This window comes from Vipera berus (genome assembly GCF_964194415.1).
Source record: "Vipera berus genome assembly, chromosome: 2".
Lineage (NCBI taxonomy): Eukaryota > Metazoa > Chordata > Lepidosauria > Squamata > Viperidae > Vipera > Vipera berus.
The window spans coordinates 105,165,431-105,270,820 of NC_138203.1; the positions used below are offsets into that span (position 1 = coordinate 105,165,431).

At 40.6% G+C, this 105,390-nt stretch overlaps 4 protein-coding genes across 7 annotated transcripts; all 4 read left to right on the top strand.

The window, feature by feature from the left end:
* Nucleotides 1-250: 250 nt before the first annotated feature.
* On the top strand, nt 251-13,354 carry ENO2 (enolase 2; the record flags this gene model as incomplete). 2 transcript variants are annotated; one of them, XM_081316652.1, is made up of 11 exons in its annotated part: nt 251-335; nt 3,409-3,504; nt 3,757-3,815; nt 5,156-5,225; nt 7,334-7,467; nt 7,897-8,119; nt 8,241-8,438; nt 8,546-8,747; nt 8,887-8,995; nt 10,193-10,251; nt 13,211-13,354. In XM_081316652.1, 11 exons carry the CDS (start codon nt 251-253, stop codon nt 13,278-13,280), a joined length of 1,305 nt encoding a protein of 434 aa, XP_081172778.1. In that variant the 3' UTR covers nt 13,281-13,354. The 2 variants fall into 2 exon arrangements, with proteins under 2 accessions (XP_081172778.1, XP_081172779.1); XM_081316653.1 differs by lacking the exons at nt 3,757-3,815; nt 5,156-5,225.
* A 41,993-nt stretch (nt 13,355-55,347) lies between these two features.
* On the top strand, nt 55,348-82,176 carry ATN1 (atrophin 1). 3 transcript variants are annotated; one of them, XM_081318433.1, is made up of 11 exons: nt 55,348-55,650; nt 68,996-69,191; nt 71,307-71,444; nt 71,783-71,896; nt 72,417-74,392; nt 75,159-75,381; nt 76,001-76,718; nt 77,957-78,100; nt 79,267-79,447; nt 80,936-81,030; nt 81,313-82,176. In XM_081318433.1, exons 2-10 carry the CDS (start codon nt 69,114-69,116, stop codon nt 80,988-80,990), a joined length of 3,627 nt encoding a protein of 1,208 aa, XP_081174559.1. In that variant the 5' UTR covers nt 55,348-55,650; nt 68,996-69,113; the 3' UTR covers nt 80,991-81,030; nt 81,313-82,176. The 3 variants fall into 3 exon arrangements, with proteins under 3 accessions (XP_081174559.1, XP_081174558.1, XP_081174560.1); XM_081318432.1 differs by lacking the exon at nt 55,348-55,650 and adding an exon at nt 55,841-56,691; XM_081318434.1 differs by lacking the exons at nt 55,348-55,650; nt 80,936-81,030 and adding an exon at nt 55,841-56,691.
* Nucleotides 82,177-85,528: 3,352 nt separating this feature from the next.
* Nucleotides 85,529-88,293, top strand: LOC308661764 (protein C10). Its single transcript, XM_081316939.1, has 3 exons — nt 85,529-85,822; nt 87,305-87,481; nt 87,970-88,293. Exons 1-3 carry the CDS (start codon nt 85,747-85,749, stop codon nt 88,119-88,121), a joined length of 405 nt encoding a protein of 134 aa, XP_081173065.1. The 5' UTR covers nt 85,529-85,746; the 3' UTR covers nt 88,122-88,293.
* Nucleotides 88,294-92,931: 4,638 nt separating this feature from the next.
* Nucleotides 92,932-100,068, top strand: LOC308662773 (tyrosine-protein phosphatase non-receptor type 6-like; the record flags this gene model as incomplete). The annotated part of the gene is made up of 4 exons (XM_081318918.1): nt 92,932-93,124; nt 96,982-97,399; nt 98,287-98,409; nt 99,795-100,068. The coding sequence occupies exons 2-4, from the start codon at nt 97,395-97,397 to the stop codon at nt 100,066-100,068; spliced, it is 402 nt and encodes a 133-aa protein (XP_081175044.1). The 5' UTR covers nt 92,932-93,124; nt 96,982-97,394.
* Nucleotides 100,069-105,390: the final 5,322 nt, after the last annotated feature.

The following is a 105,390-nucleotide window of genomic DNA, read 5'->3' on the forward strand; positions in this document are numbered from 1 at the left end:
GAGCCAGGGCTGTATGTCATACTTGTATTCACAATGTAAGACTTCTATGGCATTACCAACTACCCCCCATTTTATCCTTCACACTCATTATACTGTTTGTACATTTAAATTCTATTCTGAGCTGAAGAGCTTTTTGATGGGAACAGGGATGTGATGGAACATAGGATGAATGTTTCAAAGCTAACTTTGTCTTCCGTTCTTTTCTTGGGCTTTCTGTCTTTATTCTTCCCCAGGAAACCCCATTTCCACAATGTCCATTGAAGAGATTCGTGCTCGTGAGATCCTAGACTCTCGTGGGAATCCAACTGTCGAGGTGGATTTGTATACCTCAAAAGGTACAAACTGACAAGGAACAAGACGTTTGCACCTTCTGCAGCCCATGGATTGAGCTAATGCAGGGGTAGGCAACCTTGGCTCTTTTATGACTCGTGGACTTCAACTCCCAGAATTCCTACCACTAGAGCCGAGAGAGCTGGCCGAGGAATTCTGGGAGTTGAAGTCCATGAGTCATAAAAGAGCCAAAGTTGCCTGCCCCTGAGCTAATGGATTTGTTCTGAGACGAAGTGAGCTGGAAAGGTCAGGTGTTACCAACCCTGAAAGAAGGATTGAGAAGTATCTCCTTTTTCCTCCCATCTCTACCAAATGCCTCACTGAGAATCTAAGCAGTTCAATTTTAGCTTATTAATTCCTACCACTAGAGCCGAGAGAGTAAGGAAAGGAACATTCCTGCAGTAGTGGGAGGGTATGAAGCAAAAAAGTGATACGAATTCTTACATTTACATACATAGACCTCTGAAATTGATCTGAAATTCATGGTTTTCATACTTGGAAGTTAGAAGAAGTCATGGTACTTCTTCTTTGACAAGTTGTTAATTTTGATGCTCAGGCCAGCCCTTGTACCCATCAGACTTGGCCAACAGGCAACAAGCCTACTGTTGTTTTTCTTCAAGCCCAACAGGAATGCTTTCTGTTGGAGGATTCTTAGTATTAGCAATCAAAAGGCAAAAATATGAAAGTGATGGGAAAACATAAAAAGTAGGAGGGCATTATTTATACTTTCAGGGAATTCCATGAGCTTCCAGTCAAATTTCATGAGTATGAGAACAGTAATAGTGTAGAAACCTTACTTGGAAATAACTTGATGAAATGTTCTACCTCTATATATGGCATTAAAGCCCTTCACGTAAAGTTCCACCATTCATTCAGAGGAAGAGAAGTGGTGTTATAAACCTTAAGGAGCAATTTCATCCATTTCTCTTGTGATAAATTAATGTGTTGTGACTAGCCATAGTCATCTAGGCAGCCATTTTGTGAACAGATAAGCCCTCCACAGCAGCCATTTTGTGACGGTGCCCATAACATGCTCATAAATTTCAGAGTTTAGAAAAGAACCTGAAAGAAATCAGGACTAAAAGCTGATCCTGTTACTTATTGTGTTTTGGAGCTTCACAGCTAGAGCAAGGAGAAAGAGACTCAAGGCAGATGATGCAGATTGCAAGGATTCTTATTAGCAGAAGACCATCCTGATCCCAAATACCACTGAACTCCAGGGCTTCAAATCACAAAATGATTTGCAAGTTGCAATCAAGTGAGAAGAAAATCAACATGGTGATTTACAGAAGGCAAGGTTATATGCACTTTAGAACTACCACCTGGAACTGTACCAAGTCTTCTGTAAAAGGAACCTTGGATTAAGAGAAATTAAAGCAAAAGAAGGGAAAGGAAGACAATAAGAATAGTAAAAAAACAAGACAGTCTAGGTTTTGAAAAAAGGGAGAAATAGAATAAAAAAAATCAGAGAAAAGGAAGGAAAATATGTAAAGAGCCAGCACATTTATTTTTCCACCCACCTCCCAGCTTTGATAAATAAAAGTTAATAATATAATATAATAACATAAAAAAGAAAGCAGAAAAAGAAAATGCTCTTCAAACAAGGGAACAGAAATGAAATAGAAGATTGGAGCTATAAAAACTTAGTAAATAAGAAAAAATAAGTAAAGGCCAAGTCTATAAGTATGAATGAATTTTAAAAAGAAAAAAAATGACCAAAAGCTTGGCCATTGTCTAAAACCTATTTGTTGGCTGGATAATTTATAAGATTCCCTTTCCCAAGACTCTAAAAGACTAAGATGCATAGGAAGGAAGGGCTGTTTTCAGTTGCGTCTTCTCAGAAGTATCTCTGAGTCATCTACTAACCAGGATCACAGTGAACTTTAAAAACTTATAGGAATGCTTAAAATGGCATAATTGTTCTCTGGAATTAATTATTAAAGAAATGATCAAGAACCTTTACATAAGATAGGCACCAATTATTGCAGAAGCAATATATTTAGCATATTTTTAAAAAATAGAGACATGTTTTCATACATAGTTTGCAAACATGGCCAGGACAGAGTTTAGGCTGGAACATGAGTGCAGTGAGCCTGAATGTTATACTATTGTTTTAAAGAAAGACAGATAGCTTTATACATGTTGAATTAAACCATTGAAATAACTATAATTGCATTAATGACAGTACACTTGTATTGATGTGATGTATAGTAATTACATTTGTAATGTACAGTAAAAAAGGTAAAGGTAAAGGTTCCCCCGCACATGTGTGCTAGTCGTTTCCAACTCTAGGGGCCGGTGCTCATCTCCGTTTCAAAGCCGAAGAGCCAGCGCTTGTCCGAGGACATCTCCGTGGTCATGTGGCCGGCATGACTAGACACCAAAGGCGCACGGAACACTGTTACCTTCCCACCGTAGTGGTCCCTATTTTTCTACTTGCATTTTTACGTGTTTTCAAACTGCTAGGTTGGCAGAAGCTGGGACGAGTAACAGGCGCTCACTCTGCTACGTGGCACTCGGGATTCAACCTGCCAAACTGCCGACCTTCTGATCGACAAGCTCAGCGTCCTAACCCACTGAGCCACCGCATCCCTTAATGTACAATAGTTGTAGCTATATTATCATATGTCCAATTTTTTTTCCAGTCACTGGCCATAACTTTGGAAAATTGAAGCACTGCTATTTCTTATGGAACAACTGAGTCAATCATACTGCCTGCATGGCTTTCACTATGTCTTTAAGAAATAATGATATACTTAAAGTAGTTTTTTTTAAAAAAAATATGAAGGCAACTGGGTAACCAGAAGAGATAATTCAGTGCTTAATTCAGGGGTGTCAAACTGCCGGCCCACGGGCCGGATGCCTCATATGGAAGCCACGCCCACCCTAATGCCGGCAATGGCAAAACTGTCCTGATACGTTGCACGAAGTCTTGTGACCTTGCGAGTTTGACGGTCTAAACCAGGAGTATCCAACCTTGGCAACTTTAAGACTTGTGGACTTCATATCCCCCAGAATCCTCCCATAATCTAAGCTACTGTTTCTATGAAAGATTCCCATGTTCTGATTTCTTCTCAGGAATGTTCAGGGCAGCTGTACCAAGCGGTGCCTCCACTGGCATCTATGAAGCTTTGGAACTGCGTGACAATGATAAATCCCGATTCCTTGGCAAAGGTAGGGGCATTAAAACTGGAATTACCAAACAATATGGAACAATTCTAGAGAGCACTGGTTGTTTATGCCTACTTGTGTGTCTGTGTGCACACATAGACTGCCACCTGCTTTTGAACTAGCAACAACAGCAGATGTTATGGTGTAAAATTTCTCCAAACTGAAATGACTCAGAAAAGCTGATAGACTCACAAGTCTCTCTCTATTTATTTTTTACTCTGTCTATGTGACTCTGCATCTTTTTCCTGTCTGTAGGAGTTCTGCAGGCAGTGGATCACATCAACAGCACTATTGCCCCTGCTCTTGTGAGCTCTGTAAGTTGCCCTTTAGTCTTAATCTTCTCATATTTTGCTTCTATGCGTGTGTTCTCTCCCTTCCTCCCTCCCCCCCCCACCCTCTCTCTTCCTAGCACTTTCATACAAGGATTTTGCAAGAGTTTGAAATCAGTTCTGAATTTCTGGGTTCCCATGATTTCAACAGCACTTCAGACACAATCTGATTCATTTTTGGCTTGATGATGATATAATTGAAATACTGCAAAACTGGGTGTGATGGTGATGGCTTGGCTTGGTTGGTTTTTGAGGAAGAGATACTTTATTTCTCCATTAGAGGGAACTATTGCTTTATTTTCCTCCTGAGCTTGGAGAAACACAGCTTTACATTTTATTCTCTATAACTCAGGTGAAGCACCAATCTTTCTTTTTCTTTCTTTCTTTCTTTCTTTCTTTCTTTCTTTCTTTCTTTCTTTCTTTCTTTCTTTCTTTCTTTCTCTGTGGAGTGGGGGTAAAAGGTTTTACATTGCTTCTGAACCTATAACACTCAGGATTGGGTAGTAATTTTTAATAATAATAATAATAATAATAATAATAATAATAATAATAATAATAATAATAATAATAATAATAATAATAATAATAATAATAATAAGAAGAAGAAGAAGAAGAAGAAGAAGAAGAAGAAGAAGAAGAAGAAGAAGAAGAAGAAGAAGAAGAAGAAGAAGAAGAAGAAGTAGTTGGGACCTTGGAGGTCATCTAGTCCAACCCCCTGCTCAGGCAGGAAACTTTATACCTTTTCAGGCAAATGTCTGTCCAGTCTCTTCTTAAAAACCTCCAGTGTTGGAGCATTCACCACCTCTGGAGGCAGGTTGTTCCACTGGTTAGTTGTTCTAACTGTCAGGAAGTTTCTCCTTAGTTCTAGGTTACTTCTCTCCTTGACTAGTTTCCATCCGTTGCTTCTTGTCCTGCTTTCCGGTGCTTTGGAGAATAGCTTGACTCCCTCTTCTTTGGGGCAGCCCCTTAGATATTGGAACACTGCTATCATGTCACGTCAAAATGCTCCTCATTTTTGGCCCTGCAGGCTGAGAGAAGTGGAGATAATATGGATTGCATTCAAACGGTTTCTGTAGATGTGGAGCACGAAAATGGTGGCAGTTGGAAGTGCTTTCTTCCAGCCTTCCTTTCCCCTCATTTTATTTATTGACAATAAATAAAGACAGGCATTATTAAAAGACTTTTAAAAGATTTCTTTCCAATGAAGTTCAATCAAACACTGAATGCTGTGCTACAGGACTAAATTTCAGTGAAACTAAAGGTACTTTACCAGGTAGTTTTATCCAGATTTCTTCCATTTAAGAGATTAACCTTTCTTTCTTCAGGCCCTTTCGGTTGTAGAGCAAGAGAAGATAGACAACCTCATGCTGGAACTGGATGGCACAGAGAATAAATGTAAAGCCAACTTTTTTCTTCATTAAAAAATTGGGGGAAAGGTCATGAAGGGAGGGCAAAAGAGCAGCGCACTCCGGTAAGACCAGGGGTCTTCAAACTTGGCCCTTTTATGACTTGTGGACTTCAACTCCCAGAATTCCTCAGCCAGCAAAGCAAAGCCAGCAAAGCTGGCTGAGGAATTCTGGGAGTTGAAGTCCACAAGTCATAAAAGGGCCAAGTTTGAAGACCCCTGGGTAAGACTAAGGCTGAATAGGGCAAGACTGGGGAACTGCAATTTGGAATCTGTTGCATTCCTTTCAATCCACATTCAAAAGTCAAAGGAGAACAAAATCATGATTAATTGAGAGTGGGAGGTTTTTATTAACACAGCTCATGAAAACCACTCCTTTCACATGGCATTCTTATGTCCCAGCAAGAAGGCAGACTGAGACTAGTAAACTGACAAACATCCAAAAAGTAAAGCAGGAGAAGGATTGGGACCAGCAAATAAACCCAGATTTTGAATGCAAGAGAAGAGAAGGGGCTTAAGCAAGGCAACGCAAACCCATTCCTTAAATTCCTTTATTTTCAGTTCTGAAAAAAAAATCTGCTTATTGGTATGATAAACAGAGCCCAAGATCAAAAAATATAAGGAGACAACTGGATGAAAAAGCAACGCTTATTTGAAGCTTACTTGTCTAATCCCTGTATACTTTGTCCCAAAAGGCACAATTACATTGAATGTGTTATTATTATCTATGCCACTTCCTACATTAATCTATTCTTTTTTTGCTAAGGCTGTCTATAGTTGAAGGCAAAACATTTATTTTTGTTTCTTATTTTATGCTTCCTAAACACAAACATATACTGTATACTATTTTGGGTTTGCTTTGACGTCATCCATTTTCCCATCTGACACTACACATCTTATCTGGCAATAGCAGTTTCTGTGTGCAGCTCTCACCATGCCACACAATGCTGAATATAATCTTGGTCCCAAAATAGATTCTTTCCCATGTTAGAGAATTAACAGGAAGAAGAATTCCAATTGAATTGAATGAGGCTGAATTCTAGATAGAGCTATCTAGAATCATTCTGCATTTTGCTTGATCTCTCACTCCTACATGAATCTCCTCAGTCTCCTTCACCACAATATAGATTTTGAGACAGCAAGGGAAATTTCTGGAATTTTTCAAGTAAAATCATGACAGTTGAAACAAAAAAAGATGAGAATTTGAAAAAAAAAAGATCAGATTAAAATAAGAAAGGAAATGATGAGTCAAAAAGGGAGTGGGCCCGTCCTATTTTTCACACACACTGAAATTAATGCAATTTATCTGCTGATTCTTTCCCTTCTTCCTTTGGATGGACTTAGGATACAAAGCACCGCCACTGTCTTGCTAGTTTTCTCTCTGCAAAGAACAATGCAAATAATTTATGTCTACATGAGGTCAATAGAAACACATACCGTAACTAATTCCACCAAAGCAACAGGGCAGACCAGTATAAAGCTGCTCTCTAAACTGACCTCTCTCTGTCTCTCTGTCTCTCTCTGTCTCTCTCTCTTGGATGCATGCTTTTGATGCTGGACTCCTCCTTATGGATTGCTTTCCTAGCAGTGCTTGGAGTGGATGTATTTTGGCAGGGTCAAATGCAAAGGCCTATCAGAACTGGCTTTGGAGATTCTACACAGTGGCTCCAAATCAGTACTGACTGAATGTTCTAAGTAGTTTAGAACAAATAAGCATACTCACAGGGGATGGGTGTTAGCAGAAACAATGAGCCAACGAGAGATCAGCAGAAATACATTTCAGGTATATGAGGGGAAACCTAGCGCACCAAGTGTGGACTCTGGCTGAAAAGCTTTGGAGAGCAGAGGAGGAAAGTGTTAGCCTCCCTCTCAAAACAAATGAACTGCTACTGTTTGCAGACTACTCTCGAGTAGAAAGCCCGATGGAAAAATTTGTGGCAAAATTAAAAACTACTATCTAAGCCAGGCAGGGAATCCCAGGCCAGATGAGTAGCAGATGCTGTGGGGTAGCTGGACGCTGGTAAAATCTTTGGGTCAAAGATCTTTGGTTGTAATCTCTGATTATGCTGTTTACTAATCAATTTTGCAAAATCCACAGCTAAATTTGGAGCTAATGCCATACTGGGTGTTTCCCTGGCTGTCTGCAAAGCTGCCGCTGCAGAGAAGGATGTACCCCTGTACCGCCATATTGCTGACCTTGCTGGAAATTCAGATCTCATTCTGCCAGTCCCCGTAAGAATCTGGTGATGTTTTCTTGATTTCACACCCATAAAACTGAGGTATGGAGCAGAGAGTGAGGTAACAACAAATTGAACAAGGGTCCAAAAGAGCTGGATTTTCCCCAATATGCCATACACCTTTATAGTCCTTTGCATGCGTGCTAATTTTAAGTCCATATTAAATATACTGCATGAACTTTCAAAGCTTATCTTTAGGGTTAGGGTTACAAACATGGTATTTTAGTTCTATGTAAAATGAAAATACTTCTAACAAAATATTCTTAGCCTCTTTGCTCACTCACAATACCTAGGATATTTACAGATGAAAGAAACCATTATAATTCAAACAATTTCAGACCATCATTTACAACTATTGTATGGTGCTTTAAGACATATCACTGACGATCTCCTGTTTGCTGTTACTGTTTCTAAATTCTTCCAGGCGTTTAATGTGATCAATGGAGGGTCCCATGCTGGAAATAAACTGGCCATGCAAGAGTTTATGATCTTGCCTGTTGGGGCTGAAAGCTTCCGGGATGCCATGCGCATTGGTGCTGAAGTCTATCATAATCTCAAGAGTGTGATCAAAGACAAGTATGGTAAAGATGCCACCAATGTAGGAGATGAAGGGGGCTTTGCCCCAAACATCCTGGAGAATAGTGAAGGTGAGAAAAAAAAGTACAGTACTAAGAGATACTGTGAAAGAGAGGTCTTTGAAGAGATGTTCTAAATTCTTTAAAGACATATTCCCTTCCTAAATAACTTGCCTCCATTTCTGCCTCTCAGCTTTAGAGCTGCTCAAGGAAGCCATTGAGAAAGCTGGTTATGCTGATAAGATTGTGATTGGCATGGATGTGGCTGCATCAGAGTTCTATAGAGATGGCAAGTATGACTTGGATTTCAAATCCCCTGATGATCCCAGCCGTTACATCTCTGCCGATGAACTGGGTGACCTCTATCAGAGCTTTGTACGGGACTATCCAGGTGAGTGACTATGTAGGGTGAAAGCCTTGCTTCCGGGGCTAAAAACACTGAGACTTCCTTTATTTGCATCCTGGGGTGTATTGTAATTTTCTCATTTCCCTTTGCAGTGGTGTCCATTGAGGATCCTTTCGATCAGGATGACTGGGAAGCCTGGTCAAAATTCACAGCTAATGTAGGGATTCAGATAGTGGGAGATGACTTGACAGTGACCAACCCCAAACGCATTGAGCATGCGGTTGAGGAGAAGGCCTGCAACTGTCTACTGCTTAAGGTCAACCAGATTGGATCGGTCACTGAAGCTATTCAAGCGTGAGTTCTCTTAAGCCACTCCATTCTCCAACAGCCTCTGTGCTATCACGTGCCCATTGGCCGTTCCAAAGATTATCTTCAGGAGGCAAATCCACTAAGTTATTTTAATAACCTAATAGGTCACTTTATTCACTTACAGCTGTAAACTGGCTCAAGAGAATGGCTGGGGGGTGATGGTGAGTCATCGATCAGGGGAGACTGAAGACACCTTCATTGCTGACCTGGTGGTGGGACTCTGTACTGGGCAGGTAGGTTTTAACTAGTGGAAATCATGTCTGGTCTCCTTTTGGGAAGAAGCAGGCCAGAGCTAGAATATTGCCACTCTTGTGGCAGAATTCTTCATAGGCAGATTGGATTTGGTGTCTGATTCAAATGAGCATTGTGAGATAAAAATGTACAAAAGTCTTGACAAAGAATAGATGTTTCAATAAATCAGATGCAAACTTTCAGTCACTGTAATAACCAAGATGATAGTATGTGTAACTGAGAATATTGGGTACTTAAATACAGTCCCAGCAGAATGGGGACCAATATCAGATGGAATATGGAACATATTGCTATGACATAACAGCTGAGGTAACTTTTATTCTTTATTCCAATGTTTTCCATACCAACAGCACTGGTGTGGTAAGCTGAGCAAGAGAGATAGTAATCAATCATACACTGAGATTTCATGGCTGAATGTAAGCTTGAATCTGGTCCTTCTTAGTCCTAATTTAGCATCTTAAACACTGTTTCTTTTTGTTCAGAAGAAAAGAACGATGAGGTGGGTAAGGTAAAAGACTGGGACATAACAAGCAGATCCATGAGGAAGCTGTATTTCTTGAAACCTGGGGAGATTTCCAGAAAAAAGTGATGGATGATGAAAAGGACAGAAAATGGCAGCAAATGGACTTGTGGTCAGCTTGTAGCATAGGAATAGCAGGGGGCTGGACTAGAAGACCTTAGGGTCCCTTACAACTCTTATTCTAGTAATCTCAATATCCTCCTCTAAAGAAATACAGAAACATGTCAGCTAAACACACTGTGCAGTGAAGATCCAGTTGTACCCACCACTCCGTTTCTTCTGACAAGCAGCTAGGCATCAAAGTTTTGTGGGTGAGTGGGGGGAAGTGATCCATTTGCTTCCTGCTGACAGTTAACAAGCTTGGGGCAGAATGTGGGAGCAGAGGAGAACAAGCAGGCAAATTTCTGGTAACAAGAGAATGGGCCCTTTTTTTCTCCCCCTCCCTCCCCCCTTTTTAAGGCAAACTTTTGCAGAGACTGGGCAGTTAGCAAAAAAAGCTTACTTTAGGTTTATTCCTCATCTCATACACCTTTGATATAACGACAGAGATCAGACAAGCACAGAAAATGTGTACTCTTGCTGGGCAGCCTTTGCCCATAACTGACATGTTTGTGTGAATCTCCATAAAATATTACTGAATTGACATTGACATTTGCAGATAAAGACCGGAGCTCCGTGTAGATCTGAGCGACTGGCAAAATATAATCAGCTAATGAGGTAAGAAATGTGAGGGAAGTAAAATGGATATGCTTACGTGTGAGAAAAGAGAGTGAGTTTGGAAATGGGAATATCAACCTGCATCATCTTCCAGCAGAGGTCTGTCCCACTGGATTGGATTAATATAAGAAAGGGGGAGTTTTGTTGCTAAAGATTCGTTGCATCCTGTTGCTACTGCACAGCAATGCACAGCACGAACACAGCACTAGAGCATACATGTGCTCTGGTGGTTGACAACATCATCAAAACAGTATGGGATCCTCAATGTTACCCTTGTATACATAATGCTTGTCTTGCCTTGGGCCCAGGCCATCACTGCAGCAGATTTATCTTGTTGTTTCTTGATTGCTACAAATAGCTGCCAAATACAGAGAGCAGCCAAGGGAATAAGGAGTAGAGATCTTTATGTTGCAGGTCTTTCAGGTGTCTGAACAAAGACTGAGTTCTAAGGATCATTCTGAGGCGGGCTTATGATGGAAACAGCAGGGAATCTCTTTCAGTTGTTATTCTAAGTCAAATTCTTAGGGGCCTCCAGAGGGAAGTCTTCTCGTAGTACCCAACAAAACATCCTGCACATCTGTTTTTCTATCCTTACTGCATTTTTTTTTATGGAAAATGAGATTTGTCAGTGGAAATCATAGGTCCTTAAGGACCAGCTCATGGAAAAGGAAGTGGTTAATGCTTGCCTTTCTGGCACAGGTAGTGGGGATAAAGAAGCAGGGGAATCCACCAATAGGAAGTCATAGTCAGCATCTGGGCAGAACACCGTGGCTAAAGTAGAAGAAGAGGTTACAGCCAGAAATGCATTTTTAAGTCAGCTTCATTTACAGCCAGTTTATGAGGTTTATGAGTCCAGAGGTTTAAGGCCACAGTGCAGAAAAACGGATAGTCATGAAACAAAAATTTGGAACAATAATTAATGTTCCCAAGAATTTTTATTCTGTCAAAATCACACCGAGAACATAGCACAAAAACAGGAGTCCTAAATAACACCAAGTAATAGCCAAGGATCCGCTGGCCTGTCTTAACTATAGCTAAAACCACTTCTTGATTTCATCATCAGAGGAGACCCGAGATAAAATAAGCTTCATTGAAGAATAGCATCATCATCAGACTCCACTGGAGGATCAAAACAGGCAAGATGGCACTTGCAACATTGTGACTAAAACTCCACTCCTTTGCACATGCATACAAAAGAGATGGGGCTTGGACCGTGATGCCACAACTGCTTTCTTGCCTATTTTAACTCCCAATGCATGCCTCAGAACAAGGTGAAAGCCATTGCTTGTTATGAATATTGATGCTTGTGGAGGCATGTTCTATGGACAGATGAGTTTAAAGGGGAACTCTTTAAGTAGCAAAGCAGTCAGTATATAGCAACTGAATATTCTAATACAAGTTGGCAACTTTTCCTGACAGTGAGAACAATTAATCAGTGGAACGGCTTGCCTTTAGAATAGCAATAGCACTTAGACTTATATACCACTTCCCAGTGCTTTACAGCCCTCTTTAAGCGGTTTACAGAGTCAGCATGTTGACCCCCAACAATCTGGGTCCTCATTTTACTGACCTCGGAAGGATGGACGGCTGAGTCAACCTTTAGCCAGTGAGAATCGAACTGCCAAACTGCTGGCAGCCTGCCGTCAGCAGAAGTAGCCTGCAGTATGGCATTCTAACCACTGCTCCACCACTGCTCTTGAAGTTGTGGGTGCTCCGTCACTGGCGGTTTCCAAGAAGAGATTGGACAGCCATTTGTCCAGAATGGTATAGGGTCTTCTGCATGAGCAGGGTGTTGCACTAGAAAAACCCCCAAGGTCCCTTCCTATTCTGTTATTCAGTTTTAGAACCTTGGGTCAATCCTGAAGCATGGCAACAGTAGTGGTTTGAAGAACCACTGATGAAAACATGGATTCTGCTTCGTATCAGAGAAGGGTATCAAACAATCTGTCTATCAACTGGAGCTGAAATGAAAGTAGATGTTTAGTATCACTAAAAGTGAAACTGATAGTAGAAAGCTTGATAACACTGCAGGACAGAAATATTGAACAAGAGAGTGTATGGAAAAGAACAAATTCTGTGTTTTGGAATAACCAGACCAAAGTCCATTGCTAAACCCCACTGAAATGCTGTGGCGGGATGTTTAGGATGAGCTGTTCATTTCTATAAAAAACCCCAATGTGACTGACCTGTAGCAATGCAGCATGGAGAAATGAGCAAATGTTCCTCTACAGTACAGCAATAATAATAATAATAATTAATAATAATAATGATAACAACAACAACCAATAACAAACAACAACAACAACAATAATAGGAAGAAGAAGTTGGTAGGGGTCTTGGAGGTCATCTAGTCCAACCCCCTGCTCAGGCAGGAAATCCTATACCATTTCAGACAAATGGCTGTCCAGTCTCTTCTTAAAAACTTCCAGTGTTGGTGCAGGAAATTTCTCCTTAGTTTTAGGTTGCTTCTTTCTTTGGTTAATTTCCATCCATTGCTTGAACGGATGAAAGACTGATCACTGCCTACAGGAATTGGGTTTTTCCCCTAGCACATCATGTGGCCCATTTTATAAAGTCAGGGAAATAGCTAACAAATTTAGTTGCTATTTATGTTCCCATATTTCCTTGATACAGTATATCAGGCCCCCATTTTTGATATCATTTACTGTAGTGGCAACAACAAGCAAAAATTTTAAAAAAATACAAACCACATTTTTCCCATCAGTACTGTATTTTCCTCACAAAGAGTTATTAAGAGCTTTGAATGTTAAAGATGGTTCCAGTTCATAGCCTGTACTTTTATAGTACACTGTCATTCATTGGGTTCCACAGAAAGTTGTGTTCCGACGTTAAATTTCATGTGAAATTAACTTTTTTTGGGATTGTATCTAATATGTGGCTGATACCCATAACACCCATAATATACTCCATTAACTATCTCTTTGTCTGCATTCCACAGGATTGAGGAAGAACTTGGTGATGAAGCTCGCTTTGCTGGACATAACTTCCGTAATCCAAGTGTGCTATAAATGCATGCATCCTGGCATACTCTGGCCACGCCTGCTCTTTCAGTGCACAGACTCTGAGTGCCCATTAGATCACATCTTCCATCGTTCTTGTTCCACACTCTCCTGCTCCTGGTCTTCTCAGACCCACTCACTGGAATTGCCCAGGATATGCAAAGACTGACGCTTCCTTTTGCCTGTCATGATGCAGTGCTGCAAGTCAGCTTTGTGTGTGTTACACAGTGTCTGCTGTTTAGACCTGCTTGAGTCATCGTTATACCTAAGTACAAAATGATGTCAGCATGTTTGCCCTGGTGTTTGGCCAGTATTTGCACATTTGGAGATTGTCCTTACGTTGGAGTCCAGATTGTATTTGCTTCTTGATACAAGATGGTGTTTTTGTGTTTTTGTCCCTTGCAGTATCAGCATCTATGTTTTGATCTCTGTGAGTTGTGTTTAAACCTGCGTGCTGCATATTGTCAATAACTTGTTGCTCCACTTGTATGTATGACGGGGAGAGAAAGAGAGAGAGGGAGAGAGAAAACACAAGTGAGATAGTATATGTTCTGACCAGCCTCAAAATACAATTTAATTACGAGCACTATGTGTATGTCTGTGTGTGTGTAGGTTGGTAGGTGGTATGGATCTGCATCTGTGGTTAGGCGCCCTTTGATCCAAAGTTGATTGCTGTATATTTTTTTCTGAATGTGAAGGGCCAGATGTCTGCTATGATACACTGCGTTAGTGTGCCATGTTTTGTGGGGTGTTGTGGGTCAGTGCATTGTGGGCATGCTCTTACAACCAGCACTTTGCTCAGATCTCTCTCCCTCTCATTGCTGCCTATATGTTTGGTCACATTCTACTCTCTGCCTCTTCCTCCATCTCCCTCTTGCTCTGCTATCATTTCGGCTTTAAGCCACAGAGGTTTCACATTCAGCGACCTCCTCACCCAATAACAAACAACAGATGAAAAAAGAGAAGAAAAACCAACATCCAGAAAAATAACCAACAAGTAAAACCTCAGTTCAATTAAATTCTGTTTCAACCCTGACTGTCCTGCCTCTGGTTGAATATCTGTTATGTATTGTGGGAACTGGGAATACTCTGAAAACGGGAGAAATACTCTAGATTGAGATGTGACTTTGACAGTTTCCAGAAACTAGAGACACAAAGATTCAAGTTGGAGCTTGTTGGCAATACCAGTGGAGCTAGTGGGACCAGATGGGGAAGGGTAGTCATGAGGAGAACCGGCTGATACCTGTGCTTCAAAGGTAGATCCTGCTAAAGTAATGCCAAAACATGCAGGGCAAATAAGTGAAGTTCTCACCAAGCCAGAGAGGAAATATTCTCCTGTTATTGTTTTCCCTAAAGGTAAAGGTAAAGGTTCCCCCGCACATGCGTGCTAGTCGTTTCCGACTCTAGGGGCCGGTGCTCATCTCCGTTTCAAAGCCGAAGAGCCAGCGTTTGTCCGAGGACGTCTCTATGGGCACGTGGCCGGCATGACTAGACGCCAAAGGCGCATGGAACGCTGTTACCTTCCCACCGTAGCGGTCCCTATTTTTCTACTTGCATTTTTACGTGCTTTCAAACTGGTAGGTTGGCAGAAGCTGGGACGAGTAACAGGCGCTCACTCTGCTACGCGGCACTCGGGATTCAACCTGCCAAACTGCCGACCTTCTGATCGACAAGCTCACCATCCTAACTCACTGAGCCACCGCGTCCCTATTGTTTTCCCTAGAGAGCCTGAAAAGAAGGCCCTCCAGATGTGCTCGCTATCAGTTTGCCGGGCTTTTAAAAAAGGGCCCAATTCATGGAAGTTATGGGGTCAGTGACAGCATTGTGACTACCTCCGAAAGCCTCCTGCTGGGAAACTAGTGGGCTTCTTTGTGAATGTGGTTGACCACCTCTGATAACAGATTAATGGACTAGATGAGCCAGGGGGCTGATCCAGCAGGGTCCTGCTTATGTTCTTATGCAATGTAAATTCTTGTAATAATGGCTTAGATCACAGGGCTTTGGGAACTTGAAGGATAAATATAGCCTAAGGAAGTTGAGAGAGTTGGAATTATTAAATTATTAAAAAAGAAAAAGTTCATTTTTATCCCTCAATGCCACTTAAAGACCAGAGCTCAAATCAAGTGCAAGGTGTTTGGAGCAGATCACAAATTGAATTTGCTTTAAATATTTCTATGAGTGTACTTCCCCTTCAGAATTACAAATGATGGCTATTTTGACTGTAGCCAAGACAAAATCCAGCATTAAATACAGTATGTTCTTACCTCAAAATGTATTCAAAATTGTAAGTCCTTGCCTTAAAATACCTTAACAACAGGCCATACTTTTAAAAGATGGTGGCCCCAGGAGATCAAGGAATGGTCTTTTTCTTTATAGAATAGAACAGAACAGAGAACAGAACAGAACAGAGTAGAATGGAATAGAATTGGAAGGGGCCTTGTAGGTCATCTAGTCCTACCCCCTGCTCAAGCAGGAGTCCCTACACCATTTCTGACAGATGGTGGTCCAGTCTCTTCTTGAAAGCTTCCAGTGATGAAGCACCAACAACATCTGAAGGCAGTCTGTTCCATTGGTTGATTGTTCTCACTGCCAGAAAATTTCTCCTTATTTCCAGGTTGAATCTTTCCTTGATCAGTTTCCATCCATTATTCCTTGTCTGGCCTTCAGGGGCTTTGGAAAATAGGTTGAGCCCCTCCTCTCTGTGACAGCCCCTCAAATACTAGAACACTGCTATCATGTCTCCCCTGGTCCTTTTCTTCACTAGACTAGCCATGCCCAGTTCCTGTAACTGTTCTTCATATGTTTTAACCTCCAGTCCCCTAACCATCCTTGTTGCTCTTCTCTGCACTCTCTCCAGAGTCTCAACATCTTTTTTATAGTGTGGAGACCAAAACTGGTTGCAGTATTCTAGGTGTGGTCTTAATAAGGCTTTATAAAGTGGTATTAGTACCTCACGTGATCTTGATTGAATCCTTTTGTTAATGCAACTTAGGATTACATTGGCTTTTTTGGCTGCCACCACACATTGTTGGCTCATATTTAATTGATTGTCCACTAGGACTCCAAGATCCCTCTAAGTCTGGTTTCACCCAATCTATATGAGTACTTTAGGTTTTTCTTGCCTAACTGTAAGACTTTACTTTTCTCTACGTTGAATTTCATTTTGTTAGATAGGGCCCAGTATTCAAGTCTGTCAAGATCTCTCTGGATCTTGAGCCTATCATCTAGGTCACGGGTCGGCAACCCAGCCGCCCGGTGCACACGCACCTCTTCGAACGGGCAGTGGTGCGCGCGCACCTCTCCAAATGGAGAGTGGCACCGCCCGTTTGGAGAGGTGCGCGCGCACCTCCCCGAATGGGCGGAGGTGCGCGCGCACCTCCCCAAACCTTTGGAGAGGTGCGCGCGTACCTCCGCGCAAACGGGCCGCGGCGTTGTTCTTTGAGGAAGCTGCCGTGGCCCGTCTGCAAAGCTGCCGAAAGCGGCAGCTTTGCAGATGGGCCACGGCAGCTTCCTGAAAGAGCGACGCCGCGGCCCGTTCCGAGAGGTGCGCGCGCACCTCCCCGAATGGGCGGAGCTGCGCGCGCACCTTCCCAAACCTTTGGAGAGGTGCGCGCGTACCTCCGCGCGAACGGGCCGCGGCGTCGCTCTTTGAGGACGCTGCCGCGGCCCGTCTGCAAAGCTGCCGAAAGCGGCAGCTTTGCAGATGGGCCACGGCAGCTTCCTGAAAGAGCGACGCCGCGGCCCGTTCCGAGAGGTGCGCGCGCACCTCCCCGAATGGGCGGAGCTGCGCGCGCACCTTCCCAAACCTTTGGAGAGGTGCGCGCGTACCTCCGCGCGAACGGGCCGTGGCGTCGCTCTTTGAGGAAGCTGCCGCGGCCCGTCTGCAAAGCTGCTGAAAGCGGCAGCTTTGCAGACGGGCCGTCGCCGTCGGGCAACCGGGAACCGGTTCCATCTCACTTTTTTAAAAAATGGCAACCGCGTGCGTCCGCGCATGCGCAAAAACCGTTTTGCGCATGCGCAAAACATTTTTTTGCGCATGCGCGTGCATGGACATATGTGCGCGGCTCCCAGTTTTTTTAATTTGTGATGGAACCGGTTCCCGGTGGCTCTTTTCCTTTTTTAGGTTGCCGACCCCTGATCTAGGTGTTGGCTATTTCTGCCAGCTTAGTGTCATCTCAAATTTGATAAGTTCACCTTCTGTTCCCTCATCTAGGTCGTTTATGAAGATGTTGAAGAGTACTGGGCTTAGGACAGAACCTTGCGGTACCCCACTGCTTATTTCCGTCCATGTAGAGATAGTACCATTAAGGACTATTCTTTGAGTGAGGTTTGTCAGCCAATTAAAAATCCATCTGATGGTGATGCTGTCTATCCCACTTTTTTAAAACTTTCCAAGTAGGTTATGGTCTACTTTGTCGAATGTCCAAGTGTACCACATCCGCAGCATTTTGCTGGTCCACCAATTTAGTCACCTGATCAAAGAATAAAATAAGATTGGTTTGGCATGATCTGTTTTTAACAAACCCGTGCTAGCTTCTAGTTATAACTTTGTTTCTAGAAGTTCGCAGATCTGTTTTTGATTATCTTTTCCAATATCTTCCCAGGTATTCATGTTAGGCTGATTGGTCTGTAGTTTCCTGGGTCTGTATTTTTCCCCTTTTTTGAAGATGGGAACCACATCAGTTCTTTTCCAATCCTCTGGTAGTTTTAGAAATTCCAGAGCTCTCAACATTTTTAGGGACAAGAATTTATTTCAATTTTCTCTTGGTGGCTTTGAACTTCATTTTTGGAATGGCAGATGGTGTATGATTTTAATTTAATTTAATTTAATTGTGGGACTTATATGCCGCCCTATCTCCCGGATTCAGGGCGGCTAACAACAATAAAACAACAATAAAAACAATAAATACAAATATTAAAAGAGATTAAATTTACAAAGCCCCACTAAAAACCAATAAAAGTTAAAACAAAATTAAAACCCCCATCTTGAAATAATTTTTGGTTGCCTTTCCATTCCAAGCTTCCCTGGCTGCCCATATGCCCCAATTGGAAAGATCTCCAGTGACATAGTCTCCTTGGGTTTTAACTAAAGTGAATCAAGCTAGAAAGACTCAAACTGCTAGACAGATGGTTACACAGATAGGGAAGGAGAGGGCACACCCTGAAGAGATATGATCTGATAACTGGAGAAGACATACTCCAGCATAAGGATTTCACTGAATTTCTCTTCTTGGAACTGATTTCTGAATGAGGTTTTGCCATCAGATTGAATGAAAATTGATAGCAAATATACAGAACTTTTTTGTCCAACACTAAATTTATTTTGACTCAATTTTTAAAATAGAAGCATTGTTAAATGTGAAAACATTTTGTTAATCTGCATCATTCAGTATGACCCTTTTGCTGTATCTTTAAGCATCTATCAAGCAATCTGCAGAAAGAGATAATTGAAAGATTTCTCAAAATGTCTTCTCTCCAAGAGACTCTTAAGCTGAGAGTTGTTGCTTAGGAACAAAGCTGGCCTTGCAGTTTCTTTCAAGATGTCTTTTACCCAGAATAGCTTGCAATTCTGTGACTCTTGTGGATGTGACTATTCATAAGGAATAGAAAAGGCAATAGCCAATGTGTTTGATTTGATATTGGTAAGCCACATTTATTATATTTTAGTGAGAAAATGTTTTTTTTTAAAAAAAATGCCTTTGTTGAGTTGAACATATTCTATTTCTACAGTAGATTGACTACAGATCTGGGACCAGTTGCTCCAAAGTATAGATAAGAACCTTCTGTATTTTTTGCCAATAGAGGTATAGGCAGTACATTGTACAATAGGCAGTTGAACACAAAGAAACTAAAATGTGGGTCCCAGAACTACAACAGAATGGAAAGGAAGCTTGGAACCATCTATAGGAAGGCAATGAAAATGTGCAAATACTTGTGTTGAAGGAAAAGTCTTCATCATGGTTCAGTCCAAGCCAGGGATAAACAACATGGAGACTGCTTTAGAAAGAAGGTTGCAGTTTATTGAAGAGGAGAGCCAGATAGGAAGATGGCTCTGGGGAAAAAAGGGGTGAGCACATTTTTTATACCCTCTGGCACTCTTGAAGTTATTTCCTGTTCCTGTTTGAGGCTTTGTATTTCTTGTGTTATGTATTTTGACCTGAGTCTGGGTGTGCCCTTTGGCATCTTTAAGATCCTTTGCGGAAATATATTTTTCTGCCCTTTTAATATTTTCTTTTCTGGGGGGCTGACTTCCCGCAAATCCCTCCTTTGTGCCATGAGTGTGTGAATGACACATTTACTGGCACAAGATTAAAACTTGATAAATAAGCTTTAAACTGTTAAGCCAAAAAAAAGAAAGAAAGGGGAAGGGGCCTGGTTCTCTCCCACTTGGAATTTGCAGGAAGTTGTCCCTACAAAGTTGACACAGGGCAAGAATCAGGCTGGAGCTTTACTGAAGGTAAGTGAAAGAGATAGACTTAATGTGATTCTGAATGGTGTGTGTGCATCTCTGTGTGTGCAACTACTAATATACAAAACAGGCAATACAGACATTCTGGATAAATTTTCCCTCCCACCGACAGAAGTCCATGGTGTTCAGTACTTGCTGTGCCAAATATTCCCAAATGCCATCACTCCATGAATCCATTCAACTGGCTTATTACAATACAAATGGGGCAAGAAAGGAAACTTTACAATGAATTTCCACCCTTCCCCCATAGTGTTCCTAGTTTTCTTCTGAGGCTTCATGTGGGAACAAATGGCTCCAGGACTCCTTCCTTCTTCTGCAGCTTTCACAGGCATCTGGGGGAATGATAGGACTTGGGAAGATCTGTTCCGCTCAGGTTGCATGGTGGCTATTTGTGGATGGCTGGATTCAAAACCCAATTCTGTGGCTCAAATGGATGGAGGCAACATCTGGGTCAGTGTGTTCTGCTTCCAAAAGGTTGGGGGGGCAGTCATCTGTGTAGGGCTGAAAGACATAAGAGCAAGATCTCCTCCCCCCTTTCTGGGTGGACTCTCCCAGGAGAGAAGACAAAGGCACGGAGAACAGAGGACAAGAAAAGGAGAAGTAGATTGGGGGAGTGGGGGGGGCAGCTTGCAAGCAGAGTTTGAAAAGGCATTAATACTGCAGTGATTAAAGAAACTGATAGGCAGACAAAATGAGGACATCACAGATGAGGACAAAAGAAAGGCTGGATTCTGGTAAGAGAACATAAATGAAAGATTTCACTTCTGAACTGAACATTTGAAACATGTTAGGACTTAAGGACTTGCAACTTGAAAAATGCTGGTCATGTTTCAGGAAAAGGATGGACAGATAAAACCCATTTACAACACATACAGTAAATGCAAGAGTGAAACTTTTTCAGCAGATGAACTTAAAACATTCCCTCCTGCTAACTTTGGGCTGTACAGAGAGAGAAAGGGGAAAAGAAAAAAACAAACACATTTTTTTTCAGTCTGTTTGTTGGCCAGACAAACAGAGTGAGGGTATTTTCCTTTTTGGTCGCTTATTTTAAGGAAAATTTCTAGCAGAATTTTAAAATTCTTTTCTCTTTGAATTAGAAACAATTAACAATTACATTTACCTCACACACAAAGACTTTGCCACACATATATACACAAAGACAAAGAAAAGAGAACAGAAAAGGGGAACAGAAGTCTTAGTTTTACACATCCTAGTCATCTCAGTTTACTCAAATTAGGGAAGGCACAAATCTTAAACATACTGTGTAGTTGGAGAGAGAGAGAGAGAGAGAGAGAGAGAGAGAGAGAGAGAGAGAGAGAGAGAGAATCACTATTTCTTATTTTCCCTTTAAGTACCTTTATTTAGCCAAATTGGTTTTCTCATCCCACACCTCAAGCAAATCTCCAATAGGTGACCTAATTCCCACCCTCGAACTACAGCTAACCATGTTCCCTTTCCAATGTGGGGTTCAATCAGCTTAATCGGGTCCCTAGCGGCACTTCCCAGCCACTCTTAGCAACACTACCCTTGCCGCCCCGCCTGTCAGCTTTTGGGCACTAAAAAAAATTGCCCAGGAGGACTTCGGTTCCCTAACAAAGTACGGGACCCTCCTACCTAGGGAACTCCCTGCCGTCACTTTACAGACCAAAAAGGGATCTGAGGAGGACCTGCCGCAACAGGTACATGACCTCCTTCTATCACCCTGCCTTCAGTTTTCAGTCTCAGGAGGAGTCTGGGAGGACCTGTGCTTTGTGCACTAGTATGAGCCTCTCCTACAGATGAGCTTTGCTTACAGGGCCTTACCAGCTGGTTGCCCAAATCCAATTCTCTCATTCCATTCGCACACAGCCTCTCCCTTTTTCCTAACAGAAGGTCCTGTACTCTGTCCAAACCCCCATGCTTTCCAGGGTCTGCCACTTAAACAGATCCTTTCTGAGGTTAAGGAAGGCCAGAGGAAGCAAAATCCAACTGTGATTGGGAAAAGGGTCTTCTCACTCTCACACACAGAGACATACACACATTTCTCTCACTCCCCTGGGCTTTAAAATTAAAATTTAGAGGTACTCACCTTCACCTTCTTTCCAAAGCAGCCCTTGAGCTCAAACCCAAAACTCTCTTTACTATCCTGGCTCCACATGGGCAGGGCCTGGGAAACCCACCCACAGACACAAGGGGTCTGCTGCCCGCAAGATGAGGCTTACCAGTCTCAGTCCATTGGAGAGGTTAGCTTGGAGTCCCATTCTGGGGTGCCAAATTGTTGAAGGAAAAGTCTTCATCGTGGTTCAGTCCAAGCCAGGGATAAACAACATGGAGACTGCTTTAGAAAGAAGGTTGCAGTTTATTGAAGAGGAGAGCCAGACAGGAAGATGGCTCTGGGATAAAAGGGGTGAGCACATGTAGGGAATGGGTTTTTATACCCTCTGGGCTCTTGAGGTTATTTTCTGTTCCTGTTTGAGGCTTTGTATTTCCTGTGTCATGTATTTTGACCTTATTCTGGGTGTGCCCTTTGGCATCTGTGGGTTAATCCTATTATGTCCTGTCTTAGAGTTTGGGTGGGGTATGTAGATTTTAGGTGTCTTTGTCTTCCTAATCTTCTGGGGGCTTCCAACCTTCCTGCATGATTTACATCTGTATTTCTATAGAGCTGGCTTCTGCTTGTGGGAGGGAGACTTGGGACTATTAAGAAAAAAACTAGGCATGCTTTTCTGCCTCTTTAAGTTCCTTTGAGGAAATATATTTTTCTGCCCTTCTAATATTTTCTTCTCTGGGGGGGGGCTGACTTCCCACACTTGCAAATGAAGATCAGGAATTGGGAAAAAGCTTTAAATAAGATCCAAAGCCAGGCTCAGGGATTACAGACTGGGAAATATGGAATAAACCTTTTAGGTCAAAGCCAAGTGGAATTGAAGACAGTGGGTTGTTTGGATAGGAAAAAAAATGACAGCAGAGACATGCTGGAGCCCAGTAAAATAATACTAGTATGCTTTTCCTTTCATGTTTTAATAACTTCAAGGAACAGTATCAGAAAACAGGAAAAGATTCTCCAACCTGGATTTCAGTGAGTACTTTGAGCAAGCCATCAAGAATGAACAATTGTATATCCATAGGTAGTATTATATTTCATTACAATTACAGGATATAAATTGTAATTTTCTAGATGCTTTGGGAAGAAGTATAAATAAATAGATAAATTCTACAGTCTCTAAGTCTGTGTCCTTTGTTGAAAGTGTTTGAAAAGAGTAGGACAATTCCCTCCAAATCTTTCACAATTAATCCTGCTGTCTGGTCTTGGCTACATTATCTAATGCATATAAATGGATGGGAATTAGAAATGGATCTTGCTATTAGTTGCTAAACAATATTGCAAAATTTATTTTATTTATTTATTTATTATTGGGACTTATATGCCGCCCTATCTCCCAAAGGACTCAGGGCGGCTAACAACAATAAAATACAATAATACAAAAGTTAAAAAGAAATTAAATTAATGGCCCCAGTAGAATAAATTAAAATTAAAATTAAGTTAAAAATTAAAAACATAATTAAAATCCCTGTCAGTCCAGGTCAGCCTGATGGAAAAGGAGTGTTTTGAGGCTGCGGCGAAAGGACCGGAGATCTGGGGCCATCCGAAGCTCAAGGGGGAGTTGGTTCCATAGGGCTGGCGCTCCCACAGAGAAGGCCCTTCCCCTGGGGGTCACCAGCCGACATTGTCTAGCCGACGGCACCCTGAGGAGGCCCTCTCTGTGTGAGCACACTGGGCAATGGGAAGTCGTTCCCGGCAGCAGATGGTCCTGCAAGTATCCCGAGCCTAAGCCATGTAGGGCTTCAAAGGTAAGTACCAGCACCTTAAATCTCACCTGGAGGACAACTGGTAACCAATGCAGCTCACGCAGGAGGGGTGTAATATGGGAGTATCGGGATGCTCCCATCACTACCCACGCGGCCGCATTCTGCACCAGTTGAAGCCTCCGGGTGGTCTTCAAGGGCAGCCCCATGTAGAGAGCATTGCAGTAATCTATACGGGAGGTAACGAGTGCGTGAGTGACTGTATGTAGGGCATCTTGGTCCAGATAGGGGCGCAACTGGTGCACCAGGTGAAGCTGGGCAAATGCCCCCCTGGCCACGACTCCAATATGATCTTCAAACTGAGTCGTGAATCCAGGAGGATGCCTAAATTGCATGCCCTATCAACGGGAGGTAACACCTCTCCTCCCATAACCAAAGATGGAACCTCTTGGACTAAACGAGATGCCAGTACGTAAAGCCACTCAGTCTTGGCTGAGTTGAGCCAGAGCCTGTTCTTTCCCATCCAAATCTGTACCACTTCCAGGCAATGGGACATCACATCGAGGGCATCACTGGGTTGGTTCGGGGTGGAGATGAAAAGCTGCATATCATCAGCATATTGATGATACCTCACCCCAAAACCACGGATGATCTCACCCAGCGGCTTCATATAGATGTTGAACAGGAGGGGCGAGAGTACCAACCCCTGAGGCATCCCACAACTAAGGGGCCTAGGGGCTGACCTCTGCCCCTCTGCCAACACCGTCTGCGAACGGCCCAAGAGGTAGGAGGAGAACCACTGTAAAATGGTGCCTCCCACTCCCAACCCCTCAAGACGTCGCAGCAAGATACCATGGCCGATGGTATCAAAAGCCGCTGAGAGATCTAATAGGACCAGGACAGAGTAATAACCCCTATCTCGGGCCCGCCAGAGATCATCCACCAGTGCGACCAATGCCGTCTCCGTGCTGTACCTGGGCCTGAAACCCGATTGGTACGGATCCAGATACTCAGTTTCCTCCAGGACCAAAGGGAGCTGCCATGCCACCACGCTCTCAACAACCTTCACAAGAAAGCGAAGGTTGGAGACAGGACGAAAGTTATTTAAAATAGGTGGATCCAAGGCAGGTTTCTTGAGGAGGGGCCTTACCACTGCCTCTTTCAAGGTGGCAGGGAAGCACCCCTGACTCAAGGAAGCATTGATAACTGCTAGGAGCCAGCCTCGTGTAACCTCCCGAGCCTCATAAACCAGCCAGGAGGGACACGGGTCCAACAGACACGTGGCAGCACTTAATTTCCCAATGATCCTGTCCACTTCATCCAGAGTCACAGGGTCAAACTCTTCCCAAATGTTCTCGGCCAAACCCATTGCTTCCCCCTCGTCAGATACCGCCCAGTCAGAGTCCAGACCAGCCCGAATCTGAGCGATTTTGTCCACCAGATAATCATCTTTTATTGGATCTGTGATATTCAGGTACTCATGGCTTTTTTTCTCATAGAACGCTCAGAACGGCAATCTGGCACCTTTTTTTGCAAAAAAAAAGCTCCCTCTATTGGCTTTAGGAGTAGGCAATCTTGGCTCTTTTTTATGACTCGTGGACTTCAACTCCCAGAAATCTTGAGCCAGCTACGCTGAGGGGAAAGAGAGAGGTTCCCAAGCTGAGCCATGCTGACTCAGGAATTCTAGGAGTTGAAGTCCTTGAGTCATAAAAGAGCCAAAGTTGCCTACCCTGCACTAGAGGAGGACATTAAAATTATTTACAAGGTTACTTCTTTAGGAACTAAACATTTAGAATCTAAAACAGCTAATTCAAAAAAGCCAACAGGAAACAACCTCACATTTTTCATCTGCTTCTGTCTTTTGGAAGGTAAAATTAGATAACAAAATAATCTATTTCCTATGTTAACATCTCTGCAATGAAATCAATAAAGGTAACAGGAAAGAAATGAGAAACATTTTTTCAATGTAATATGTCTAATTTAGCTGATGCTAGGAAAAATATAGTATCTTTTGTACGTACTCTATTATAACTAAACCACTTTAAATTAAACAATTCTTAAGAATGAACTATTCTTAATTTGGACTTTACTTTTACTGTTTGGACTCTTGTGTTCTTTGAAAAATAGATTATTTAGAATCTAGTTATGTTGCACTTCAGTCTTTAAATAATTAACCTAGTATATACATAACAATATATGATGTTTTCCATAGTGAGCTTAACATCAATAACAACATTTACTAAAAAGGCTAAAATAATTTCTGGCGGTATTATCTGTACATTAAAATTTTGTTTAGTCACAATCTTTCACTTTTCACATTCTGGACAAGCAGTGGTCATGTATCCTAGCAAAAGATGTTACATATGTGCTTAAGTGTAGTCAGTAGCATATGCCTTTTAAAAAATATCAAACATGCAAAGAAACAAAAATAAGTCCAAAATATCTGTATTACATCCAGAAATGACAACTTTGCAACCAATATTTCTCATCCATAACTATGGCACCCTAAGGATACCTGCATACATGCAAATGCTTCTCTGGGATCAGTAACACAGCAGGGTTTGCTTTTTCCTTCCAGTAACAGATTGCTGGGAAATACCAAACATGGCCTTGAGAATTCCAATGTTTGTTACAAATTTTTCTGGATGTGGTTGGAAAGAGGCTGTTTGGCACCAGAGACCACTGCCACGAGGAACACAGCACTGGGTCGGGGTTCAGAGCAGCTCTGGGTGGGGGCTCAGCACGGCTGCGGCGTGGCAACTGCGGGGAAGGGAATCCCCACGGTTGCTGTGGGGAGGGGAATCCCCACGGCATGTGGCTCCGAGCCGCAGGGGCGGGGATGCAAAGGATGGGCGGCAACATCGTAGCAAGACACTGGCATCACTCCCAGTGACAGCACCTCTGAGTTCCGGCACCTTTTTTTTTTTTTTGAAAAAAAGCACTGCAGGTACAATATGGGAAACTGCACTGTGAGAAAAAAATAACACATAGTATTAGGCTCCAATGAAGGTTACATTTAACCAAATCTAGTCAATTTATATTAATAATTTTCCTAATGGATTACTCTTGTCTGAATAAATATTCTTTTGGTTTTATTATAGATTATATGGATGACTGTGGATGTCTCCTCAAGATTACAATTTATTATACATACTTCAAATAACCATACACATAATCTCACGTCTTTCTATTGTTAATCTTTTGGTGTAAGTGCTGAATTTTACTTTTGTAAATATTTTTTAAAATTATATTTTATGATAAAATTTTTGAGAAAGGAATCATTGGTATTGGCAGGGCTTTTTTTGTCATAGAACACCCAGAACGGAGTTCCAGCACCTTTTTTGGATGGAACCTTGTAGTGTAGGCAAGGTGGGTAGTAAGACACGTGTGAGTTCCGGCACCTTTTTCTTTTACAAAAAAAGCACTTGGTATTGGCAACTTTCTTATTCAATTTTTAGACAATTCTGACCACATTCTCTTGTACATTTTATTAATCCTATTGACAATAAATGTTACTAGAAGAGGCTTTTATTAATACCTTCTTTAAAATGCCTAATGCATACTTCAAAAACATTAATAATTTTGCATTACAATTTGCCTTCTCCCATCCTTCAATATACGGTATATTGATACTGATCCAGCAACAACATTCTGCACAGAAAATCAGTGTTGGATGCAAGTGCTCAGATTCCATATCCAACACATTAGCATTGCATGTGTAAATCACTAAAGTTGGACAATGTGCATAACACTGAAATGGTCAGCAAATGTTAAATTTGATGTATCCTTGATCTGAGCCAGCAGGGTTTTCTTTGGTGTTCAAATGAGCTGCATATTTTGAACACATTTTCTATACATAACATATCTTCCCATTTGAAATACTGTCTTTGGAAAGGTTCACTTGGAAGGACAAAGTATATTTGTAATTCAGATATTAAAATCCACTGAACAAACATCTTGTTGCTTTTAAATCAATCTATATCAGAGTTGTATTTCTGTTAATCTTCCTCAATCCTGTCTAGTAAAAATTTCTGTTTCCTGCTCTACTCTTCCATGCCTCCATCACCTGTATTAAGAAATTTCAGTGGATACAGAAAATAATCTTCTAACAGTGTTTCAGAAATATGAGTGCTCAGGCATGTTTGGAGAAATAAGAAGACATATTAGCAAAAACAAGGCTTTTCTATTTGTATAACGGGTTGAATGAAATGTTCATTTCTCTGCACTTTAAAATCAACGCAATGCCCATATTAGTTTTGACCACAATGTGTGGCATTTTTATTGTGCCAATACCTAATCCTATTGTTTTCCACATTGCTAGACCCCAGATTCTCAAGTCACCTGGCTTTATGCCAGGCACAGGTGCCCAACTTGTAGCTTATTCTCTGTGCAAATCCTTGAGTGTAATCCTCAGAAACCTTCCAGACATTGTTGCCAAATTGCATTGTATAATGTGATAGAACAAACATCAAAAACATGTGGGGAGTAATTATACCAATTGTATTTATCTATGATTAAGTTGAAATTAAATTAAATTCCTACCAACTGCTTTGCCCTTGCCCCACCCAAGCTTTGGCATGGGGCCCCCCGACAGCCCTTAGCCCTAAGAAATTGCAGATACAAAGATGTTATTGGTTCATTTTTGAACTAATATTGCCCAGTGGGCAATTCTGCTCTGTTTTATAAGGTGTCACAAAGGATAATAACAAGGAGCATTCTGGGAGCTGTAGTTCAGAGAACATTGTATAAAACTCCATTTTATTTCTGTCTCAGTCTTCTCGCTTCAAAATGTGATCCGTTCAACAGGTAAGGAAATGAGGAAACGTCGTTGCAGAAGGCAAGGAAGGGGCCCTTATACCTTCCACTAGAGGGCAGAGGCATGTAAGCACAAGATCTTAAGCATGACCTAATAAAAAAAAGGTGAAAGAGTTAATAAATGGATTGCTTTGTAATTGACAAATCTGAAAATAAAGGAGGGGTGTGTGCGCCTGGGCTGGGTGGGTTTGAATATTGTTCTAGATAGGGCCCTAGGCCAAATCTGAACAGTTCAAGCACTTCTAATGGCTGTCGTTTTGAAAGAAACTAAACTGAGGTGAGGTAACAAGTCTAAACAATCCATAGGATTGAAGGGAAATAATGCTTGATGCTGTTGTTGGAATGATATTTGTGGCAATTTTTAGAACAGTTTTGAAGGCAATTATTTTTGCAACAGAGGTTCTTGTAAGTAGCAAAAGGCAACAAAGGGATATGTGGGACAATTTCAAGTAGTTCAAAATAGGATTCTTTTCTGCAATACAAATAGATTTTCTGTTGTATTTACATTTTTCTCTTCTCTCGCTGTCCCTTGGTTAAATAGGTTTTGTAGGTTGTTATAGAAGGCTAAACTTGTTAGCTCTGCTTGATCAGAGCAGATAATAAAAAAAATGAGGTAATTGCATGTACCAGAAAATGCAAGTGCTCCTGACCCTGCTGTTCCTCTTGGAAAAAAAAACTTTTGTCTCCTAAAGATTTGGAAATGTAAAGGAGAATGTAAAGGTCGGGAGTGATTTGAATACTGCAAGAGTAATTATACTTGTGATGTGATGCTCATCCTGCTTTAGTATTTTATAATTTTTTAAGCTTTTGGATTGTCTCAAACTCTGCAAAAGCTGTTTGATCACAGTGAGCACTGGGACAGTATTAATATATGTGCATATATCATGAGACTGTCTCTTTGAAAGCTCTTTCAGCAAGTCTTCAAAACTATTGTTTCTTAGTCTGGCACGTGTACAGATAAACTAAAAGTACTTTTATTTGGAATTAGGTCCCTGAGTGGGTCATTTTCTTCAATAACTGCAGATTTATCATATGGTATGTAAACAGGAAGATGAAATGCATCCTGAAGTTGGTTACAGAGGAATGTGTTCTATTTTTAATGCAGGTATTCTGGCATAAGCAATTTTGATAGCATGTATATTACTATTCAGAGCTTGTCTAAAACAGCATTGATAAATATTTAGGTATGGCTTTTAGACACTTCCTGTAACCTGGAGAGTTTTAAATAATTAACATTATTCCTGCATTTTTCTACAATCTTTTGCTCCAGATCTAGCGGCATCTAGGTTTGGTCTTAATATTAATTCCACTTTACAAACACTGCTGATATGTAAGTATTTATGCATGCATGCAGACACACAGATACAGAGGAAAAATACATACAAACTAAATGTTTTTAATCATTATTATGCATTTAATGTACAATAAAGTAGAGTAAGGGATGATAGTTCAAACATCTGAAGGGTCTGTGGATTAGTCACGCAATGTATGCTTTTTTTAGTGCCTCACAGATGCAAGTATAACAACTATTACTTTATAACTGAGTTACTTATAAAAATAATAAAATCAGTGTATAAATAAATAAAATATTACATTAATTAAATTAATATTTAAAGTTAAATTATTAAGTAAATGTTATGAACATGACATCAAAAAGTCATTTGCTACCTTCATTTTCTATTACTTTGCTATTCTGTGATTCCATCAATCCTTGCTTGCAGACAAATGGTATTTCTTGCAGATATTCCAGTGTTCCACTGTTGCTACTTTGTCATGCCATTTTTATAGTAAGTTTGTGTGATCTTTCAGCAGCTAACTAGGAGGTCCACTGTTTTGTCAGCTTCTTTGCAGAGGTGACATTTGCTGTCTGTTGCTGTCTTCTCAATTCTGGCTTTGTATACATTTGTTCTTAAGGGTTGGTCTTGTGCACCAGAATTAGCCCCTCTGTTACTTTCTTCAACTTTCCTGCTCTTAGCCATTGTCAGATCTTGTTATCTACTTTTCCCTGCTTTTTTTAATGTACTAATCATGTAATGCTTTTCCTTGCCATGCCTCTTTTCTATTCTTCCTTTGGTATTTCTTACAAGAAAGTTTGGGCTTTCCAGTACTTTCCAGTTTGGGGTTTCCAGTACTCAATAAGCCTTCATAGTATGCTAGCTTCAGTGCATCTTCTTCATTGTCCTTCAGATATTCTTCCAATGTTCTTTTCTCTTCTTCAACTGTCTGGTACACTTGCAACATTCTTTGCCCACCTATTTTCCTTGGTAAGTAGAGTCTGTCAACACTGCTGCCTGGATGAAGAGGCATTCATTGTCATTATTTTTATAGTTTCCTGTCTAGGGCTTTTGGTTTTGTTTGAGTCCAGTCCACTATTCCAGGTATTCATTGCTTTGATGGTATTTCCTCCATTGAGTTTAGACTTTAAGTTCTTCACTTTCATAAAGTATTCACTTTAATCTTCTTGACTTCATATGCTTGATGTTGTTAGCTTGAAGGATGCCTAGTTATTTATAGTCTTCATCCAGGCTCTTCATCCAAGCTCTTGATGTTATTTCCATAGGGCATCTTGATTCCTTCTGTTTTCACTATTTTTTCCCTGTTAATGGTAAAGTTGATACATGTGTCCAGTCCAAACTCCATTGCAATATCTTGGCTGTATGTACAGACAGTGCTGACCAGCGATTCTATTTCACATGGTATTTTTCCATAGAGTTTCAGATCAGTCACATAAAGGAAATACAGTAGGATAGCTTGGAAGATGTTTTTGACGTTTGATAGCCATGGCCTGACAGAAGAATCTGCAATGATAAACAGTAGTGGCGATAATGAGTCTCTTTGAAACATTCCTCTCTTGATATTAACCTCTCACAGTCCATTGACCAGCAATGAAGTCTTCCATTGTGCCATTGATATTTGCACAAAGCCTTTGATGTTTCCACTGTAAATGCCTTCTTGTAGACAATCCATGCAACATTCAAGTTGGTCTTTCTTCTCGTAGTTTTCCAAAAACATTTTGTCAGAAGATTTATATGATCTGAAGAAAAACCAGAGTAAACCCAAAATCATTTTGTCAATTAGGAGCTGATCTTTTGTATCTCTACTGTTTGGGAGTTCAGGTGGAAACAGCTTGTTGTCAACTAGATGCTATCTGATTGCATCAGCTACCACACCAGTTAGCAATTTGTAAATTGTTGGTAAGCCTGGTGCTGCCCCTTTTGTTGAATCTTACATTATCAGGCAGGTTTTACCAAATGTTAAATCGTAACTGCCAGTTCTTTTATCTATTTATTCATTTGTAGCCTGCCTTTATTATTTTTTACAAATAACTTAATGCTATGTTATCTTTCTCCTCCTATTTTCCCCACAACAACAATTCTGTGAGGTGAGTTGGGCTGAAAGAGAATGACTGACCCAAAGTCACCCAGCTGGCTTTCATGGCTACAACAATAGGTATAAGTGAGGATTGGTTGTAAGTCACTTTTTTCAATGCTCTTGTAACTATGAACAGTCACTAAACAAATGGTTAAGTTAAGTTAAGTTAAGCAATAACTACCTGTACCTTCTCAAAAAGAAAATTAACAATAAGATAAACCAGGAATTACGCAGAGCTTGTTTCCCAGCAGGGAGTTATATTTCCCCTCACTATTATTTCTTGCTTCTGCAAAAGATCTATAGCTTGCTTTAGGAAGGCATAAATTTTGTCCTAGGTTGGAAGGTGATAGTGGGCACCAATAATATTGCTTATATTTATCCTTTTCTTGTGGTTCAACCCATATTCTGTAAAACATTGCCAATTTTATATGGATTTTTGAGCAGCAATTATATCAGGCTAGGAACTGAAAGACTGTAAGTCCTAGTCCCATCTAAGGCACAAGGCCAGCTGGGTGACCTAGAGCCAGTCACTTTATCTAAGCCCTAGGAAGGCAGCAATGACAAACCACTTTTGAAAAAAACCTTGCTGACAAAACTACAAGGACTTGTCCGGGCAGCCTCCAAGAATTGGACATGATTAGACAGGGGAAAAAATTAAGAACTCAGTTTTATCTTGGTTCTTTCACATATATTCTTGAGCATTTGTATTATGATAATAAAAGCCAGGAATATAATCAACTAATGATCTTTTTTATTTTATCTGAGTGACTCAATTTCAGCAATACTCGGACTTTTTGTAGTCTCCAAGATCTTATTTCATGGATTTAGTTTTTTATTTTCCACTAGATTCAATTTAAAGTTCTCCTAATGAAGCTTGCCATGTTTTGGCCAAACACATTTTTTTCTAGTCCTTGTGAGGTGCAATCCTTCTCATGCCAACACTGGATCAAGACTATTTCAGACCATGGTCCAGAACCAGATTTCTCCAGATGACACCATTTTCATAGCCAGAAATTGATCTAGACTATTTTTCCCCCATTGTGGTAGGGTAGAAGGATGGATGGGAATTGATTTGAGTCCCCAAAGTGTTCTGCAATGTCTATCAGAGATGTCCAAAGTCTGTTGTTACAATTATTCCTTGTAGTATGATTAGTCCACACATGTATTAGCAAGAAGGCATAATTTAGAGATCTATCATCTTGCTTTCTATTCTTCATTATTTCATTTTTTTCCCCCTTGATTGCTCAGACCATTCACTGCTCAGATTTTTGTTAGGTCTCCCTCTTTACTTGTTCAGTGATGTCACTCCCTTGAATCAATCTGCCTTATATTTCTATTCCTATTACCGCAAGACATTTCTTGCAACCAGCAGTTATTGAGAACATAATCTTTTCGGCCCACAAAGCTCATTGCCAAAGAGCACAACTTCTTTAGTCACTCTTTCTTTTTACAGTTGAACTGCTTAGGGAGACTCCCTGTTGGCCTCTGCTTTTTGCTCACTTTGTCTCCTATATTTCATTTTCTTTTTACCTTTCTTTTACTTACTTTTGCCTCACCCCTTTATTAAAATGGATGACTTCCTCAGAATGTTCTTTGGGACATTTTCTATACTGTACTATTGGGATTGAATTGATAAATGTACCATTCGTTGGTCCATTTTGTATGGGTTGGGTTGGTGGTTCACAGTTATGAATGATAAAGGGAGGCCTCAGATGCACAATTGTAGCTTGTTTTTCAGACTTTTGAGATGGATCAAAGATGACAATAGGAGTGATTTGCCTTTCTCCTATCCCGTTACTTTTGGGGGAAAAAACAAACCAAAAAAAGGGAAAAAATATATTGCTTACTTTCAATTACTTTGTCACTAAATTTCAGTATGGTAGCCTCAAGTAACTAGAGCAATTGTTTATGGCAGGGGTCCCCAACCCCTGGTCTGTGGACCAGTACCGGGTCGTGGCATGCCAGCAACCGGTCCGCACAAATCAGCAAAACCCCATCCGCAAGATGCAGTCAGCACACTGAACCACACACCCTCTGGTCCGTGGAAAAACCTTTCTCCACGGAACCGGTACCTGGTACCCAAAAGGTTGGGGACCTCTGGTTTATGGGCTTGTTATTGAATGTTGGTTTAGGACCCAAACAACAAAATAATTTTGTTTCCTGTTATATCTGACCTATTTGTTACATTCTACTGGAGAAGAGCTCTTGAGGGTGCCTATTTTGCAGGCTGTTCAGCAGTCCAGTAGAGAATTTGCACTTTATATACATACATGCCTTGTCTTTAAAATTCCTTCCCTTTGCTGTCAAAATTATTGTACATCGTATTTATGTATTTATCAATTTTATATGCTCCCCAAACTTCCAACAAACTCTGGGTGGTGTATAATTTGTAATTTTGTAAACTCTTAGTATTAATTGAAATTCTGTTTGTTTACTCCAAATTTTTACTTAATCTATGCTATTGTGTTCCACCTCTTTATCTAGATATTGCTCTTATTTTATGGTTTTAATCTAAAACATTTTATTTGGGTTCACCGTTATGTGAAGTTAAAGCTGCCTCCAAACTGGGTTGATTTTATATTGAAAAATAGATTTTAAATTGAATGAATGAATGAATGGAATGAATGAATGCATGAAGTGCGGTTGCTAAAGTTGCTAAATGTTAACATAGAGCATTGTGTGTGAAAATGTTTTCTTAATCATCCTACAATGTTAATTATTGTCAGTTAGTTTAATTGGAGTTTCTTTTATAATGAAATGAAAATAATTTATTCCATAATTTGATAAACATAGTTTCCTTATCTCCAATTATGTTTTTCTCTAAGTTAAAAGAACTGAAACATTTTGTCCTTTTATTTGTTGAAAACAGAATATTAATCAAGGAAAACATGAAAGGTCTGAAATGTTTGAGCATTCATCCAGATCTCATGATCTGGGTACAAAGCATAAAGTCAAAGAATTTGCTACTTTCCCATGTACTTTTAAATTGGAAAGTTGCCACTCCAAGAAATTAGTAACCAATTAGCTCAGGGCACATTTATATTTTCACCAGTTTTAACTCCTGTGAAGGTGACTGATTAACAGGTTGCAGGTATGAAGATGCTCTGCATTTATGACCTGTCAGTATACTATTCTGATGCTTTTTTGAAACACTAAACTCATGTCCACAAATAGCTTGGTTGACATGTAGATACGGAAGGGATGTGTGCAATGAAGTGGGGAAATGATTGATAACAAGCATGCTCCGTCTCCAATTAGTGCTGCAAAGAATAGCAATGTGGGCAGTAAGTGGCCATGATCAGGGCATCTAGCAATAGCTTCTAGAATAGTTTCTGCCACCACGCCATCCCAAACTAAAGATAACATGCGCACACACATGCATACTAAATAGTCAGTCTATACAATCCTTCATGTGGCAGAAGTGGTAAAAAAAATTACATAGTAATGCTCTGATTGGTAACAGAATAGCTTAAACCTGTGTAAATAAGGAGCCCAGGTAATATTTGGAAGAGATGATAATATGATAATGATAATGCCTGAGAGATTTTTGTCTGGCCTCCCTGGGCTGTTGCCCTGCTGCAGCAAGAGCCACAGGATCTCCCTGGGCAAAGTGTGGCAACTGACTGTTGGAAAATATTAGACTCTTATTGGGCTCTATTATATCCTGAGAATAACTGGGTAGGATCGGGGCACAGTTCACAGAATTCTCTTTTAGCAGGTACTGAACTTCCGAGCTTGAGGAACCAGGAACTTCTGCAAGCTTGAGGCTTCCTGGGAGCTTTTCACTGACTTCCTCCTCAACTGACACTGTCTGACAGACAGCAGACACTGAGGTCTGGTCCTCTTGGTCAACTCTAGAAAGACCAGCATTTTGCCCTGAGGTAGAAATTTTTTTAGGAGAAAGTCAAGGTCCCGATAGGCTTCCTCATGCTCCTGCTTGACATGTTGGATCCCCTCAGGTTGGTTTACTCCAAGAACTCCAGAGATGGAGTTTCGGGGCAGTCTTCTGTCTTCCACCATTGGAAACTTTCAGATTGTATATCCTGCAAATGGTTAAACCCTCCCAGGATACCAGCTGGGGGTAACACAGCCTCCACAAAAGCCATGGCTTATAAAAAGCTATATCCCTTTTACTTTAGGTGTTACCATCAATATTTTTCTTCTTTTAATTCTTTCCTTCGTTTGATTGGGAAGCACAATTCGGACACTCTGAGGAAGCCAGGTATGTGGTCTGTCTAGTACCCCAGAGCAGAATGATGATGAATGGTAGAGCCTAGCAGGAGAAACATAAGAAATGTGGAGCGATCCCAGGTTTTGACTGCATCAAAACTGTTAATTGTCCTAGCACTGTCCATGGCAAACATTTGTCAAGAAAGGAAATTATATTTTAAAACTGAACAGATAAAGATGGCTGTAAGCTGCCTCAGCTGCAGCAGCTTTATAAGGGCTACATCATGTAGATATGTTGCATGAAAATGGTTGCCAAGGCATGCTCAGGGAGCAGCTAAGGGACATGACAGTGATCCCACAGAAGCAGAGATTTGAAAAGCTATGCCAACATAATATTAATGTGACACCAGTAATACCTGCAATTTTCTTGCAAACACTGATGGATACGCTGATACTAAAACACAGATATTTAAGATTGTACTTCTGTATAAAGGTTGCCAATCCCATCCATATTGATGGAGTTGGCATCAGGAGTTTCAATATTGTAGAACCAAATTCTGAACATTTGCTAATGCAAACATTTTAACAGGTTTTAAATTGCTTGGGCTGAATTGAGAAATTGTCCTTGTAGCTTATTAGCTGAACTAGGTTACTTCCCATTGGCAAAGTGATTGTAGAATACAATATATGTTCTCTGGCTGGAGAAGATAATGATTTTACTAGATAATCTATGTAGTGGACATTATCTTTTTCACAGCATTTGACTGCTGGATAAATTGATTGGCGACAGTATATTTGACCAAGTTACATTGGTTACTTTTGAATGACATGAAATGTACATCCTTGCAGAATGCTCATTTGCATTAATACCTTTGAGTTAAGGATTGCCTTTCATTGCACAGAAACATTTGCCACTGAATTATATGCTGATTTGGGGGCAAAGTATACCTTACCATTGGTTGCAAATTTATCTTAATTCTAAAATGTGCTATTGTAGTCCTGAACTTACGACTGGTCACTTAATGACTAATTTACATTTATGACAACTACGGAATGGGTGCTTTATGGGCCATAAAGCACCCCTCTGACCATCATAAATGGTTGTACCACCCTCCTGATAGTCACATTTGCCACCAGTCACACCATTCTGTAGTCACATGACTGTGATTCGTGATATTTTTTGCCAGGTTCTGGCACTTTTTCAGTTTATCATTCCTATTCAAATGAATAGTTCACTTAATGATGACTGCTTTAATAAGCATGGTAAAAAGTAAACATTTTGTAGTAGAGAATAGAATAGAATAGAATAGAATAGAATAGAATAGAATAGAATAGAATAGAATAGAATAGAATAGAATAGAATAGAATAGAATAGGAGCTGGAAGGGACCTTGGAGGTCTTCTAGTCCAGCCCCCTGCTCAAGCAGGAGAACCTATATCTCAGACAAGTGACTGTCTAGCCTCTTCTTAAAAATCTCCAGTGATGGAGTGCCCACGATTTCTGGGGGTAAGCTGTTCCACTGGTTAATTGTCCTCACTGTCAGGAAGTTTCTCCTTAATTCCAGATTGCTTCTTTCTTTGATCAGTTTCCAACCATTGTTTCTTGTCCTGCCCTCTGGTGCTTTGGTGAATAACGTGATCCTCTCTTCCTTGTGGCAGCCCCTCAAATACTGTAACGCTGCTATCACGTCTCCCCTATTTCTTCTTTTCTTTAGACTAGCCAAACCCACATCACAAATTCACAGACATTTGTATAGGACTCCCCAACATCCCAGCCCTATTACTGTTTAATGGAGGGGACCTGGACTATGCCTACTCTGTTGGATCTGGTGTAATGGGCAGAAGCCCTTGAAGGTAGGCAGCCCAGGAAGTAAACTGATCTATGCCATGACTCTAAATGTGATAATCAAGAATTCTTTCAGAGCTGTGTACCTATCTGAATAACCTTCTCTAAAAAAGGGAGGTTGGAGACTGGATAAAAATACTCAGGGTCAAACAATGACTTTTTGAAGAGGGGACAAACCACCATCTTTTTCAAAGTATGTGAAATGAACCTCTCCTGCAGAGAGGCTTTCACCCCCATTCGGAGCCAGCTACATGCCATCTCCTGGCTGGTCTTGACCAACCAGGAAGGGCATGATTCCAGATCATCATTTATTTACCCAATATTACCTTGGTGATTTCTGTATCATAAAGCACCCATTTTTTCTCTTTAAGACATTGTGGTTGGTTGCAGCATCATATGTGAATAATTAATGATAATTCCCATTTTATTCTTGGAAAATGCCTACATTTAAGAGAGATGATAGACATGCCATTGACTATTTATCAGCCAGAAAAAAATGTCAAAATATTCATCTCTCCATCTTGAAGAGATGCATTTAATTAGCCAAGGAGAGTCAGGGCAGCAGGATAATATATTTCCATAGCAAGAGCTGGGTGACATCTACCTATCATGCTATTGTTATATCTTTACAATTCCATGGTAATATAATAGTAACGCTGTAAAAATATTATCTTAATGCAACAGAAAGATTTGTACCATTATGTTTTTTTTTTTCAATTTTTCCAGACCCCTTTTTTTGTCAGAGCAATAGACTTTAAAATCAATCTGCTAGTCCTAGAAAGCTCTTTTTAGATATCTTTATATGCAAGCATGTTCCAATAGCAAGAAAGTGAGAATCAGTAGCAAATAAAAGGAAACAAACTTGGCTATTATCCTTACTGTTCCTCTCGGTAGTTTTGACTTCAGTAACTAACATTAACATGCAGTTAGGGCCAGTCATAGTGAAGCTTTGCTTACCGACATCTAAAAGAAGGGGCAGTATGAAAAGCAATCTGAATTTGGGGCAAAGAAGCTATCTCTAAAAAATCTGTTCCTTTGGGGGTCCTATTGTAAAGTCTAGTGACAAGCTTTCTTACTTTCTACCAGTTCAATCTATACATTTCTTAATTATATACACAGTATATAATTAAATATTATAAGGGCAGTATTAATCTCAAAAAGTTATGTCACAATTTAGAAACTGACCTAAGAAAACAAATACTTTATATCTTTTTTTAATGATGGGCAAGAATAGAGCTCAGCAGGGTGATGCTAAAATTTCTCTATATTTTTTTACTCCTATGTTAGAGATGTCACAGTAGATTTCAATCTGCTTTTATCCGGGAGTTCGTTATGCTACTATAGATAGCTCTTGCCTTTTTTGTCATGAAGTTTATTTTTTGTAGAAATTTAAGTTGTTGGTCATACCGTCATAGGTGCTGACATGAAGTTATTGGAACATAACTTCTTACTGTAGGGACAAACTAAATATTGTACGTAGAAATGTGTAATGATCTCACAACCCATTTTCTTTTCTAAAAGCTATTATTTTTTAAAAATAAATACTATCTCAATTTAATGACTAGCAATGTGCAGAGTAATTTCATATAAAAGGTTCTCTACCGTGCATAATTACTAGAACAGTAACTAAAATAGGACTCCCTCCCACTCATTAGGCATCAGGACCATCAAGTGATTATGGTTGGTGTTACTACACAGATGTTCTCTGGGAGGATTTGTCTCCAACTTGGTCCTTCAGGTCTTCCAATGGTGCACTCGTTGCCATTGTTATTGATATGACTATCTCATTTAAATATCATTTAAAATCAGCAATAAGGGAAAATTTCTCTAAGGGGCAACATATTCCACAGCAGCAGAATCAGTTCCATTGAAAACATCTGACTTTGGACCGATGCCCCTCTTACCGGATCTGGGACAAGACATTAAGCAGAGCCTCGCTGACCATCTGACAGAATTGTTTTGAACAAGATGGATATTTTAGCACGAGGCCTTAAATTTAATAATGTCTTGGGTTTATAGTGTCATGTAGTAATGGTCACAAAATTAATTCCCAATTTTAAGGTAACTGACTTGAGATTGATTGAAATGGTGAGCTTTCAACTACCTCCTAAATTCCTCCCTCTCTCTCTGAGCTTCAGTATAAGAATAAATCAATGTATGATAATAACATTTGGAATCCTTCTTAACTTACATGGGTGCTTTTCTTTGTGTAAACTTTGAATTATCTTGGCATTAGTCCCATAGCTTAACCACAATGCCATGCTGAAGTAAGAGGCAAAATACTTCAAGAGATTCACTATCTATCTATGGCTGCTTCCAGAAAAGCAATTACCTTGCCTTCTTTTCCATTCCAGATTGCCTTGCCACTTTACATCAGATCAGGTATCATTGCCTTCCATTTTTAACTCCACTTCACTTTCCTACCATTTCCATTTTTTAATGAGGAAATGAAGGAATAACTCCATAAGTAAGAGCCCTCTGCTTGGAAACATCTTTAGGATCAGCCATGTGGAATTATCCTAAAATTCCTTCATAAAAAACTAACTTCTCATTCAAGAATGTTAAACTAAGTAATTCTACATAGATAGGGCAGCAGGATTGAATGAATTAGCTCTGTCATTACCATGTTGTTTTCATAATTAGCAATCTTCATGTATATGCTGTATTTGATTGTTGTAGCAAAAAACTATCTGTAAAGCTTTCCAACATAGCTAGAAATAAAAAAGTCAGGGTTTTCAGTATATAGGAAACTAAACCTCATGGATTATGAAGCATTTCATTGCTGTCACTGTCTCCTTATGGTGATCGGTGCAGAAAGCAAAGCTAGGGTCCACATTCACATTCATTTTCCTCATGAGCAAAACTGACACATCTTTAAAGTGTTTAAAGGAAGCTTAATTATGAAGCTATATGTTTAGAAGTTGCTTTTGTTGCAACATCTAAACATATACACACACACATACTGGTTCTATGCAGACCATAAGAAGGGGCCACATTATGTCTAGCTGATGTAGATTGCCAACTGTGTTATTCTAGATAAATTCCTTATCTTTGCACTTAGCTAGTAGATTAAGAGATGTCCAATGTGGAGATGGAAGCCTATTTTCTGTTCTTTTCTATTCTACAATTTAAATTATCTTTCCTAGTTCAGAAAGAGAAGGCAGGATTTATACTCCTGATTTTCCTTGTTAAATCAGACAGGGAGGGCCAGAAGATTGGAGAAAAATAGGACAAAACTGCCCATTGGGCCAAACAGCAGGAAATCTTTCCTTTTAAAGCACAGCAGGAATACTCCCATGAGATGTTAGGGAAATGAAGCCCCAAAGAGAAACATAATCTCTGCAGAAGGTGCTGCAAAACCAGGCAGCTGCTGGCACCATCATGCACCAGTTGTGCTTGATGGATCGCTCCTGACATTGTGGATGATTGGAGTCCCAGCTAGGACTTAAAAGTCAGAGATTACTGGGTCTTAGGGATAGGCAAGGTGTTCCATGTACAAAGGGTTCTGTGCACAGAACAGGTAATTCTGGATGAGCTGTGGTCAACTCAAAACAAGAATGTTTCAGCTGTTTTGGTTCATGCATAGAATGAAGTGTGCAAAAATGATTTTAGGTGGAGGATGCAGGGTAAAAAGAAAGGACACTGATTACTGAAGGGAGGCGGAGGAGGAGGGAACTGATATATTGTACTGTCAGAGACAGTAGCTAAGAGAATCAAAATTGCTGGGAAGATGGTGGTGGGTGGTCCAGAGAGGCTGGCCATTCTAGGAACTCGTGAGGGGGGAGAGAGGAAATAATTACAAACTTACAACATACAGAATTTTTTTAGTCCAAGATATGGTACTCCCAGACATTCCTGTAGACTAGAAATTTGAAACCGGAGGAAGATATGAGAGAGCTGATGAGAGATTTGGACAATAGAGTGTACCATCCAGAAACTCAAAATAACCCTGCCTTGATTTTGTTTAGAATAAGATGGGTCAGAGGAAAACTTGGACAAGCTTTCAAGATTCTGTTAAAATAATAAAACAGCATTTTTAAAAATCCCTGCGGTGTTTGTTTCTTGACCTGGCCTACCTTGAAGGGCTGATAATTCCCTTCAAGGAACTGTCCAGCATTCACTTCTCCTGACGTATGACTGGCTCAAAACAGTTTGGCAGCATCTCAAGAACCAGAGAGTTGTGTTCCAAATTCAAAATAAAATATTTCAATTTTATGCACACCTGTTCTAGGCCTCCTTGTTTTATTTCTGGCATACTCTATATCAGGAGTCTTCAAACTTGGCCCTTTTATGACTTGTGGACTTCAACTCCAAAATTCCTCAGCCAGGCACGCCGGCTAAGGAATTCTGGGAGTTTGAAGTCCACAAGTCATAAAAGATCCAAGCTTGAAGAACCCTGCTCTACGTATATGGATGGCTTTTGTTGGATACATGTTGACAGACCCTTTGTGTTATATTTGATATTGTGTTGTGTCAGCTGCTGTTGCTGAGTAACTTGCAGTGTAAAAGTCTTATACTTTATAGGTTATGCTCAGTTAACAATCCTAATTGGACTACGTGAAATAATTTTTAAGCAAAATGTCACACGACTGTCCCACTTAGCGATGGCAGTCCTGGCAGTCCCAGTTGTAGTCATTAAGGGAATAATTCATGATTGTTAAGCAAGATATCATGTAACCACAACTTGCTGGTTCATTTGACTTTGCTTTGCTGGGAAGGTTGCAAATGGTGATCATATGACTATGGGAAGGTGCAACTATCATAAATGTGTCACAGTTGCCAAGTGCCTGAATTGTGACTGTGGAAATGCTGTAATGGTTGTGAGTGTGAGGACCAGTCATAAGTCATCTTTTTCAGCACTGTCATAACTTCAAACAATCACTAAACGAATGGTCATTAGGGGAAAGATGAGGATTTCTTCATTTGTAATCAATAATCAGCAAAATAAAAACATGGAAGCATTGACCAAATACAACAAAAACAGTGTATCTCTCATATACTACTGTACCTAAAAAAAGTTGAGTTTTTTTTTAAAAAATTAATTGAGAATGTCAGAACTCCAAGATTAAGAAATTTATGTCTTCTTATAGAAATCTCTGGAGATAAAAAGTGGCAACCATCCGTCATCCTCAGGCTGGTGGCTTCAGCTTCCTTCTTCTTGGAGAAGCATGTGGTAGTGGCTGTTTGTTCCTCTTTTTTAAACTGCCAGAGGGGGTGTGTTCTGTGGGTGGAGGTGTGCTCTGATTGGGTGGGGGATTCTGGTATCATTCTTTTAACAACAGAATAATCAGAGAAGCCATTGAGATAGAAAAACGCCCCCACAGCATAAACAAACGAGACGATACCTCTCGCCTACCAGCCATTTGGAAACCCGCCTTGATTGACAGACGAGGCCCAACCACCAAGAATGATACCAGACCCAAACTCATGATAACATCACATGACATCACCACCACACAACCATTCAAAAAGCAAATCCGAACCCACAATGATAACGAGGCACAACCACAAAACAGAAACCTAACTACAGCTGCAACATCAGCCACTTTAAACCCCTCCAAACCACACAATAAGCAAACTGACACCCACTATAAAAACATGGCACCACCACAAACACGAAGCCGAACAAAAGCAGCACAACTCACCAGCTCAGGTCTGGAGCTGGCAGCTGAGACCAGCCCATCCACTCAGAACACACCCCCACCCAATCAGAACACACCCACCATTCAAAACACACTCCCACCCAATCAGAACACACTTGGTCCCCCACCCAATCAGAGCACACCTCCACCCACAGAACACACCCCCTCTGGCAGTTTAAAAAAGAGGAACAAACAGCCACATGCTTCTCCCAGAAGAAGGAAGCTAAAGCCACCAGCCTGATGATGACGGATGGGATTCCGTCGAAACGTTGCGCCTACACCTTTAGTTCTACGTGGGGAAAAACCCGAATAACCAAAGATCCATATATATATATATATATATATATATATATATATATATATATATGTAGATCTAGAGTCTCGGGTTTCTTCCCGCGTTCCTTTCATCTTCAGAAAGTTGTGGCGACGTTTCGACGAAATCCCATCCGTCATCATCAGGCCGGAGTGTTCCTCCTGCTGCTTCCAGGAGCAATGCTCCTGGAAGCAGCAGGAGGAACACTCCGGCCTGATGATGACGGATGGGATTTCGTCGAAACGTCGCCACAACTTTCTGAAGATGAAAGGAACGCGGGAAGAAACCCGAGACTCTAGATCTACACATACAGACACCCGCGAGAATCTACGAAAACATATATATATATATATATATATATATATATATATATATATTATATAAAAACTGATAAACTACTTTTGTTATATTTATGTGCCTATTTGTTTTTTAACATTGCTGTAAATAAATAGCCAGGGTTGTTTTATATTGCTTTTGGTTTATCCAAACTTTTATTCTGGAAATATGAAGGTTCTTGCCCATATTTTGTCAACTTCAAATCAACATAAGCAGGTTATTAGAATATTGGAATTATGAGCTTGCCCAGTCTAAATGTGTAATGCAGCTTGTTTATTTTTTTATTTTGTATATTGTCAGCTGCTTATGGGGAAATGGATAGGATATGGATGAAAATGTGCTAATAATTATTCTAGGTATCAGATTTTTATTGCCCATGTTCAGTCTTGATCTCTTGCTTTCAAACGGTAAGTACAAGTACTCCTTGACTTACAACAGTTCATTTAGTGACCATTCAAAGTTACAGTGGCACTAAAAAAAGTGACTTGTGACTGTTTTTTTACATGACTGTTGCAGCATCCCCATGGTCATGTGATCAAAATTTGGACGCTTGTCAACTGGTTCATGTTTGTGACAGTTGCAGTGTTTTGGGCTCATGCGATCACCTTTTGCGAACTTCTGACGAGCAAAGTCAATGGGGAAGCCAGATTCACTTAAAACCGTGTTACTAACTTAACAGAGGCAATGATTCACTTAACAAGAAAAGTGGTAAAATGGGGCAAAACTCACTCAACAAGTGTTTCACTTAGCAACATAAACTTTGGGCTCAGTTGTGGTAGTAACTTGAGAATTATTTGTACATCAGTTTTTAAACCACGATGAATTGGGTAGTAGGCATTCCAGTCTATTGATAATGAGGGCTGAAATCAAGGAAATGGCAATAACAGCTGTTTTTTCCACTTAATATACTTAAGATTTGTTTTGGACCAGATTTTTGTTTAGCCTTTCCTTTCTGAAACTGCCACTGCTGAGGATACTGATGTCGTGACTTTACTACACCAACAATTGAATTATTATATATAATAACTATAATAATATAATAATTTAAACATATAATAATTTAATAAGTGTAAGTGGGATAATTTATTCTAAATCATTGGTGTCAAACTGCCGGCCCATGGGTCAGTTGCATCATGCGGAAGCTGCGCTCACAGCTCTGGCGATGCAAAAAAAGTCGTGATATGTCACGTTATTTCACGTCACGTCACGTCATGTGGCGAGTTTGACACCAGTGTTCTAAATCATCATTCAGTCCTTCCCATAAGTAGTATTTTTTACTCACAGGCTGATCTTGTTTTCCCTCAGTAGAAATGAAGGTCCCAATTCATAGAACTTAAAATTTTAAAAGGAACTACAGGCTTTAGTGACTAGAAGTCTCCTTTTGAAGCCCAGGACTTCTTCTGATGGACAAGTATAATTTTTAACTGGGTGTCATAATTTCTCACGTATGAAATATTAAAGAGTTGAATGATAGCACTATTTTTCCAACAGAAGCAGAAAATGGAAAGGTAGGGTGGACATCAATACAACGTAAGCTCAGATTTGGAGAGTTATGACTTTAGTTTCTGGCACCAACCTATTTGTCAGGCATATCTTTGTGCTTTCTGTTCCCGTGAGAAATTCTGTACCACCCTCTCTGTAGAATAGAGGATTTTCTACATATGTTGGCCTTTATGCAAAACTGTAGAGACAGCAGGGTATGTGGCCACCTGGTGTGGTGACAGGGACAAAGTTACTCTGTGGGGCTCTATGAACTTCCTTTTCCACACATTCCTCAAACGCATAGGGTGTGAGGTGTTGCTATCCTCTTTTGGAGCTTTAACCAAAAATTCCAAATGGTACCACTTTGTTTCACTGATTAACATGAGGTACAACATATGGAGAATGAAGGGTGGGTCCCAACAGCACAGTATGTTGTTTAGCCATTCCATCTTTTCCTAACAAATGGGTGGGGGATACCAGTGCAAAAGAAAGAATAAAAACAGTAGGCAGACTTTAGAGTAGCAGTTATGGATGGAAGACAGAATAACTCGGATCCTTCTTCACCCTTTAAATTCTGTGAATGAGCCCGAGTTCCATGAAATCATCTAAGAACAGAGAATGTCCACAAGTAACCCTAACCACCAGGGCTTACAGAGCCTCATAAGGGTTGTTGCTTTTGCAAAATGTAGCCCTCTTTTCTCAAGTTAACACTTTCATTGCGGCAGCTTATTGCCAGCTCTCACTTATTTCTGGGAAAATGCCACCGTATATATTCTTCTAGCCAAAACATCCAATTGTTTTTACAAAACAGATGCATAGCATGGCTGTACAGAAGAGCAATAACAGAATAGTGAGGTATCATTGGCACCTCCTTTCCAGGCCCAGTTTGTAAAGTTTTATTTTTACTTTTTAAGCTCCCGAGCTAGACCTAGGTGACTGGCTTTTTACTCAGCTATGCAGTGCTTGAGTAACCACCCAATGTTATTAAAAGAAAGAGTGGGAAAGAATCAGTCCCCTACTTTCAGCTAACATTTAAATAATATTTATAGAGTTTTAATAACATAATTTTAAAAGCATCTGGCAGTATTGTAGCTACCACCAAAAAAGCACAGCAACATTCACACTAGACTAGAGCAAAGCTTCACATGAGGCTGAGATATCATTATTGGAACTGATTCTGGTAAAGATAAATTTTATATTGGGATGACGCCCAGGATGTTCTGTAGATATGTTCATTAGTTTTAAAACTTCCTTTAATTTCACCGAGATTTATGTGGAAGAAGCTTCTGGGGGTTTGGGCATAAACTCTGCGTTTAAATTGCATCAGGATTTAGTAAGCCTTAGTTATGAGAACCTGAAGCAGACAACAGAAGGCCCTGCAGCTTTTGTCTGTTTTCTTCTTGTAGGAAATATCTGAGGTACCTCTGATAATTTACTATGTTTGGCCCAGGCTTGAAGGAGAGAAGATACGGCTCCACAAGGGTCAAAGCAGAATTATACTGTTCGCTTTCAAACATTGCGTCCATGCAGTACATTTCTATAGCTTGTAAACCTAGTAAAAAGAAGAAGATGGTTATTGCCACATACTAGCCAGTTTGAGATCTTATTGGGAATGGAAGCTTTATTTAAGCTATAAATGTTAAGTTAGATGGTTACCTGCATTGTTTTTGAAATGGTGTAAGGACAGATGACTGTATTTTTAAGAGGGTTGCGGTTAGAATTTAAGACTTCCTAGGAATCACGGCATCTAATCATACAAGGATCATCTCATTAATGTTAGCATGCTGACAGTTTATTCAGTGATGGATAAATACACCCTGCACATGTTCAGATGTGCTTGGGTTAATAAGTAGCATTATATTATGCATTTCTTGTTAAAGAATCTCAGATAGAGTGGGATGAATTTTTTTTTTAAAATTGCAATGCTGGAGCATGACTAAGTGATTTTACTGAAGATAACTCTCTCCACCCCTCCATATATAAATGTGGCAATGGTTATGGCTGTTATAAGGGGAAAAGAATTACATAGAAGACATAACCAGAGTTTTCAATCACAAGCTAAAATGCATGGCCAGCCACCGCTCCATAAGCCAAGCTTTTGTGCTGTCACCTGCAAGTTACCTTCTTTCTAATTTAGTAGGTGTTACTTCTTGTTATTTTTCTGCTACAGAATTTAGGCTACTTGCCCTGGCTGCCCTTTGTGTAACATGATCGCTGGGTGTTCTTCTTTCCCCAGCAGACCCCCCCCCTCTCCCCATTTCAACTTTCAATAGGTTTTTCTCTCAAAAATTCTGTGCTTGCTTTGCTGGAGGAGGCTCCAATTGGGTTACATTACATTCTCTTCCATTCTTGCAAGGGCTCAGGGCCCTCTCTTGGCCTCCACACTAGTTCTTTCCCTTTGTGCCGTTGCTTGGTAACCAGGAAAAAAGGGGGGATGGGACAGGCTCCAGGAGGGAAAGATGGAGAGAAGCAAAGTAAAGGGGGGGGGAATGGAGAGAGAAAGCAATTGAAGTGTGTGCAGTTTGTGTAATCCTTCAGGCAAGGCTCTGCATGTTGATTAGTCGCAGCCCGGTAAAACCAAAGACCAGGCATGGAGTCCTGACCTGTTTGCATGGAAGGCGCTGTACAACCAAGCGATTACAGACAGGGGAGCCATGGGGAGAACATGTGCAGGATGGCAGGCTGTGGAGCAGGTGGCTCAGTAGGGGGCACTCTCTCCCCTGAAAAGAAAGTAGACTCCAGCATGACTCACAACAGTGGTTGCTGTGGGTAGACTGCAGCTAAAAATCAATTCACGTGTATTTGTTTTCATGCATGCCCAAAATGAGGTTATACATAAATCTTGGCCATTTAAAGAAGGGATTTGGGAACAATCTGTTCTAATATTTTTAATTTGGGTATCACATACTTTATGCTACTCTTCCATGTCCTTTTTTCTGCAGTTGACATTAGGGGCCAAATGGAGCCACTTAGTGCCTATCCATCGCCATGGTAATATGTTGTCCATCATCCTTGAGCTAGCAGAAAAGTATTTCTACAGAAATTGTGCTGCCTCCTTTGCTAGTTCCTAAGATGCAACAATAGTGGGGCTGGTGAAGGATGCTGTCCTTATGAATATATTACAGACCAGGCTAAGGAAAGTTTGGTTTCCCTGACTTCCTCTCCTGCCTATTGGAGGGAAAACCACCACCAAGCACTCTCTGTAACATGGACAGAAATATGTGGTTGGGCAAGTATATACTGAGCCACTATGAAGTTGCCCAACTAACCAGATGAGTGAAATAGTAGGAAGCAGCTTCAGTGCTCCCATTCAGTACAACTCCGCCATGTCTATAAACAATCAATTGGTCTATTTCTGAGCATGAATGAAGCACATTTCTATTGCAGAGTGAAGCACAAAGTTAACACAACAAGCAAAACTCCATCTTTGCCTCATGTTGCAAGGCAATGAACACGACTAATCAAGGAGTCCAGATCTGAATTTGTGGCTGGCAGCCCTTGGTTCAGCCAAAGTCAGAATGGAACATGCAAAATGGTACTGCCCAACTTTCCCCAAAATCATGAAAATAGTAAACATGCCAGCTGGTAAATCCTCTTGTTGGCAGATGCGGCAGAAAACTTGAAATATACCTGCAATGATGGCAGGGCGGTATACAAATCAAATCAAATCAAATCAAATAAATAAATAAATAAATAAACAAACAAACAAACAAACAAACAAATAAATAAATAAACTTGCAACACAGAGATGGCAAAACCAGACTTTTTAAATGAACCTTCTCGGCAGAACAGACGTAGTCCTGTTCTTTAAACACAGGTGTGAAGGCTCTCTCAAAAGAGTTTAAATCTATTTTTTACAAAAAGAACATGTAAGATCTAAGAGATAAAATGGTAAGTAAGTGTAATTTCATTTCAGTCGGGTTTATGCAGTCAGATGGCACAATGGAGGCAGAGAGTAGGTTTGTCCTGCATGTGATTCTGGAAGGGCAGTTCCAGCAACCAGAGCAGGTCAATTGATCCTAAAGTGGCAATAACTGGGCTGATCCCAACCTTGACTATATCAGAACCCCTACCGTTAAGTGAAGCCAAGTTGTATCAGTGACCAAGATTAGGTTGGGATAAGAGGAAAATGCTATTTGAAAACTGGGAAAACTAGGGGTGACTTTTATTTGCCTCATCTGTGAGATGGGGATGAGATGAAGGCAATGGTAGAGAAAAGCAGTTACCAGAGCAGATTTGGGCAGTGGCCAGGAGACGTGTTAGAGAAGGAAAGATATGGCAAAAGAAACCACAGTTGCTAAATCTTAACCTAAGGTGAAGCTGCAAATAGTGGCATATTTTACTAAAGATACATTGAACACACAGTTAAGTGTTACTCATACTTAGGCTTATAATCTATTGGAGTAAAGCTCCATTGAAAGAGAAGGACAAAATTTATAAACTATGAACTGTACTTTACATGTAATTCATATATTACATGCATGTTTGCTATTACTGGTACATGTAGTCCTCAACTTACAACAATTCATTTAGTTACAACGGCACTGAAAAAAGCGACTTACGACCATTCTTCACACTTGCAACCATCGCAGCATCCTCATGGTCAAGGGATCAAAATTTGGATGCTTGGCAACTGGTTCACATTTATGACAGCTACAGCATCCCGAGGTTATGTGACCTTCTGACAAGCCAAGTCAAGGGGGAAGCCTGATTCACTTAACAACCATGTTACTAATTTAACAACTGCAGTGATTCATTTAACAATTGGTAAAATGGGGCAAAACTCATTTAACAGCTGTCTCATTTAGTGACAAAAATGTGGGGCTCAATTGTGGTCATAAGTCAAAGACAACCTCTAATTCTTGATTTATTAGCACAGATGGGACCAGAAAATTTGTTAAGTAGCATAATCATTAAGTGAGACATCACATGACCACACCTAATTTTGCAATCCTTTTTGCTGCTATCATTAAGCAAGGTATCACCTGACTGATTTGCAACCTCGTGCTTGTTTCCCCATTGACTTTGCTTGTCAGAAGACAGCTGGGAAATTTGCAAATGGCAATCATGTGACCCAATAGGCTGCAACCATCATAAATACCTGCCACTTGCCAAGTGCTTGAATTGCAATCAGGTGACCGCAGGGATGCCACAGTAGTCGTAAGTGTGAGTATTTGCATTATACTTCCTAAGCCCACATTCTAGAGTAGGTACTATATTTTGTGTCCTGTATTTTGATTGGTTGGTATTCTTACTGTGTCACAGCAGGTATTTCACCTCACTGGGCTCAGCTGATCCTGGAAAAACTAAGCTGTATCCGATCTGATTAGTCCTTGGAAGACCAGAAAATCTGAAAGCTATCAATTACATTGGGAAGTTGAGCAAACATTCCTGAAATGTGTCAAAACCACTTACGTATTAAAGGTGAATGACAAGAAAAAGTAGCTGTCAGAATTTCTTTCTGGATGAGGATGTTTTAATTTGGCACAACAAATAATTAACAATTGTACATCTGTTGTCCAAAGAAGATAATTATGAAAGGCCCTATACAGGGTTTGACAAGCAGTTTTGTGACTAAAATGCATTTAATTTTAGGTTTTAAGTAGAGAAGAGACGAGACTCTGGACCTTTTGACCATCAGAAATCTTAAGATGCACGGACTTGGATAGTGATGTAAATGATAGGAATTGTTTCCATACTGGGTTACAACCTACTATGTTAGATTATGACCTGGCTTAATGTAAGTTTCCTGTTGGCTCCTGTTGGCTCCTGTGAATAGCAGTAAAGGCTGAGGATTTAGGGAATAGTTGTGCTTAAAATGAACTACATATTCATATCAGGATTTTCTCCAGTAGCAAGCAAAGATAGAGGCTTTAAAGGCAGAATAAGATGAGAAGCGAGTAGGACATTTTACAAAGAGAACATGCTCTCTAGTTAGGGTATGTTATATAATGAAACATCTGCAAGAAAACAAGCAAGCTCAGAGAGCACCAGAGACCCCTCAGAACATGCTCCGCCAGTTCAAGTACAGGTAAATAGCATTTTAATTTGGCTATGGGGAAAGGCTTTTAGTTTACCACCTGCATTACTTCCACTGTTCATGGTTTAGCAGTTATAAAAATTATGGACTGAGATAGATTGTAAGCCATGTAGGAACATACACGTGTGCATCACAATGTTTGAGTTATATGTACATGGCTCAGGATTCATTTTGAACATTTGTGCAGCACTTTCCAATACAACTACACTATTTGGGCTGCCCAGTATAGTAGTTGTCCATGGAAGAGTGGTTCTTCCCAACCTGTCACCGCCCAGGGGCTTAGAGATAGCTGATCTTTAAGGTAGAGGAAGCAGTGGATAGAGTGAAAGACATAATTGCTTTCCAACCTGCCACCTATTGAGATCCACTGGAGAACTGAAATATGGACTCTAAGAGACAGACTGTCCAACTTCCAAGACATTCTGACCCCTGGAGGAGTTCCCAAGGGCTGGAGCGGGGAGGGAATATGTTTTGGTTAGTCTGAAATGGCTAACAACATACCGCATCAGATTTTACATACCTTGGAAGTATTGTGGCTTGCTGCCAGTTTGAAGGAAAACTACCTGTTAAATGCTGGAACAGCTAATGAGAATTTATGTACAGGTTGGGGAATGAGATGAAGATAGCATCATGGGCACATGGCAGAAAAAAGAGATTTGGCAGAGCATGTTTGTCCTGTTTTTATTTGCAAGTAAAGTACAAATGTGCAAGATAGGCAGTATCAGCCTTAGTTCTCTATTTGTGAAATGGGATTTAACTCTTATTCCCGTGGCTACTGTAAAAATAGCATTATTTTGCCATAGCAGTGAGGCTGACAAATAGTATTGTCCTTATTTAATGTAGGCCAAGGAAAGGTCCTGGTATGTTTCTGCCCACCAAGCTTGCTTGTTATAGGAAAAAAAATCAACCACCAATCATTGTCCCTGATATAAGTTAGTTCTCAATAGAACAACTATAGGGGTTCTAGTCTCCTGTCGCGTTGTCTGTTAGCGAAAGGTGCTAAGGTAGAACATGTAACGAAACAGAAGAAGGAAGCTCTCCAGATGCTGCTTCCAAACTGCTCTGTGACAATAACATATCAATCAGGCCATTTCTGAATATGAGTGGTGTTCTTCTGGAAGAAGATAAACCCTTATTCACAAATAGTTGAGCTGATGCAGGCATGAGGGCACAAGCTGAAACAGGAAATTACTGATAATGAAGAAGCTCCATCCTTGATTAATGGTGGCAGAATCCTGAAGTAACAGAAGGATAGCCAACAGAGAACATGCTGTTGTTGTTGTTGTTGTTGTTGTTGTTGTTGTTGTTGTTGTTGTTATTATTATTATTATTATTATTATTATTATTATTATTATTATTATTATTAGCCCATCTATAATAACATCATGGCACTTAATGGGGCCAGGGCCGATATGGAATAGAAGGTAAAATGACAAAGATGGAATAGGTATCTGCAGTGTATTGCTTAAATAGCCATAGGAACTACAGCCACGTGATACTGATCCCAAGATCATTTGAGTGATATATGTAGCACTCATCTGTGAGTCCCAGAAAATAAGAACAGTAGTAAAACTATTAAAAGGTATGGCCTTTTCTAAATTCCTTCTCAGTAGAAAAGTGGAAAACCTATTGTGTAGTCAGTGGTGATAGAATTAGCAAACAACAGGTGTCAGAAAGTGACTTCTCTTTCCAGTTTAAATTGGAAACATTAAACACTATGGTTGTTCTTTGAACTTCTAATGAAGGTCCAGTTTTTTGCCCAAAAGAACGAGGAACCCATGTAACACCTTTGTAGAAGCTAGATGTCTAAATCAGGCTTGCAGTTTACACAGCTACGGAAAACAACATGTTGACTGAAAGGAAGGGGCTGTACCTACAACAGGAGTGGGGAACCTTGGCCCTTTTATGACTTGCGGACTTTAATCCTAGAATGGCATGGCTGGCTCAGGAATTCTGGGAGTTGAAGTCCACAAGTCATAAAAAAGCCAAGGTCTTTCCCCCACCCCAGCCTACAACAACCTGAAATAGCCAATAAGAGCTAGTTTCCAGTGCTGGGCACATCAACAGTTAAGATTGTCGATAACACGTAATAGCTTGTATCAATGGAAACTGTTTTGAGAGAAGCCAACAACATGAGAGCAGGATAAAAAAGAGTGGAGACTGTGACATATTTGTCCCATGGTTAGGGACATGTTGTGGAAGAGCCCTAAAACAAAAGCGTACCAGAATTTAGCTGCAAATTTCTGAAAAACCACTGGATGGCAGGTTCAAAGCATAGAAAACCTAACTTTTTGCTTTGATAACTTTTGGTAGCCCTAATTAAGGCTTTCTCTAGATATGTAGGAGAACGAAGAGGTAAAGTCCTAAGAAGAAAAGGTGGGCTCAGGGGCGTCTGACAATGTGACCAGGTGATCAAAGTGTTGCCCTTTGCTTTGTGCATGCAGTGTGTGAAACACGTTTTAAAAAGGCTGGGCTCAGTAATTTTTTAGAATATTTTCTCAGTTTTCCAGTCTAGTTGACAAGCCTTAGGATATGCTGGTTTTCCATTAATATCATGTTTAATGTCCCTTCTTCACTAATTATAACCTAAATTATAACACATTTTTCCTTAATTAATTGCATTCTTTATGTCATAAGAGAATTTCTACCTTCTTATCCTGGCTTTTATAGATGGTCATGTTTTGGGAGAGTAAATGTTATGATTATTAATTATTTGTTGTGCCAAATCCTCTTCCTGAAAATATTTTTGACAGCTACTTCTTTTGATCATTCACCTTGTCGAAAATACCATTCTTTTCCCTGCTAGCTCTTTTTTATGGTTGTCAAGTGAAATGTGCTTAAGAATCATTGATATTTACTGTGTAGAACTCATTGCTTGTAATGTTATATATACAATACTATCACACAAGGTATGGTTTCATGTTGTTGTTACTAATGTATTTACTAACTTAATTTTTATTATCCTTGGGGGAAGGCTTTATTGTTTTAATTGTAATTATTCACAGTTTGAGTCACCTAGAGTTGTGTCTGCACTTGAAGTGGCATGTAATTGACTTAAATGGCTGAAGGATGGGAGCAAATTTCTTAATTCAGATTTTATGAATTAAAGAATCAGAACAGCGGACCAACTTTGTAAATGTAATTATTTTTCTCTTACTCCACCTTAATGAATATGGGTGAATTATTAAATCAAAACTTTCTTACAGGCATTGATCATAAATCGGATATAATAAATAAAAGGTTCAATCTGGTACTGACTTCCTCATGGGGTATCCACGTCTGATTAGCAGAATTTTGCCACGGAATAGAGGATTCCATTTCTGCTCCAGTGAGTCTCTTTGCATTGGGAAATACACAGTATCCCCACTTATACTGCCCCAAGAAGAGTTGGAGATGGAGGGAGTTGGGCCTTTCTTTCATGAAAGCATCCATTTGTTTTCAGATAGTATACTTTTTTGCACGGAACAAGAGAAAGGGATTGTAATCCCCCAAACTCAAAAAAATAATAATTTTCATTTAAAGCAATGAAATTAGCTTATGTTGAAAGCCAGTCAACTGCTGCAATAACTATGGCTGGCACAAAAGTGTAGAGACTGAATACCTTGAACTTATTCAGCCATGCATTTAGAATGCATTTTTGTATCTCCTATTACCGTCAAATCTTATGTTAGCTGGGATGAAAGGAGATACAAAAATGCATTCTAACCTAACGGATTAATTAATTAGTTCAAGGTATCCAGTCTCTTTACACTTTTGTGCCAGCCGTAGTTATTTCAGCAAAGGCTATGTTATTCGTTCCTTCCTCTCTTTGCCTGGATTTTAAAAAAATTCCGGATTTGTTCATGGATCCAGTTCCTACGGGATCCAATCCGTCTCTTCCTTTTTTTAATTTTTTCCTCCCAGATTCTGTTGCTCCCGAGTCTTGCCTTGCCAAAAAAAGCTCCAGGCATCTCCCATTCCTTTGTACTGGGGATCGGGAGGGGAGAAGAAATTGGAGGAAAGCTGGAAAGAGAAAGGGGAGAGCGAAGGGGTAGGGGCTGGCGAAGGAAGACGGGGACCTCAGTTCAGACCGCAGCCTTTCCTGAGTGGCTGAAAGTCGCCCTAGACAAGTTAATATTCTTCCCCCATTTTTAGCCTGCCTTCCTCGCCAGCTCCTTTCTTATTCTCAAGACATTTTAAGGGCCTACGTCGATTCTCTTTAAATAACCGCCTCCCCAGATTTCGTCCAACGCACTGGAGAAGAGGGGGCGATAACAAAAACAAACCATTATTACTCGAAAGAGAAGGTCTTAAGGGGGGGGGGAGAGCCCGTGCGGCTCCGATCTTTACACAGCCTCGAGAGATCTGGTGATCAAATACATTGAAAGCAGGCGACTCTCGAGCAGACACTGGCGGATTGTGCAACGGGGCCTGCAAAAAAAACACGCCCGCCGCGGCACGAGGGTTGCTTTCGCGCGCGAGGCGAAGGCCTTGGGGTGGCGGAGCGTCTTCCATTTTTTTTTCTTTTCCTTTCGCCTTTCCTTCCTTTACGTTCCCCTCCATCGCTTTGCCCTACCTTTAGGTCGCCTGGTTCACCCACAGTCCTCCTCTCCCCTCCCCCCTTTTGAAAGGCGTTATATAACGCGCCCGGGCTTCTGCGGCCTCCCCACCATTTTCCTTCAAGGAGCCAAGATATTCCGGCCAGCGCCGTCGCCCGGTGCAATCGATGCGCTCTCGCGCGCGGGGAGGGGGGGGGCGTTGTTGGCAGGAGAGAGAGAGAGAGAGAGAGGCGGGGGAGGGGGAAGGAAAGAGGGGGAGGGGAGGGGAGGGGGCGGCTTGCGCGTCCTGAGCTCTTCGGAAATGGGAGGCGGCCAAGGCGGCAGGCGGCGAGAGGGAGCTGCGATGGGCGAGCGCGCAAGCACGGGCGGCGGCGCCTGAACCCGGGGGCGCTGGGTGGCTGGGTGGGGGGACGCCGCTGACAAGACACCGCTTGGAGCGCGGTTCTCTTTTTCCCGCTCCCCGATCTTTTGAAGTCCCGGGGACGAGGAGGAAGAGGAGGAAAGGAAGGAGGAGCTGCTGGTTGCTACAGCTGACTCTCTTTGAGTCTCTCCTCCACTTCTTCTTCTTCTTCATTCCTTCCTTCCTTCCTTCGACCTCCCTTCCGGAGCCCGGTAAGTGCAACTCCTACCTAGTGCCTTCTCCCTCGCTTGCTCGTCGTATCCATACTCTGCTCTGTGGGGAGCGGGCGGGGGGGGGACACGGAGATCTGTTCTCCATCTCTGTCTGTCTAGGAGGATTAGCTGAAGGGGAGCCAGAAGAAGGAAAGGGGGGGGCTGTCAGAAAGCGAGATAAAGTGGGCTTAATTAACACGACGCACCGGTGAGAAGGTTTGACCCCCCCCCCCCTTTCAGGTCGTCCTATAAAGGCATTCGCACGGCGACAACCCGCGCAGATCTCTCGCCGTATCTGGGAGAAATACGACCTCCTTGTCCACACAGAGCGCTCTGCGGAAGACACGGGAGATCTTTGAAAACCCAAGAAGAGTCTGTCCCGAACAGCTTCCTAAAACAGAAATGGCCAACTCTAGGAATCCCTGCAGAACAAGTCCATCCCTATTTATCTTGGGCCTCGCAAAACAAGTCACCTTCCATCTGATAAACTAGAACAGTTAAGAGAAACTCCTGGCTCCCTAGAGAACCTGCTCGGTGCTATAAACGTGTCAGATGTCTGAAGCCCTTGGTGCTCTTGGAGGCCATGTAGGATCAGGAATCCGACCCCTTGGAATACCTTTTCGAAAGATTTTGGTCTAACAGCCCCACTCATAGATGGCAGGAGAAAAGGCAGGTCTGATAGCTCGCACATCCCACAGGCTTCATGGAACTTGTGAAACCCTTATCTGAGAGTATAGGATGAAACAGAAGAAAGAGACCCAATGCTTATGTGTTCTTCTCTAGGAAGGAGGTTTCCTTTGAATGAGGGTTGGGTGGCCTCTCAGTCTCTTCCAGAAAGGTTTCTGGTTTCATAGAAGAGACACTGACTAGAATCAAAGTGCAGGCATTTCTCTCTGAAGCTATTTTTTGCTGTTTCTTTCCTTTTCATATGCCTTTCGAAAGCCTAGCAGATGTCTTCATAAATCTGAATACTTTACACGATTACTTAGCATGTTAGATGCAGCCCAGAGAAGCAGGCCAGTTTTCTTTTGATTGTTTCATAAATGAATGAAGGGGCTGAGTTTAAATTTGAACTCCGAATTCCCTGGCTCTGAGTCTATACTGTTCTTTAATGGAACTATGCAACCAAAAAGTTCCATCCTGGGTAGACTGATGTGGTGAGTCCCATTGTCTACTGACTCTTGGAAAGGTCACCTCCACAAAACCACAAGGAAGAATCCACATTGCTCCAGAAGAAATCGGTGTCTCCACCCCTGGTTCCTTGAGCTCCTTCATTTGCCACATAAAATAAAAAAATATTTTAACAAACCTGAGTGGGGGATCAGGAGAGTAAAGCTTCTACTAGGTTATAACATCTGTCAGTTGGTATTTTCATCTTTAAAATGGTTGTATATTTTATTATTTTTGCTATGTGTGTGTATATGTCTAGATAGATTGCATTGTGCATGGTGGTCAAATCTGCTTTATGATCTGTTTCTCTTTATGTATTTAGAGAATGATAGAGAGAAGAAATAGGGATTGGATAAAAATTAAAGAAAAACAAGGGAAGGAATAGAATTAAATGTGTTTTGGTGTTTTAAGCAGAAAATCCAAATGATGCTCATTAGTGAAGGTAAAAGTATAAATTAAGGATTGTTTGGTGCTCTTTGATAATAGTTTGTACTCGATTACCCAAGTTGAATCACTTTACCTTCCTTAATAGTGGTCTTGATCCTTGGAATTTGAGTGTTTCCTCATAGAATCAAGGGATATACATGTATGGATTTATTTCTGTGTTGATGTTATATGGCAGAGGAGCAAATAAACTGGGATAGAGGAGTAAGAGAAATTAGACTTTTCACAGTTGGGAACAACTACCAAGGGGGTGACACTAAGCCAGGGGTCTTCAAACTTGGCCCTTTTATGACTTGTGGACTTCAACTCCCAGAATTCCTCAGCCAACATGCCTGGCTGAGGAATTCTGGGAGTTGAAGTGCGCAAGTCATAAAAGGGCCAAGTTTGAAGACCCCTGCACTAAGCTAAACTGTAGACATGTTGTGAAGTAAAAGATAACTGAATTTTGGATCCAAAAAATTTGCTGTGCTCTTTCAGTGGGATCTGTGCAAGAGATTTTCCACCGGATAGTGTTATTGACAGGGAGATTACTGTAAGGATTTTCTCCTCTGTATGTGCAAATGACTGCGATGAATCCTCCAAACAGCACAGGGATTTTATTGGTTTCCTTTTCTTTGGTTGCCTCTTATGATTCCTTCTGCTACCGCTAGAGGTGCTCTTAGGTAGTGAGATCATAGAGCTACCAATGGGAAGAAAAATCCCCAAACATTGTGCAGCTATTCTATCTTAATGTTGTGCGCGTGTGTATCAGTTGAATGGATTGCAGTCTGTTTTATCTGAAATGGTCTAACAATTTGTGATATGCCAAACATAGTTTGTCCGCTGCCATATATGGTAATCTATAAATTTCATATTGGGGTTTTCTGATTTAGAGTAAGAAAACTCGGGTTATCAAGCACTTGCTTACAGATCATAAGTTGTGTGGGTCAGAGTTGGAGAATAAAAAAAAACAACAACCTGGCAAACCATCTAGATCAGAGGTCTTCAAACTTGGCCCTTTTATGACTTGTGGACTTCAACTCCCAGAATTCCTCAGCCAGCATGCCTGGCTGAGGAATTCTGGGAGTTGAAGTCCACAAGTCATAACAGGGCCAAGTTTGAAGACCCCTGATCTAGATTCTAGAAGATGTTCTGGTCTCCTTTCTGAGGTTTGTTCAAGAACAGAAATGTGGGCTGTATTAGAATAAACCATATTTTTCTGCAGACCAAAGGCTTTGTTAAGAAGACCAAGTGGATTTGTTCTTCATCTCAGGTTCTTCATGAATAAGGATTCTTTTTCCTCCCATATGTCTTGTCACTGAGTAGTTCCTATTGTTCATTTGTCCTCCAAGAGGGCTTTAAGAAGTAAGACTGAAGAAGAGTATGCCTAGATTTCCAGTAATTTTGGAAGTGTGATGTTTACTTCATCGGACATAGTATACTTCTTGAAGAATGTCTGTTGTATAAATGAGCTGAAATGTTTATAGAAGTCAGTGTTGAATGGGTGGGTACCTCAGAGATTCAGGATGAATGAAGCCTGCCCTCAACGATGAAAGCTAACTTGGTGCTTTTGAGCAAGTTGTGTGCTGTCAGCCTAGTGTATCCCACAGGGTTGTTAGTTTTGGGGGGGTGGGGGGGAGTGAAAAATCGTTTCTTTTTCTTAGTCTCTAAAAAAAAGGCAAGTTTGCTGAATTTCCTATAAATGTTTTATTTTATTTTATTTGTCTGTCTGTTGGCCACTCCCCCCCTTCACCCAAGAACAACACAAGTTCTTAAGAAATAGTGAAGGATTAAGAATAACAAATTGTCTACAGAAGACTGTGGGGGGGGGAAGTTTTTCACTGCTGGGTCCTACTTTGTTGGATAATTTATCTCTCTCCTGGTGACCTTTTTTGAAACATTGCTTTTAACTGTCCCCAAATAGGTTGAAGGACTTTGAGGTGCCATTCATGCCCAGCCATTCCTGATGCCACACAGAATTTGCAGCAGATACATTTCCTTTGCAGCCAGTAAATGCTCAGCTCCATCCAGTCACCCTGATTCTACATCGAATTAAAGAATTACAGGATCGTAAATAGGGAGGGTTTTTTAAATTTATGCTCAGCCATGAAATTTGTATTTGTAAGATGGGTCTCAGCACACTTGGTTACATTTGTGTCAAACTGTACCTTTTATACAGTATATATTACACCTCAGTCATTAGAATCTTTATAGTAGTTTAGACCATGGGACACAATTTGGAAGAAGGAACCCAATTGTCTGAGGCCCTAGAATAAACTGCTGTAGATAAATAAGTGCCATATATAAGTGAAGATTTTGTATTATGAATATCAGAATAAGAATATAATTATCCTTTTTCAGGGTAGGCAGTGAATGCTCTGGTTTAATACAGGCATAGCTCAGAGATATTGCATGTTTGGTTCCAACCCACCGCAATAAACTGAATATTGCAGTAAACTGAATATCGCAATAAACTATTGCAATAAAGTGAGTCACACATTTTTTTAGTTTTCCAGTGCATATAAAAGTTATGCTTTTACTATAATGCAGTCTTAAATGTGCAGTAGCATTATATCTAAAAATGTTCGTGCCTTAATTAAAAAATACTTTATTGCTAAAAAAAATGCTAATCATCATCTGAGACTTCAATGAGTCAATATTTTTGGTAGTGGAAGATCTTGTTAAAAAAATACAGTAACTGCAAAGCACAATAAAGCAAAGCGCAATAACATTCAAGGTATCCCTGTATTTAAAAACATTAACACAAGAAAAATTATTCCAGAGAAGGCAAAACCTAATGAAGGCCCCAGAAGACTTTTCAGTACCATATTAGCCACTACCATATTATTATTTTTTATTATTCCAATTATACTATAGCAGAGGTTCATTTCCTTTTGGGAAAAGAATTCCACAAAAGTTGACTTAGAAATAAATCTTATTTATTTTCCTTTAGATTTTTAAGTCTAGTGGTGCTTTTTAGTGTTTTCTGTATTTTTTTTCAATTTCTAAAGAAATGCTTTTGTCTCAAATTTATAATTTTTTCTTCTTAGTATCTTTATTGTGTATGGCATGATGGCTACTTGAAAGGAAAAAGGGTATTATTGTGGCATTATTATTTCTTCCTAACATCTTATAAGAGTCCTTGAACCTCTTAAGACATCTATTAAAACAATATGAAAATCATAGTCTCAAAGCCATTCTAAAAATAGTATTACATACAATTTATAAATTAAATACAAAAATGATGTAACATTATTTTACTTATTACATATGGAGCTGAAAGCAGAATATATAATTTTATTCTCCAAACAATCATATAATTTAGACTAAAGAGAACAGTTACTTCCTCAAGGTCACCCAGCGAACTCCATAACACAGACAATAATTGGAATTCCGGTTTATTTCAGATACATTTTGAAATATATAATAAACAGATTTTAAGCAAAAAAAAAGAGGCAGAGAAAATTGAAACAGCTGAATACAAGAGGAAGTTTGCATAATTGTTGAGGTGAAATAAATGTTAATGTTAGTTGCGAAGTTGTGTCCGACCCATCACAGCCCCATGGACAAGGTTCCTCCAGGCCTTCCTGTCCTGTGAAATAAATAGAAATCCTTTAGATATTGTGTTTCACTCTATGTGGGAAAGGTATATAAAAACCAAATAATTTACACTGAGTTTAAGATGAAAGAACACTATTTGAATTTCCCATTTCTAAAATAATTGTCTTTATACATATTCAAACTGTCTTGTCAGAATGTGACCAATCTTACAGTTTGTTGGATCACAAACTGCCATTTTGATCTTGGTTATCTGGTACCTTCATTGTCCCAAATCTTTTTGCTAAGCCCAGCATCTCTTTAGGCTTAGGCCACCCCCCAAAATAAGAATCAGTTTGTCTCCATACTAGAATGAATGGAGGGTGTAATTAATTCATCCCTCATGTTTTTTGTGCAGTTTGGTTTCCCACATCTCTTTCTTTCCAACAAAAATTATTTCCACTATTGGATCCCAGTTTGAAACTCTCCGGAACCTGGTTTGTTTCTCTGAATGAAGTGTGAGCGGGGTGGAAATGATCCTGCTGCAAATGGACTGTTATCTCTCCTTTCCCATGATGGGCTTACCACCTGGAGCTTGGCTGATCTGGAACTGTGGGGTGGAGTTTGCTTGGGGACACTTTAAAAATATCGATCTGTGAGGGGATTCCTCAGATCCTGTCTATTATGCCTGCTATCTCCTATTTCTTAGTAAAAGTTCCTGCTTGGAAAATCTTGTCTCCAAGAGTCCTTCTTTCTTAAGATGTGGGCTGAAGTGGGTTCTGACATTAGACAGGATCTGAGGAATCCCCTCACAGATCGATATTTTTAAAGTGTCCCCAAGCAAACCCCACCCCACAGTTCATTCGGTTCCGGATCAGCCAAGCTCCAGGTAGTAAGCCCATCGTGGGAGAGGAGAGATAACAGTCCGTTTGCAACAGAATCATTTTCATCCTCCTCATGCTTCATTCGGAGAAACAAACCAGATTCCAGAGAGTTTCATTCCTCCCTTTTCCACTCCCTTTCCTAGTTGCCCGTGTGATGAGAGGGAATGCCTAGTGAGAAAGCAATTGATTATTTTGTGATGGATAGCAGGCAGGTGGAATAAACAAAGGTTACATTTAAGGGAGGAAGTGAAAGCCATAAAGCTCCATGCCTGTTCCCCCTCCCCCTTGGGAATGGCAGAATCCAGGGGGAGATGAGATTTGGGGTTAGCTCAGAGGAGATAGTTAGAAATGAAATATAAATGGATTCTGACACTCATGTTTCTTGTGCAGTTTGGTTTCCCACAACTCTTTCTTTCCAACAAAAATTATTTTCACTATTGGACCCCAGTTTTGCAATTATACCATTCTTACTTTCAAGAAAATATGGTAGTCTGCATTTATAAACTCAGATCTGTCATTGTCCTGCAATTTTGGCCTCAGAAAGCACACATATTGTATAGCACTCCTATAACATCGTCTGTGAATGTGTAAAATAACATACTTGTTTTAACACAAAGTGTGAAGGCAGCAACTACATGTTTTCAAATGAAGTCCTCAAATCCTACTTTATTAATAGTTTCCATACTGATTATATTTAATCAGCTACTCTAATCTAATGGTTCTGTGCTGAATTGTGATATGAAACCCATCTGTGCTATCTGATCTGTGTCGGCTCATACACACATTCTTGTTTCTGTGGCTCATGATGCCTGCCTTACCTATATCCACCAGAGAATTTCTGCAGTGGTATACCATAATTGTGGAGGCTTAAATCCTGGGCACATTGTCTTGAAATAGATTTCTGTTCCTGTTGAAAAGGTTTCCTGGAGCATTTTTCTTGCAGATGTTTCATTATAATTCCTTGCTACTACTAATGATGTTACCTAGTTTGATAATGAAACATCTGCAGATAAATAACCAAACACAGACAACACCAAGGATCCCACAATTTAACCCTGAGACACTAGTATTCTCTTATATCGGTAATGTCAGTGATTCTTGGGACCTCAAAGGGCTTGTAATTATAGTTAGAATGAATTTGCTATTAAAATGTAAAATTCTATTCAGATTTGCTTTCATGGATTTAAAGCATTGAGGTGTCTCTTGAACTAATACTGAAGCAGTTTTAATATTTAGTATTAAAATAGGACTTGCAGAATAAGCGAAATTTCAATATTAGAAATTATTCCTAAAATAATAAAATAATATTCTTTTGAAACTATCTTGACCAATTTCAAAGGAGGGTTAGACTTTGCTAATACTTGAACAGGAGACCGCCAGGAGACCTTAAGTCCATAGATTAACTTGGCAGTAAAAAAATAAAAATAAAAATCCCCAGTTTCAAATTGTTGCAAGGAAAACAATATGGACATATTCCTAGAAGTTGAATTTGACTTGACAAAGACCTTACAGGTAGTCCTCAACTTACGACCACAATTGAGTTCAAAATGTATGTTGCTAAGTGAAACATTTAAGTGAGTTGTGCTCTGTTTTATGACTTTTCTTGCCACAGTTGTTAAGTGAACCATGGCAATTATTAAGTTAGTAACATAGTTGTTAAGTGAATCTGGCTTCCCCCATTGACTTCGCTTGTCAGAAGGTCACAAAAGCTGATTATATGACCCCAGGACATTAATATGTCATAAATATGAACCAGATGCCAAGCATCTGAATTTTGATCATGTGACCATGGGGATGCTGCAGTGGTCATAAGTGTGAAAAACAGTCATAAGTGACTTTTTTCAGTGCCTGTTGTAAGTTGAAGACTACCTGCACTTGTTTAGAGTGCTCATTGTTGTTACTGTATATTATTTTTATAATCCTGACAGATTTGGTACTATCTCCAGGATAGCTCACTATTATCATATCCATTCCATGTCATAAATAAGTTAACCTTCCAAATGAATTTGTGGTACAGATAAATCTTGTCTCAGGGATATTGCACATCATAGCTACTAAAGTTAGAAGAGTCTCTGTCATATATTAATGCTTATTTGCTTCTGCCAGGCCAACCACGTTTGCACTGAAATGGTGTTGCATAACATGGAGAAACATTTCAAAGCGAGGAGAGCACACCAGCATATATTCTAGCGTGCATCATTGTTACTGAGTTACTGTGTAGAAACAAAAGTCCCACAGAAGTGTATGCAATTGCCTATGATTTTGCACAGTACTCTATATGAAAAAAATTAACTGGAGAATTTGACTGGAAAGCTTAAACAAATAAAACATGCTACATTGAAAAGGTGTCTTGTAAGTTATAAGAAATAAAATTAATATTAGAAATGGAACTTTATGCCATCTTTCTTGCTTGGTTCTAACCCTGTGTTTAATATTTGAGGGTGCATATTTTTTAATATGAAAAGAAATTTGGAGTAGGAGGGAGCATGAAATGCTTAGCTGTCCACATTTTTTTGCTGTGTACTACAGGTAGCATGCTGTTGTGTACAATCTGTACTTGTTTTCATCTCTTAATGTTTTGCCTGGTGCAAGTGAATCATTCTTAATGCATAGGCTTATGCATGTTTACTTAAATGTAATTGAGTTTGGTGGTATTTCCTTCAAAGGGCCGTGTGAGCAAGACAGACAGGCTAGAAATAGTAAATTAAAGAGTGGGCCACCCTCAGATTAATTTTTAAAGGAATAAATTTGTGCTATCTTTCTATTTTAAATCTCCCAGGCTTCCTTTCCCAGCCAGTTGATATTAGAACATGCTTATGAATTCAGTTGGACATTTTTTGGTGCAAGCTATATTAATAAGAGAACTATTGTGCTCTTGTTTGACTCCAGTGACCCTTGTACAGGAGAATTTCTTATTGTATAATAACCTTGCCTATTGGGTTATTTGGAGATCTCTTAGTTTGTAAAATACTGAGGATCAATAATAAAAGTTTCATACTTAAATGAGCAATATTCCTCTTTTAAAATGACTTCTTCCACAAAAAATAATAAATATTTTTCAGGATTCTACTGATAAGCCCCGTTTCCTTAATTGTGTTATCAGAATTTAAAAAAGAAGAAGAGGCGGATAGAAATGTATGTTCCAAAATCCTTACGAGAATAAAAGAGTCGGTAATCAAGTCCATAAGTTCTGTATTTTAATCTGTATTTTAGAATATACAGTAATAATGAAGTAAGATTATTCGATAAATATGTTGTTTCAAAGTACAAATTTTTCATCTGATATGACTGTTGTCTGGACTTTTAACATTTTGCCAGTTGTAAGCTTGCCACTTTGGGTAAAATTTCCATTGGCCTAATAAAATTATTGCCACTATAGGGGTTAATGTTACTAGAATTTTGCCCTGCCTCTACTGACTTCAGCAGAATTGTGATTACTCTGTAATATTAACATTTGTTTTCAGAATTTACCATTCTGTATTTTCTCCATCTTAGATATCCTTTGTTGGCACTGATTATAACTACTCTTAGAAATAAGTTACAGTACATAATTGAACTTGTTATATAAGGCTAATGCTTGAATATAACAAGTTGTACTTTGACAATAAAGGTTCATTCATTCATTCTTTGTTGAGAAACAATCAGATTTCAGCTCCATATGAGTATTATCATTGTCTTGCACAAACATCCTAATTGCTGAGTCTTTTTGTGCTTAGAAATTCCATCCTGGACAGTTTTATATTACCACTGTCCTCATTCAACCCTCCCTTAAAAACCACAAGTGGAAACCTTGGGCTTGATCTTTTAGTCTTCAACCTCAACAAAATCTAATTAGGTTGAGTTTTATGTGTCCATACTCTTCTCATAGCTTCTTCCTTCTTTAGCTTATTTTCTTTGTCATTGTAAAAAAAGCAGATTTTAAGCTGTTGTACCAAGTAGGAAAAGTCAATTTTAGTCAAATAGATAAATTATGTATCCTCAAAGAGAATACAGTTTCCACTTGGGTATTGTAAATCTTCTTTCTGTTGTGTATGATCTCATAGCTAAATGGCTAAATTTGATATTTTCCAAGTCACATGAAACCTCAGCGCAAACTACATTGGCACTGGGAAATAAAACCCAAATCTTTCTTTCTCTCTAATCCCTTTCCTTTCCTTTCCTTTCCTTTCCTTTCCTTTCCTTTCCCTCCCCTCCCTTCCCCTCCCCTCCCGCCCTCCCTTCCTCTTAGTCAATGGCTTACAAATCAAAAATATATATTACAGTGAAAATACTAAAACACTTTAAAATAATAGAAACATCATACACACACACACACACACACACACACACACACACACACGTAAAGGTAAAGGTTCCCCCGCACATGCGTGCTAGTCGTTTCCGACTCTAGGGGCCGGTGCTCATCTCCATCTCAAAGCCGAAGAGCCAGCGCTTGTCCGAGGACATCTCCGTGGTCATGTGGCCGGCATGACTAGACGCCAAAGGCGCACGGAACGCTGTTACCTTCCCACCGTAGTGGTCCCTATTTTTCTACTTGCATTTTTTTACGTGCTTTCGAACTGCTAGGTTGGCAGAAGCTGGGACGAGTAACAGGTGCTCACTCTGTTACACGGCACTTGGGATTCAACCCGCCAAACTGCCGACCTTCTGATCAGCAAGCTCAGCGTCTTAACCCACTGATCCACCGCGTCCCATATATATATATATGTGTGTGTGTGTATCTATCTATATCTATATCTATACATCTATACATCTATACATCTATACATCTATACATCTATATCTATCTATATCTATCTATCTATCTATCTATCTATCTATCTATCTATCTATCTATCTATCTATCTATCTATCTATCTATCTATCTATCTATCTGGGAGGATGTTCCATAGAGCAGGGGCCGATGTGGAAAAAGCCCATCTTCTAGTCCCTGCCAACCGACACTCTTTGGCTGACAGTAAAAATATTGAGGTAACTGACTAATACTGTATTAGGCTAACCGAAGGTTCACAAATAGCCATTTTAAATGGCTTCGTTGCTATAGGTGGACTTGATCCAAGCCACATAGGCAGCACTTCTCATACCATGTAAAATGGTACTTAACTGCATCATATCTCACCGTCAGATTAAAGAAAAGAGGCTGAAAAGAGGCAGGAAAGGCGGGGGTTTGTGCAAGCCCAGATCCTGCAAATGGTTACAAAAGCTTGCTTTCTTTTTTTTCTTTTTTTGAGATACATATGAACAAATTGAATGTCGATAAAGTTGAACCAAGTTAATATTTATACTGCACTACTGAGGACACACTTGGAATACTATGTCTAGTTTTGGTCTAGAATCTAGATGATACAAAAAAAAGATGTTGATACCTTAGAAAGAGTCCTGAGAAGAGCAACAAGGATAATAAGGAATCCCAGGCTAAACCATACAACAAATGGCTAAGGGAACTAGGTATGTCTAGTTTAACAGAGAGAAGGACAAGGGGTAGAAGATAATATCTTCTAATGCTTGAGTGGCTGACACAGAGAAGAGGAGGTCAGTCTATTCTCCAAAGCACTTAAGGGCAGGACAAGAAGTAACGGGTGGAAGATCCAACCTAGAGTTAGAACTAGGGAGAAACTTTGTGAGAGTAAGAACAATCAATCGGTGGAATAGCTTGCCTTCTGGAGTTGTAGGTCCTCCATCTGCAGGTTTTCAAGAAGAGATTGGAAAGCCATATGTTGGAATGACGTAGGGTGTCCTTGAGCAGGAGGTTGGACTAGATGACCTCCAAGGTCCCTTCCAACCCTATCCTTCTTATGTTCCATGTTGTGTTTTCTCTGTCACAGCACCAACATGGTGTTTGTTGATGGAGTCAAGGTTATTTAGGAATTTACAAGGTTATGTGTAACATGGATTAAACAAATATTAAAGCTACTTTGTACTGAAATTCTATATTGAGAAGGATATTGAACAAGACAATATAATTAGACCGCAAATAGCTATTATCATAAAAGCTGCAAAATAAACATGCAGAAACAATCATAATTAAAGTGTCAGCATCTCTTGGTATTTTAAGCCATTAATAATGTTATCGGTTCTGGAGAAAATGAATTCTAAATAAATAAATATTCTGCTTTTCCTCCATTATTGTAGAGATATGTAAATTGGTGATACTTCAGAGAGTAGCTTTAGTATGCCATCTAATGTGCACTTTTAAGTTTTAAATAGTTTTATTGGAACAGTCTGAGTCTAATTCATATAACATTTTCTAACTTCTTTCCCCCCCCCCCCCACCATATTCTCTGTTTTAGAAATTGTCCGGAACTCATTGCATACCTGGATAAGGTTTCTTGCTGACTAGTTTTTCTGAGGAGTGTAATTATTTGAGGCTCTTACCTCAATCCCTCAAGGGAAAAGGCACTAAAGTTAATGTTTTCATCCACCCGGACGAAGGAGAATGGGGACCCTACACCCAAAAGAATGAAGACTCGACAGAATAAAGATTCTGTAAGTGGGGCGAAATAAAAATAAGAAAATATAATAAGAATAAAAAGAGCTTTATTTTATTAAGAAAATAAAAGTCCCTGGAGTTAGACCTGATGGCTACTTGTTGGCAACACCGAGAAAGAATACATTTAGAAAACAACAGAAGCATTATATAGAAGTATTGGCGATCTTTAGGAATGTCTTGGGATTCCTAAATTTAAATAATTGGGGAGCTGTTGAAGTGTGAACATTTCATTCATGAGTACAGGTAGTCCTAGATTTAATAACCACAAATAAGCTCACATTTTTTGTTGCTAAGTGAGACACTTGTTAAGGGAATTTTGGCCTATGTTATGATTTTTCTTGCCACAGTTGTTAAGTGAATCACTTTAATTAAGTTAGTAACACGGTTGTTAAGTGAATCTGGCTTACCCATTGATGTTTGTCAGAAGGTGGCAAAAGGGGATCACATGACCCCAGAATGCTGCAATTTTCATAAATATGAATCAGTTCCAAGCCTCTGAATTTTGATCATGTGACCATAAGGGATGCTGCAACGGTCGTAAGTGTGAAAAATGATCATAAGTCACTTTTTTCAGTGCCATTGTAACTTTGAATGGTCACGAAAGGAACTGTTGTAAGTCGAGGACCACCTGTACCTGAAACACTAAAGAGGCTGGGGTGTGGATTGCCGTGGTTCAATCATGAAAACATAGTGGATGAGTTTTTCCAAGTGAATAAAAGTTTCAAGGCTTTCTGGATTAACATGTTTATATTTGATTCTGAGTGATTTACGGGGTCCAGATGGAAATAAGCATTGAAGTGTCTTGTCTCTGTCATCTTGAGAATAGCAGTAGAAAAGTAGTAAGAAAATAAAACTACTATTTTATTTATACCGTAGTTACAGAATTTTGATTAAGTAATAATTCATCTTTGGAGTTCTACAATAACTGCAAATTTAATATAACAAAAGACACACTGCACAAGGTTCAGTATAAAGTAATGCTACTTAGCCATTCCATAAAAAGAATTATTAATCACTCCTTGAGGGAAAGGTTTTTTTTTTAAAAAAATCTTATTCCTTTTATCTTGTATTAGTAAACCTGAGCCAAAATTACCTTCAAAAGGAAAGTAATATGTCCTTGAATTTCTACTGTGTCTATTCTATGAACAAACATTGGGTTCCACCAATTAATGAATGGATGCTTTAATCATCCTCAAATATTTTTGAAGATCTTGCCATTTGGTTTCTAGACACTGGCAAAAATTCTGCAATTCATGGATTGGCCAGGTTGGAGGATCTCCCTTAAGGTACATCTAGAACATGTCTAGACAGATATTGTTAGATTCTATACAAGGAAAGAAGAGCAGGAGTAGAAAAGTTTTTTCTGCCATGAGCACGTTTCATGAACCATACAGGATCAAAACCAGACCTTTAATGATTATCATCAGTTTAAATCTGATTAAAACAGACAATCTAAGATAATTTGTCCTTTTCATTACTTTAAGCTAACCTATACAACTTAAACTTCCAAGCCTATCAGCTGTAGCACTAGGTACCTAACAGCATACTGGTTTTGCAGTTTTACTAAGACAGCATAACCAGGAAATAACCGTACAGGGATGGTAATCATCCGTGCTTAATTTAGCAGACCCCTTGTTGTATTTCACTATGGCAGAGGGAAAACAAATGTACCACAGCAAATTGTTCTCCCACACTGAATCAGTAGAAAGAATGTAATGAGAAGAAGTGGTTGTTTGTAAGACAGTTTGCACTTTTTTATACACCCCAGAGCTACAAAGTTCCATTCAGATATTTTTATTTTAAATGCACACTGCATGAAATGCACAGTATTTTGCTATTATTTATGCTTAATGTAACAGTTCCTCACCTGGCAAGCAGTACTTTAGGCAAACATCTGTAAAGACAAAATCATTGTAGGCAATGAGATTGATTGAGCTGTCCTACCTGGAGATTTTGAATCCAGATATAGAGATATTTGGGGCGGGGGATAGCTCTATGCATGATGAAAATCCAAACTGAGAAGAGGCAGAGAAGTTCAGGCCAGGAGACAGGGAAGAATGGAAAAGAGGTGTAAAAACCTGAAATAAAATAATGGCCTGTTTTCTCCAAAGATGTCAATGAGGAGTGGTCGAAAGAAGGAGACTCCGGGGCCCCGAGAGGAGCTCAGAACACGGGGTCGAGCATCTCCTGGTGGCGTCAGTACTTCCAGCAGTGATGGCAAAGCTGAGAAATCGCGACAAACTACCAAGGTAGAATTTTCAGCTGTTTGCAAGAACATTTATTAGAGTTTAAAGGTCCTTCCTCTTTAAGGGAATTATTGTTTATTTGTTAATCCACATAACCTCCACCATCAGTTGCCTAATCTGCCCTAAATCCGATTGGGTGTTTAGCGGTCTGATACTTTCTCGGCCAGGACATTAATCTGTGCAATACTGGAATCTCCTGTGTGATTCAGTTAACCTTACTTGCCTGTGAATTATGTCACATTTTCTGCAGCGAAACACAAAATTTAACGTTGGAAAAAATGATATTTACTTTTTTTTTTTGCTCTGCGATATGTCCCTTCCCGTGTCCATTTGTCTTGCAGAAAGGTCGTGTGGAAGAATCAATGGCTCCTAAAGGAAGCAAGCAAAGTCGATCAGAGGAGATTTCAGAGAGCGAAGGAGAGGATACCAATGCTGCAAAGAAAACTAAAACAGAAGTAGGCTTTTTTTCCCTACAACTCTTCTTCCTCAGGATGGCTTAGCTCCAAACATCCCCAGAATTATTGTTTTCCTAAGCTCATCTGGCCAAGAACCGACCTAGAAAAAAGGAGAAATTTCCTGACAGAACAATTAGTCGGTGGAACTACCTGCCTCCAGAAGTTGTGGATACTCCAATACTGGAAGTTTTAAATAAGAGACTGGGCAACCATTTGTCTGAAATGGTATAGGGTTTCCTGCCTGAGCAGGGGGTTGGACTAGATGACCTCCAAGGTTCCTTCCAACTCTTGTTATTCTGTTAAATATTCACCTCTGGTCTATCATGATATTTGACAGTTGTGGTTATATTTTCCATTCCTTATCAAGACAGCTGATTATTCACACACAAAAGGGGCAGCATTTCCTATACCTAATTGCAATTCTTCTTTTAGCATAGCTCCATAGCTTACCTAGCAAGGTCTCTCTTAATATCCCTGAAAGAGTATCTGCTGAGTATTCATTGTTTTTCTTAAATCTTAGGAGCTGCCAAGGCCACAGTCTCCTTCAGATGTGGACAGCCTAGATGGCCATAGCTTCAACGATGAGACAAGCAGTGACCCACGAGACATTGACCAAGATAATCGAAGCACCTCTCCCAGTGTCTACAGCCCTGGCAGTGTGGAGAATGATTCTGATTCCTCCTCTGTGCTTTCCCAAGGACCCCCTCGCTCTTATCATCACCCCCCACTCTTTCCCCAGAGCCCCCCACCAGCTGCCCTGACAGAGGGCCTTGCATGTCCCCCAGAAGCCAGCTTCAGCTTACCAGGGGAGGTTCATCCTCAGGGCCCCCCAAGTGGTTACCAATCTCAAATTGAAGCCCAGGCTTCAAGGATTTTCCAGGCACAGGGTCAGGCCCCCCCAGTTCCCACTCCTTCCACCAACTCCTCCTCCTCCCCCTCTTCTTCGTCCTCTTCTTCCTGCACTATGCACGCTTCTCTGTACCCCAGTGCAAATGTGGTCCAACTGGGCCCCAAAGTTGTGAGTGCAGGAGTGGGAATACCAACACCAAGCGTGCGTGAGCAGTCCCTCAGTACTAAGCACAACCCACCCCCAACTACTCCTATTTCATTAACCCCTGTGGCAGGTGGCTTGCCTCCTCAGAAGACACCTCCAAACAATTCCCCGTCAATCATTCCTTCATCTGCTGCCACTTTTCCCCATGTGCTAGCCAATCTGCCCCCACCTCCAGCTCTGCGCCCTCTCAATAACATGACTGTGACCTCCAGCTCACCAGGGGTGGTGGGGCAAGCATTAAGTGGACATCTTTCATCGCCCCATGCAATAGGGCAGGATAAGTCACCTGTCCCTTCCCGTTATCCCTATGCCCCCCCTCCTCCTCCACCTCCCAGCTCTTCTGCTCAGTATCCCCTCCCTCCCCCTTCCCAGGCATTACCCAGTTACAGCTCATCATACGGCCACTGCTTTCCACCACCCAGCAGCCTCTCTGTATCCAGCCAACCACCCAAGTACACTCAGCCCTCCATGCCCTCCCAGCCTGTTTGGAGTCAAGGGCCACCACCGTACAGTCGCCCACTAGGGAACACTAACTCTCACCCTCCTGCCTCCTTTCCTGGTCAGCCCACTCATCACCAGCAGCAACAGCAGCAGCAGCAGCAGCACCATCACAACCACAGCAATGGTGCTGGTCTCTCTCCAGCAGCAGTTGCCACACCCCAGACATCTGGTAGTTATTCCCACCCATTAGAACCAGGTCCACATCCTCCTCCTCATGCTGCCTATGGGCTACGCCTCTATCCACCCCATAGCCATGCCACATACAGTCAGGCTCCTTCTGCATGTTCCTCCTCCTCCTCTTCTTCTTCTTCTTCCTCCTCCTCCTCCTCCTCCTCCTCCTCCTCCTCCTCCTCATCGCAGGGGACATTCTCCGGACTCTGTAGCCACCCTCAAGGGCAGAACACAGCCACCTATGCCTTTCCACCGCCCCCTCCACCTTCACCTGCACATGGGGCTGGACCCCCAGTCACTTCTGCTTCAGTTACCCTCTCCACTGTCATAACTACCATGGCCTCTTCTTCTACAGCTCCGTATAAGACAGCATCGCCTCCAGTTGGAGCCCCAACGACAGCTCCTTATGGGAAGCGCACAGCTTCTCCATCTCCTACTTTCCAGCCGCCAGCCCCGTACAAGCCAGGCTCTCCTCCTGCTTCCTCGGCATCCTCCTTCCGTGTGGCCACACCCCCGGGATACCGATTAAGCTCTTCTCCTGCGGCAGGCAACTACAAGGCTTCCTCACCAGCCCCCATTGTCCCGCCTGCCTCTGGAAGTATGGCTGCCTCCGCCCCGCCCTTGCCTCCCCTGCCACTCAGTGCTGCACAAATCAAGCAAGAGCCTTCTGAGGAATACGAGCCCCCCGATAGCCCAATGCCTCCAATACGGAGTCCTTCCCCAGCTCCCAAAGTGGTGGATGTACCAAGTCACGCCAGCCAATCAGCCAGGTAAGGAAACAGGAGGGGGAAGGAAGATCAAGTGGCTGGGGCCAGGGAATCCCTCCTTTGACCAATTGAATTTGCAGAATTCAGCAGAACAGAACGATGATGTGGAAGATTTCTTTCACGAAAGCTGAAAAATCAGAAAGTGGGCTTGGAATATCCCTATAGGGACAGAGTTGGCCCGTTGCCCCATGGCCATGCATATTTAATTGATTTTTATTCGTACATCGCCCATTTCTGAAAGCTCTGCATATGACAGAGCTTGTTGAAATCTCAAAAGTTAGAACCGCTGTGTTGAAAAGGAATTTCTGATGGTCTTTATAAGTCACAGTGCTTTGCATGGCTTCTGCATTTTACCCCTCTGTTCAAGAAATAGAAGCAGAATGTTTTTCTTTTTACGACCCTTTAATCCCTTTTATCGGGGTGGAGTCAGGGTGACTGAATGGAGCTGAGCGTTTATAGCCAGAAGCCCTTCCCGAATGCCCATGCAGAATTCGCAGCAGATACTTTCTCTTTGCATCCTGGTAGAGAAATATCTGCCGTTGCCTAAGGCTGAAAACTCAACCTTCCAAGTGGGAGGCAGGCGTCTTCACCTCTAAGCCACTGCGTCACTCACAAGAAATTGAAGCAGAATAAACAATGCAAAATTAAAATTGTTGTGTTATTTGGCCTAATGTTGCAATTCTTGCAGGTCAAATAATCTTGTACTGTTTTTCTTGGAAGAATTGAGTTCCTGTGGAGGCTGAGATATTCGGGTTTCTTTCTCACCCAGGTTCAACAAACATCTGGATCGTGGCTTTAATTCTTGTTCACGGACCGATCTCTACTTTGTGCCCCTGGATGGCTCCAAGCTGGCCAAGAAACGAGCTGATCTTGTTGAGAAAGTGCGTAGAGAGGCTGAACAGAAGGCCAGGGAAGAGAAAGAGAGAGAAAGAGAGAGAGAAAGGGAGAAAGAACGGGAAAGGGAGAAAGAAAGGGAACTGGAACGAAGTGTGGTAAGTAAACGCCAGCTGCATGCAGAAACTCCTCCTTCGATTCTTGACTTCCCCTCTGAAAGAATAATAGAAGCGCAGAATCAGACATATCCCTGCCAGAGAGCTGCTGCCCGTTAGAGTTGTCTATGCTATCTATGAGGGACGCGGTGGCTCAGTGGGTTAGGACGCTGAGCTTGTCGATCGGAAGGTCGGCAGTTTGGTGGGTCGAATCCCGAGTGCCGCGTACCAGAGTGAGCGCCTGCTACTCGTCCCAGCTTCTGCCAACCTAGCAGTCCGAAAGCACGTAAAAATGCAAGTAGAAAAATAGGGACCACTACAGCAGGAAGGTAACAGCGTTCCATGCACCTTTGGCGTCTAGTCATGCCGGCCATATGACCACGGAGACGTCCTTGGACAAGTGCTGGCTCTTCGGCTTTGAAACGGAGATGAGCACTGGCCCCTAGAGTTGGAAACGACTAGCACGCATGTGCGGGGGAACCTTTACCTTTTTACCTTTATGCTATCTATGTTTACTAACGGCCAAGTTTGTCAGAAGGTAGATGTGCTGACACATATCACACAATACCCTTGGCAATCAGAAGAAGTCTTGCTAAATGACCTATTTATTCTTCTCTTGCAGAAGGTTGCCCAAGAGGGCCGACCAGTGGATTGCCCATCTCTTGGCCCTGTTCCTCATCGCCCCTCTTTTGAGCAAGGCAGCGCTGTAGCGACTGTCCCACCGTATCTGGGTCCCGACACGCCAGCCCTTCGCACCCTCAGCGAGTACGCCCGGCCTCACGTCATGTCTCCAAGCAACCGGAATCACCCCTTCTATGTCCCGTTGGGTGCAGTTGATCCAGGACTGCTTGGTTACAATGTGCCAGCCATCTACAGCAGCGACCCAGCCACGCGGGAGAGAGAATTGCGAGAACGGGAAGCCCGTGAGCGAGATCTCAGGGATCGCGACCTGCGTGAGCGTCTTAAGCCGGGCTTTGAAGTTAAGCCAGCCGAGTTGGAGCAGCTCCACGCTGTGCCCAGTGCTGCAATGGATCCTTTCCCACGGCATGGGGGACTGGCTCTCCAGGCAGGTCCAGGCCTCCACCCTGCTTTTCCTTTCCATCCAGGGCTGGGCCACCTGGAGCGAGAACGGCTAGCCCTGGCGGCTGGCCCGGCTTTGCGCCCTGACATGTCTTACGCTGAGCGATTGGCAGCTGAACGGCAGCATGCCGAGAGAGTAGCTGCTCTGAGCAACGACCCCTTGGCTCGGCTGCAGATGCTCAATGTGACCCCCCATCATCACCAGCACTCCCACATCCACTCCCACCTCCATCTCCACCAGCAGGACGCTATCCATGCAGGTGAGGCCTCCAGCACAGTCTGGAAATGTATATCAGATGTCTCTTTGGAACTGTTGAATTCTCCCTAGAATGTCTTTGGAACCTCACCTGATTGGACACTTTAGCAGAAACAGATTGAACACGGAATTCCTGTGCAAGGGAAAAGTAGCACGTCAGGGAGAACTCTGGGAGTGAGCCGTTCTCCTTGAGGTGCTCATTTTCAGCTTACGTGAAATGTTGGTGGGTGGAGGGTCTCTTAGTTATGTAACACTTTTCTTCTTAGGAGCTCAGCAGCAGGTTTGCTTATCCCAGTGAGAATTAAGTCTCAGCAACTGTGTTAGACCTATCACTCAGAAATGTCAGTGAATTAATTATAATCTCTCTATTTGTAACCTATGGTTGATAACTAAAGTTGAATTCTGAGTACCTCAAGAAAGGTCCCTGCTCTTCTTTCTTTCTTTCTTTCTTTCTTTCTTTCTTTCTTTCTTTCTTTCTTTCTTTCTTTCTTTCTTTCTTTCTTTCCTTTCTTTCTTTCTTTCTTTCTTTCTTTCTTTCTTTCTTTCTTTCTTTCTTTCTTTCTTTCTTTCTTTCTTTCTTTCTTTCTTTCTTTCTCTGAGCTTCATCTTCCATCTTTTTTCTAATTTTGATGAAATCATGATTAGGACTATATACTCTAAAGCAATAAGCAAATGGGCTAAGCTGTGGAATATTTACATATAAGTGTTAATATGAGTATTTGCACAAACAAGATTGGCCTTACCTCGGGCATGAATTGTCTGACTGCGAGGTAAGCCACTGTTCTTTCAGAATTGGCCTTTTATATAAAAAACAGTGTTTTCATACCATATGGTAAGATTAGAGAAAGAATGTTTTATATATATAATTAATTAATCTGAATACAAGGAACTAGGCTAAAGTGCATTCAAATTCCTCATTTCCTACACATACGTTATAGCAGGGGTCCTCAACCCCCAGGCCGTGGCCCACTACCGGACCATGAGCCGTTTGGAACCGGGCCACGGAAGTGGGGTGAGCGCCAGCCTGCACGCATCCCACTTGCACGAGCAGCAGGCGCGTATGCCCGCCATTCATGCAAAAGGAGCTGTGCACGCACTTGCCTGCTGCTCACATGGAACCATCCGCTCTTCAGCCCCCCCCCGGGGGTCTGCAAAGCCAGAAAGGTGTTGGGGAACTCTGCATTATAGTATTGTTCCCCCCATTCTTCCGCCTTTACCTAAAAACTAATCTCTCCTCTGCAGCTTCTGCCTCAGTTCACCCTCTTATCGATCCGCTGGCTTCTGGGTCACATCTCACCCGAATACCCTACCCAGCGGGCACTATACCTAATCCACTTCTGCCTCACCCACTCCATGAAAACGAAGTGCTGCGCCACCAGCTTTTTGGTAAGAACTTTAAGGACTGGGGGGAAAATATGACATCATCCAAGACAGAAAGGCATCTAGAATCTTTTTGGGGGGGGGGCAGGGGGGAGGAATAGCAGTAGAGAAAATGGGATTGAGAAAATGGGTGGCTGCCCAAGTGTGGAACAGAAGGAATGATAAGGAGGAACACCTTAGGGACTGGTGTTCTCAGATATATTCTTCACGAATTATCTGACTTTTAAAATAAGTCAAGTCTGTCACCTGTTTATTTTTAAACAGACTGTGCAAGTTATGGAGCTGTCCATCTCAGTCTTAAGATAGGCAGCTCAGTACACAAAACGGAAGCAAGAAATGAGCAACAAGGCAGTCTCCTAAAAGTGATAATCCAATCATACTATAGATGTCGAGCTCTGCTCCTTAAGGTCTCAGTGCCTTAGAAAAATCCAGGTCTTTCAGGGTTTCCAGAAAGGGGGCAGGAAGAGTCAGGAGTATCTGCATTTCAGTGGGGAGGCTGACCCATAAGACAAAGAAGGGAGGCTTCCTAGTTCTTAGTGCTGTTTAGCTGAAGGGATAGACTCTGCCTGCCTTGTCAGATCTGGTGGGACAGGCAGAAATAATCAGAGGCAAGTAGTCCCATAAATAGTCTGAATTGATGTCTGGGAAAACAAGGGGAAAGTAGGTAGCATTTTCCCCAAAGTACATTCTAAAGATTGTAAGCTGTTGTCAGCTTATGCTGATCCACAATTGAAAAGCTAACTGACACCAGAACTGGTTTTCACCTGTATTAAAATTCAATTTATTAAAATAATGAAATAAATGCATTTAAAATTGTGAGCCTATGGTGTAGGACTTGTGAGCAATATTCAAGAAAGACATTCCCCGGATCCGGACTGGAGTCTAGATGTAGTTTTGAAGGAAGATCAAAAATAGGGTCAACCGCAAAGAGAACAGCAGAGCATCTTTTGCCTGGGAGTGATACACAAAAGAAAACTTCTGCACATGTCTTTTCTTTGTGAAAAAATAGCCAGTGCTGACACTGACTCTTCTTTGTCCTATGGAAGGTAAAGAGACCTGAAATTCCTCTTTGTACTGTGTTTTCCTAAGCAATGATTCCACGGCCCCTGAATTGGGTCCATGTTGGAACCAGTTGCAATTTATCATTCTGCCTTTTTTACTTTCGTCTGCAGCTGCCCCCTACAGAGACTTGCCTGGCTCTCTGTCCGCCCCAATGTCTGCAGCACACCAGCTCCAAGCTATGCATGCACAGTCAGCAGAGCTGCAGCGCTTGGCCCTGGAACAGCAGCAGTGGTTACATGCCCATCACCCTCTGCATGGGGTGCCACTTCCTACCCAGGAGGATTACTACAGGTCAGTAGCATTTTAAGATGTGCACACCTTGTCATGTTTCTCACAGAGTGAAAAGAGTCGGTTCAGACCAGGAGTTGGGGGTTCAGAAAGCGCTTTTAAATACGGCTTCCTAACTTGGCCTTAATTTGGCAGAGATTGGAGAGACATAAGACTCTGAACATAAAAGATTCCTAGAAACTTATTTGGTGTCCCTTGATCAGACTGGTAATATGAACAAGCTTCTCTGAAAGAGAGCTAGGATATTACTACCTCCTACCCAATGTTTCCATATCTTATTATTGCATGAAAATGATCCTTATGACTTGAGTAACATTCTCTGCGAGTATCTGCTGTTATTGGCAGATGAATTCATATGAATTTGTTGAAAGAGAACTTTTGAAAAATATAAATCTGGAATATAGTTGCATTATAATATTTCCTTCTCAGTACATACTTCCATTGGTTAACTGGTTGATTGGTTGGTGCTTATTATTCAGAATCTGTTTTTTAAAGCTGTGCTCTGCTTCTTCTCAGGAAGAAGGCAACCCATTGCACAATATGAGAAGTAAATAGTAACTTCATTGAATGTGGACTGTAATCATGGGATTGAAAACTGATCCTGATTTCTATTATGATACTGAGCTAGTGTTAAGAGAGTTGCAGTGGCTTTTAGGTTGTTTCCTAGCGCCATTCAGGAAGCAGATCTGACTTTCAAAACTTTAACTTGTCCCCACCAGTTACGCTGGACCACATTTCCTAGCCAGTCTTTGATCATATAGTTCAATGTTTCTGGAAAGTACCAGAAGGTGGAAGAAAGATATAGAAGAGAGCATTTTTCTTATACTCACCTAACATTTGGTGATCGTCTTTTGAATTCTTTCTTCATAGGTTAGATGACTGCCAGGCGTTCCAGTTATCTTGGAATGTCCTTTTTTGGGCAGATGTAGAGATGGGAAACTTTGCTGCTGAACTACAGTTTCCAACATACCCGCCACCACGGTTAATAATGAAGAATGCTGGTTTCTGCAGTTCAGAACATCTGGGGAGCCCCCCCCCATTCTGATATCTTAGTGCTACCTTTTAGGCAACAAGCAAAGTCTGTCTTGTTATCAGAAGTACCACTTTTAAGTTTCTTTTTTTTTTAAAAAAAACAACAACAACAAACCTGTTGCTATTTCACTTTTGTTTTCTTTTGTTGCTTTATTATTTTTATGCTAGGGTATTTAGGTTTTTGTTTGGATTGGCTTTGTAAGCTAACTTCAAGGTTTTATCTGGGTGTGAATTCCTCAATTGAAATATTGTAGTATTTTAATGATTTTTGCACTATTGTAACTAGTTTGTAAGCTACTCTGAGAATGTTTTCAGGGGTAAAGAAAAAAAACAAACAAACCAACCAACCAGCAACTAAATTGACAAGGACTGACTCCAAATGACTGTCAGTCCTTTCCCTTTCCTTTAAGGGCCCTCCCAATACTTGTGAGGCCAAGACTGTTTTATTTTCTATGGCAGTTGCTGCTGCAGGAAGAAGAAAGAACTAAAAGTTGCAGGTTTGGGGCACAACTAAAGGCTGGTAGAATGGATGGCAGCTAACTCTCCCCCAATAGGTATTGGACTGATTTTTACACTATCTTATTTCAGGCCACAGTTGAAGATATGCCTGTTCATCCAGGTATTTATGGGAATACTATCTTAGGATCAGAATAGTTTATCTGTTTATTTAATTTACTTTGCAAAGAAGCCTTTTGTTTTTGTGGGTTTGTCATTTATTGTTTTCTCGACACCATTATTACATAGTCCGTTATATTACGTAGAGATGTTTTTTTTAACTATGCAGCTTAATGATGTTGTGTTCACTCTTTTCCCTCCGTTCTTCCTTGTTTATACAGTCACCTGAAAAAAGAAAGTGACAAGCCCCTTTAAATGGACCCCATTCCCCACAATGATGTCATTACCCTTTGTTGCTGCTGCTTCTTCAAGAAGAAAATCAACTCACCAAACCCTGGATGAGGGAGAAGCTACCTAGTGACACAATTCCCTAAATCATTCAACAAATCCAAACAACTGTGGTGGGAGGGAGAAGGGTAGTACAAGGCAAAATGTGAAACATCAAAAAAGGATTTTGGACAAATGGCTCAACATTCCCTTGTTTCAGTAAGAAAAGGTATGAATTATCATGCATTGCTTTTCTCCCTACCATGTCACCACCACCACTCTCTAGTCCTAAGGTGGATGTCACTAAAAGCATAATGGGGCTAAACATGCCTCTCTTTTTTGTACCTTGACAACCAGAGGTTTTTGAGGAGCTCTGCATTATCAGACTTTCAAGAAGGCATTTTCATGTTCCTCTTCAACCCTTGAAAGACTGGGCCAAGTTAAAAGGTGCATAGCACCACAAGATGGTTTCAAGAGAGCAGCTGCCTTTTTATCCATGCGTTGAGAGAACTTTGGTGATTCTGGAAAATACTGTGGAATGACAACAGTGTGTTTCCCTCTTGTTTTATTGGTGAGGGAGATTAATATGGCCAAACAGTGCAAACCATGGTTCAAACTGTCTCTGATGGCAACTGCTCCTTTTCCTGTCACCCATTCCAGTTGATGTATTCATGCACATCCCGTTAGACGTGGCAGTTTTGCGTAGCAATTTGTGAATCCTTGATCTCCCCATGTGTGTGTCTAATTTCACAGTTGTATATCTTGATCTGTCCTCATATATATATTTACATAAGAACATTAAAAGAAAGTCAATTATGGGAGAAGAATCTCCCTACACAACCAGTTCCACCCAGCACGCACATGGGTGTGCAGATGCACGCGCGCGAGCACACACACACACACACAGACACTAATTTATATATAAATGCAGCTCTTAAAGAACAAAACCAGCCAAATAGCCCAAAAAAGGCTTCCAAAATGTTTTAATGTTTGCTTTCTGCATGCCCAGGGCCTATTATTATCAAGTAATCAAGATTTTAAAATTACATTTCCTGCTATTTTGTTGCAAAGTAGGGAAATGAAAAAAGGTACCTTGAAAACAGGATCTGTTATTCTCTGCTGGGGTGGAATATACTTTTAATATCTTTTTCCACTATTTTTGCAGCGGTAGGTCCTTGTGTTTTGGCAATTGCATGGAGTTTTTGAAATTAGCACCTTGGATAATTGCAGCACCTTATGATTTTATCAAGGATTCATTCTATTCATAGTAGAGGAGTGCACATGTGAGAGAGCATGACTTGGTCACCTGTATGCACGTTTGACTTGTGGGATCCTGTTTATGGCATCCTGAACATTGATTTATGCGGATGGGACACTTTTCCATCAAGTAGAGAAAATCCTTGCCCAGGTGAAGGAATGAAGCACCAGAAATAGGGGTTATAGCTTTTTCCCCCAGTAATATCTTTTAACAACCATATTCAGTATGCACATGTCCAACAATGAGATTTGTGACATACTATCACTTTAGCATAGTCTTTTAAGTCGGTGATGAAAAATCAGCAAGAATTGGGGAAAGACAGTGGACATTTTCTCCACTGCTAGCAGAGAAAAAGGACAGAGGAGATTAAAGGGATGAGGCCATACTTAATTACCTTTAATCTCGGAGCGTCTTTAAAATGCTTGGCTGGAATCACATTCTTTGGAGTGCAAGTAGCTTATGTTGAAGCACTACTTCCTTCACAGTATAGACACGCTTTATTAGCAGGCCTGAGCTAGGGAAATGAATGCATCAAAGGTCCTACAAGTGGAGTAAGTAGGCAGCTGCGAGTGGGCACAAATGCCCACCTATCCGTCAAAGGTGGCAAAAAGATAATGGCATATCTGGGCAAAGCAAGAGGTTGGCATGAAGTCAAATTGATACTTTGTGCCACTTGGTCTTCATAGGGCAGGTCCTCGGGTTTAGAGGATTAGAAACACTCAAGACGGCGCGTATATAAAACTGCACACACTAGAGCGTACTTATATACAGATTCCCTAGCGTGAGGCCCCCATTCAAAAACAACCTACTAGCTCCCCAAAAATGATTTCGCCGTTTTCCCCAACTTTTCTCCGCTTCGCTTGACGTCAAGACACCAAAGCGGGAACGATATAGCCAGAGCAGCTCGGCTTCCTCACGGAAAAAGCCAAACTGCAGCTCCTTCCGGCTGTTCGGAGTCCCCCTTTCCGGCCTTCCCCTCCTTCCCGTTTCGTCATTGGCGGGGCGCGGTCTTAAAACTCTGGCCAATGAAAACGATCTCTTTAGCATACGGCTTTTACGATGCCCAAAGCTTAATTTTAAGGAATAAATACATAACTCCCGCGGGAAATACGGTGGGGGCCTTGTGTTTTTTTTATATAATTGCTTTTATACTGCCAGCGATGGGACAGAATGCGCTTTCGTATTTTACTCACCAACACCTGAAACGTGTTCTATTCTCCGTGGGTGAATGCCGCGCGCCTTTCCATCTTAGTGACTTCAGCTCTTTTTGTATTTGTCTAGAAGGCTTTCTGCTGTGGCGGAGAGCCCCCCCCCCTTAAATTTCGTCAAAATAAGATATGTATCTATGTAAGAAATTAAACGGCTGCGAAGTGCTTTTGGTGTCGGCATTTTTTATATATTTCGCTGAGACTCCCAAAACAATTTGAGCGTGGAAGTTGTACGCGCTAGTCCAGGAGTCTTCAAACTTGGCCCTTGTATGAGTTGTGGACTTCAACTTCCAGAGTTCCTCAGGCTGGCTGGCTGAGGAATTCTGGGAGTTGAAGTCCACAACTCATAAAAGGGCCAAGTTTGAACACCCTTGCGCTAGTCTGTTTCGTTTCCTAGGAAGTGCTCAAGGGGCTGCGCTTTGTCGGATGGTGGATCTGCTTGGAATTACAGGGCTATAGAAGGGAAGTTAACATCCTCAAAGGCCACTTCCTATCGCCGAGGAAAAGCACGGAAGTGTCAATGTTTAATAGCGGTCGATCTCGACTCGAAGGTGACGAGTTTAAAGCTGCAACATTTATGAAGTCAAAGCAGAAGTAATTTTTGGGTGTAGCATTTTTTTATTTTTTTATTTTAATTCCATTTATATCCCGCCCTTCTCCGAAGACTCAGGGCGACTTACAAGCTTAGCAGTAGCCTTCATTCTATGTATATGCCTGCTTGTTAGGGCTTCCACACACACCCCCAAGCGGCATTATTACAAAGTCAGCTTATTGCCCCCAACAATCTGGGTCCTCATTTTACCTACCTCGGAAGGATGGAAGGCTGAGTCAACCTTGAGCCTGGTGGGATGCGAACCTGCACTAATTGCAGGCAGCTGGTGTTACTTAAACAACCTTGCATTGTAAGCCAATGCAATTTGCAATTTGCCTCCGAAAAAAACCAACTACCAAGAGTCCTAAATTTGTTCGCTAATTTTATGAGTAATACGCACAAAGTGCCCACGAAGAATTTCCTAACTTGTAGTCCATTCAAATGCAACAGCCCGCCCGCTTATTTGGGGTGTTTTCGCAATAACCAGGGAAGTGGCTTATTTTGTGCCAACTCCAGCAACCGGATTACTCCCCTAATGCTACGAGATAGTGTGATGTGTTTAAATACGGCCCCAGAACGGCCATCCAAGCCGACCGTCTCCTGTTCAGCCTACAGCTTGAGCCTCACGCCAGCGATATGGAAGAAAAAGAAGAAACACCTTTTTTTAAAAAAAAAAAAAAAGAGAGAGAGAGAGAGAGAGAGAGAGAGAGAGAGAGAGAGAGTCCTCCCCGCTTGGGATGTCATCTCGAAATACTTCCCTCTAGGACAGGGGTAGGCAACCTCGGCTCTTTTATGACTCATGGACTTCAACTCCCAGAATTCCTGAGCCAGCATAGCTGGCTCAGGAATTCTGGGAGTTGAAGTCCATGAGTCATAAAAGAGCCGAGGTTGCCTACCCCTGCTCTAGGAAATGACCACAAAGCAAAGGCTTCACCTGGCTATTCCGCTTTGTGCCCGTTCTCCCCGATTTCTTTTTTTTTTTAAAATCCGGATTTAAAAAGAGAGCCGGGCGAGCTTCCTTCGGCGAGTTGAGACCCCCAAAGCCGAGCGCCTCTGCCTCCCCTCTGCTTTGCAGCCCGGAAGTGGGAAAGCGGAGAGGCGGGTTTCTGAGCCGAGGAGGAGGAGGAGGAGGAGGAGGAGGGTCCCGGAGGGCTGCCGAGTGTCTTTTTGCAGGAGGACAAGGGCGAGGAAGGGGCGCCTCTCTGCCGGGGTCGGGAGTGGCCCTGCCCGGCGCTGGAGCAGGAGCACTTTGCAGCCGGCTGCGCGGAAGAGGTGCGCCGCTCATCCCGCCGTTAGAGCCTCTGCTGCTTTTCCCCTCTCGGTTCCCCGCATGTCAAGCCTGCAGCGACCCCCGGCTGCTTCGGCCCAGGCCCCGCCGGTTTCCTTAAGCGCGGAGCAGGCCAAAGGTGAGCCGGCAAATCGGAACAGATTTCGAGGGAACGTTAGCATGCCGAGGGGCTGCTGACAGACAGACAGACGCGGTGATTGCAACGGCAGGGGCCCTCCTGCAATGGAGACAAGAGTTTTCTTCTTCGTCCCCGTCCTCCCCAAAAGCTCTGGCCCAGATTTTTCCGCCGCTTGTCATTGGCGCTGGTGCTCGGGCTGAACCCTGCCCAAAGCCCTGCCAATCGGAAATACAGCAAGCAAGCAAGCTTAAGGAGGCGGGTGGAAAATACATCAGGGGTCCCTCGTCCCTTAAAGGGAGATTTGCGTGACAGTAAAGGGAATGATTTCATTGGAAGTTGGGCAAGAAATAGGCCATTTCGGTATTTAAGCTTTAAATCTAGAAATCGGGGGTTCTAATTTTGGGTACCACAACTCCCCCCTGTGGCTTGTGCAGACAAAGGATCAGAGTCTTCAGCAAGTTTTGCAAAATGGGGCTCTTACTCGGCCTGTGCAGCCTTAATCAGGTTTTTAAAAATGGTGCTCCTCCAGGTGGTCCCAGATCCTGGAGTTCTGCCTACAGTTGGAGAAATGGCTGATTGCCAGTTCCTTTGAAAATACACTTTTACAAAAGAAGTATAGAACCTTTTTTTTCTTCCCTTCAAAAATCCATTTGTGAGAGAACTGCTGCTTGGATTAAAGGAAAGTATTTTTAGTGAACAATCAGACGTGATTTTTGGTCCTAAAATCCTTTTTATAAATTTAATTGTCTTTCTATCTATCTCACATTTATATACCTATCTCACATAGTGACTAGGAGTTTCATAGTGAAGCTTGGAATATTATTTGCATGCAATGCTTTTTTTGTAAAAGAAAAAGGTGCCGGAACTCACACATGTCATACAACCCACCTACAAGGTTCCATCCAAAATAGGTGCCGGAACTCTGTTCTGAGCGTTCTATGAGAAAAAAAGCCCTGTTTGCATGTAACAATTGACCCTGTTGCTGGGCCTGGACAGGATGGAATAAAGTCTTGTCTTAACACATCCTCCTTACCTTATCTCTTTAGCTGCACACTTTTGAAAAGTTTTTTTTTAGAAAAGTGAAACAATGTTTTTAATGTCTTGATCAAATCTATATCATTATGGCCCACAAGGTATTTTCTGTGAACCACATCGTGGCCAATTTTCTCCCAATAATCTATTAGCATCTTCTAGCATTCCCCAGTAATGCTTATCCTTAATACTGTACTGTGATATTGGCACAATAGGAGTTGGATACTATTGCTTAGCACATGCTTCAACTCCTGGGGATGCTGTCTGGGGAATTCTGGAAGTTGAAGTCCAAAAATCATAGAAGTTGCTAAGTTTGAGAAACACTGCTTTAGACCACCCCTGGTTGTCTCAAGATGGCTGTTTGCTCAGAGGAGAATGAAATGCAAAGGTGTATTCAACTTCAACTGGTGGGAATTGTAATACAGTACAACATTTCTACTTTCTGTTTAGTGGTTTTGGCAGAAGTGATCAAGGCATTTGGATCTCCAGAAAATGCTCAGCGCCTGGAGGAAGCCAGGGACAATGCCTGCAATGACATGGGGAAGATGCTTCAATTCCTGCTTCCTGTGGCTACTCAGATACAACAGGATGTGATCAAAGCTTATGGTTTCAGTAATGATGGGGAAGGTAAGTTCAGGACTGAATTAATTGGCAGTGGCAGGGAGAGGCTGATTTAACTGTTGTGCTTGGTTGGTTATCCAGCACACCCAATGACCTGGGCCATGGAAGGCAATCTTTATATTTATCAAATTTAGAACCTGCCCATCTCTCTCACAGAGGGACCCTGGGTGGTATACAAAAATATATATAAACCGTAGCATTAGAAATGATCAACTCATGGGCTGCAAACATCATAGACCCATTTTTTTTTGTACTCCTGGACAGTCTTCATGATCAAGTCAGGAAAATTAGCAGCAAAAGGGGAAGAAGGTATTTCGGGTTTTTTTTCTTTTTATGAATGAAAAAGATAATATATCCACGATAGGGAAAATTTATGTAGCCCTTGAAGAAAGTTACCCATCCTGGATTGTATTACACAGTCCACAGGGATCATAAGAAAAGCTGTGTGGTATCAGAGCTGTCTTACCAATACTGTTTTCCCCCCACTTTTCTAGGAGTCCTAAAGTTTGCCAGATTGATAAAATCATACGAGTCTCAGGATCCGGAAATTGCAAGCATGTCTGGGAAGCTGAAGTCTATGTTTCTGCCTCCAATGACTCTACCTCCCCATGGAGCTGGGGCAGGAGGTGGGGTGGCCACATCATGAAGCAGGCAGCCTCTGGTGGGATCTGTATTATTTTTATGTTTCCATACCAGTCTTAACCTGGCTGGAGCTTGGGCACTGTTTTCTTTCGTTATCATGGAAGAGTTGTTTTGACTTTTTTCTATAGTTCTTAATATTTTGTTGTGCTTATGAATAAATTTTTTTTGTAAATATGTCCCACCATATTTATGGCTGAGAGTTTCTGTGCCAGCTTTTTCAAATTACTGAAATACATATTTTAATGAATGTCAGATCTTAGTCCATTCATCCACATTTCATAGTATTTTCATAATTTTCCTGTGGTTTGCAACAGGGAAATTAGACTGACATGTTGGAGTTCAAATTCAGTTCTGTAAATATCAAAATTAAAAAGCTACAAACTGGATTTCTGACATTTGCTATATTCATATTCTAAGACACTGAAAATGGAACATTCAACCATCCTTCTTGCCTGAAAGTATTTGTAAACAGTTAACTTTTTATCATTCTAGTTAGAAAGCTAATTGCCAGGCTGGGTGGGTAGAAAATTAAAAAAAAAACTTTTTTCTGTATAAACACAATTTCTCTTCACAAATTTATTGGAAAGTGTATTTGTTGCTGGTTTACTATAAATATCTGAAGCAGAACTATATATTACTCTCATGCAAACCTGTCAGGTTTTTTACAAGGTAATTGTCAGAAGAAGTAATGTTCTGTAATCACCTTGAGCTGGGGGTGGGTGGGGGGAGGGGAGAGAACAAAGAGAGCCATTTTGGTGTTGTGGTGAAGGTGCTGGCCTAGAAACCAGCAGACTCTGTGTTCTAGTCCTGCCTTAGGCATGAAAGCTGGCTGGGTGACTTGGGCTAGTCACTCTCTCAGCCCAACTCTCTACAGGGGTGTTCTTGACAACAAAATAGGAGAAGGAAGGAGTATTATATGTTTGCCACCTTGAGTTACTTATAAAATAATAAACGTAGGATTTTAAAAATGTAATAAAGCCAATCGATACCTTGGTCCATGAGTAAAAAGTCCGAAGCGGGAGGGAGGAAAGAGAGCTGGATTTGTTTCAGTTGGGTCTCTCTTATAAAGTCAGTTGATCGGCAATTGTTCTGGAGAAAGAATTTTGAAACTGCTTCTTTTTCATTGTTGTTTTGCTTTTAATTATCAATAAGCTGCTTTGCTGCTATCCTGAACAGAGAGATTTTAATTGCAATAAATAATATGGCGCCAGGCTAGAAACCGGCTGACCATGAGTGGTAGTCCCACCTAAACCATGAAACCAACTGGGCCATTCATTCTTTCTTAGCCCTGGGAAGAAGGCAGTAGCAAACTATCTCTGAAATCTTGTCAAGAAAATTGAAAGGGGCTAGTCCAGGCAGTTGCTAGAAGTCAATCACAAAAAAAGTATCTTTGGGGATGTATATCAACAGTTGTATCAGCTACTGCTGAAGCAAATGCTTAGAAATGGCCATGAATCTTGAGGCCACAGGATTGGAGACTCATTTTCAGTGCCAAAATGACACCAACATTACTGGATGAGTAGACAATAGGGCAGTCAGGGATGCTTGTTATGGCATCATTAAACGTAAAAAATGCATGTGAAGAGGGGCCTGTTGTGGCCAGGTAGCCAGTTAAGGTGTATTCACATTGAGAAAAAGATGGAGAGGATTAAATTTACCACAGCCACTGAGCTAATCAGATTAAGAACCCCCTTGCAGACTCCAGAGAGTGAGCAAAATAAACGCCCGGGACCATTGTAATGGTTCACTTAGTTGCTGTCCTATACAATCAATAAACCAAATACTGGAAGATAACGGCATCAGTGTCCCTTATTGACAATTTTATTTATTTATTTATTTTTAAATATAATTTTTATTGAATAAACATTTAAAAACAGGTTGAGCACAGTGTGACTTTTCTGGCTATTATTTTACCATACATATACCATATACCATATATCTCTCTAGTCCTTGATCTTTTATGCCATTTACATATTGCATTTTATACTATTTACATATTTATATATTTACATACATATTTACGTCGATTTACAACATAACTTCCATTTCCATTCTTATTTCATATTCTTTCTGATCTCTATCTTATGCTCACTTTGGGAGTGAAAATTTATACTTTGTCTCTTCTAGACGAGCTTTCTTTGTTCTGACTTTTTCTCCTCGAGTCTAACCAATAATGCATCTTATCCCAAACTTCGTAATACTCTGTTTCATCCTTGGCTTTAATTTCTAAGTTTATCCATCTGCACATATCAAAATTTTTTTAATTAATTCACTCTCCACTGGGGTATTTCCGTTTTTCCAATTCTGGGCATACACCAACCTTGCTGCTGTTATGATATGCAATACTAGATATGTCTCTCCTTTGTTAAACTTCCCATCTATCATTCCAAGTAAAAACAATTCTGGTCTGAGATCTATCTTCAGTCCCAACATTTCCTCCAACCAAGTCTTTATTAGCCGCCAAAATTCTTTTGCTTTGGAACATGTCCACCACATATGATAATAAGTCCCTAACATTTTCTTGCACTTCCAACATTGTGGTGATACATCTTTTCTCATCTTTGCCAGTCTTGTTGGGGAGAAGTGCCACCTGTAAAACGTTTTGTACAGATTCTCTTTATATGAGGTAGCCAAGGTTAACTTTCTATTTCTTTCCCATAACATTTGCCATATGTCTAAATCAATATTATATCTGAAATTTTGGGCCCATGTTATCATCACTTCTTTTACCTGCTCCTCTTCCATTTTATATTCCAATAAATATTTATATGTTCTTTTGATTGCTTTCTCCTCCATTCCTAATAATATTTTATCTAATGTTGTCAGATCTCTCCGTATACCCCATTCTTAGAGGAACTGCTACATTCAGGTACAAGACTTGTGGAAATATTAGAAGAATACAGAGAGGTAGTTGGACTGAAAATCAACACGAAAATGATAGTTAAAAATATGACTAATACACAGTAAAACGACCTGGTGGAGAAAATAAATATCCAAATAGTGAAGAAAGTTAAATACTTATTGACAATTTTAAGAGCAGTGTTCTTAAAATTGCTTATGTTTGTTTTTTGATTTTATGCCCTGTATTTAGCTCTGGGAAGTCGGGGGGGGGGAGGAGGGATTGGGGGAGAGGGATGGGGAGGGTTAGGTAGGGGTGGGGAAGGGGGGGATTAAAGTCAAAATGTATTGTAAAACTTTTTAAATAAAAAAAAAGAGCAGTGTTCTCAACCTTGACAACTTTAAGATACCTAGGCTTCTCTCCCAGAATTGCTCAGCCAGTGTGCTGAGAGGGATGTTGCTCTAGAGAGAGAATAATCACTGCTCATGTTCTTTATTGGGACTGCCAAGATAGTGGCTGCAACTGTGCAATTGAAGCCCTGCCTTTTTGGGGGGGGGGCTGTCATGCATGTAAAAAAAGAGGCGGCTTTGAGTGCAGTGTCACAACTTGACTTTTCTGACCCCTGTGTAATAGATATCCCTGAATGCTCAGATCCCTTCTAAAGCTGTCCAACCTGCTAATCATTGCTATATTTAATTGATACTGTTTAGCCATAATTTATTCAATGAGCCCCAATTGAGTGAGTTTATAAAACACATTTAGTCATAAAACATGGAAGTGGGAATGAAAATCAGATTCTCATGATGTCTAAGTTCATAGTTAATTCTATAATATAAACACGGTCGTTGAACAAAAATTTCCTTTCTTTTACCCAGAAAATTGAGAACTCATAACAAAGCCAAAAGGTTAGCAATACCTCATCTAGGATGGTGCCTTTAGAATTCTATTTTTTATAAATTAAATAGTTGAATCTCCTGAAGTAGCCAAAACTTGTGAACCCACAAAATTTCATGAGATTGGGGGTGGGGGGTGGGGGCACTGAGTTTGGGGATATCCACCCATCATAAGAAATCACACTGTTTGTCACCTGAAAAAGTTCTGAGCAATGCTACAGCTAATCAATAGTTATTAATCATCAATAATTTGAATTATAGTATATAACGAATAAGCTGAGAAATTTTAGTTAAAATATACACCCTCAAATTGGGTTTGATTTATCCATGGATGGGTTTATTCCCCGAGTATCTACAGCAGGGGTCAAAAGTCCACAAGTCTTAAAGTTGCCAAGGTTGAGGACCCCTGATCTATAGTATATCATTTTTGTCTGCACTTGGGGGCTCACATTGCTAGAGGGCTCTGTTGAGCTTTTTCTAACATCTCTGCACTGACAACTAGAGATCAGACATTTCTGACCGGGTTTAGGATAGCATTATGTGCTAAGTCCTGTGGAATGGTGAGGAATAAAAGTATAAATTCAGTTCAAAGTATTTCAAAAAGTATTCCATATGCTTTTCTTAGAACAACCAGGGTTGCTTCTCTAACCTTTGAGTACAGAAGGAGATGGATTCATAACTGCTAAGAAGAGTGTGCACGAAATTATAATTAAGTAGAAAACAAAGAATGCCATCCTGCCTATAGTCTAAGCTGGCGATACAGCCTTGGACACGTTCCTATATGCCAAGAGACAAAAAACTGTTGAATGGAAAGAAACTTCCTTCCTATTGCAAGTAAGTTAGTGAGCCAAAGTTAGCAGATGAGCTTATAAATACACAAGCACATCTACAGTGAAGTGAAAACGGTGAAAGTCCTCATGAGTTTAAAAAATATCAAAACTGCTGTTTTGAGGAGGGCAAGCCACACAGTCCATCCGGCAACTGGCTAAGGGATGAACTGAACTTTTTTTTCCGGCTTCCCAGATCTACCCAGGGAGGCCCCTCCCCCCCCTAGGTCAATGAGGCGGAGAAGCAAATGCCTCCTCCCTTGGTTACCTGCTGCTTGTCTCAGGTTCAGCCTCTTCCTCTCCCTGTAACCTCCTGGGTGCTTATTAACTCCAGGAAGACATTTAGCAGGGGAAAGAATGAAGTCTTTTGTATTGGGAGCAGCTTTTTGAATTCAGCTTCCTTCCACTATATCTGTTCTACTAAGGCAGAGACTTTCAGCTCCGCCAGGTAACTTTTCAGGTCTCCGCCTCTTCTGCTTCTGTGTAATAAGAATGTAGCAGTGAAGGTTTGTTCAATGTGGGCTTCTGTTTTTATCATGTCTGTAATTAGCAAGAACAAAGGATGTACACGATTCTTTCTCCAACTGGTGTTGACATGCAAATGGTCAAATGCAGGTGTTCCATTTCCCCCTTAATAGCTAGTGGCAATGCAATATAGCAAGCCAGCTGTTGTAGTTAATACTAATATAAATGATATGGACTTTCCTGGAGGTAAGCACACTGAATGCACGAAGGCTTAATTTTGCATGAGCATAAGTATAGAATGATGGGGCTGGCAATGTGATCAGAACAATTTCAGGATATAAAGCTGATTTTTACCAGTAGTTTCAATCACTATTTAAAAGGACTGTATTGTAAAAGCAAAGTTCAGAGTTTGTGGATTCTGGATAGGAAATAGTTAAGTGGTAATATTAAAGCAACGTTGATAAAGTTGAAGATTAAGTGTAAATAAAATAGGGTTATTGTATTTTGATGTTTTAGAAGAATAGGGAAATTTTGTGATGTATTGAAATGTAGAAACCCTCATAACAATGCTGTTTAGTAGTAGAGTCAAAATATCAAAGACTGTAAGATGTGTGTAACTTAACCTTATAGCCAGTGCTTTTTTTGTAAAAGAAAAAGGTGCCGGAACTCACACATGTCATACAACCCGCCTCGCCTACCCTACAAGGTTCCATCCAAAAAAGGTGCCGGAACTCCGTTCTGAGCGTTCTATGAGAAAAAAAGCCCTGCTTATAGCATTTTCAGTACTCTTTTCATTTCTAAGTCAACCAAATCAATTGATTATAATATTGCTAACTTTTAAAAGCACCAAGATAATAAATAAGTCCTAGAGGGTGATTTGCATATTCGTCTATGAAGCCTTGCATCTGCTGTCTGTCCTCTTTGTTTTCCTTCCAGAAAATCCGCTGCTACCTTGTCTTACTTTAGGCAAGACTCCATCATGTAGGTATGTCTTACCCAGCAGTCACTGTTCTTTTGGTCCTAAGCAACCCGAAGAGCAGACTTCTCCACAGGATAGAGAATGTGAGAAGGGATGCAGAAAATTTGAAGAATTGCATCTTGAAGGTCAGACAGCTTTCCCTACCTGATAGCTGAAAATGCAGAACAGCATCTCTTAGTACCTGCCAAGAGGACCTGATTGATCCTTTACACCAAAACATTAGTTTATCTAAAGACACTGTTGAGCAAAGCACCAATCTCCAGGAATGTTTTTAGTTCCAAAAACTCACTGGAACCTAAAGGCCCTCATAAGCTTCCTAGAAAACCAATCCTAGTGCTGTGGCTCTGTGCTTTTGCTAGGTGAATGTTCACTTGTTGATAATGAGCTGAGCATCCCCAGAGGGTGTAGTGTGGTAAAGAGCATTGCAGTAAACTGGTTTGTAGGCAGCCATCTTCTGTTGAGTGGGAAAACTCACACCATAGTCCTTTTTTGTCAGTGAACTTAGAAGTTTCAGGCTCCAAACCCTGGAAAATCCTGACTTGGTGTACAATGACCTTAGGTAGCAAAGCTACGAAAGAACTTGTATTACATTGGAGCTTTCCCCTGCTGCCAGACAGAGCCAGTTGGAGTAATAATCATATGCAGTGCCATGCACTCTGATAAGTCCTCTCTTTTCTATCCTTGTTTTGACTTTACCACCTTCGGTCCTTCCGCCGTGACCTGAAGACGTGGTTGTTCCAACAAGCGGGCCTGTACTGAGTACGGTTTTAATTAGCTTTTTACTGGTTTTTAAATTGTCATATAATTATTGCATTTATTGTTTAATTCTTTTTTAAAAATTTTTCTATTTTATGTTTTTAATTTTTATTGTTGTGCACCGCCCTGAGTCCTTAGGGAGAAGGGCAGCATATAAATTTAATAAAATAAAAGTAAATAAAATAAATAAATAAGTGTTAAACTTAAGCTGGGGAGAGTCAAATGTAAGAGTAGCAAAAGAGCTAAACTCTTTTTTCTCTCCTCTTTCCCTCTCTCCAAATTTCCCCATCAAGTGCCACTCTGTAAATAGAGCACTGTAGGGCAAAGGCAGGGAACATACAGCTCCTCCCTCGGTTTCCTGCAGTAGTTTGACCTGGGCTGATCCAAATATTTTGTTTTGGTTAAAAAAAAAGTGTGCTGATCCACATGCATTTGTTGCAATATTGTAAAGCTCTGTGAGAGTATCCATGGCTGGGAACATGCATTCCCCACTTTCCCCAGAACAGTGCAAGAAATCCTGGGAATGCCACTGGAAGATGGGCTGGTGGGAGGGGGGGAACTGGATAACCAACAGGCTTTGCTTTGTATTTACCCCGCAGCTGCGTGACTGATTATTATTTTCATTTGTGTAAATGTGTGGAGGGGATCTAAGCACATAGGGTGGGGACAGGAAACTAAACCTCCTATTCTTTGATTTTTTAAAAAATATTTTTTTAATGTCTACGGACATTAATGGAATCTTTAAAGAAAATATCCGTAGGTCAATTTGAAAAACAAATGACTGGGCTAAGAATTTAAGCTTCTTTCACCTGTGTGTGATCATCATGATCAGGACCAGACCCACACAAGCTGCCATCAGCATAAACACAACTCAGAAGAGCAGTTACATGCTATGGAGTTATTATATCTTGCAGTTAGCCATCAGAATTAACACTGCTTTATTATCAGCGCCAAAAATATCTGCTAGTGGAGTTAAATATTATCTCTGTTAGGATCAAAGTTTAGAGTACAATCCCCAGGCTTTGATGTTCAACCAAAATATTTTTAAGTCTTCAGATGAAAACAATAATAGTAAAAAAAGATTAACCATTTTAACATGTCATCTTATTCTAGCAACATTATTTCTTCCTTTTTTTTAAACTGTCAAGACTGAAGAATCTGTGTAACCAGAAAGCAGGCAAATTATGTAAAAGTGATTGGCATGACCAAAACACATGCCAAGGTGTATGCACACCTTAAAAAATCAACCTATTTGCAAATCTTGTAGTTGAGACTTGTATTGTGGACAGATTTTTTTTGATAAGAGCATGCTTTTCCTTCTTTTTCTACGTATGAATTTTATTCTATAGCTTCAAGTGGACATCATCATTTAGTATTTACTTTGTGCAGTCAAGATCTTGTCTAAAGATATATTTAAAATGCTGGATATTTGGCTCAAAGTCTTTTTCGAGGCAGCTCCCTTCTAGGCAGGGTGGTTCAAAAAACAAATTTATTTTTCCCTTTTAATTTTGTTTCACTTTTAGAGAAAAACTTTTCTTGCTTGAGAAGAAATAAGCAATTAAAATTTTCTCCTGCCATGTAACAAGGCCTGTTCAAGAAGCTGTAAGCATTCAAGTACCCAAATGGAAACAAGAAGCCAGTCCAGGAAAAGGACATTTTATATTAATATCAAGGGAAAAACACCTTTGCTGGAGTTAAATTGGATCAGATCTAGTAGACAGTTTGTGGGAAAAGGTATTATTGTTGCATGATATAGCTGTAGGCTACGTCTTTGTGGTGAACCTCTCCATGAATTCCACCTCATTCTGTTGAATGAGGAAAAATAATGCAGTGTGGTAAAGGGATTTCTTATGGAAGAAAGAAGCACATAATAATGAGAAAATAGAACTTGAAATGTTTAAAGTGTTATCTCTTTTTCTGTTGCAGGCCTGAATTCCCCAACATCTTTTATATTTATGACATTACATACATTGATTACATACTCTTGGGATATAATTGCCTTTAATTATGTTGCATTTAGTACTGGTGTTGATTTTCCTGTAGTGATAATTAAATGGACTCCCTTGCGCATTTATCGTGAATTCTTTTTCCCTCCCCCCAAAAAGAAAGAAAAACAGAAATAGTTGTGAGCAAGGAAGATAGGACAGAAGGAGAAAAAGGACCCAAAAGCAGAAGCAGAAGTGCACACATTGCAACTTGCAGTGAAGAACAACGATGTTAGATATGCTTCCTGTTCCTGTATTAGTGCTCAGCAACTTGGAACTGCCTGTTTGCCTCACTTCTTTCTGCCCTTACCTACCAACACGGACTGATCGTGGAGCAGACTATGAATGTGTGATGGGCAGTGGAAACGCATGAGGTAGATGGATAGAGTCAAAAAAGGAGAATTCACAGCTGGAAAGTCTGGTTGAGACATCAAACACTCATTTTGCTTTTATTCTCATCTTAAACTTCAGTTAATTTTTCAATTGTTTTCTTAACTGGACTTTTGATTTTGCCACTGCTCGCCTGGGAAATAATGAGGTAAGGAAAAATTTAGGATTGACGATTACAGGTTAATGTTTTCTTTCTAAGCAGGTCTTGAAATGTTTCCTTGAACTGGGAGGGACAATGTTCTGTGGGAGTATGTGTGTAATATGGGAGACAGTTGCTCGAAGGGATCATTGTGTTGCCTCTGGCTGTAGGGATTTGGCAGCAGAGGCTACATCTTCAAGCATCCCTGCCTAACTAACAACTGCAGCTGAATCTTCAGGATCTAGCAGAAGTGTAGCAAGTAGAATTTCTCCTACTGCTTATGATTAGTGGAGCAACAGCTTCACTAGCTACATATGTTTCCCTTCTGCTCAGTTAGAAAGTTGATGACCCTGTCTCTCTTCATAGAGATGATTTGATTACTTGCCACTATATTTGAGGATGTTTTTTATTGATCTTATGTCTTCTAAATTGTTGTAATTGTTGCAGAATTTTAGAACTGTATGCCATCCAGAGTCAATTGATTGAGTTGGGGGGCTATAGAAATTGAATGAAGAAATAAATGAACAAGCAAACAAATAAATAATGCTTAATGGCCAAACGCTGAATGTGTGAACTGACTGGATCTGAAAGAGCTGTATTCCAGATGAACTGAAGGGTCAGCCTACTTTGGTTGATCTGCACTGTTTGATTCTCATTGATTTGTTGTTAATTCTAAATTATGAACATGCTAGTGGGAGTCAGTGCTGTTGGGGCAGGGGAGAGAGAGAAGGAAAACCACTGTCCACTTTCTGAATTGTGGTAGAGGATGGAGGTATCTGTCTTGTGAACTCTATGTAGGATCACACCTACACAGTCTACTCCATTTCCCCCCCCCCTTTTGATGTCTTTCTTTTTTTTCTTTTTCTTTTCTTTTCTTTCTTCTTTCCACCAACCAGGTGGTTTCATCGTGACCTGAGTGGCATAGATGCTGAGGCCTTACTCAAAGCACGAGGAATTCATGGCAGCTTTCTGGCTCGGCCCAGCCGAAAAAACAAGGGGGACTTTTCCCTTTCTGTCAGGTAATTGCCCCCCCTTCTCTTTTAATCCTTTGATAATATTCCATGGTTTTCCTTGAGTGACCTCCCACCTCTTCAGTTTTTCCTCTCCAAAAGTACTCCATGTTGGTATATACCCAAAGACTTTCCCCTCTGTAATAAATGGAGGCCATATCATAATATGATAGTTCTCATGGTTAAAACATATATCACTCCTAAAGTCTATGGGAGAGGGCTGCTATGATACATATAAATAAATAAATAAATAAATAAAAATATCTAGCAAATCCCAAGACACATTGGAATTGAAGGACAGAGTGCAAAAAGAAAAGGAGGAATGGAATGACTGCAAGTGAAGATGGCTGTTGTGAAACTTATTACTTTCCACAAACTTGAAGATGCATTTTTTTCTCTGGGGTTTTTCCCAGAGCCTTTTGTCTTTTTTTGGGTGGGGGACGTTTGGTAGAGAGACTTGGTTGGACGTTTAGAGGCTGATTCTCCCTAGAACATTCTCTGAAATAAATCTGCTGATGGCATAATACTGACTTTGTTGGGAACAGGCCTTCAGACAAAACAATCAGCTCCCTAGGCTAGCGGCACCAATGCTCTTTAAAAAAATGTCCATGGTTTGGGGAAGTCATCAGACATTGGAACCAAAAGACCGGGTTCAAGCCTTCCCACAGGGACTTCCACAGCTTCTGACTCCCATGTTATTTTTCAAGCTGGCCTCCATTTAAGTAAAGCAACTTTATTTCTTCTTTTCTTTCAAATTAGAATTTCCACTAACTCTCATGTTAATCTTATACAATAAACCTTCCTCTGGATAATAGTCCTGCTTAAACAATTTGAAGTAAATAAAAATATCAGTGCCACTTCTAATGCCATTATGTCTGCCTGCCTTAACACAGAAGGCATGAACATTCCAGTGGAATGACAATTGGAAAAATGCTATGGGGAGTCAAACGTACAATCTTTTTAGCTAATTTTCTGTAAAATTCAGTCTTATTTATTTATAAGACAAATATGGCCACACTTCTTATGTGTCACAATTCCGGCGGCTTACAAAAACAGAAGTAAAAACCAAAGAAAGACAATACCCTCCCCCCAAAATAAAAACAACCCCAAATCCAAGGATCCTAAACTCTGTGGTACATCTATAAATGCAATCAATGGCTCCAGCTTCATTCTATTCCTAATTCTCCAGTTTGAATAAAAGTCTTATATTCAATTCATATGTTGTGGGGTGGAAGATAAGCCCGGGTGAGGCCAAACACCAAGGAATCCATCCATTTCCCCGAGATCCCTTACTTTGGTCTAGAATTCCTGCCAGGAGAAATAGTAAAGATCATTTCTCCTTTGCTCTTCCCTTCCTGATCAACTGATGAGAAACTTTTGACTCTCTCTTTTAGGGTTGGTGATGAGGTAACTCACATCCGTATCCAGAATACTGGGGATTACTATGACCTCTACGGAGGAGAGAAATTTGCTACTTTATCAGAACTGGTGGAATATTATACACAGCAACAGGGATCCCTGCAGGATAAAGATGGAACCATCATAGACTTGAGGTATCCTCTCAACTGCTCTGACCCCACAACAGAAAGGTATGAGGAAAGCACAGCTGCTTCTACCTATAGCTGCATACCCATCTTGACTTTCCTTTCCATGCTGAGCTTCAATTGAGAGGGCTCACACATTATATTTATGTCTTTTATCATTTGTTCATACGTATCTCTGCTGTGGATCTATATAGATATAACTGTACGTTATGTGCGATATATTTATTGATTATTTATTTGCATGCATTGTCTGAATAGTCATCTAGGAGGGATGGTGTAGTGAATGCTGCAGTGGGTGGGAATTCTTAGGTTCCTTCCATGATTCCTTAAGCTCCTATAGGGTTTTCTGAATGATAGTCTAAATGCTTTTGACCCTACAAAGACATTCCTTTATCTGGAGCATATGAAAGATTGTTATGTGTTACTCCTAATTTGCACAGCAAGCAAGCTCTATTCTCTATGTTTCCACTTAAAAAAGCAAAACAAAGCAGGTAAGAAGATAATTTAAAAGAGTGTTAAAAATGCCACTGACATTTAAGATTATGAAAATAACCAATATCTACAACTCAGCTTGAATGTAGATTTCTTCTTCTTAAAGAGGTCTTTCTCAGACAAGATGTTAAATAAAGTCAAACATTGTGCCTGTGTTTGTGCGCACATGTACGCATGCCCTATTCTAGTCATGCAGTTGCCTTTTAGTTGAAGACTAATGGACTCCAGAAAGAGGTAGCAGATGTTTACAAGGCCATGTCGAGTTATACCTAATACTGTCCTGGGGCTGCTGAGAAGAAAGAGCAATCATTAATTGCATAGCTTGAAATATAGAGAGATATATTCAATTTTTGGACTGAAAGATTTTAAGCCTAAGCATGTGGTGAATCTTGCACGAATGGGTCACTTAAATATTGCTCATAAAATAATGGCTGCTTCTCTACGCAGAAATAATCTTTGGTGCATATTCAGTAGGGAATGCATAGCACTGAACTGTCTGGAAAAGTTACTACGTCTGCATAAGCCATTATGCATATAAATAGTGCAGAGATATTTTTTTAAAAAATTTAAATAATATATAAATAATAAAGAAGAAATGCTAATGAGAATTTTAAAGATACTGGAAATAGTTCCTTTATTAAAAGGAAAGGAACTAGGAAGAAATCAGCATGATCTAATAGGGCAATTGTAAGGAAATTCTCAAAATGAAAAGAAGAAAGGAGACACAGAGTCCCAAAAAGTAATTAGCCACATGTGGGCAGGGTGTCTTGTTCCTGACTTTTGCTGCTATACAGTTGTGGGATGCTGAGCCAAAGGGTTGGCTAAAATTTTCTCTAACGCTGACATTCTTTAGCTGCAGCTATGTTTCTTCATTTCCCATATAACTCCAGTCTCCCTCATTATTAATGACTCTGGATCTCTTGTGGAAGCTTCCGAAATCTAAAAAGGCTTATGTTCCACTTATCCAGCAACAGATATACTTTATATGCTTATATAATATTAATACATATCCATCAGGGCATACCACTGTGCTTTCATTCCACTCACACCTACAAATGAACTGCACCATTGCTTAAGTAGAAAACCTCTTCAGGCCCACTTACAAACAGGATGATTTTATTCATGTACAAAAGAGTACATGGTCCAGTATGCTATTCCCAGGCCTCCTTGTGGACGTCTGTGGGGCAGGACTTCTCTCAGTGCCTGCTTTCTGACAATGTCAGGAGGACCCTGGAAAATCAAGCATTCACTCAAGTGGAAAGAATCCACAGATCCTGAGTATTTCTGAATGGAGATATGGTGTAGTTCTTTTCATAACACCTGAAAAAAGCTAATCAATGTTTAGAAGTATATAAATAAATGTGTCCTACTGTATATAATGTATGCTTACATGTCCTTTGTTCTTTTACTATGGGGTCTAATGAATGATTAACTTTCCTCTCAGCATTGTTCCCCTTTTACTTTTCGAGCTTTCTTAAGCTGAGAGATTCCCTAAGTCCTAAGACAGTAGGTTATAGAGCACATACTACATTTTGTCATGTGATGTTTCAATATTGGTGTGACTTACATTTGGAAATGAGATTTCTTTTGTTTCACTGATTTGTTATTTTGGGCACATTGTTAAAATGCAAAGATTATGGTGTCAATAAGAAGCAGGTATCAAGCAAATCATTTGTCCACGGTCAAACTTTCTATTTTCACAGGTATATTTCATATTTCTTCTTTTGTTGCAAGCTTGGAAGCCTTATGATGGCATCAACCTTTCTGGAAATTTGTTTGTCATTATGATGCCCTATGACTCTTTGTTTTCTTACTGCCACCCATCTAGAAATTGTATTAAAATGTGTGGCTTTTGTTCATGTTGGTCATGGACAGTTCCAGCCCTCTGATTCTATGTTCTATGGTATGTTAAGCCATTCATGAGACAGGGCTGGGTTTTTTGTCCTGTTCCAGAACAAACTGCTGTGCCCTTGAAAAGAATGAGTTTATTTATCCTCTCTAGGTCTCTGTGTGCAGGCCTGCTCGCATCCAAAGGCAGCAGTTGGCCAGGGAGCTTGCTGCTTCCTCCCTTGCGGTTGGAAAGTTCTGTCCTCCAGGCTCTTACGAAAACTCAGCCTCCCTCCCCACCAACCACCCAAGATTTTCCATCACGTGGCTTCCCCTCCGCTTGGTCCACTGAGTTTAACTGTTTCCTCTCTGAGGGGGAAAGAGGCTCACTTAGCAAATGATAGCTTGGTTAATTTCCTACCCAGCAGTTCCATAGTTTGGAACATCTTTTGGAACGGAGGTATTTGTCAAGATATAGCTTCCACCTTCCCTCATCATTGCTGGTTGAGGTTGCTGGGACTTGTAGTTTAGCCTCTTCTGCAGAAGCACAGATTCCCTCCTTCTATTTAAAAAAAAGATTCTAAAACAAAGGCAGTGTGATGTCTAAAATTCCCCACACTAATAAAAACTTCAGCGATTGCATTTATTGTATTATTCTCTTCAACGAAATTCATTTCATATGACCCTAATCAGGTGTACATGAACTATAGACCAGTGAGTTAAATTTGTAGCCTAATGAGTGCATTAAATGACCATTTATCAAACTCTGGTTAGGCTATCAGGATTATTCACAAATATGTATAGGATTGATCTAATCTCTCAATTTTTTAACAATATGATTTTCGTATAAGAGTATAATTTGAGACGCAATTTGGTCTAGTGGGTGAAGGCATCAGGCTAGAAAGCAGGAGAATGTGAGTTCTAGTCCTGCTTTAGCCATGAAAACCAACTGGGTGATTAACTAGTCATTCTCTCTCAGTCCATCCTACCTCACAAGGTTGTTGTGGGAAAAATAGGAGGAAGTGTGTTGGATATGTTCACCAACTTGAGTTATTTGTAAAAGTAAAAAAGGCAGAATATAACTAAACACACAAACAAGCAGGCTGTGAGAAACTATTCTCTTAATACTATCCAGTGTTTATTCTTCTTTATGTTAGGGTCTCCACAGTCCATCTCCTAACTGTAGAAGTGAAAAATATAAATAATGTGATAATCTCTGACTTGCTCTACTGTTTCTTTGGAAAGCTAATTGAAATAATGGATGTAAACTCAACATGTTAATTGTAAACCTCCATCCACAACAATTACTTTTTCCTCAACAGAAAGTGGCAAACATTACAATGTGATTCTAGATTGTCATATTTCAGTAGTTCAGGCTAGTAAACATAACCTCTCTGAGAACCCCTCCCAATTTCATGACTCCTGCATCTTGCCTTGCCTCTGATTGTTTTGCTTCCCACTCCGATCCAGCCCAAGAACTCTGTATTTAGAAATCAAAACCGATTTCTTCATTGTGTAAGGATCATGCAAAAATAAAATAGAAGGCATTAAATTGCTGTGGCCTTCATAAATGCTGTTACTCATATTGCAAGTTAGTGATATCAGCTTAAAATATTCAAAATCACTAACAAAAATAATTGAAAGCAGTATTTAAAAATAAACCTGTTCTTTAAAACCAGTATTAAATGTAATATATGCAGCTAAAACCTGAGTCCAGAAAGGTTGGACTCTGAACCAATTAGAAAATGAACTAAATAGAACTGGGCAAAACTGTGAAGTTAAGAACCAGAGGAGGAAGAAGAAAGTGGTTATCAAGAAGACTCACTTTGGATGGATACCAAACTTCCAGCTTTTTATATAGACTAGGCAGAGTTTTTCAGGAGGAAATAATCTTCTAAATAAATCGACTCCAATTTGCTTAGTACCTTTGATGATATCCATAAGTACATTGTAAATCAACGTGGCATGAATAAGAGCAGTTATAAATTCCTGATCTTTTAGAGCCTGTAAAATCATAATTGTCGTATTGTGGATTGTCTGAAGCATCTGGAGCCTTGCCAGGTCAACATGCTGCAGAAATGACCACAGTTGGGGTAACAGTTTAAGAACAGTATTCAATTATGTGTTTATTTATAAATTTCAACATTTCCTATAATGCCTTTGAAAAGAGTGGAATAATTGCAAGATGACAAAAACAACAATATAATTTCAGCTGGGAAGCAGGGTGGGGAGCTAGTTATTTTAGAACAATCTAGAAAGTATATTGAAATCAGTTTTTCATTTCCTATTGTAATAATACATTACAATTAAAAGACCATTAAAAGCAAATGTTTCATTAGCATATTTGATATCTAATTAATCAAGATATGTGTTGGCAGTTGACAAATTACTTTGTAAAACCTATTGTACAATTTAAAAAATTAAAGATTTAAGACTTTTTTTACTCGAACTGAGAATAAGATACACAGTATGTGAAATATATCTTATTTCATGTCATATGAAATAGCACCTTTCTAGCAAAACATGTGCAATTACTCAAGTAAAGATATGCTCCATTAAGACAAAGAAAAGGGTCTTAATATAGGTAAATGGTAGCAGTTAGAAAAATTAGACTGATCCATTACTCTTATAAGTTCCACAATTTCAGAGTCTGAGATGATCTGTGGAATCGGTTATTGAATGAAAAATGTCCATTTAGGAGACAGACATTTTTATGCAAGTTTTGTTTTGCCTCCTTCCAAGTTTTAACACTTAGTTTTGGAAGAAATACAATAATAGCTACATATAATAGCTTTATCAGATTGTGACATTATTTATGTAATCAGAAAAGTGCACGCCTTACTGTGGTGTTAAAGAATAATGACTTATTACTATTTATAATCTGGAAGAAAAATAAGCGCCAATAGTGGATTCAGAAAATGCTGTTGAGAAAACCACATTTCAAGATTTCAGCTCATCTCCTAGAAGGATATTGCAAGAAAATTAAAACCTGTTTTACAAAGTTGTTATTTTTCCAGATGAAGAACTCTTGAGGTGGAATTCTGTAATCAGGGGAATGGCTTGAAGGTTTTAGGTGGCACTGAGTCACTTGTATTTTATTAAGAAATAAAATTAATAACATTTTATA

Excerpts from the sequence above, each read along its gene's own strand:
- ATN1 (XM_081318433.1), top strand. The coding sequence starts at position 69,114 with ATGTTTTCATCCACCCGGACGAAGGAGAATGGGGACCCTACACCCAAA. Across the intron at positions 71,897-72,416 it reads CAAAGAAAACTAAAACAGAA|GAGCTGCCAAGGCCACAGTC; the intron begins GTAGGCTTTTTT and ends CTTAAATCTTAG. Across the intron at positions 78,101-79,266 it reads GCTGCGCCACCAGCTTTTTG|CTGCCCCCTACAGAGACTTG; the intron begins GTAAGAACTTTA and ends TTTCGTCTGCAG.
- LOC308661764 (XM_081316939.1), top strand. The coding sequence starts at position 85,747 with ATGTCAAGCCTGCAGCGACCCCCGGCTGCTTCGGCCCAGGCCCCGCCG. Across the intron at positions 85,823-87,304 it reads AAGCGCGGAGCAGGCCAAAG|TGGTTTTGGCAGAAGTGATC; the intron begins GTGAGCCGGCAA and ends CTTTCTGTTTAG. Across the intron at positions 87,482-87,969 it reads TTTCAGTAATGATGGGGAAG|GAGTCCTAAAGTTTGCCAGA; the intron begins GTAAGTTCAGGA and ends CCACTTTTCTAG.